At 40.2% G+C, this 121896-nt stretch overlaps 2 protein-coding genes across 2 annotated transcripts; one reads left to right on the top strand and one right to left on the bottom strand.

Annotated features, from left to right (window-relative positions):
* Positions 1-568: 568 nt before the first annotated feature.
* Positions 569-75913, bottom strand: LOC124788480 (exosome complex component CSL4). The gene is made up of 6 exons (XM_047255751.1): positions 75738-75913; positions 33207-33322; positions 28989-29063; positions 7721-7894; positions 2828-2909; positions 569-823 (listed from the first exon to the last, which is right to left on the bottom strand). The coding sequence occupies exons 1-6, from the start codon at positions 75772-75774 to the stop codon at positions 714-716; spliced, it is 594 nt and encodes a 197-aa protein (XP_047111707.1). The 5' UTR covers positions 75775-75913; the 3' UTR covers positions 569-713.
* Positions 75914-75992: 79 nt separating this feature from the next.
* On the top strand, positions 75993-81425 carry LOC124788022 (UDP-galactose translocator). Its single transcript, XM_047255083.1, has one exon. The coding sequence runs from the start codon at positions 76314-76316 to the stop codon at positions 77343-77345; it is 1032 nt and encodes a 343-aa protein (XP_047111039.1). The 5' UTR covers positions 75993-76313; the 3' UTR covers positions 77346-81425.
* Positions 81426-121896: the final 40471 nt, after the last annotated feature.

Below are 121896 nucleotides of genomic sequence, written 5' to 3'. Positions count from 1 at the left end.
CTTTCGCTATCAAACAATGCCTGTTTGATGTTTATAATTATATCTTATAGGGATCAACACAACAGTCTCTTGTCTTCAAATTCTGGCCACTATTGGTTTAATTCAATACAAGACAGTGAGAACCACAGCACAACCAAACATTATGCTATTAGGTTTGTGTATTTTACTGCTGCCATGAAAAATTTACTGACAAATAGTAACACAAGGACAGAAATGGTACATTTATCCTCCTATTACTACTAAGTTTAATGGGTAGTTCAACAGTACACTCAGTTCCATGCCTCGCTCTTCAAGATGAGATTTCAGGTGCAGATAGCTCAATGGAATGAGAACTTTATCAGTAATTTTATTTTCTGTTATAGAAATGAGCAATGTTCCAAAGTATTAGTGACAGGTGACAAACAACTATTGAGCTATTGGCATTTGTTTTTCTTTTCAGAACTGTTCACAGGCTTTGTTACTTTCCCACAGAGAAATTTTTGTAATGGGTAATATGCAAAATATTAATTGCCTCATTTGGAAAAAGTAGGGCTGGAGAAAGACAAAAAAGAAAAGCAACAAAAAAAAGTACTTACAAAAGTAAAAATTTGTATATTAGAACTACACACAAAGCAATGTAAAATATTACACAGTCATATTGGTGACCACAACAGTAATGGTCATGTTTAAACTTCATAGAAGGTATAACAAGAGTGAAACCATTTTGTAATGTCTCAGTCTACTATTGTATCTTCTGGAACAACTTTTGCTACTTTTCTCCATTCCTTTACAAAAGTTTTTGGGCACTGCATCTGCGTCCAGCTGATAGGTACCATCTCAATACCTGTTCCAAATATAGAAAACATATATTAAATTCAGTTTCTGAATATTGGAATGCTATGTGCAACCAATGCGCTGCATGAATTTATAGGACTGCATCAACATACAGCGATTGCACAGACTAAATTCCACAACAGCAGCCACAGTGACTACAATTATTTTATTTAACTGCATTAGTGAACACACCTGTATTCAAATTTATCATGAGCAATGGATTTTTGAATGCTGTTCAAAATGTAGCGATCATGTGTCCACAACATAGAATAAAATGTCTCAACTTACTGACAATATATTATAAACTTGGTTAGTTTCTTGTGATTGCCCAAAAAGCCAATAAACTGTCTCAGTTACTCTCAAACCAAATTGCACATTATGGAAAAATTTATAATCCTTCTGGCGTAGACACAGATCAGGCCTGCTGAACTACAATGGGGGAGATAGGTATGTTTTGTTTAAGAAGACAACTTAAGGGCTCTCCAGACAATAACATATACTGTTACACACTTAGATTAAAAAAAGAAGAAGAAGAAGAAGAAGAAGAAGAAAAAAGATATCAAGACTTGAAAGTATGTGCTTCAAGCTTGCAGAACCTTTCCAGCTAATTCTTCAGCAAGAGAAAGAACCAGACAAAGAAGAAGCATCTAATACACAGTTTGAAGTAGCTTTACTCTCCTGCTTAAACTAAAGAGTTTTCCCATAAAATTTAATATCAACTATATGCCTCTCTCTCAATAAATGAATAGCTTAAAATGTCAGAAAAGCTTAAGATTTTACAACAGACTATTCCATCAGACTCTGTGCCAGATCTGTTCTAGATTTCCCAGTTTCAATAATTGATAAGCAAGGCTATAGTTTGTGTTTTAATTATCCCACAAACTTCCACACAAGAGCAGGCAGACAGAACAATTAAACTTGCAACAGCTGTAAATTTGATGGGACAAACATCAGTAACAGAATGCCAATACTAGGCTTTTCTCTCATAAACAAAGAAAAATGGAAGGTAGGGTATGAAATGAGAATGTAATTCTAGTGTAGAAGGAAGTCCGAAAAGTCATGGCAGAGGGGGAGAGGGAGAGGGTGAGGGTGGGGGTGAAGGTGAGGGGTGAGAGAATTCTCTTGGTCAGAAGCTTGCTAAATGCAACATTCAGTTTTTATCATACAGAACACTTGATATCTCAATATGAAGTTCATGGTCACTATTTGTCATTTCTGGATGTTCAGTATTGCATTTTGCACCTAACTTCTCACCGAACTCAAACCTTCATATGGATGTCTGCCCTATTCCGAATGGTTTCCGAGATAGAACACATTTAATTAACTTTTGTACGTTTTTCTTGAATAACTCAAAAACCGGACCCTCCAGTGAAAAACGTGTCACAGTACAAAATTAAACTATATTAAATTTCTGACAAAATAGGCCCTATTTATTTTTTCTCTAGCACTAATGGTTTGTGCGAAGAGAGTGCGAGAATGTTGAAAAACTTGCTTGACGTGAATGCCCTATAGCTTACGTAGTTTTTGTAGTCCAATTTGGGGTAGCCTATTGAGGTAGCAAGTTGAGACGAACAGTTTGATATGGGACACGTGGTCTATCAAGTAGGGAAACTACCTCAAATTGGCCTACAAAAATTACGTAAGCTACAGTGCATGCGCGTAGTGCGAGTTTTTCAACATTCTCGTGCTCTCTTTGCACAAACCATTAGTTCTAGAGAGAAAAAAAAAAAAAAAAAATTGAACAGGACCTTTTTTGTAGGAAATTTAATATAGTTTAATTTTGTACTGTGACACATTTTTGCTGGAGGGTGCGGATTTCGAGTTATTCAAGAAAAACGTACAAAAGTGATATTAAATGTGTTCTATCTCGAAACCATTTGGAATAGGGTATACAATCACATGAAGAGTTTTTGTTCAGAATCACTAATACTATCGCCCCTCGAAGCATGTACCTTTCCTCCTGACTCACCCTGCATGACCTTTTTTTTCCAGGTGTATTGTGGGAAGTACTTACCAGCTTCACTATGAGCTATCACAACTCCGAGTTCATTTTCAGCAGTTGACAGTTGATACGAGTGAATGTCTGTCATTGGTAGCTGCAGGAGTAATTAATCAAGGAAAACTGTTATGCTCAACTCTATAGAATAACAAACATGCAATGCAGGTATAAAATAGTCTTACACTAACATATCAAACATAAATAGAACACTATAATTAATTAAACAGAGGAAAACAGGCTTATTTAAGAAACAAGTTTAACAGCTAACCATTTTTACATAATCACCCTTTTCTCAGACTTCCTTAAACTATTGTAGGGCACTGTTTATTTATATATTTAAAACAAAAAAGTATAACAAGTCCCAAAAACAGTGTGAGGATACAGAATTTCTGTGGGATTCAATCAAAGATTTTTTTTGCTTGAGTGTCAGAAGTGCAAGTTTTCTGTACACCCCTCATCTGCAAATCGGTAAATATGTTGTTACTTAATACAGGTTAGAGCAATGTTCCACAACTGGTGTGCCACGGCACACTGATGTGCCGCCACAAAGTGTGGGTGTGATGCGAGCATTTACATATTGTTGTCATAAAATAAGGGATTTTGATTGCAGACATACTGTGAATTTTATGCTGTTAAAGAAATTAAATGTAATTTATTTACTTGACTTTAAGTAATAAGGTTATTGTATATTCTTTAATAATTTTACCCATGCTACTAATTGTCATATTTTCATAGAAATTAAATGCAATTTAATTACTAAATATTGTTGTTATACTATTTTTATCTTAAGTTACAACTGCACCAGCTATGCCACTAGGGTGAGAGTACTCTGTAACACTGCATCTTTTATGTATGGCTGGCTGGCGGTAAGTGCTTTTCCCTAAAATTCCAGGGATTAGAAAAAATGTCTCTCTCTTATTATTTTTATTGCTTTTTTATATATTTTTTCCAGTTTGTAGCCACTTCTTAAGCGTCATTGCTCTTTATGTTCACTGCCAAAGGACCCACACTTTGTCAGACAACAATACAGTATTTCAGTTCAACAATATTGCTGTTAGTGTCAGTCCTGGACTTTCCACTGTATGAGTATTTCAGTTCAGTTTTATCACAGCTGTGCTCTGCACCAGAGTGAATATTGTGACTACAAAAGTACTTTCTGTTATAGCACTATTAAACTATTTTTTCTTCGATATGGATAACTTCAATGTAAGGAGTGGTCCATCTATGAATGCAAGTAATGAAACCATCGAGCCCGAAAATAAGAAACAAAGTAGTTCAAAGGCAATGTGATGATGATTATTTGTCTTAAAAGGTCCTTTTGTGTGTGTGTGTGTGTGTGTGTGTGTGTTTTGACAAAACATGCCAAATCCCTGAATGTGTCGTGTCATACAAAATGGAATAATGCTGCTATAATTCCCAGTAAACTGAAATGACTTTCATCAACAATACATTCCTCTATGTTAAGCAAAGATAAGAATTATTTTCATTCCTCACTGGAACTAAATAAAAAAAACAAGCATTTTCAAGCACACATCAGTGTGAATCGGGCTTCTCGAAATTAACTGAATTTAAAACCTCAAAGAGAGAGACACTCAAATCCATCAATGAAGAAATGAAGCTTGCTTTGTCAACAATTCTGCCACAAATCAGCTGTATGTGGCCAGTTCAGGAGGCTCAAGTATCATACTGAAGGTATGGGTAGAGTTACTTTAAAATTTGTATCAGAAATGGTTATTTTCTGCAAGGAATTAAAGTTAACAAGTTGTTGAAAAATGCATGAGTCTATTTCTGGTTAATAAATAATAATAATAATAATAAATTAATTATTGATTTAATAATTTGTAGTTATATTAAGAGCAACACAATTTTGCAATGACATGTTATGGTGTGCCGTGTTGAGTCTATGTCCATCACTTTTTCCTGAAGGTAGTGTGAGAGCACAGATCTTCTGCAGAATTAAACTCGGGATTTCTCCTCTAAGTGTCAAAACTGCAAGTTTCTTGTACAGTCCTCATCTGTAAGTGAATAATCATGTTATTAATTAATGTAGGGTAAGAGGATATACTTCAAATATTGCACAGGAGCATATTACTATACATCTGATATTATGGGCTGGTGCAGATATTTGTACTGTGTTGGATTGGATTGGATTGTTTGGGGGAAGAGACCAAACAGCGAGGTCATCGGTCTATTCGGATTAGGGAAGGACGGGGAAGGAAGTCGGTCGTGCCCTTTCAAAGGAACCATCCCGGCATTTGCCTGGAGTGATTTAGGGAAATCACGGAAAACCCAAATCAGGACGGCCGGACACTGGATTGAACCGCCGTCCTCCCAAATGTGAGTCCAGTGTGCTAACCACTGCGCCACCTCGCTCGGTTTTGTATTGTGTTGTTTTATTTGTTTGAGATACTCCTTGTGTGTTGTGTGGTCGATGGTGTTCTCCAGAAGATGCTTTTATGTCATAGTAAATGCGAGCCGTAGAAAAGTTTTTATGAGGGTCAGTCAAAAAGTAATGCCTCCCCCCCCCCCCCATATACAACTGCGCCAGTTCAAAATGATAACACTGACAATTAATTTATAACTTTTCAACATAATCTCTGTCCATTTCCATAGTTTTGGGCCCTCTGTTAACAAGGGCATGTATTACAATGAGGTAAAATGCAGTCCACCTTCCAAAGCCACTGATGCAGAGATGCTTTCACAGCCTCGTCATCTTCAAAGTGAATCCCACAATGAGCTTCTTTTAGTGGCCCAAACAGATAAAGTCTGATGGTGACAGGTCACAGGTGAATGGAGGATGAGGCAAGACTTCCCATCCAATTTTCACAGTCTCTTCAGAGGTGTGACAACTGGTGTTTGGTCTCACAATGTCATGCAAAAGAAGAACATCTGCCATAGTTTTTGTTGGGGAAAACTTACTGAAGATGTGGTTTAAACTGTTTGAGGGTTATTTGACAGAATTTATTGAGCATCCCTCCTCCAAAAATTCAATCATAATCATACTGCAGCCCAGAATACTGTAGCTACAATTTTCCCTGTTGATTGCACAGTTTTGAACTTTTTCTTCTTCAGTGAATTCCTGTGATGCCACTCCACTGACTGCTCCTATTTGCTTCTTGGTAAAAAAATAATAATAATATGAACCTATGTTTCGTCTCCAGTCACAATTTTTTCCCCAGAACTCCCTCCCAAAATGGAAGTGTTGAAAGAGTTGGGAGGCAATTGTTTTTCTTGTCTCCTTAAACTGTCAGCAGCCAAGTTGCATAAACCTTCGAGTATCCCTGCTGTTGAACAATCCTCATCACACTGCTTTTACTGAGATGGCTTCTGTGACATAAATCATCTGTAGTCACCTGGTGGTTACCATGAATTATGTACCAGGTTACCATGAATTATGTTAACAACTTGCTGACTGTTGTGTAGAGATACTGCAATCACAGCCCTGCTGCTTTGTGTTTCATCAGTCAATAGTGTTTACCCTTCAGCTTCATTACAGCAACAAATCTATCATGTAACGGCTAATATCCACTACTGCATCACTGTACACATTTTCCAGTCTTTCATGAAAGTAAATTGGTGTTTCACTGCTTGAATTCAAGAACCCTAACAGCTAATATCCACTGTTGCATCACTATACACATTTTCCAATCTTTCACGAAACTGGTTTTCACCATCTGCACTCAAGAATTCTATAACAGATCACAGTCTAATACGAACATCAAGATAGGCCATTTTGCAAGTTACTGTTGTACTGATATCTGTTGATGCAGGAAGTTATTGCTGCAGTGCATTGGAGAAGAAGCTTTACAGAATAGCACCAAATTCAAAATTTTCACTTTAAAAACTTCATTCAAGGAAGAAAAAAATGGCAGACTTTACTTACTAAGTAATGCTTGATGTTAAGTTTCAGTAATAATGATACTTCCACACTTGATCATGTGATAAATGTTCATAATCGTATAAACCAGCGAAGATCTCTTCAAAAATGTGCAAGAATAGTTAATGAGTAATACATTGAAACTAAGTCTACATTGAAACTAAGTCTACATTAAAACTACTTTTTTATTATTACCCCATAGAGAACCCACTTAACAGCATAGAAGATATGCACAGAGCACAAAATATGAGAACATTTAGTTGTTTGATAAATATTTAAAGAAACAATCTTCTGGCTTGTCAGTGACACCAAGACACAAGCAATCTTGAAATGGCCTGGAAACTACCTTATTACAAAAGCTGCTATCATACTGTACAATCATAAAAAAGTACCATCAACCACTTCATTCCATGACAAATGGTCTAAGGGTTACCACATGACCATCATAGATTTTGATGAAATTTTGTATGAGCAATCACACATGCCCACAATAAACATGGGTGCAGTTTCACAACCATGAATTAAATACCTCCAGAGATACAGCCATTTGTTTGATCCCACAGAACAGCTATCAACAGTGCACCTGTGAGGTTTTGTCAGCTTTGAGGCATAAAATGTCCAGTAATATTTTCTTGAAAATGATGAAAGTAAGTCATTACACTCTCTTAAGCAAAATAATAAAATAAGGTTTCCTGACTGATTTACATATGGATAATATGAAGCAAAGTCAACAGAAAAAATAGACGCTAGAAAAAAATGCAAAGTTTAGCTTTTTATATCTCCCAAAGTACCTGTGGGATACATCTGAAAATTTGAACGTAATAACTTACCAATACAAGGCTCAGAATATAAAATTTTATTCTCCTACTGCTTTCCAACTTTACCTATCTTCATTGGGAACATGTTTGAATGTTCACACAAAATTTCATCTAAATCTGTGTTAGTTGTATGTGAACGTTTTCAGAAATAAAGCCACTTTTTGGCTGGGTCTGCATTGCCTTAACAATACTGTTTAGTGTTTTAAAGGATACAACTCTGGCAAGGATAATGTCGCCAGGACGAAAACATTTATACATTTCAACGCCATCTTTTTCGGTGGCTCTTACATCTTCTTTCCGAAGGATTCCCCTGTAAGGCCTTGATAGTACAGTATCTCCGATGCATTTTATGACACATTTACAAAACCGCTGGTTGATCAGTGCAACCTACAAGCATAAAAAGATTTATGACTTATGTAAAGAATAAATGATAACCTTAGGTGAAGAATAAATGGTAACTAAGAAAGCCAAGTTTTATAACATAAATAAATACGGAAGATGCACATTTCCAAACAATTTATCATATCATCTGAGAATTATAATCACTATTCAAAATGCAAGTAACAAATGTAGTTTCCTGAAATTATCACACTCAGTAACTGTTTACTAATACAAGAGAAGCAATCAGCGCCATGCAACACATGAGACCTATCCAGGTACTGTGCACAGTGTACTGATCACAAACAACCATTCGCCCCCCCCCCCCTCCCCCCAATAAAAATAGCACTTTTGACTATGGTATCACAACATGCCAAGATGAGATGTTACTTTATGATCGTGTAACAATCCACTCTGAGAGAAGAGAGCAGTGAGCTATTTCTAAACTGAACTTCTCATTAGATATTATCTCTAGTGAAGTACACTCCATTAATGGAGTAGGTGGTGGTGGGAAGATGTATGGGACAAGTCCTGCATCTAGGTTTATTGCAGGGGTATGATCCATGAGGCAAGGGGTGGGGCAGGGGTGGAACAGGTATGTACATAGATACTGTGTAGGTTAGATGGATAGAGGAATACCACTATGGGAGGCGTGGGAAGGATAACGCATAGGATATACCTCATTGCAGGGCACAAAGAGCAATAGTCAAAACCCCAGCAGAGAATGTGATTTACTTGCTCCAGTCCTTGGTGGTAGAGAGTCATGAGGGAAGTACTCCGCTGTGATAGACTGGTGGTTGTGTGGGAGATGATAGGTGACAGGAGAGACGAGGCACAGGAGGTTTCTTTCTGTCCAAGATGGGTGGGTAATCCTCAGTATAATTGGAGAGGGGCTGCTTGTAACTGCAGATGTGGCAACCATGCAAGGCACAGCTGTATACTAGAGACTTCTCGGTATGGAATGTGTGGCAGCTCCTGAAGTGGAAGTACTGCTGGTGGTTTGTAGTTCTGATACGGAATGAGGTACTGATGTAGCCATCCTTGAGATGGGAACCAGCATAGAGGAAGGTGGCTTGTTGGGTTGAGAAGGACCAGGTGAAGCAAATGGGAGAGATGAGGTTGAGGCTGGAGAGTAATGTGGATAGGGTGTCCTCACCCTTGGTTCAGATCATAAAGTCATCAATGAATCTGAACCAGGTGAGGACTTAGGGATTCTTGGTGGTTAGGAAGGATTTGCCTAGATCAGTGGCCGTTAAGCTGTGGCCCGCATGCAGCCTGAATCAATTACTTGTGCCTCATTAGTATTTTATAACATACATCTAGTAACTAACAGCTGAATCTGAAAACATCAACTAACATTACGAGCTTTGTAAGAGAGTAGGTTTTTTACTCAGTAACAAACAGAAATAGTTGCAGAGACAATAATACTTTAAGAGGTGGTTTTATTTTTTGTCTTCCCGTACTGACAACTAACGGGCATGTGGAACTCATACTGATCAGCTGCTATGGTACAAATCTTGACACTGAAGTAATGTAGATTCATGAATGCACTTACACAGACTTTCATCTTCAAATGCTGTGCTTATTTGTAGCAAGGAACATTAAACTGTTGTAATACAGCATAGTCAATAGAAGAAAACTTGCATTTAAATAACATAGCAAAATTTTGTGATGACATCTTATATTCAAGAATACATTTAAATGTAAGTACAAATACTATTATTAATCAAAATCATTCAAACACAAAGTAAAAATAAGAATGCCCCACAACACAATTACACAATGTCCCAGGAGGAATGGTCAATATTCAGTGATGTGACAGGAACGATCATGCAAAGTAAAAATGTCTAGTAAACATAGGCTCTAAAATACTTACCTTAAGAGCCATGAGCATTTGTTCTTTGATACTGTGAAACAAATCTCTTCTGCTGCAAGCTTGTTGCTTTCCATGTTTTGAGAAGTGGTAATATGGGCCAAAACAAGAAAATAAATCCAGTGAACATGGGTTCTAAAGTCCTTACCTTAGTGCAATGAGCACTTGTTCATCTTTGATACTGTGAGAGACATCTCTTCTATTGAACAATAGCCTATAGCACTTAAGACATGCGTTTAAAGTCCATGATTATTAGACAATTTCTTTCTTGTTTTGGGCCATACTACATACTCCCAAAAAACCATAGAGGGAGGCCAAGAGATGAATACAGTAAGTAGATTCAGAAGGATGTAGGTTGCAGTAGTTACTCGGAGCTGAAGAGGCTTACACAAGAGAGAGTAGCATGGAGAGCTATATCAAACTTGTCTTTGGACTGAAGACCACAACAGCAACATTGTAAGGGGTACTCTGGGGTAGATATAGACTCGGATGACAATTAGGTAATGATGAAAAGTAGGTTAAGCTTAAAACCTAGGTACAAGGAAGGTAACTGTGAAGAAACCATGGGTAACAGAAAAAAAATATTTCAGTTGATTGATGAGAGTAGGAAGTGCAAAAATAGCCAAGGAAATTCAGGAATACAAGTCACTTAGGAATAAAATAAATATGAAGTGCACAGGAGCTAAGATGAAATGCCGACATGAAAAACATGAAGAAATCAAAAAAATTAAATGAATGACGGAAGGACTGACTCAGCATACAGAAAGTCAAAACAACCTCAGGTGAAATCAAAGCAAGGGCGGTAACATTAAGAGTGCAATGGGAATTATGAGCACAGAGGGGAGAGAGAGGATACTTGGAAAGAATACATCTAGGGCCTCTATGAAGGGGAGGACTTATTTGATGACGTGATAGAAGAAGAAACAGGAGTTGACAGGAAAGAGATAGGGGGTCCAGTTCTAGAATCAGAATTTAGAAGAGCTTCGGAAGATTTAAAATCAAGTAAGGCAGCAGGGACAGATAACATTCCATTGGGATTTCTAAAATCATTTGGGGAAGTGGAAACTAAACAATTAGTCACACTGGTGTGTAGAATGTATGAGACTGGCGATATACCATCAGACTTTCAGAAAAACATCATCTACAAAATTCGCACGGTTGTAAGAGCCGACAAGTGTGGAAATTATCACACAATCATCAATTCGGTTTTAGGAAAGGTAAAGGCACTAGAGAGGCAATTCTGACAATGCGGTTGACAATGGAAGCAAGACTGAAGAAAAATCAAGACATTTTCATTAGATATGTAAACCTCCAAAAAATGTTCAACAATATAAAATGGTGCAATATGTTAGAAATCCTGAGGAAAATAGTGAAAAGCTACAGGGAAAGATGGGTAATATACGATATGTAGACAAGCCAAGAGGAAACAATAAGATTGGAAAAGTTGGTAGGTCTGGGGTGTAGTCCTTCGCCCCTGCTGTTCAATGTATACATCGAAGGAACAATGACGGAAATAAAGGAAGGGTTCAAGAGTAGGATTAAAAATTCAAAGTGAAAGGATATCAATGATAATATTCACTGAAGATATTGCTATTTTCAATGAAAGTGAACTGCAGTACCTATTGAATGGAATGAACAGGCTAATGAGTACAGCATAGGGATTGAGCGTAAATCAACGAAAGGCGAAAGTAATGAGAAGTAGTAGAAATGACAGCAGTGACAAACTTAACATTGGAATTTGCGATCGCAAAGTTGATGAAGATAAGGAATTCAGTTCCCTAGGCAGCAAAAATAACTCGTGATAGAGGTAGCAAGGAAAACATAAAAAACAGACAAGCACTGGCAAAAAGAGCATTCCTGGGCAAGAAACGTCTACAGGTCTTAACCGGACAAAGAAATTTCTGAGGACATATGGAGCAAAGCATTGTGTGGCAGTGAGATATACTGTGGAAAAACCGGAACAGAAGAGAATAGAAGCATTTGGGATGTGGTGCAACAGAAGAACACTGAAAATTAAGTGGACTGATAAGGTAACGAATAAGGAGGTTCTCTGCGGAACCAGCGAGGAAAGGAAACATGAAAAGCACAGACAAGAAGAGTGGACAGGCTTACAGGACATCTGTTAAGACAACATTGGATAAATTCCATGGTACTTCAGGGAGCTGTAGAGGGTAACAACTGTAGAGGATGACAGAGATTTGGGACATCTGATACTAAAATGTAGACTTTCACGGCCGGAAATATCATGTCCATTATAATTATCCGGGCTGTTATGCCATGGTTGGTTGATGAATTCTGTGTCAATTCCCAAAGTTTCGTCTCCGACTGCAGGAGACATCTTCAAGGGTGTCCGTAGCTCAATGGAAGGTCCAACACACCCACTGGCTCGCTACTGACTGCCGCTAAATTCCGTGTCCGCGCGCTCCCACGCTGCGGCGTGACATCACGTGTTTTGAAAACGTCAGTGCAATTGGCCACTCTCCGTCGCCCTCGATCGCCGTTGCCATCACCCAGTAGTGGGCGGGTGGTACACATCTTCTTTATAAACTGTGCAGCGGTGACTGGGATAAAATTGATAGACTACTGCATGATACCATGGGGAAGCGTATGTTGACAACGTCTAGTAGACAGAAAAAGTTTGATAATTTGCTACCTAATCAGACTGTTCGGCATTTAGACGTTTCCCGGACCGTTGTCAATTTGTCTAAACGTTCGTTATCTGACGATGAGACATCGGTGCTTGCCAAGGGAGGAAATTTTGCTGTTAGTCCGCGTTTTGTGCCCATGGAAGAAATTATAGCCAGTGTAGAAGCAGGAATTCGCAGTGTGGATTCTGTAACAGCTGAAGAAATCCGTATAGAAACAGTAAGAATATTAGCCAATGCAAAACCGCTGAAAAGTAATATAACTGTGGGTGAGAGAAGAGCTTTAAAACTCCTGAATGACAACGATAGTATTTTGGTTCTCCCAGTTGACAAAGGAAGCGCAACGGTGGTTATGGATGTGGCCGACTATCGGAGTAAAATTACTGATCTACTGAATCCGCAAGCATATAGGAAGCTGAATAAGGACGCCACTAACAGCGTTCTCAGAACTGTGTCGCGGTTAATAAAAAAGTCCTCTATTGAAGAGAGTGTACAGAAAGGTCTCTGCAATTTGGTTGCGCTACCACCGAGGCTTTATGTATTGCCCAAAATTCATAAAGAAAATGTGCCGTTAAGACCGAAACTAAGTGCCATTGGTTCGCCCACCTACTCGTTAACCAAGTTTTTGACTACGCTGCTAAAACCACATGTGGGCCGTTCGGACTCTTATATAAAGAATTCGACACATTTCATCTGCAGATTGAATGGCATAGTAGTCCAGCCGGAGGACATATTGCTCAGCTTCGATGTGGTATCGCTGTTTACCATGGTTCCACTTAATGATGTATTGGAACAGCTGGATCGAATTTTTCCTGCTGATATTTCAGAACTGTTTAAGTGTTGTTTGATGACCACGTACTTCAAGTGGAATGAACACTTTTATGAGCAAACGGATGGCGTGGCTATGGGAAGCCCCCTAAGTCCCGTAATTGCAAACTTCTTTATGGAGAAATTCGAAGAACAGGCCTTAGGTACTGCCAGCAAAAAACCAAATGTATGGTTCCGATACGTGGATGACACGTTTGTGCTGTGGAGACATGGTAGGGAGGAACTAAGCCGGTTCCACGAACATCTGAACAGTATAAACTCGAGAATACAGTTTACAATGGAGGAGGAGGTAGACGGCAAGTTACATTTCCTCGATGTGCTTGTTTTTAGAAATGAAAATGGTAGTTTGGGCCACTCAGTATACTGCAAACCCACGCACACGGACCGTTATTTGCACCGGGATTCGAACCACCACCCACAACAGAAGTGGGGTGTTATCAAGACGTTAGCGGACAGAGCTACAAATATTTGTGAACCTGAGTTGCTCGACGCTGAGATGGAACATCTCAACAATGCACTAACGAAGAACGGATATTCGTCTGCCAAAATAAAATGTGCGTTGAGGCAGCCACGCAGAAATCATACTGACGTACAGACTACTGCAAAATCTAAGGTTTTCCTGCCGTTTGTTAAAAATGTAACGGAAAGAATTGGGAGGATCTTGACGAAGCGGAATATTACTGTAATTTACAAGCCCACCAGGAAGATACAGGAATACCTTAAGCCTGCCAAGGACGCTCGCAAACCACTGGAAAAAGCTGGAGTGTATAGGATCCCATGCAACTGTGGTGATGTTTATGTGGGTAACACTAAAACAACTGTTTCTAAACGTTTGGAAGAGCATAAGGGAAATAGCAGAAGAGGAGAAACGGAACGATCAGCTGTTGCAGATCATGCCTTCCAGGCAGGGAACCACAATATTCATTTCAAGGAGACGCAAGTACTAGCGGCCACAAGCGGATATTATGAAAGGCTCTACAGGGAGGCAATCGAAATCGCTAAACACCCAAATAATTTCAACCGTAAGGAGGAGGGTGTGAAATTAAACGGCATATGGATGCCGGTGTTAAAGAAGATATGTACCACCCGCCCACTACTGGGTGATGGCAACGGCGATCGAGGGCGACGGACAGCGACCAATTGCACTGACGTTTTCAAAACACGTGACGTCACGCCACGGCATGGGAGTGCACGGACACGGAATTTAGCAGCAGTCAGTAGCGAGCCAGTGGGTGTGTTGGACCTTCCATTGAGCTACGGACCCCCTTGAAGATGTCTCCTGCAGTCGGAGACGAAACGTTGGGAATCGACACACAATTCATCAACCGACCACGGCATAACAGCCCGGATAATTATAATGGACAGAGATTTGGGACACACCAAGCAAATAATTGAGAACATAGTTTGCAAGTGCTACTCTGAGATGAAAAGGCTGGCACAGGAGAGGAATTCATGGTAGGCCACATCAAACTAGTCAGAAAACTGACGACTCAAAAACAGAAAAAGAAAAAAGAGGTTATTGTGGAAGGAGGGGTTGCAGTCGGCGAGGGGTCTTTTGATGGTCAACACCATTTGGAGGGATTCCATGAGCTAGGGGGCTGCAGCCAGCGAGGGGCATTTGAGGGCCAACACCATTTGGAGGGATTCCATAAGCTACACAACAATGCCGAAAGAGTATGTGGGGAAACTTTTCTGTTTTGGTGCAGATGGAAGGAGCAAGGATCCATAGCAAAGGATAAAAAATGCATAAAAGCATATAAAATACATTAAAATATGTATGAAAAACTCACGAAAATACATGGGAAAAAAACCGTGGAAATACTTGGGAAAAAACTCACAAAACAGATGAACAGGTGAAGTATGGGGCAAAAATGTAAAACATGAGAGCATTTGGCCGATATTGAAATGTGAAAAAGTGTGAAAACACAAGAATATCAAAAAGAAAAATACATAAAAAGACACTAACAGCGAGATAACGCTTGGTAGATGGGGTGTCTGAAGAAGGAAGACAACAGGTTTAGACAAATTTGGTGAGGTTAATATTTGTGTGCTGGAATAAGAGTAGAGAGAGGGAGGAGGGAGGTTTGGTAAGGTTGAGGTTCAACAAGTTTATGTGGCACAGCAGAAAGGTAGTGTGAAGGTTTAGGATTAATTTATCAGTGTGAAGAAATTTGAGACAAGAGGTGGTGTACCAACAATCTCCATCATCACGTTTTGTGCATGGATGAGATTGTTGACACACTGTGACTCTTCAGAGCACCTACAGTCTGGAAGGAGAAAGATAAAACACAGGAAAAAAAAGAGAGAGAAAAGGATCGACAAAGGGTAAAATAATGAGTTAAAGAAAAGTAGCACAGGAAAACAGCCACAAAGGAGCACTCCCATCATGACTCTGTGTCACACACGACTGGAGCAACTGAACTGCATTCTCTGCCAGGGTTTTGATTATTGCTCACTGTACCCTGAATTGAGGAATATTCTACCCTCTACCCTTCCCACTGCTACCACTGTGGTATTCTGCTGCATACCAAACATATGCAATACTCTTTTCCATCCCTACTCCATCACTGCCCCCAACCCCTTGCCTCATGGCTAATATCCCTGCAATGAACGTAGATGCAAGACCTGTCACATAAATCCTCTCACCACCTCCGCCAGTCCAGTCATGGGCATCTTCTATCACCTCAAAGGACGGGCTACTTGTGAAAGCACACATGTGATCTGAAAAGCTAAGCTGCAACCAATGTGCTGCTTTCTATGGGGGCATGACAACTAACAAACTGTCTGCCTGCACAGAAGCCACTGACAAACTGTGGCCAAGAGACAGCTGGACCATCCTGTTGCTGAACACACTGTCCAATACAATGTGCTTCTCTTCAATGCTCAAGGGTCTATAAGTGTTTGAAAAAGAAGATTTTTATGAGAGCCTGGAGAAATTGTGTCTTCAACCAGCAAATAAAAGCACTATACAATATCAACAATGAAGGCCACATCATTGTGCAGCATACGTGATAATGTAACACAGAATGCTTCACTGCTGTTGCAAAGGAGGTGAATGGAAGAATTACCTCTTATTAGGTGGATGGTTAAGTAACAGATTAGGATACTTCTGTCTAGCACTGAATGGTGATATATGCCCTCTTGGAACTTAACAATAACAATTTTTTTGTAGATAACCTCAAAATACATTTTTAACACTACTAGTGCCTCCAGACTTTTCTCAGTCTTTTTCTAGTTTTCCGAGGGCAACTTTCAGATGAGAACTGCGTAATCATGGAAAGCACTCCAAGCTGCGTAAGTCCAAACACAGACTGAGACAAAATCAAATGAATGAGACCAGTGCATAGTAAATGTTTGCAGTCTGGCATACAAGGTGAGAAAAAAATTTACTCACAAGTAAAAAAGTTATGATTATCTTAACGTCAGTAAGTGACTTAAATATAAACATTTACTTTGCAGTTTTGCACTCCTAAGTATCTCTTGAAGTGGCACAAAAATGAAGAAAAATAATAATGTAAGTTGACAGTAAAATCAGGGGTATGATGCTCAGAGAGGAGTGTAAGATCATTATAAATACAGCCCATAACTGTTTAATAATAATTTAAATGGAGCAGTGGCATTGTTGAGTATGTACCCTACAGATTCTGCCATACCCTTTGGAACATCTGTTTGCACAAACTGGCACATTTTACTTACTGAGTAAGACTGTTGTGCTTGAAGGATAATTGACTACTCCAAATGGCTTGAAAAAAGAACAAAACATGTTGTGTTGAGTAAATAATCATGTCTATCTTTTCATAAATTAGTCATAAGTAAAACATATATTTTTTTTTTTTTTAATTTTTTTTTTTAAATGAGACTCTTTCATCAAGGCAAGCCTGCAACCTCTTGTCTAGCAGTTTAACTCTTGTCAACCTTTGAGTTACATGTCATCAACATACACACTGAATCAAGTAACCTAAAATTTAAGTTGCAGATAAATCTTGAAACAGAAATGAAGTCCAATTAAAATTACTTGATTTTTGATGTCTGTCATTTGCTGCTACAGTGCCGCCACATCAGCTGACGACTACTGCTCAGTTATAGGTGACACACGAACATGGTGGGTCACATCACAAATGCTGTTAAAGCGTAACATGGACCAATGTTGAAAGCAGCTGCCATGAGGTACAACAGAAATGTGAGGTGCTGTGTTGACAGCTGATTTTAAGTGACGGGTGACTGAACTGCGGCAAACGAAGTGTTTTGTAGCCCTGAATTTAAACTCATGTTCTAACCTAACCACAACCTCGTGATGTGCATTGTAAACAAAAAATTGGCAGTGAGCAATCAACTCACTCTGTCCACAGCAATTACAGCTAACTTCTAAGCCTATGAGCAAACTCAAGACAGAATAATTCTAGATTCAGCACTAAAAAACAATTTTTTTGCTCACATACATTGGTTACCTGAAACTATCCTCACATTGGCTACATGAACCGCCACATTACGAACTGATGAGCAGTCCTGGCTGGGACTTTGTGTAGATTGTGGAAGGTACTGGCTGAATCCAAATGAAAAAAGAATGATAGGGAGAAAAATAAGTGCAAATAGGAAAGTCAATATGATAATGAAAATAATGTGTCAAACAATTAAAAATTTAAAAAGATTATATTTAAATCAATTATTGAATAAAAATAATAATGAAAGTCTTTTGATTAGATTTAGAAATAAAAAAAAAAAATTACTATGTTGCACGAGTTTCAAGCCTGCGGTCTTCGACATGACAGGTTAATGCACTATCCACTGTGCTACGACAGCAAAATGAGTAATGTTATTAGATTTATGACACTGATATTCTAGTTGCAACGATGAACTGTGGCCTTCAAAAATTTGACTTCACGTGATGTCAGGTGAAACTTTTCTAATGTAAGCCACTCTGCGATTATAACAATTGTCTATGTGATGCTGAATCACATCTAGTGTGGAAGAATCCAGTAGTGCCTGGTCAGTGCTGTGTATGGAACACCTGTATATTGTTAGCATCATTTGTGTGTGTGTGTGTGTGTGTGTGTGTGTGTGTGTGTGTGTGCACGCCTCCACACACTGTTATCATAGCGCACACTGTTATCATAGCTGACGAAATGCCAAATTAAAGGGCCAGATCCAGGACTCGGGAACCAAACACAACAAGAAAGAAAACCAGATGTGGTGAACTGACCAATTGTTGTGGCAGTGTGATAACAGTGAACAGTTTGGGCATGAGGCTGGGCACTCTGATTGGAAGAAATTAGCATATGAAGTGTCAGTTATCAAGTAATTTCAATCAGACTATAGCAATAGTTATCAGCTACACTAAGGTTACGGTAAGATAACACCCCTCTCATCTTTCTCATCATCTCTCTAACTTACAATTGTCATATCAGAGAACAGGATGCTCTGCTCCTGTAATATGTGAAGTACAACTGGAGTACAATGCTGCTCTGTTTTGTCAGACGCACCATAATATTGAACCCTTTTAGTTGTTACATCTCCATGTCATGACAACCACTCCCGTCACTTAACAAGATGCCATAAAAGTATCTTGTATGTATTAAAACACTCTTTAAAATTAACATGATAATGGAATCCTACATGGGGAAAGAAGCGGCACAATGTAAAATGATCTGTGAGATTTAACACAATGCACAAAACAATATTTAATACTACAGTTGATTTTTTGAAGTAATGTGCCTCGTAGTATGTCTGTACACACATACAAGGTCTGCACACTAATGAGCAGGTATAGAGAATAAAGCCACTTAGCAAAGGTACAAAACTTAAAGTGATAGAGCTAGTGAATTTTACAACCAGAAAGTTAAATAAAATTTGATTATTAGTTGGTGATAGAGATGGAAAATTTTAAACATCCATGAGGAGAGGCTGATGCAGAAAGGAAATAACAGACTATAGTTTCTAACATGCAGATATATGAGGAGCTTCAAAAAGTAATTTACACATTACTATGGCAGGTCAAGTAAATTTTATTGAACGCTGCATTACACTTAAAATTGACACCAATACATTACACTATTTTCAAATATAGTTGCCAAATCTCTGTAAACAACAGTCAAACTTCATATCAATTGTTCAATTTCTCGCCAATAAAAGTTGGTTCTTGGTCACAGAGTCATTCAAGACCCACTGTGTGAATATTTTTGTTACAGTAAACTCTCTTCCCCCACAAATGTTACTGCACCTTGTCAAAAACATAAAAATCATATGTGCAAGATCTGGATTTTCTGATCGGCACCATCCACATCTCTGCAGGCTCGGTCAAATTGTTAGAACCATTTCACTATGGCCGCACATAACATTGCTTTTGGTCCATATATCGCTAGAATTTCACAGTGAACCTGTGTACAATTTAGATGTTTCGCCCACGACAACTGTACAAAGCAGCTCAACTTTGGATGATATTTCCAGTTGCCATGCCATTTTATTTCCATTTTGTGATGCGCCTATTATCCGTAACACAGCAGAACTGTCTCTGAAGGAAATGTGGAACATGTACTCTCTCTTCTGACAATGCGCCACTCTAGTTGCACAAGGGTCTTAATGTGGGATGACGTACGTAACTTTGTTTCTGAAGTCTCTATGTAACTAGCATATGAACTGAAATGGATGACAAATCTGTAAATAAATTAATCATGTTTGCGTAAGTTGGTAAGTAAAAACCTGAAGGTCTAGCACAAATGTCTGTAGAAAGTCATGCACAAAGAAATGATAGAAGCACAATTAAGTCATTTACATAATTGTGAGAATAAGGAACAACTCCATCAAATCAATAGCAAACTCACGGCTGCACAAGGAGTGTGCAAGCAGGTGCCAGAGGAGTAACACCTCGTTAAAAAGCCTTGGATCACAAGGCCTGGGTGACAGAACCTTGCAAGGGCCCCTAACCAGGGATACGGAGAAGACTCCAATGGCAGCTGCAATGGAAATAAGTCCTTTGGCATTACACGGCTAGTAAATGAGACATTCTCTCCCTTGAAGTTAATAAAGAGAGAATATGCTGCCTTGTAGGTGATGGAATTCATTCTACAAAGGTTAAGGGAAGAAAACCCTGATCAAAAATCACTTTTCTCCGGGAGAGGTTGAACACTGGGCTGACAACGCTCTGTAAAAAAATCTGTTGCCAAACTTTAACAAAGGAAACTTGGATTGGTTAATCAATATGGGCTTGGCATGGAAAAGATTGATGGGAAGGAACAAATAAATTGTGGGAGAAATTTAAAGTGTAAGCTGGATTCATGTATAGGAATCTAAAGATGGATTGAGATATCTATGTATTGCCCGACAACCTGGAGAGTGCTGATGGATCAAACAACAAAACTGCAAGAAGTAAGGCAGAGTGGAAGTGGGATCCTAGAAAAGAGAAAAGGTAATCTATTTTACAGATGCAGAGAGAGAAAGCAAGAGTTTTGCACAGGGTCCATGGTCTAGTATCAACTAAAACATTTGGTTACTAGGTTTGCTCCTGTTGGCCCTAGATTATGAATGCTCAGGATAAAGCAGATATTCTTTATTTTATCTATAAATTAATCTGTACATTCGGCAAGCAGTAAAGGAAACAAAAGAAAAATTTGGAGTAGGAATTAAAATCCATGGAAAAGAAATAAAAACTTTGAGATCTGCCGATGAGACTGTAATTCTATCAGAGACAGCAAAGGACCTGGAAGAGCAGTTGAACGGAATTGACAGTGTCTTGAAAGGAGGATGTACGACGAACATCAACAGAAGCAAAACGAGGATAATAGAATGAAGTCGAATTACATCAGGTGATGCTGAGGGAATTAGATTAGGAAATGAGACACTTAAAGTAGTAAAGGAGTTTTGCTACTTGGGGAGCAAAATAACTGATTATGGTCGGGGTAGAGAGGGTATAAAATGTAGACTGGCAATGGCAAGGAAAGCGTTTCTTGAAGAAGAGAAATTTGTTAACATTGAGTATAGGTTTAAATGTCAGGAAGTCTTTTCTGAAAGTATTTGTATGGAGTGCAGCCATGTTTGCAAGTGAAACATGGTCCACAAAAGAGTTTAGACAAGAAGAGAATAGAAGCTTTTGAAATGTGGTACTACAGAAGGATGCTCAAGATTAGACGGAGGAGGTACTGAATAGAATTGGGAAGATGAGGAATTTGTGGCACACCTTGACTAGAAGAAGGGACCAGTTGGTAGGGCATGTTCTGAGGCATCAAGGGATCACCGATTTAGTATTGGACAGCAGCGTAGAGGGTAAAAATCGTAGAGGGAGACCAAGAGATGAATACATGAAGCAGATTCAAAACGATGTAGGTTGCAGTAGGTACTTCAAGATTGCAGAGGATAGAGAGCTGCATCAAACCAGTTCCTGGACTGAAGACAACAACAACAACAACAACAACAACAACAACAATTAACATCCCTGCACCAACAGAAGAATGCAAGGAAGAAGAGGTTCTTTGAACCTCTGGACAGAACATGCTATGACCATCCAGGACACGACATTAAAATAATAGCTGGTGGCCTAAATTCTCAATCTGGGAAAGAACAGATCTTTAGACCAACAACTGGACTTCACACAAACATATCATAAGCAATGATAATGGAATGAGACATATATGCAGCATCTAGAAATACGGTGGTAGATTGAACATATACGAAAGAACATGAACGGCGTCAGATGGAAATGTAGTAAATCAAACTGACCATTTGCTGAGAGATGCAAGGCACAAATCAGATCTATTTGATGTGAGGAAACTTAAAGGCCCAAATACAGATTCAGATTATTTTCTGGCCTGGGCAAGAGTGAGGGCTAGGATGAACAATGCAGTACAAGGAACACGGCTTAGTGTGGTGCCTAAATATAATATAAAAGCCTTAGAATCAGCTGAAATTAGAGAACAGTACCAGTAGAAGTTAACAAAGATACTCAAAAATACTGATGAATGTAGCAACATTGAATACCACTGTGAAATAAAAGATGCAATGGCGACAGCAAATGCAACACTAGAAAGCGAAATAAGGCATACAAGATCTCCATTGTTTGACGCTCAATGAAAAATAGTAAAGGGAGAAACAAACGAGACATATAAAAGAGCACTACAATCGCAGTGTACAGGAAGGATGGTGGAAGATTATGAACAAAAAGGCTTGAAAAGAGGGCCTACCAAATAAGGAAGAGTGTGGAAGAAAGCAAACACTGAAGAACTGAAGCTTTAAAAAAGGCTTGATAAAAGATGAAATAAGAAAAATTTGAAGTGGGGTGAAAGAGATATGTGAAAGATAATGCTGACACTTTCACAATCTGCTCAGCCTCAGAATAATAGCATCACGAGAGATAACTAATGTACACAGAGAAAATGACTCTTGATACTACACCTCCACTACCCCTAAAAGAAACATGAAATGCCATGAAGAAACTGAAAAGAGAAACAAGGCAGCAGGAATAGACCATATCTCGGCAGAGCTGCTTAAGCAAGGAAATAGTGAATCGGAACAGATTGTTTTTAAAACTGCTACTTTAGTCTGGGAAGAGGAGAAAATGACCTAGCAATGGAAAGAAGAAATAATATGCCCCGTATACAAGAAGGGAGATCAGTTAGAATGTGATACATATGGATGTACCACATTCCTTAACTTATTGTATAAAGTATTCTCTAATGTACTGTTTGACCATCTTCTTCCAACAATTTACAGAGAGACGGGGGGCATATCAATGTGGATTTTTCCCAAAAAAGCAAACTGTAGATCAGATCTATACTCTACGGAAAATCTGAGGGAAGGCGATCAAATTTGGTACTGGCATGCTTCACCTCTTTACAGACTTCAAAGTAGCATATGATAGTATTGTTGCGATCCACATGCTGGTATCGCACTGTGATCAGGAAATCGAGCATAGAGAGTGTGAGTTATCCAGTGCACACCTGGAGTCATCAGCAGTAAAGCAGCATTTATAATAACAATTATTTATTTATTGTGTGGAGAGTACAAAGGTATAAGTGACTTTAGAGCTGCAGTCAGCAGCCAGGCATAAGCGCAAGTACTGAGAAGGAGTGTTGATGCCTAGTGAGTCGTGACATTGCTGACAAATCAATATTAGAACTGTATGCTGTGCTTGTGGTGGTGATGGAGCAAGGAAAATGCTGCCCACCCAGAAGTTCCATGGTAACCCACTACAGCTTCCACCTCAGTGCTCTCAAAGACAGCCCGTCATGCGCCTATTTGGAGACTACTGACTATGATTCAAGATGTTGGATTTCATGAAAACTAGATGCTGGTTAACCACCATGGATTGATCAAGGCTGCAGCAGATAATCACACGATGGCTATGAGCCTGCACAGACAATGCTCGCATGGTTGGTGTGAAGGTGGCAGCTTGCAGATCACCCACAAGGACCCAGTAGTGGAGGAGTGCTGGCCACTCACCGGTCTTCTCATCTGCAATGGCTCAGTAGGCAGTCTGGCATACCACAGCCGTGGTATGCATCAGGTTGTCTGCCTCTCGGTGTTGAAGTCGGTTAGCAAGTATCAGGCTGGCCATCATCGATCACCTTGTCGTGGTTTCACTGAAACTCAACAGACTGTCTTTCTTTCCGGTTCTAGAGACATGGACTGAATGACAGCATGACAGAATGTGTCCTTGAACTCTGGATGCCCCTCTATTTGAAGGGCCAAGTCTGCAACTATGACGCAGTGGTTCTGAGCGTATTTGCTCTTATTTATTAGATCCATCAGTACTCCTTGCCTTGCTGTAGTAATTCAATAATAATTCTGGGTTTCTGAGCACAGTTCTTTTCTGTCAATGTGTGATTTTGTAATAGTACTCAGGAGGTGTAATTAGATAGTGTTACCTCACAATGTCTTGTTAAGAAGCACAGCAGCACTTGCTGTGTCCAATGGTAGTGAGCATATAGATTATATTTAGAACTAGAACGCATGACGTGTGTGTTCTGATCCAGCAGCAGTTTAAAGTAGTTATGACTGTGGCTACAAGGTGTCAGCATCGTATACACGAAATTTCTAAACAGTCTAAATAAGTATTTTGAAGCCGAAATTTTATTTTTTGTGACTATTTTTATTAATTATTTCTGATTAAATATGTTTAGTTATTGATGTGAATGAAGGTGTGAATGCAAAATAATATAATAAATGAATGTCATTAGATCTACTGAGTATATGCTAGTGTGAGAACTGTGGTTGTACAGAGAGAGTGAATCATACTCTCAGGGGAAATTTGGAAATTGAAAACAGCCTGTTTATGGGACTAGGGAAACAAATATTTTACAATAATTCTATTATTCAGAGGGTGAGTTCTTTTGGTAACTGTGGATTTTTTAAATTTGTTAATTAAAAAAATTGTTCATAAAAGCTATTAGCTTGTGATTAGTCAAACATAAAAGATGTTGGATTGCAGGATTTAATAGTAATATCGGACTGGCTATGATGCAAGTCAGTCAGTCAGAAGAAAGTAAGTTCACGCATATTTTGTGGACTGAGAGAATTCTTTTCTGAAGTGTAAGGAGCTCAGCAATCATCATGTTCAGATGCATACATTAGAAGCTCTGAATAAATGCAATAATTATGAGTAAACCTTAACCACTGAATGCCACAAAGTGAATGCGAACGTGTGACTAAGACGAACAAGCAAAATTCAATTTTTTATGCATAAACTACAATTTTTGAACTAACTAAAGTCAACATGGCATTTGTGCAAGTCAAGAATATGAAACAAATGTCCAAAGGGATCAAGTTGCATAATATTTGACTGAACATTTTGTCAAAGACTGCTCATTTTGTAATCTTTTTGGTCACTGGTTCACTTAGATACCATAAGCTTGCTACTATGAGTGACCAATTGCTTTTGAGTGTCGACACTGTAACTTAAGACAAGCACTGGCTCGGCAGAGTTTCTGTATCACACGAGTAACAATATATTGAAGTTTTCACTCACAAACTATATTGCTTAACACAGGGCCGGCCAGAAATTCTGCACACGTGCGGTGCTCTTGCACATGTGCAACTTCCGGGTCACAGCGTGCACGCCGCAGCCGTCAGCATTCATGGGGTGCATGTTTCTACGCACAGATGTCGCACCTGTGCTACACAAAGTGTGTTATCGACACCTCGTATGTATATCACAACCTGGGCTGTATCTGTAAGATCTGTTGCTTCATCGAGCGCAACAGAGAAAGCAACAAAGTATTTAGCCTTATTTATTAGCTGCCTGTGCAGATCGCCGGCCATAGCACTGATACGTCTTGTCACTGTTTGTTTGGATAGACTGATTTCTTGAAACCTGCTAACATTCGTGGCACACACAAGTTCTGCAGCATCAATCAGACACCCTTTCACAAACTCCCCTTCGGAAAAGGGTTTCCCAGATTGTGCAATTCTTAATGCAATTTTAAAACTTGCTCGCAGTGAAGATTTAGTGTGGTTGTCATTCTGGGAAATTGAAAAAAGTACATTGTACAGCGTACAGTAAAACAGACATAAATGTAACACAAGAAACTAAGAGTTCAATAAGTATGTTACTTTGACGTACAGTAAAATCGAGTTGATGTGTCTCATCCATTTTCTTAATGACATTTAATTTTGCTTGCCTTTCTTCACTGTTGAGTACACTACACTCGTCTTTGTGATATGTATTGTAATGTCTTTCAATTGAAAACTTACGCTGGCCGCCTATTTTTTGGCGGCACAGCAAACACTGTGAGTTTTCACCAACAGCTACAAAAAAGAATTGCAGTTCCCAGTAATTTTTAAACGATTGAGAACATAGATCTCCCGTCCTTTGCTTTTTCACAGTACTTGCCATTTCTCAGTACTTCTCTGTTAAGATTACGGTCACCAGGGGTAAACGAGACTGGATATGTTGCGCTCTTGCTTGCACCCATTCATTTAGGACACATGTCTAATAACAGATGTCGCTGTTGCTCGCTGTCGCACACGTGCGCACATATGCAGCACTTCCACACATCTGCACACTGTGCAGTGTTTGGCCGGCCCTGGCTTAACAGCTCTGCTAACCTTGTACCAGAAAACATTTTATGCAACCTGCAGGTGTGTGTAGTGCAGCTAGTTTCCGCTATATCTTTCTCTAGCCGAAGAACATTATTCATTCTCTAACAGGTCAGATGTGTGGACTGAACTGCTGAAGATTGTATCACCGAAAGATGAGTGGACATTTTCTGTAGGACGAACAACAAACCACGCCATTGCATGTTATCCATTGCATTCAGCAATTCAAAAGCTGTAGTAGCTCGAAACTGCTACTGGGAACAGTTTTGAAAGAGGACAATGCAGCACAGTGAGCGAGGGACAGAATAATACAAGTGAAAAAGTGAAAAAGGAGATCAAATGCAATGATGACTGCGTATTTAGATGGGAAATGGATAGCAAACATCAAGATGACAGAGGATGCAGGATATAATTGGACAAGATAGTGTCAGACGCAGTTAGCAGGCGGCACAAGAGAGTGGCACTGTAGGCAATGGACAAAATGGACGGGGGCCCTGGATCTGGCGTAGCTGAGAGATGAGATCTGACCCACTGGGATGACATACCACGACTACAGCAGAATACTGGAGATAAGTGTATTTTATTTATTGCTTGCTTGTACTACGAAACTTGGAAGGATGGAAGAGAATGACAGTTCCGTAAATGTGAAAGAGGGGAATGAGATTCTGTCTAATGTGAGTGCCAGTCAAATAAGCAATCCTGAACAAAGACAAACAGTGATTTATTAAATAATGAAGTTCCAGTTGATGATGTACCTCAGTTATCTACAACTGTGGGGACAGAACTGGAACAAAATGTTCAAAAAATGCATCTCTTGGTGATAGCTTAAATTTCAACACCAAGAGGTTGAATGATTTTAGTGATTTTAACCTGTCTAATGATAGTCAATTGAACATAACTGAACACGAAACAGTGAAAGCAGATATCAAATTTGGTATGTTGCCTGTAAAGCTAATAGAACAGGAAACTGTATTGGGGTAAATAATGCAGAAAGTATGCAGTATTCAAGTTTAACACGAAGAAAAATTTCACTGAAGTAAATACAGAACAGACTGATAATCTTGGTAATAAAACGTACAAACAGTCTTGTGAGCATACTAGTAGTATTACTGGTTCAGCTGGTGAGCTTAAGAAATTTAAATCTGAAATTAATGTAAAGCTGGAAAACCAGGCTGTTGAATTAAAGAAAATGTGGGAGAAAGATTTGCAGTTGCTTGACACAAAGGTGGACGAATGAATTTCTGAAGTTGAGAAAAACTGTAAGAAAATGTCAGAGAATGTTAGACATCAGTTAAAAAAGTGACAATTGTAAGCAAACAAAGAGTAGATCAAGTTAAAGAGGATGAATATAAAAAGGAGGAGAAAGCTGCTGCTGTAGAATTTGTTTACAAAAATGATCACAAAACTTTGGACAGTAAAATTAATACTGGAAGTGCAAACTGTTTAAAATCTGTGAGGGCTGTGTCTGATTGTGTGGAAGTGATAGAAACTAAATTGCTTGAGCATGATAGCAAGTTGACTATAGTGGAGCATAGCATTAGAACAGGCACTAAACGGTGTCGGATATAATTTGGTGACGGAATCCTCTGAAGTGGTCCATATTACAGTTTTTACATTTTGACCCATCTGGAAGTATGCATCCGAAAGGATTTTGGACTGATCGCAAAATATTGGTTTTGTGGCGTCGATAGTTACGATGCCACAACGTAGGTGCACGCTCTCGCAAGTTGGCATTACAAGAGAAGACTAACTACGCTGACCACAGTGCTCTCTGGCTGACGCTGTGAAGCTCAGTGAGTGGTATCTTGATTTCTCCCCACTTCATCAAAAGCAGACGGCCTGGATATATTGGTTCTACTACTGAGTGGGCTAGCTTACTATTGAGACTTTGTATTAGTTAAGTTCAGTTAAAGCTTGGACAGCAATGAGTATTTGTTAGCTTTGAGATTATACAGAACACTCATCCTAACTCCACAGGATTAGATATTCACTACAGCTTCACAGCTACGTGCTCATCCTAGCCAAAGTTATAAATGTATTTGATATTTACTTGTGTTTTTGACTCTATTAAAAAGTGTTAAAGTTACATGCAGTACCGAAGTGCTTCACCTCTCCCGCTCCTACTAACTTCCTTCACTCTCAGCCTACATTACAGAAGCAGTTCACAGGAGCAGACCCACACACCGCCTCTCCAGGTGGGATACAAAAGGTTTTATTATGTCAAAATTCTTGGGTGCAGCTGGGATATGGAGTGTTACTGCTACTGAGCAGTATGATATGTTAGAAAAATTTAAGAAAGCCTTTTTTAAAGTAGTTTTGGGGTAAACAAAAACAGAGAGAGTTGCAAAATTGTATCTGGGCAGGTGAGAAGTTTAATCCCAGAAACGAAAGTGTAAAGAGGTTTGCATCGAAGTGGGTTACTAATTTGTCTGACAAATAAGTTTGAACCTGAAAAAATTATTATGGGTTTAGACAGGAAGTTGCCTATGAATTGGCATAACAAAATTATCGCTGCTCCCGGGTATGACATAAACAAGTTAATTAATTACTTGGAAAGGGTCAAGAAATTATTATAGGAAAAAGAGCTGGAAAATAGGAACTTAAGGCTCTAGAGAAATGTAGAAGGTCACGGAGTCTAATAATAGGACACAGATAGACCTCCCTCTTGCAGAAGTAACTGAAAGTTATACATGCTAAATACATTAGCAAAAATGAAATTTTAACCAATTCTCACCTTTGCTGTGACAATGTCCCCAGGAGCAGGTACAATACTCTGATCATTAATACTTCGAACTTCTATAATGGTCGACTGTAAAGAGAAAAAGCACATAAATTTAACATTTCACACCTGCCAACAGTCAAAATCTTTCAACAGATGTTAGAAAGCATGTAAAGCGAACTCTTTTTTTAAAAATGGGCAGTGCTGGTATTATTGGACTGCAAGATAATGTACTCCGTGAGGCTAGGAAAAATTAAGATATATCCCTTAGTTAATGCAATGCACAGCGTGAGATGGCCAGGCCAGAACGTTTCTGCATGGTGGGCTACTACTTCCTGATACAACAAGAACTGCACAATGATGCTGAGATGGATACTTCATGATGTCACCAAGCTGATCAACTAGAGGTGCGAAAGCAGCAACACAGCCAAAAGACAGAGCCATCACAGTTTTGGCGGCCCAGTGGCTTCACATCTTGAGTCATGGACTTATCGTGGCTTATATGACCAGAACCGGTGCATTAGCAAAACAAGTACACCCCAAGCCAGTATAAAGAACCCTCATTTTTAGTCAAGTTATTGGAGCTTACAGGGCACCAGTCCTGAGAAGGAATCTACATCCATCCATGAGCCTATCAGTCTATGAATCTACTTGGATCCAGCAGTCATCCTTCTTGGAGTCTGTCGCAGCTAGCTGTGCCACTGCTGATAGTGCCAAGTCTGATGCTGTGACTTACTTCTCTCCAACCAGCAAATCATCCGGTGGATTCACTTCAGCTGCTACTGCCTCCCACCCTGGATGTCTCTAGCTCCATTGGAGGATATGCAACTGCTTGTCCACCATCACCTGCATGGGCAAACTTCTTGCTGCCTGCCTCTGCTCAGGACAAACTCTGCTGTTGGGAGCTGCCACTTCTGCACAAAGTCACTAGCATGATCGTTCTCCCTTGGTTGTCCTCGATTGGGGCTGCTAATGGCCTCTATAGATGCAGCTGAGGCAGAGTTCCTGTTATGCTGGATCAGTGGCCTTGCACTGTGGCATCTGTTGCCGCCACACACTGATTGTGGTGTCTTCCTAGACTAAGTGCATGCTGTTTACACCCCATGGGTGCTTGCCTCCCAGTGTGACACAATGGATGTACTTTCAGTAATAAATGGTTTTTAACTGCTGTTCCTGTGATATCTCATCAGCTGTTTAACAGGCACCTAGTCACCACTGCACTAGTTCCATCACACACCACAGTAATCAGTCAACCTGGTCATTACAAATGTTATCAGAGCAGTTGCTGATTGATGTCTGCAGCTGGGTCCAGGACTGCAACTTCACACGCAGTATACAGTTCATAAATGGGTGTTTTGGTGAGTCAGTTTTTATTTTTGTGGCCTTTTGTACATTTTTGTTCATGGTCATGGTGAATAGACAGGACATACAAAGGATAATGAAAGTGCAATCATGTTGGACTATAATCTGATTTAAAGTTTGTTGTTGTTTTACATGTATCTCTATCTGACTGTTTGCAGTAAGTGTCCTCTTTTGGTGTTGTATTGCTAGACAGATGTTGCACACATGCAGGCAATGATGATGCAGTGGACAGCTGAAATTCTGTCAAAAGGGTTTGCTGTGTTGTTGGAGAAGAATGAAGCATTGCAAAGGCAGGTGGGCAGACACTCGTAAAGGCAAATAATAAGCACAGACAAGCTGAGATAGTGGAAACAGAAGATCTAGTCAGTGTACCTCTTCGTTTAATGGATCATATTGCAGCTGATCTTGTGGTTCCTTCTTTGGGTAAGCCAACAAAGGAAACATTGGTGTTTATTAGTAACTTTGGAGCTGCCACTAAGCTGCAAAATTGGTCAGATGAGCTTTCATAAGGTCAATTTGTAACTGGTTGGCAACAAAAAGACATATACCATGTACCATAAAGGATGAATCTGAAGGACTGGGCTGCCACCATTATAGTTGCTACACAGCTTCAGCTTCAGGACGTTGACATTGCGAGCTGAGGGCAGGATAAGAGGAGTGTTATTTCCTCAGACATAAAGTGCTATTTGTGTAAGGGCCATACTTAGAAGCAATGCTGTCAAACACAATAACATGAATGTGAAGAAGTGTGGAATCAAGAACAAGAAGTGAAATGGGCAGCAACACCAAAGCATTTGTTAAATGCCAATGACAATTCCTACAACATCAGACAGTGACACAGAATGCTGCAAAAGCATATGCAAAGGAAAAGTCCTGCTTAGTGGGCACGGTAAACAGAACAGAGCATTTTTGGTGGACACAGGGGCTTGTGTCTGGATCCCCTAGGTATGAAGAGACTGAAGTCCCCACAGTGTAAGTTACACGCAGCAAGGGATAATGATGTGGCATCAATGGGATTGACATCTCTGTGAGGGGTACTGAATGGTCCTAGGGCATCACACAAAAGGTGATCTTTCACAGTATACCACTGGACTTTGTCAGAAATTGTTCCATCTGGGAATGACAGCTGCAAATGTTGCTTTAGGACAAAGTTCACCAGTCATGAAGGTGGTACCAAATAAACTGCAGACACATGCATTAAAGCTCACTTGCACAATAAGGTACTGAAAGGTACAAGAAAGTTACTTTGGATAAGTGTGGGTACTGTCCTTGTGAAGTGATGTGTGTTATAGAGCCATTGGAAAGAAATGGTGAACTGGATACTTCGCACTGTTTTGTGAGTACAGTCTGGCACATGTGCAGGAAACAGGTGATGATTATATGGGTCTGGCGGCTGTGAATAGTTTGGGCTCTGAGGACATGAATCTGCCAAAGGATTTACTGATAGCCAACTTGGGACATCCTAGATGAGGATGAACTGGATGGGTCAAGTAAAGACCTTCACCACAAGCAAAGGAAGGAGAAGTCAGTTACGGAAGCTTCGTTAGTATGATTTGTGGATCTGTTCAATCCTGGTGGATCATTACCAGCAACACGAGTGATGCAACACTGTATACTGACGTAATAATAACCCTCCAGTCTGCAGGAAGATGTAAAGAATACCTAAGCACCTACAACCTATAATGGAAGAATTCATCAATCAGGAGCTGACTGATGGCATCACTGAAGAGCATTTTAGTCCGTGTGTTGGGCACTGAATCTGAATGAAACACATAAACCCACCAAGAAATACAGCAATGCTGACAGCTTGAGTGGAAAGATTGGGGTCGTGCAAGCGCTTGGCAGGAGCCCCGCAGAGAGGCAAGAAGTGCAGACTGCTGACATGGACTGCCTGGTATTTAGAAGACAGTCGCACTTTGCTCGCACAAGGAGCTATTGTGTAGAATGATAAAGTGTGGACCACACATTGTGGTACCTGCAGCTTTGATAGATGAGGTTTTATGGGAAGCACATAACACGTCATGGAGGGTGATGGAAACTGATCTTTGAGTAGTCAATAAACACATGTGGAGGATGAGGAGGCAGGACGTCGGGCACTATGCAAGGAATTCTACAGCATGCGCACAACGTGCGTTCAGTCGTTAACGTGTTCCATTGCAAAGATTACCACAGGCATCCAAGCCATTTGAAATGATGTGGATGACATTCTGGGTCTATTCGACTTGACACTGACTGGTAACTGTCACGTGCAAGACCACCACAGCTCATTTTTCACATTATATTTGGACTGTTGCAAACCCAAATCAACAGGAAATATGGCAGCACAGGCATTGGTAAACAATTTGATACTGAAATTTGGCAGTCCCGATCCAATCTGTACAGATCAAGGCATTAATTTTATGACTGATCTGTTTAAGCCACTATGTCGTCTACTGTGCATTCAGAAGCTGAAAAATCCATAAACATAAAGCATCTGATGACATAAACTGTCAAATAGCTGCCACACTATTACCAAGAAAAGTTTCATCATTGCCCCAGGGTGCCATATGATCGCGAAACCCACCTAGATGTAAGCAAAAATGTAATTTATGAAAATGACATTACAGATCATAAGTAAGGCATAAATAAGATTCACTATGCACTTGAAAACGGCTCTGTAAGCTGAAACAGGCAAGCTTGTTGTGCAGAAATCTCTAAAGACTACAATGCAGTTATTGGAACGGACATATAAAATGTCATATTCCGACTTAGTTCATGCTGCAGGCCCTACTGACACACACACGTACGTGCGTGCACGCGCACACGCACAAAATCATAACTTCTGTTTGTTTGTTATATTTATATGTGGTATTTACATTCAATATACTATACCTTGTCTTTCTTAACAATGTTGACAAATCCAGCCAGTGCGGAGTAAATATAACCATGTCTCTCATAAGTTCCACAGCCGGAGATATGCCCTTTATCAGCCAGGCAGAGCCGCTGACCTCGAAAGTTTGGGAAAAAAATATTAAAAACTAACAGTTAAATAATAAAAAAGCAATCTCAGAGAGAAATACAGATAACAACTATGTTGGTTGGTTTAAAAGGGGGAAAGGGACCAAACTGCTTGGTCATTGGTCCCTTGCTCCAGGATAAGAAGAAAGTAAACGAGACATAGAGCACAAAACCAGAGAAGGAAATACTACAAGAACAACAGAAAAGCAACAAACACTACAAAGAAAAAAAAAAGAGGACAAGAAAATCACATAGAGTCGGAAGAAAGAGGTAGAAGAGATTAAAACAAGAAAGCAGATCACCATGGTTGGCTGACCACAAGAATAAAAAGGAGATGCCAGCCACTCTGCCACACATTAAACCCTCCACCCTAAAAGCACTATGGTGGAGGACACAGAGGGACAAAAGCACTATGGTGGAGGACACAGAGGGACAAAGGACATGCGCGAAAACTTAGATCAAATGATAAAACCCACCCTCACAAATAAAACGTAAAACTAAAGTTGCTGTTGAGGCACTGTCGCCCAACACTGAAGGTAGGGTGCTGGGAAAGTTAAAAGTCCACCGCAGAGCGGCTAAAAGGGGGCAGTCCAGCAAGAGGTAGATGACCGTCATTTGTGAACCATAGCGACACTGAGATAGGTCCTCACAGGAGCAGTACGAAATGCAGAAGTCATCTGCATACAGAAAAGGTGAGACCGACGGTCCTACAGCTGCTGCTAGACCATTAATAGCCACTAAAAATAGACACACACTCAATATGGAGCATGCAGAATGCCATTCTCCTGAATACGGAGGGGGGGGGGGGGGGGGGGGGGGGCCTATGGGAGGTGCCAACTTGGACAAGGGAAGTATGGAGCGACAGGAAGCTTTGGATAAAAATCGGGAGCAGGCCCCAGAGACCCCACTCATACAATGTGGCAAGGATATTATGACCCCAGGTCGTGTTGTATGCTTTACGTAAGTCAAAAAAGACGGCAACCAGGTGCTGACGTCTGGAAAAGGCTGTTCGGATGGCAGACTCGCGGGACACAAAATTGTTCAGTGGTAAAGTGACCCTGGCCGAAGCTGCCCAGACATGGAGCCAGTAGGCTACGTGATTCCAGGACCCAACCCAACCACCGACACACCATATGTTCCAGCAGCTTACAAAGAACATTGGTGAGGCTGATGGGCCAATAGCTATCCACATAAAGCAGGTATTTACCGGGTTTGAGCACTAGAATGACGGTGCTCTCCCACCATTGTGATGGAAAGATGCCATCACACCAGATCCGGTTGAAGACGACGAGGAGATGTCACTTGTAGTCGGACAAAAAATGTTTAATCATCTGACTGTGGATCCGATCCAGCCCAGGAGCTGCGTCGGGGCAATGTGCAAGGGTGCTGAGGAGCTCCCACTCTGTAAATGGGGTGTTATAGGATTCACTGTGGCGTGTAGTGAATGAGAGGACTTTCCTTTCCATCTGCTGTTTGTGGGTGCAAAAGGCATGGGGTAGTTCTCCGACACACAGGCTCGAGCATAGTGCTCAGCAAAGTGTTCAGCAATCGCATTTGCATCGGCATAAAACACGCCACTGATGTTAACACCAGGGACACCTGTTGGGGTCTGGTACTCAAAACAACATCTGATCTTCGTTCAGACTTGGGAAGGTGACGTATGGCACCCAATGGTCGACACGTACCTCTCCCAACACTCCTGTTTACGTCGTTTTATAAGCTGGGCAACACGGGCACAGAGCCACTTAAAGGCTATTAGGTACTCAGAGGAAGGGTGCCGTTTATGTCACTGAAGAGCTTGCCGATGCTCTTTAATTGCCTCAATGACTTCCAGCTACCACCAAGGGACTGCCTTTTGCCGGGGGCACCATGAAGAACGAGGGATCGCGTTTTCTGCTGCAGAAACGATCGATGCAGTGACCTGCTCAACCACAACATCGATGGCATCATGTGGAGGAGATTCAATGGTGACAGCAGAGGTGAAGGCTTCCCAGTCTGCCTTGTGGAAAGCCCATCTGGGTAGGCGTCCATGGGCATGACGCCGGGTTAGTGACAGGAAGATGGGGACGTGGTCACTACCACACTGGTCATCATGCACTCTCCAATAGACAGATGGGAGAAGTTCTGGGCTGCCTCTGCAATGGCTGAGTAAGTGCCCTGAGCCACACTGAAATGTGTGGGGGCCCCAGTATTGAAGAGGCAGAGCTCAAGTTGAGACAGGAAAGTTTTGACATCTCTACCTCGGCCAGTATGCACACACCCCATAAAGGGTTGTGTGCATTAAAATCTCCCAAAAGTAGGAAAGGTTTAGGGAGTTGATGAATCAGTGCAGCCAATGCGTTCTGGGGTACGGCACCATCTGGAGGAAGATATATGTGGCAGACAGTTTTTTCCTGTGTTGTCCTTATCCTGACAGCGTCTCTCAAAAATGTTAATGTTAGAACCCTTAATTGGAAAAGTAGGTTACAGAATTTAAAGAGGGAAATGGGTAGGTTAAAGACGGCTATAGTTGGAATTATTGAAGTATGACGGCGCGAAGAACAGTATTTCTTGTCAGGTGCAAACACGGTTATCAACACAAAATCAAACACAGTCTGCAAGAGTATCTCTAATAATAAGAAAACAGGAATGCAGGTGAACCACTATAAATGTTATGGAATGATCACACAGGCTCAGTCATAGCTAAGACAGCTGGTAGACTTTGGTTTATTGGTAGACTACTGGGGAAGTGCAATCATCAATCTACAAAGGAGATTGTCCTCAATTCAGTCATGTGATCTGTTCTGGAATATTTCTCAAGTGTGTGAGACCTGTACCAAATAGGACTAACAGGGGATATTGAATGTGTACAGACAAGGGCACCACAAATGGTCAAAGGTTTGTTTGATCTGTGGGAGAGTGTTGCAGAGATACTGAAGATAGGTGCAAACTATCCCGAGAAAGTCTACTAACAAAGTTTCAAGAACCAGCTTTAAATGATGACACTATGAATATACTACGGCCCCCTACATATTCCTCACATAGGGTCATGAGGGTACAATTAAAATAATTACAGCATACACAGAGCCAATCAAACAATCATTTAAAAGACAACACAAACAGCTAATAAGCGTACAGAAAACACAAACACACACACACACACACACACACACACACACACACACACACACACACAAAGATAAAATGTAAACAAAATTTGAATATGGTGCCTAACTCTCTGGTAACAAATGAACACTGGCTGGGCTGGGATACACAACAAACCACAATCACACTGTATTCTGGTGAAGTGAAAAGTGTTTTACAACATCATTTGTGGAAAACACATGCCATATTTACATGTGCATCACGACCCCTCATCATGATGCGGAGAAAAAAGGGCTTATCACACGAAAAACGTAAGTAAAAACGAATATAGGTGTGAAATATCGCGACAAACTAAATTACATTCTAGATGATAGGTTAACTCCCAGCAAAATTTATCATCAACATTGTTTGATTGCAGATGACAAGCTACTTGTAGTAAATAATATACAAGTGATCTGGAAAAATCATGCACACCAAGTGTAAAGGTATTAACAAAAAGAAACTATTGTTTGAACTAAACATCCACACAATTTTGTAATAATTTAATAAAAATGTTCACATTACAGAATAAATAAAACGGAAACCCACTGATGATGGCACAGTGGTGCTGAAACATGTTTGGGTACTGAGAAAAAAATGGTGTTTTGCATATCTGGTAGACCTTACATCCTACAATTTTAACTGCAATTATGGTCAACACAAGGAGCTGCAAATCTAAATGATGAAAATCATTCTTCCACATTCTACACATGAATGGCACAGGAAGAAATCCTAACTAATGGGGCGTATCCTATGCCATGCACTGCATGGGGGTTTGCAGAGTATATATGTAGATAGATATGGTGAACACATTAATGTAACTAACACAGACAAAATCGAAAATAAAACACTGACAGAGTGTAAAATGGCAAAGCAGGATTGGCTAGAACAGAAATGCAAAACTTTACAAGCACATATTACTACAGAAACAATGATGCCACATAAAGACAAATTAAAATCCTTGCAGTACTAAGCAAAGGAAAGGCAGAAAGGCAGAAGAGGTATACAGGACTCTACCAAGGAAACGAACTTGAAGACAATATAGTGAAAAGGCATGAGGAAGTACATGAAAATGAGGTGGTGGATATGACATTCCAAGAAGAACTGAACAGAGTACTGAAAGCCCTAAGTAAAAACAATGCCCCTACAGTAGACGACATTCACCCAGAATAATTAGGATCCTTGGGAGAGAAAGCCATGACAAAACCATTCCACCTAAAAAGTGAAATGCTGTGCCAAAATGATGTACACATTCTTTTGTTGAGTTACAACATAACATATAAAACTGAACGTTAATTGCATATGGAAATTGGTTTGAGTTTGTAATATAGTTCTTAGTATTTAGTATTTCCCTTGTTTCTCTCTTTTTTTTTAAACATATTATCTGGTGATGACTTTCTGCAAGAGTGAGTGACTCGAGGATCTAAAGTGCATTTATAATGTTCACAGCTCTTGTGTTTAATGCTAATGTTGGCACTCGTTGACATCAGTTGTAACCAACCAGCTGATAGTATATGGCCAACAATGTGAAGCATTAATGACTTGTTTTCGTGGAAGATACAAACTGATTACATTTGTTTCGAACATGGAGTATGGAAAGAAAACTAATGTTCTGACAAACCAGCCTGCAGTGATGCCCAAGAGGCCTAGGTTAGGTTGGATTGTGATAATTTGGTTGTGAGTCGTTAAAGCCAATTAATGTGAATGGAATAAAATTAGATGTGCTGATATATTGACCAACGGTGAAGCTCGAGGACTAGGTTAGGTTGGAATGTGACAATGTGACTGTGACTTAGCAATGCCAACATATCTAAACATGAAATATGGCTGCCATAATACACTGAAGCATCAAAGAAACTGGTATAGGCATGTGTATTCAAATATGGAGGTATGTAAACAGGCAGAGTATGGCACTGCGGTAGGCAATGCCTACGTAAGACAACAAGTGTTTGGCATAGTTGTTAAATCTGTTGCTGCTGCTATAATGGCAGGTTATCAAGATTTCAGGGAGTTTGAACATGGTGATATAGTCAGTGCATTAGAGATGGGACAAAGCATCTCCGAGGTAGCGAAGAAGTGAGGATTTTCCTGTATGACCATGTCACGAGTGTACCGTGAATATCAGGAATCCGGTAAAACATCAAATCTCTGACATCACTGCGGTCGGAAAAAGACCCTGCAAGAACAGGACCAATGATGACTGAAGAGAATCATTCAACATGACAGAAATGCAACCCTTCCGTAAATTGCCATTGATTTCAATGCTCGATCATCAACTAGCGTTGGCGCGCATATCATTCAATGAAATGTCATCGATACGGGATTCCGGAGCCGAAGGCCCACTCGCCTAACCTTGATGACTGCGTGACACAAAGCTTTATGCCTTGTCTGGGCCCATCAACACCAACATTGGACTGTTGATGACTGGAAACATGTTGCCTGGTCAGACGAGTCTTGTATCAAGCGGATGGACATGCAAAGCTATGGAGACAACCTCTTGAATCCACAGACCCTGTATGTCAGCAGGTGACTGTTCAAGCAGGCAGAGGCTCTGTAATGGTGTGAGACATGTGTAGTTGGAGTAGTATGGGACTCTTGATACGTCTAGATATGACTGGCAGGTGATCACTTGCATCCATTCATGTCCACTGTGCATTCCGACAAACTTGGGCAATTCCAGCAGGACTATGCGACACAACCACACATCCAGAATTGCTACAGAGTGGCTCCAGGAACACTCTTCCGAGTTTAAACACTTCCACTGCCCACCAAACTCTCCAGACATGAACAATGTTGAGCATATCTCGGATGCCTTGCAACGTGCTGTTCAGAGGAGATCTCCACCCCCTTGTACTCTCACAGATTTATGGACAGCTCTACAGGATTCACAGTGACAATTCCCTCCAGCACTGCTTCAGATATTAGTCGAGCCCATGTCATATCGTGTTGCGGTACTTCTGCGTGCTCACGGGGTCCTACACGATATTACGTAGGTAGCTCTAGAGTGTAGATTATGTGTAGCATAGCAGGAAGATATACACTCATCATTGCAATAACCTACCTGTACTTCTGATTTTGCGCTAAGTTCAAACAATGTTGCCTAGTTATGGTAATTTCTAACTCAAAATCAAGCTAACATTATTTAAAAAATAGGAAATTATGAAAGAGCCTTCTGATTGACTACCGACAACCAATTCACAGTTTATTGTCTTCAATTCCCACAGGGTTTAATGCGAGTTCCTACCAACATTGGTACAAAACACGAAAGCTGTGACACCAGCACTGCAATTTTACCTACTGAGGCTAGAAAAATAAAACTAAAAAATTCCAATCTGCTTTCTTTTGTTCTTTACAATTTTGCCCTAAGTTTAATTTTATTTTTAGACACGCATACCATAAACTAAAATAACATCACAATGTTCTATTTTTTACTCCACAAGCTAGCTGTGAAGATGATATCTAACGACAATAAAGTCCACCAACGCAACGCATTTCAATGAGGGCACTGATAACATCACTGTTGAGGGCCCCTAACCCACAAACCACACAGTTGAATGAGTGACATTCACACAGATCATTGACTGCTTACACAGCAATCTATTAAGAAATGTAGCATAGGTTACTTTGAATTTTTGCTGTAAATGAAGTTATCCTCTATGGAATTTAACTGAAATACTTGGTATTGGCCACTACATGCACATTATTTTTTAAAGAAATGTTTGATTACGTGTTCTATTCCTAATTTGAACTAACAGTGCAAAATTGCACAATAAGCAGTTAACAGTCTATTGAAAACATTCTACATTTATATTTGGGCACTTGCTGTCAATTTATAAATGAGTATTTACAGAGGTGAAAAGTGCTTCAACATCGACCGTGAATATGTTATTCTTATATGCAACATTTACTATAAGCTCAGAGGTAGCCCTGAACAAATATTGTCAATTAAGAAATATTTTACACTGCTATACAGGTGAGCAAAATCTTCTGTTGTGTCATAAGAAATCTCTTCATGTGCTCCACCTATCACATAGCATTTTCACTGCTAACTACTTGAACATTATACAAAACCATTTAATGCAGATCAATGACAGGTGACACGAGAACTGAATAGAGCTCTAGTTAAATTAATAAAAGTATGGTATCTATCTTGTTAAATAAATGTATATATCATATCTATTGAGTCAATCTGTCTGTTTAGTTACAATGAATGTACTGGATAACAAGGAAGAAAAAAAATGAAGAGTTCCTTCAGCAGCAGTTGTAGCTGTAGAAAGATGACCTGACACTCAAGTTTTTGAAGTATCATCTAATGTGAAATTGCTTAATTATACACTGAGTACCAGTCACTGTAAAAATTAGGAGGTTGAATAGGCATTTAATGCAAGGGGAACAGATAACACACAACGTAAGTTACTGTAAGGACCATACCACTGACTTCATTAACTGAATGCTTATTGAATCTGTACCTGCTAAAGGACCCGGTTTGTGCATGTGGAATGTGCAAAGAATGCCTTGGATTCTGCAGTGTACAACTATTTACACAAATCCAGTTAAATGCTCCTTTAGCTAGCCTCCAATTTCATTTGTGAGACAAGAGGAGGTTAGTGACTACATATAATTCACTCTCCCACCGGTGCTGATACAACACTTCCAGGTTCCTGCAGCTTTCAATGCTAACAGTAGAGTGGAGACCTCTTGGACTGCTTTGGTGGACTCCTCTGACTATCACTGTGTGCTGCATATGTAGTAAGAACGTCAGGTTGCCCTAAGAAATCCAACCCACCAACATAATCTTCATACTCATACAACATTTCTCCCATACTCTGCTCCTCAAAAGTACAGATCTTGCTTGTCAGGCATAGTTATCCTACGGAGAAAAAAAGACAACCACTAACCCCCTTTGTGCAGTTACTGCATCCTGAGCCACCTGTAGTGTCATCAATAATTGCAAAGTTTGTATTAATACTGATTGTATTTAATGTACACGTAATTATTCTATTTTGTGCAGAGTACAAAGACAATGTTGTTACAAAATGGCACTATTTGAGGGTCTCAGAGCAATTAAGCAAGCTGAGATTACCATAAGAAATATTTATTACAACAGCCAGCAACCACAATAAGACGGAAACCCCTTTATCATGGCAGCTTATTATTAACAAGAAAAATTTGTAACACTTATTCCTTGTAAAAATAGTGAAAAAATAGGTGCTATTAATCTAAACTGCCAATCAACCCAAAAGTTGGTTTGGACACAATGGTACTTCACTAGGCATGGTTCTATTGGAGGTAGTACACCTTTGCCTATCTCCAAACTTTCAAATGGACGTATGGTGGGATTCCTGCACAGCATCTGCCATTATGTGTATGTTGTTCAGTACTGCTGCAGACGATGTTATATGGCACTATGTCCCACAGTGCATCAGCTACCTGCAGCTGATGCTAGGGCACTGGGCAGCTGTGGCCCAGCTGATGAGAGAGGAGTATAGATGCAGCTGCCAATAAAGAACAAGTGAGCATGTCCAAGGGAAAATTACTACTTACGTTGGTGGAAGATGAGAAAATGGTGGAAATGATTTCAGTGTTTCCTTGCTTCTGTAATGTATCCCTACCGCTATACAAGGACCACACTGTGAAGCATAATGATTCACCAATTAACCACGGACCTTGCCATTGGTGAGGAGGCTTGCATGCCTCAGTGATACCCATACTGCAGGCGTAACCACAGCGAAGGGTATCTGTTCAGAGGCCAGACAAACGTGGTTCCTGTAGAGGGTCAGCAGCTTTTTCAGTAGTTGCAGGGGCAACAGTCTGGATGATTCACTGATCTGGCCTTGTAAAATGAACCAAAACGGCCTTGCTGTGCTGGTACTGCGAACGGCTGAAAGCAAGGGGAAACTAAAGCCATAATTTTTCTTGAGGGCATGCAGCTTTACTGTATGGTTAAATGATGATGGTGTCCTGTTGGGTAAAATATTCCGGAGGTAAAATAGTCCCCCATATGGATCTCCAGGCGGGGACTATTCAGGAGAAACAAAACTGGCATTCTATGGATCGGAATGTTAGATCCTTTAATCGGGCAGGTAGGTTAGAAAATTTAAAAAGTGAAACGGATAGGTTAAAGTTAGATATAGTGGGAATTAGCAAAGTTTGGTGGTAGGAGGTCAGGTGATACAGGGTTAGAAACACAAAAACAAATAGGACTAATGCAGGAGTAGGTTTAATAATGAATAAAAAAAAAGGAGTGCAGGTAAGCTACTATGAACAGCATAGTGATCGCATTATTGTAGCCAAGATAGACACGAAGCCCACGTTTACCACAGTAGTACAAGTTTATATGCCAATTGGCACTACATATGATGAAGATTGAAGAAATGTATGATGAAATAAAAGAAATTATTCAGATAGTGAAGGGAGATGAAAATTTGATATTCATGGGGTATTGGAATTTGATAGTAGGAAATGAATATGGAATGGGGGTAAGGAATGAAAGAGGAAGCCACCTGTAGAATTTTGCACAGAGCATAATTTAATCAAAGCTAACACTTGGCTTAAGAATTATGAAAGAAGGCTGTATATGTGGAAGAGGCCTGGAGACACTGGAAGGTTTCAGATAGATTATATAATGGTAAGACAGAGATTTAGGAATCAGGTTTTAAATTGTAAGACATTTCTAGGGGCAGATGTGGAATCTGATCACAATCTATTGGTTATGAACTGCAGATTAAAACTGAAGAAACTGCAAAAATGTGTGAATTTAAGTAAAAGGGACCTGGATAAACTGAAATAACCAGAGGTTGTAGAGTTTTGGAGAGAGCATTAGGGGACGATTGATAAGAACAGAGGAAAGAAATACAGAAGAAGAAGAATGGACAACTTTGAGAAATAAAATATTGAAGGCAACAGAGGATGAAGAAGGTAAAAAATTGCAGTAGATGAAGCAGGCAAAAAGGAATACAAATATCTCAAAAATGAGATCAACAGAAAGTGCAAAATGGCTAAGCACAGATGGCTAGAGGGCAAATGCATGGTTGTAGAGGCATATATCACTGCGGGTTAGATAGATACTGTCTACAGGAAAATTAGAGAGACCTTCGGAGAAAAGAGAACCACTTTTATGAATATCAAGAGCTCAGATGGAAAATCAGTTCTAAGCAAAGAAAGGAAAGTGGAAAGGTGGAAGAAGTATATAAAGGGTCTGTACAAGGTCGATGCACTAGAGGGCAGTATTATGGAAATGAAAGAGGACGTAGGTGAAGATGAAATGGGAGGTATGATACTGCATGTAGAATTTGACAGAGCACTGAAAGACCTAAGTCGAAACAGGGCCCCAGGAATAGACAACAATCTATTAGAACTACTTACAGCCTTGGGAGAGCCAGTTCTGACAAAACTCTACCATCTGGTGAGCAAGATGTATGAGTCAGGTGAAATACCCTCAGACTTCAAGAAGAATATAATAATTCCAATCCCAAAGAAAACAGGTATTGACAGGTGTGAAAACTACCAAACTATCAGTTTAAGAAGTCACAGCTGCAAAATACCGACACGAATTCTTTACAGATGAATGGAAAAACTGGTAGAAGCCAACCTTGGGGAAGATCAGTTTGGATTCCATAGAAATGTTGGAACATGTGAGGCAATACTGAGCCTACAAGTGATCTTAGAAGATAGATTATGGAAAGGCAAACCTATGTTTCTAGCATTTGTAGACTTAGAGAAAGCTTTTGACAATGCTGGCTGACAATGCTGGCTGGAATACTCCCTTTCAAAATCACAAGGTAGCAAATACATGGAGCAAAAGGCTATTTACAATTTGTGCAGAAGCCAGATAGCAGTTATAAGAGTTGAGGGGCATGAAAGTGAAACAATGGCTGGGAAGGAAGTGAGACAAGGTTGTAGCCTATCCCTGATGTTATTCAATCTTTATAATGAGCAAACAGTAAAGGAAACAAAAGAAAAATTTGGAGTAGGAATTAAAATCCATGGACAAGAAATGAAAACTTTGAGGTTTGCCGATGACATTGTAATTCTGTCAGAAACAGCAAAGGACTTGGAAGAACAGTTGAAAGGAATGGACAGTGTCTTCAAAGGAGGATATAAGATGAACACCAACAAAAGCAAAACGAGGATAATGGAATGTAGTCTAATTACATCAGGTGATGCTGAGGGAATTAGATTAGGAAATGAGACACTTAAAGTAGTAGATGAGTTTTGCTATTTAGGAAGTAAAATAACTGATGATGGTTGAACTAGAGAGGATATGAAATGTAGACTGGCAATGGCAAAAAAAGCGTTTCTGAAGAAGAGAAACTTGTTAACATCAAGTATATGTTTAAATGTCAGGAAGTCTTTTCTAGAAGTATTTGTAAGGAGTGTAGCCATATATGGATGTGAAATGTGGACGATAAACAGTTTATACAAGAAGAGAATAGAAGCTTTCGAAATGTGGTGCTACAGAAGAATGCTCACGATTAGATTGGTAGATCACGTAACTAATGAAGAGGTATGGAATGGAACTGGGAGAAATTTGTGACACAACTTGACTAGAAGAAGGGATCATTTGGTAGGATATGTTCTGAGGCATCAAGGAATCACCAAGTTAGTATTGGAGTGCAGCATGGAGGGTAAAAAACTTAGAGGGAGATCAAGAGATGAATACACTAAGCAGATTCAGAAGGATGTAGGGTGCAGGACTTACTAGGAGATAACAAAGCATGCACGGGACAAAGTACATCAAACCAGTCTCCAGACTGAAGACCACCACAACAACAATGCTTGGAGAGAAACAGCAGAATTTGTGGAGAGAAAGAGTAAGAAAAGTACTACATATTTTCAGTTTATTCACATTTTTAACGTATTATTTATTTATAATTATAATAATGAAGGGTACACACAGTGAATATTAAAACCTGACAGATATTATATGAGTTTAGTTCACAAAGATATGTGAACATATGCAAAAAAAAATCAGTAATGCTTGATTACTCTGACAGGGTAATGTCCCTGCACCTGCACAGCCGCTGAAGTATTCTGCAAATGAATCTCTTTCAGAAAATCTGTCAGCATGTGCATAACTGCCACTGCCAAGATTTAGAGGCGGTAGTGGTCCATTTCTTTTTAATTAAAAATGAGGCTCTTTTTTTTCCTCTAAGAATGCACCTCTAAGTAAAACATGTAAACAGCAAGTAACAGTAACCAAATTATCACTCATTTCTGGCTTTAGATTGATAGATGAGAAAAATATGTGAAATAAGTAACTTAACAGAGAGAACACATTTTCAGAAACTCTACAAGCTCTTCAAAGATGTTAGTTAAAAACTGCTCCTTTCCCCCCTGTACCAGAAATTTGACGAGAGAAAGGTTTCATAATGTTTGATGTAACTGAAATGTCTCAACACCTACAAGAACATGTGGCACTACTATGTCCGGATTTGATAGTTTAGTAGGCAGCAGAAATATTTTACCAGTCGCAGGTAATTTTCCAATATTACTTTTATCAAAAATTCAACTGTTGCCTTCGTTACTGTATAACTGACATTAATGAAAATGAATTTGTAGTTCGCATCAACCACAGCAAGATGAAAGTTGGAGAAGAAATGTTTGTAATTGTAATACAATGAGCCTGATTACGTAGGTGAAATAACTCCCACACGATTTCTGTTGATGCCACCAACACAGTAAGGAAATTGCGTTTTTCTTCAAATTGCTTACATTTTGATTTTAACTGGTTAGGTGAGATTGGTGGCAAAAGTATCAGCAGTAATTTCTTACGTAGAACTAACAGCACAAGTTGTACGATTTTGTCAACATAAGAAGCAGATAATTTGAATGCAAATGCCAGTGACCTGAATGTTTACCTCATTACCATAAACCAAAAAATAAAACAAAAATAAGATAAGTGTAACACTAAAATTACAACTCTTTTTGCTACCACAATAACTAAAACACCATACATAATTATTTGACTGAATCATGCATTTTAGAGGAAAAGGCGGAGGAACATCAAGGACCTACATCAAAAGAGGCAGAGAAAAATAAAAAAACACTGGAAGTTGTTGTTCTAGTAAAGGGAATAAACCTGCACTGGCTAATATCAATAACGTTTTCAAACAAAGTGTATCACAAGTGAGAGTACATTACCACCCACTCTGCTTGTTTACCTTATTTTTTTATTCTGTTAACTTTTCATTAGTTATTTTTGCAACATATTTGACAGAAGTACATCCAGCACTGAGGACGATGTGTGAAGTCCACATGACAATGGTGAAATGAGTGATACAGCTCTATCATACAGTGCCAATTTCATCTAATAAAGGCATTTTTTTCAAAAAATGTGGAAGACATTGTGTTATTTAGACCTAGAAGTTCAAATGACAAAATTTCGATGATAAATTCTCCATGGGCCGAGACAGAAAACATTGGCTGAAGAAAAAAACGCTATGATGATATAGATTCATTTTTTGGAAGTATCGCCAAATTGAGAACTTTACAGCTGTTTACTGATTTGGAAAATCACACTTCATTTGACTCTTACTTTCCCATACATCATTAATCACCAAGTACCTACCCACAAACAATTCCAACGTTATCAAATGTGGATAACATTGCCATTGCACAATCTGAGTACACAGAGACCAAAATGCAAGCTTACCAACCCTTTTAATATGATTATCAGGTCTTGTTTCTTATTTTTATATTTTTTATATTATTTGCAAATAACACATTAAGGAATATTTTTATCTTTGCATGCCCCAGTGTTAAAGTTAGTTTTTCATCTGGACTTATAGAGTATGCATATCTGGAAGAGGGATCGTTCTTGATATTTTCTTTGATGTGATCGAGAACACAGTTGAACTGCGCTATGTTCAGACTGAAATACTCCTGAAATTTCTGGTCATTTTTCAACCAGTGTTGACTGACAAGTTGTTCAAAATAACCTCCCTCAGTACTTTTTGGAGAATTGACTGGTTTTCAGCATTTTCCTCACATAGCTGTAGTTGAATTTCTGCACCTTCAACTTTGCCCAATGTTAGATAAAACAACACATCATAGGACTCCCACCTTTACCCAACCAGTTACAGGGGGAACTACAGTTACACATGCTCTCCAAACCACAACTCAATTCAGAATTTTTCCACTTTAACAAACAATGCCAGAAGTTAAGTGATAAATGACAGATAAAACTCCTAGGACTCATCTGCGTTCAAACCCCAGACATCTACATATATACTCTGCAAAACATTGGGATGTGCATGGCAGATATTATTTACCTTTGAGTATTATAAGACATGCTATGTCTTCTTCCTGCTACAAAAACATACAGAGTGCAGGAAGAATGACAGCTTAAATGCATCTGTAGGCACTGTAACTATTCCAATCTTGTCTTGGTGGTCCCTTTGAAAATGATACTTAAGGAGCTGAAGAATATCTTTTGATTCTTCACTTATACTGGTTCTTGAAACTTTGTGAGTAAACCTTCACAAAGTAATTGGCATCTATCTTCAAGTTTCCAACAATTCAGGTTTTTCAACACTTTTTTTGGGCCCTATGATCAGTCCAATAAATCTATGACAATTTGTGCCACTCTTCTTCATACATTCAGTATCCCCTGTTAGTTCTAACTGGTGTGGACTCCACAAACTTGAGAAATAATCTAAACTGGAATGAACAAGTGATCTGCAAGAGGTCTCCTTCATAGATTGACAGCATTTTTCAAGTATCCTGCAAATGAAACTACGTCTATCATCTGCCTTACCTACTAGTGAGCACTTATCTGATCATATTTCAAATTCCTGAGAATTATTACACCCAGGCATTTGTGTGATCTGACTGATTCCAATTGTGAATCATTGTTGCTGTAGTCATAGGATACTATGTTTTCCATTTTACATTCATTACATCTAAATCACACATCTTCACAGTGGTGCGAGCAGTAAACTGAAGTTGTATTTCTGTCTCTTCTTCAGTGAAACAACATTTGAAAATGGAATGTGGCACTTCTGCTCTTTCTTTGCTACCCTCAGTTTCAGTTCCTGATAAAAGAGTCTGCTATGGTAGTTACTGAAGGCTTCGTGCATTGTCCATCTGACAGTCAAATGCATTTCATTGATCTTCTCTCTATCTATACCTATACACTTTATTTTACACCTATTATGCAGTAGCTGCTGTTCTTTACAGAAAGTGGATGCCGTGGGGGTCCCTCCTATCAGCATGGGATGGACAGGTTTTACCTTGATACAAAAACAAAGATCTTGTGAGAGCAGAGCAGATTCAAAGTCAATGCTATTTGTTGCCATTAGATCTAATATATTTCCATCATTAGTGCTTAATGTCCCGTTGACAACAAGGTCACTACAGACGGAGCACAATCCCAGATTAGGGAAGGATGGGGGAGGAAACCGGTTGTGCCCTTTCAAAGGAACCATCCCAGCATTTGTCTGAAGTCGTCCGAGTCCAGTGTGCTAACCACTGCGCCACCTTGCTCGGTCCACCATTAGTGGGCTTCCAAACTATCTATTTCCAGCAGTTTTCAAAGAAACCATCCAGCATCATTTTGAAGACCTTTTGTGATGATATGCCGTACCATTGATAGTTCTCCACTACACGATACAGGAACAGTCAGTAGCTATAAGTTTTGCAGTGTTAATAACAAGGAAGTATTTCATATATTTTGTATGAATATTTGATGCTGTAAAAAAGTTTATTATTTTTTGCAGTGGCGGAAGGAACAGTCTTTCTGTCAAGATGCAGCCACTGTCGCTGTGCAACCTTTGCGTCGAATTGATGACCATTTTCCAGAGAAGACGTCCTGAAGCAATTCGCCCGATCCTTTATTAATAACGATGCCCAAAGAAAAAATTGTAACCTGAATTGAAAAATTACAAGATGTGTTCAGTTCATATTCAGCTTTGGCCATGATTAGCTGGAAGCGATTGATGGATTTCATTAATGTTTGAGAGGTGGCAATATTATTATTGTGTGTAACCCGTAGTATCACTATCCAGTCTTTCAGCAAGAGTAATAAGAAATAGTGAGAAAGTCACCGTGAAGTATAGAATTAGCAGCCACAGGCCAGTAGCCGCAGTGTGGTGACATGTGCATCACAATAACATGAATATAAGGGAATTTCGAGACGAGGCTAGCAGCGCTGAGCAGAAAACTGCACCGCATAGGGGTAATGACTGTAATAGGTAGGTTGATGTCATCATACTAGAGTAAGTCTCTTGTGATGAGCAACATGACTGGGTACCAGGTTTTAGTGTAACAAATGCATCTCGAAGTGATATAAAAATGTCTCAATTTTGAGGCAGAAGTCTTCTTTTTTCAGAAGTCCAGCAGCATCACCAAAACGGCAGAGTCACACCAGACAGTAAGACCACTGGGTATTGCCAGCAGCAACCACATGTTTGAAACTGGGCTGCATCTGCTGCTGTCAGCACTGCGTCCCTCACGGGGCTTACTGCCACAGCTCCGCCAACCTGCCATCCACACCTACATGGCTGCCATACTGATTTCCCTCCCTGTGACTTAATACCACAGTGTCAGATGCTGTCCAAGTCATTCCAAGGGGCAGCAGGTCAAATCCACAAACTGTCAGGATGGGCACATGGGGGCCAATGGGCCATCCCAGTTGCTGTCGCTAATGGAGCAGTAGCACACTGCTTAAGTCACAACCGTCGCCTACACAGGCCACTGACTGTCCACAGACCTGCCTTCAGCATTGTCGGGTGCCTATGTCACATCCTCTTACCAAGGTGAAGTTGCCACCCATACGGCAGCCCTAGCCAGGGTCAACAGAGTGAGACATGTTTTGCTCACTAAGCCATGACAAAGCATGTACTGAGACTGAATAAGTGCCTTCTTTCACCACAAGTGTTTCCACTGGATGCTCCATCTTGTCACCGCCACCACTCCCCCCCCCCCCCCCCCCCCACCAAATGCAACTGCACTCATCAGAATAGTGTCAGGAATTAGATTTTCTAATCTGTCACCACGCCATTTGGTGACAGCGGAGGGAGCAACAACACCTACAACAGCCTCCATGGATGAAGACGATGACTAAACTACTGCATGGGTGCAGTTTTGTCAAGACATGGTGGTGTGAGTGTAGTATTTTTGTTTTGCATTTGTTCGACTGTGAGGTCATGGCAAGTTGATGGGTTTTTCAAGGGGCTGAGTTGGTGAAGGTGAGAGTAATTAAGTTACAGTAAGGAGTAACATGATAATGTTATGGTAAGTATTCTCGTGATTTGATTTTGTTTCATACGGAGCAAGGAATATGGCTAAAATTTAACTACTTAAAGATAATGAAAAGTTAGGACAGTGGTACATTTGAGTGCTTTTTCCCATTTATGATTGTGGAACTGACAAGAATCAAACAATGGAAAATTCAGGCTGGAATGTAACAATATTATGAGGAGGAAAGTTGCTACACACCATAGAGCAGAGATGCTGAGTCACAGAGAGGCACAATAAAAAGATTTTCACACTTAAAGCTTCTGGCCAATGGCCTTTGTCAACAATAGACACACATACGCACACACACACTCACGCAAACACAACTCATACACATAACTGCAATCTCAGGCAATTGAAACCACACTGAGTTACAAGGGGAATGCTCCTCTGTGGCTGGATGGTGGTACTTTTGGGAGGTGGTGAGAGACTGGAAAGATAAGACTTGGGAGATTCATTTTTGTACAAGGTTACGAGGATAATTACAGTCAATGAAAGCTTAAATGAGAACCTCCGTATATTTTGAGAGGGACTGCTTGTTACTGCAGATGCGATGACCATGGATGGCAAGGCTGTATGGAAGGGACTTCTTGGTATTGAGTGTCCTATCAACTGCAGTTGGGCCACAGAGGAGCATTCCCCTTGTAACTCAGTACCACCCAGGACTGAAGCAACTGAATTACATTCTCTGGCAGAGTTTCAATTACCTATTGTCATGTCCTGAAATTCTAAATGTCCTGCCTACTATCCTTCCCACCCCTCCTACAGTGGTATTCTGCCATCCACCAAACCTACACAATATACTCGTCCATCCTTACACAAACTCTGCTCCCAATCCCTTACCTCACGGCTCATACCCCTGTAATAGATGTAGATACATGACCTCTCCCATACATCCTCCCACCACCACCTACTCCAGTCTGGTCACTAACATCACCTATCCCATCAAAGGCAGGGCTACCTGTGAAACCAGTCACGTGGTCTACAAGCTAAGCTGCAACCACTGTGCTGCATTCTATGTAGGCAGGACAACCAATAAGCTGTCTGTCCGCATGAATGGCCACAGATAAACTGTAGCCTAGAAACAAGTGGACCACCCTGTTGTTCAACATGCTGCCAAACATGACATCCTTTATTTCAATGATTGCTTCACAGCCAGTGTCATATGGATCCTTCCCACCAACATCAGCTTTTCGGAATTGTGCAGGTGGGAACTTTCCCTGCAATACATCCTACATTCCTGTTACCCTCCTGGCCACAACCTTCATTAGTCGCTGTCCTCATCCATCCAGCCCCTTCCCTGCTCCCATTCCAGCACTACACAGCTGTTATTCCACCAACACACCCAATCTTTTATTTATTTTATTTTATTAATTTTTTATTTATTTCTCTCTATTTCTCTCCTTTCCCGCTACTCCCCCAATCCCCCTTCCTCACCTCTGCCCTGCCCGCGGCCCAACCTGCAGCACTTCACTGTCCATCATCCCCACCATACTATCCCTCCCCCTCCCCACCCCAGCCTCATCCTTTCCCCCACCCAGTTGCCACTCCCATCATGCACTTGTGCTGCTGCTCGCAGTGTGGTTTCAGTTGCCAGAGACTGCAGTTTGTGTGTGTGTGTGTGTGTGTGTGTGTGTGTGTGTGTGTGTGTGTGTGTGTGTGAGAGAGAGTGTGTATTGTTGACAAAGGCCATTGGCCAAAAGCTTTAAGTGTGAAAATCTTTTTGTTGTGCCTATCGGCGACTCAGCATCTCCGCTACATGGTGAGTAGCAACTTTCCTTCTCATAATATTGTAACTGACAAGAGATAATCTGTAACTGACAAGAGATGATCATGCTGTGGTCAGTACCACACTGCAAGGGGCTACCACAGAATAGGTATTGAGAATTTTAAAGAGATGAAATATCTAAGTTGTTAGCAAAGAAAGTAGTGCAATCTAAGATATTAGAAGTACTTGATGCTAAAGTGAAGAAAATATCTTACCACAAAACTCTGGAGTATAGGGAGAGGATGCAGAAAGAGTACAATAAGTGGATAATGGAAACAGGCCTCAGGATGTGACAAATATGTTAATTATGGAGAGAATGACAAGTAGGAAAAGAGAGGAAGGACAGAGGGGGGGGGGGGGGGGGGGGGTGGAGGAAGCTAGAAGGGACAGGCTTGTGGATAGTTTACCTGCTCATGCAGGAAGGCTGTCTAACATTAATATATTGGAACCTGTCAGACCAGGAAAGATAACTTAGTTATAGATGGTGACAAAGTAAAAGTTCCTGAAAATTTACATGAAGCAGAGGATAATGACATCATTGAAGTTAGGATGAGTAACACAGGAGTACCTGCTCAGATATCCAGAGGAACTGACGAGTCTGAGGTAGCTGAAATGATTGTGGACTGTACCAAAGTGATTAAGGGTGGGGATAGCAACGTCAGTGATTTAAGTGCAGTATGTCGGCCCGATTGGGTGACCATGGGTGTTGTGCTGAGGTCAGGGAGCCTGTGGCAGTTGCACAGGGAAGTGCATGTGCCAGTGATTCTTGCATCATGCCGAGTGGAACAGCAGATGATGATGTTTCAGATACTACAAGGAATACACAAGAAGTTGTTGGTAGTTGTGTTGCAGATGTTGTGGCCACACGACACAGGCACATATATTTCTCCAAAAGCAGGGTGAATGGAGGAAATGGAAGAGGAGATGAGTTCGCAGAGTGGGTGATCAAGTCGACAGGGCTGAATCTGTTGAACAATGTATGTCAGAAGTTCAGCCTGTGGCATGAACGCAAATACTGGGTCATGGCCTTGCACAGCAAGCAACTGAATTGCGCAGTGAGCTGTTTAGAGCACAGCCAAAGTCTGATGTAAGTGACGAATGTAAAGTGAGTGAAGGGTACAACGAAAGCCAGAAAGTACACATTCTGACTTAACCTCATGCCAAATTTAACCTACAGCGACAGAAAGCTATTGTCAGCATAGAGTCATCATAAGGTTGTCATTGTACAAGACAAACCAGTTAAACCAAGTACAAATACATTAAGGATTACTTGGTGTGGTATAGTGCTGCCAAGTTGTTTAGAGTGAGCAGGAATACCGGAAAAACAAACGTTTCAAGGAGGATTCAGTTTGTAATGGGCACTACAACAACCGAGGTGCCAAGCATATGAGCTGAATGGAGCCAGACTATGTTTTGTTAGGTTTTGAGATGTTAAGGATAATTTATTGAGAAAGGAAGACTGACATTTTCAGTTTGTAAGTGTGGAAACGAGAGTTAAAAGTTTAATTTTTTGTTTATGCATAAGCATGACAAGAGGCCTAGCAGTGAAATATGTTTCATAGTGTTTAGGTTAATGAGCTTTGTAACGGATTCTTGAGATATGTTGTTAGATTAAGCAGTATGAGTAAGAGAAGAGAAATAAGTTAATAGAGTTTTTATAAATTGACATAGTAACTGTATAGTAGTTAAGAATGGCCAATCTAATAGTATGTACTTGTTAGTCAGTCTTTTAGCAAAAGTAACATATAGTGAGAAATCCGACGTGGAATATTGCATTAGCAGCCACAGGCTGGTAGCCACAGTGTGGTGACATGTGGGTCAGAATAACATACACATAAGGGAATTGTAAGATGAGGCTAGCTGCGCTCAGAATTAAACTACACTGAGCAGCTGTAATGACCTTAGCAGGGAGGTCAGTGTCACCACGCCGGGACAAGTCTCTTGTTATAGGCAACATGATTAGGTGGCAGGTTTTAGTGAAGAAACTGGGCCTCTGAGCAATATAAATGTGTCTCAATTTTGAAGCAGAAGACGACTTGTCACCACAGTCCAGTAGCACCACCACAAAGCTAGGACCAGAGGCAGACAGCGAGATGACTGAACATTGACAGCAGCAGCCACAGACTTGAGACTGGGCAGTGCCTGCCACCACCAGAACAGTTTCCTCCTCAGGACTTAGTACCACAGTGCCATCTGCCATCTGATGTCTGCCAGGGAGCAACAAGTTGAATCCCACACACAAGAGTCTCCGTCACTGAAGGGCGAGTATCATGCTGATGATGTCACAACCATGGCCTACAGAGGCCACTGACTGTCCATGGGACTACTTATGCAGTGTCCTCTCATTGGAGTGGAAGCTGCCGCCCATATGTAGCTACTAGCGAGAGTCTACAGATTGAGGTGTGTTCTGCCTCACCAAGCCACAGAGAAGTATGCACTGTGATTGAATAAAAGCCTTCTTTCATCAGTAGTGTTTCCACTGGGCCCTCTGGCCCGTCACCACCACCACTAACCACACTGAGCACAACTGTATTCATCAAATCCTACCTGAAAAACATTTTCATAAATCACTGGCACAGTAGACATTCTCTTTTTTAGATCAAGTGATGTTGTCTGAGCTGAAATGCCATTTAAAATATATATTGCAAGAACATATACTGCATAACAATATCTTTGAATTACTGAATTTATGCTACAGAATTTGAAATGATTTTATTTTACAATAGCTGGGCAAAAGTGTTATGAAGTGTACTTTTCCAAGGCTAGACTGACCTTATTTTAGTTTTGAACTGAAGAAAAGGGAATTTAACTGCGAAAAACATTTATGTGACCGTTCTGAAATAACAATACAGAGATTACCTTTCTGAGTGAAGTTTATCTTAAACAAGCATTATAGATGCAACTGATGTGATCTTAAGGCTGAATACCATCATGCCTAGTAAGGAACTGTGGGAAAATAATATCTTCAGGCTACAAGCACTTCTTATGATTTATTTCATAGGTTTAACATCATGCCTAGTAAGGAACTGTGGGAAAATAATATCTTCAGGCTACAAGCACTTCTTATGATTTATTTCATAGGTTTAATTGGGTCTATATTTTGTGAGTTGATTCCAGACAATCTCAAACTGAATGCTGATGGACGAGAAAACTGCACAAGGTGGACATCTGTGAGATTCTATAACAATGATTAAACAAGACAGTGATAAGTCGATCCAAATCTTGAACATTACAATTACTATTAGTGTTCAAAAGCTTAAGCCCCCAACAATCAGCCATAAAAATAGAACCTGTAACCCAGTTAGCTTTATCTTTGGAACTATGCAGTGGGGTGCACCTGTTGTACGAGTTAAACATTATAGTAGTAACAGCTCGTAAGCAACAGGGTAACACATCCCGATACAGCGTATGAAGACCTATGGGCCACTGCACTGTGCATCCATAATTGGCATCTGAACTCTGACATAATCACATGCTGTGTGTCTATGGTGGCACACAGTTTTCTTTTACCACGATAATACTGTATATGTTTCATGTATGAGAATGTTACTATGTTACTCAATGTGAAATGGGTGTTTTAGTGCTTAAAACACTAAATGTGTTATAACTTCAATTTCTGTGGTCAGAGTGTAACAACTTTACATGGTGGCTCTTCAGAAGTTACAAATTATAGTAAAAAGTAGAAATCTACACTGAATACCTATCTGAAAAATGCAAAACAGCAGATGCAATTAAAATGTCAAACATTTTAAAGGTGACACTTCATCAATAACTGTTGATAGCAATCAAACAACTGAATGTAAAGGGAGTGACCACATGGCCTGAAGAAGCGGCAATTGGTACCACAGCACTGACACAAATAAGTCATTGCAGTGACAGGAGGGAGCACGAAATCAGTAAACAACAAAATTTATGAAAGAGAGTTGGTAATCAATGTTGAGACAATTTTCAACAAAGAAGTGTCATGACTCTACCAAGAGCTTGAAGAGGCCCTACTAAAGCGGACAATGGTCATACATAGAGCAGCAAAATAATATAGTAACACCAGCAGCTCAGGCCAGAGTTGTCAGTGGTTTCCCATTGCTGTAACAGGCTAACCTGCAGAGAGCCTGAGGTCCACATTTGCTCCATATTTAACATACATTTCATTACAAATAGCTAAAGCTAAAGTCAGAAAATCTTGGTTAAATAATAGATAAATCTAATAAGGGAGTTTTAGTGCATATTATAAATATAAATTGTACATTAAGTACATGGGGCAGGGGGGGGGGGGCAACTTAACTATTAGATCTGACTTCAACTTGGCCACCTGACAATACAATCTCATATTATGATTTTTCTTCTTTCATATTTTTCATATTACATATGAAACCGCTTGTGCAATGCCAAAAAAGTGAAAAATGGCTACTAAAATAACACAATGTTTCCCAATTACAATGTCAGTGTTGGAGGAGACTTTAATCATTCAACAACCAATTGGGAAAATTACAGTTTTGTAAGCAGTGGGCATGTCAAGACATCCTGTCAAACATTATTAAACCCCCCCTCTCTTAAAACTTCCCAGAACAGATAATTTGGGAGACCTATCAGCGACAAACTGATCTGACCTCTTTGAGGATGTCTGTACCGAAACTGGTATCAGCGACCATGAGTGTTGTTTTAGCAACTACAATAAGTAAAAGTACAAAGGGCAACTAAAACAATTAGGGAGATTTACAGTTTATTGAGCTAGATAAAGAGGCAGTGGGGTCCAACCTAAAGAGGAACTCAAAATCTTTACCTCTTGGAAGAGCTTGTAGACTACAGCCCAAATTTTAAAATAAACAGTTGACCAAGCACTAAATAGATAAGTACCTAAAAGAACAGTTCGTGATGGGAGGAATCCTGTATTTTACATAGCATTGTATCACAAGCTTTAAGCAGGGCTTTGCAACCAGCCAAGGGGTACTCGGACCAGCCACCAACATAATTCTGCAGCTGAATGCTACAATAGTGCTGGCTTAGCACATTCAACGAGGCATTCTGCCTGCAGTGGTGGACTAGGTCGCTTCATGGAGTTTCAAAACAGGGCATTTCCATAACCAGCTAAGTAACAAGAACCTAGCTCCTGTCATAACACATCTGGCCAGAGTGAGTAAACGCTTCCAGCTCAGCCAGCAGCAGGATTCCTTCAGTGCTGTGCATCTGACTGGTGTAGTCCGCATGCTAGTCATTGGCTGAATGTGAGGCTTAGCTACTACAGCCTCCTTGAGCAATGATCTACAAGCCGTTGGCTAGCTTTGATGGTTCCGGGTTTTGAACTGGATCTGCTGAGTTGAGACTACCACATGGGTACCATTAGCTATCTCTCCACCCACACTCTACAGGTCCTGGATTCAACTCTGAACACTTGCCATCCGCTTTGGACTGTGTGCAATGAATGCTAGCCCAGTTGCCTTTCACAACTACTATAGCAGTATCTTATTAAAAGATCTCTCCAGAAACCCAAAGAAATTCCAGTCATATGTTAAAGCTGTCAGTTATAAGTGTCTAGACACTCAAGGACGATACAGGAGCTAAAACTGTGGGGTAGCAAAGACAAAGCAGAAGTGCTGAATTCTGTTTTCAAATGTTCCTTCACTAAGGAAGATACAGAAGCAATGCCCCAGTTTACTGTGGAAAACTGTCCTACTTTTTTTTTTATATAGTCTTAGTGATGAATCCTGGTTAGAAGTGCTTTCACAATCAGGTACTAACAATGCTTTCTCTTCTGCATTCATGACCAATTTTGAAAGTTGTTTTCCAAAGAAACTGACTATAGTCAACTCATGGTGAAACATGAAATTTAGTTCCTGGATTATGTGACAAATTAAGACTTCCTGTACGACTTTAAAGAGGTTCATTTCTCAGCTGAAAAGATCCACAGATCCCCAGCACATAGAATACATAAATACTTACAAGAATGTATATATCAAAAGGCAAAACTACTTAGAAAGAACATAACAAAAGACTGTTGGTCAATATATCAAAATCTATGTGGATATTGTTAAAATCGAAACAGACACTATACATGAAGAGCAGGAAATTATGCTTAAAAATGCTGATAACATTAATATTGGCAAAAAGGCAAGCCAACCTACATAAATGGTTTCTTTATAAATGCTTCCCAAACACTTAGCTTAAATTTTACAAATCATGAGGGTAAATGTAAGAACTGTACCTCTACAAACATACTTCGCAAGCTCCCGTATGGTCCATGGCTGAAGGTATCTTGTACCACCACTAGTCATTTTCTTTCCTGTGCCACCCACAAATAGAGCAAGGAAAAAACAACTGTCTGCATGGCTCTATACAAACCGTAATTCCTCTTATCTTGTCTTAGTGCTCCTTATGCGAAATGTATGTTGGCAGCAGTAGAATCATTTCTGCAGTCAACTTCAAACACTGGTTTCTCTAAGCTTTCTCAAGAATGTTCAGCAAAAAGAATACCATTTTCCCTCCAGGGATTCCCATTTCAAAGGAGTATTTTGCCATATCCAAACGAATTTGACCAACCATATCAAAAACTTTAAAAGATGCTGTTAGCAAATTCTTTTAGGGATGGCAAGCAATGGTGATAAAAGGAATAGAGAACAAATGGTTTCAATGATATTGGCACAACTGATTACAGGTTGTGGAACTCACATCGGCTCTTCCTTATCATAAAATTAGATTAGTATCTGCTGCAGAGAAGTCTAAATAGGAGTACCACAGCATAGTATATAATGCCCCCTTCATGCCTCAGACACTACAGCTAAGAATGCATTGTTTGCAGAGGAGATCAATGTAACAGTGAAAGTTGTTCAACAATCTTCGTCCATAACAACAGATCTAAGTCCTAATGTCCTTGCATTCATGGTTCAATGCTAACATGCTGACCCTTAATGTGAATATAACAAATTATATTAAATTTGGAAAAATGAATCAGAACCAAGATCTCTAACTGGTACTTGACTGAAATGAGTTAGAAAGGGTACAATGCATAAAACTTTAAGGAATATTTCAGGACTTAAATTGAGAGAACATGTAACTAAACTCTTCCAGAGACTCAGTCTTGGGTCATTCCATGCAAGTGGTCTAGAGGTTCCCACAAGATCATCGGGGATTTTGCTGAAATTTTGTGTGAATATCTGCACGTTCTCAATAAATGTTGGTAAGTTTCACGATCATTAATTCAGTACTACAGGAGATATAGTAATTTGTTTGACACCATAGTGCAGCTGTCAACAGTACACCCAAGAGTTTTCAGCAACTTTGAGACGCAATATCTCTGGCAATTTCTTAAAAGAAACTATGCCAAATTGTACAATCTTTTGCAGTCTCTTAAGTGAAATAATAAAAAACTTGGAACTTTGCACACAACAAATTACCTATACAGGGAGACAAGATACTGGCAGAATTGAAGCTGAGAGGATGAGTTGTGAGTTGTGCTTGGGTAGCTGAGCTGGCAGAGCACTTGCCTGGGAAAGGCAAATGTCCTGAGTTCGAGTCTCAGTCTGGCAGGCAGTTTTAATCTGCCAGGAAGTTTCATACCTATACAAGGTCTTAGAATATAAAATGTCTCCTCCTACTGTTTTCCATAATTTACAAATCAAGGGAAATGATGAGGAATTTTCAAAAAATGCCAGGAGTGGTTACTTTTTGGGGGGGGGGGGGGGGAGAAGAAGAACCACCAGCATGCTCTTGTGCAAACTCTTTTAAATCATTTGCATTAGAAAGACCATGTTCTCAGCCACCTAAAAGTCAAAATTTAGTTTTGCAATGCAGGCATCTAAGGCCCTAAAAACCGACAACAACATGTAGGTACATTGAAAATGGCCCACATTCCACTGGTACTCAAATCTGACATCTTTTATGGTGTTATATAATTGTTTATTACTTCCTGGGGAAGGCAGTAACAAAATTCTTGAGATAAAGTATGAATAACATGAAAATATTCATAAAAGGGGTGTCTTTTATCATGAGCCATAGTGACATGTTTCAATCTGTTTTTCTGCTGTCACTGCAGAATGAAACTGGTTATAAATTTCACACTTTAACTGTGCATTACCAAGGCAGCGGAGCTCATGGAGGTAAAATTGTTGCATAACAGCTACTGCACACATCGTATACATAGCCTACAGGTTTTACACCATTGTCACATTGCATAATCATTCAAGATGGCCGCCATGTTGGTAGTGTGTTAATGTCTGCTCTGGTCTTAGCATGTATTTATTGTGGAAAACAGAATCCACCAACTTTCATGATCAGTTAGTGAGTGCATGTAGTGCCTCTGACGCCGCTTTGTTAATCTGCGGCCCAGATCGAAGCACACCGTGTCGGTTTGTGAAACATCAGCACGGTTTACATCAGCAGCAGTGGCAGCTGCAGTATCAGCTGACACATTGCAGGCCACAGAGAACATTGGCTTGAGCAGTGGAGGCAGTGTGTGATGCAGGCAGCTGTAGAAATAAAAGATGCATCAGCAACAACAGCATCTGTATGTGAGGAGCAACAAACAAAGTAGCAAAATTGGCCACGAATACACATTTCAACTGGAGTGTGGCTTTTTTGTGCCCCATGTTTCCTGCCTCTATCCTACAGCCAAATAGACTAGAAACTGGCTACATTTGAGAAAAATGGACGTGATTTTTGCTCCCAACACCTCACATTGTGAAGAATTTGGGACACGAACTTTGTGTCTCTCTGATTGAGCTGTCTCTATATCCATGTGAAAGCATGGATACTGGAGAAAACTACTTGGTCTCTGCTGGCAGCAGCTACCAGTGGTCATTGTAGCGAGAGTAAATCACCAAAAATAGTAATCAGAGCTACTTCAGAAGGAAAACAGAATAACAGCACACCGAGTAGCAGAAAAACAGGTGCTTTAAAATGAAGTACATCTGCTGAAATGGTATAGTCGGTGACACCTTCAGGTGCATTGACTACGGAAAAGATCACCATAGTCGATGATCTTCTTACGGAACTTCAAAATGAACTGAGGCATACAAGAACCTTAACAGTTATAACACCAGCAATAGTGAAAAACAAAACTTGGGCACTCACCATCACTCGAGCACAATTACAAGGGCAGAATAAGGAGTTAAGTAGATAAAATGAGCATTTATGTAAAAAAATTAGCTAATACCAGTGCGCCAAATGTGTGGAAAAAATTCACCATCTGGAATCAGACATAACCAACCACAAATAAGAAAATCAAAGATTAAGAACAGAAAGTAAGCCAACTCCATTGTCCTTTGCAGCAGTTGCAGCCACTGGCTCAGCTTCAAAACTGAAGAGCAAAGGAGAAGAATGCATACAGTAAGCCAAATCAAAACACTAGTGTGTTCTCTTCTTGAAATCGGGAAACGATAAAGCTGCCAAGGCCATACTTGAAACAATCACTAAACCAATCAATCCCAGACAAGAAAAGAGTAAAAATGAAAGCAATCAGACCCACAGCAAACACAGTCATCTTAGAAACAAAAACACAAGCAGATAAAAGGAAAATCATAGAACAGACAGCCAAACTAAAAGGTACGAGACGTGAAGAGCTGAGGAAATTCTGACCTTTCCTTGCAGTGTACCATGTCACAATACTTTAACAGATCAGGACTTCCTGGATGAACTATATGAGATCAACTTACACGAACACATCTCTAAGGAAGAGTTCTATGAGGAAGTAAAAATAAACTTCAAAACAGGTCCAAAAGGTAATCGAACAGTTAATAATGTCCTGGAAGTCACTCCAAGGGTTTGTTTTCCGCTGCTGCAAAGGGAAAAAGTTTATATTCAGTTCAAGTCCTTGTACATCAAAGATTTTATGGCTGTTCAGAAATACATCAAATGCTGAGGCCTAGGTCATCCACCAAAATGTTGCAATAAAGAACCAGTCTGTGGAGAATGAGCAAAGCCAGGTGACAAGAAGTAATGCTGATAGGAGGCCACAGTTGGATGCATACCATGCACCTATAGAAACAGGACATGAGATAAGGCAGGGGGACCTGCCTGCCCTCCCTGCAAGCAGTTGTAAGAGAGGCGGAGTGCACTGAATAGGACATTACCGATAACGTTCACTAGCATGGAGTACAACTACAACAGTTGTCACTAAAGCCCTCCTTAAATAATAATATGCAAAGAAGCAATACATGCAAGCACAAACATAAGTCTCCATCAACTAAAATGAGAGACTAGCAGCGTGCAGTCACTTGGTGACAACATAAGGGTATAACACAATTAACAGATCTGGAAACAGACAATCTTACATTGCTGCAAATGTGTCACATAATACAGCAAAGATATTTTAACGTCACTAATTATGTAGACGACGTGTGTGCAGGGTGTCGTTGGCTACCACGTAGGAAGGCAGAGAAAAACACGAAATGTTCAAGTGGGAAATCTTCAGGACCGGACTTCTGCCATGAGTGGAAGAGCTGGGAGAGTACATTTTCTACCAATTAGCCGGGAATGTAACAAAATAAGCAGAAAACAAACAAAACATTATGCCCTAGGGCACCTCAGTGAAACAAACACATATTCATCTCACAACACTGACAAACAAGGAAAAGGTAAAAGATGCTGATTTCAGTACAAGAAACACAGAAAGATACAACATCTGTCAACAGTTCACTATGCCAAAGCACATCATTAAAATTACATTCTGAACATGATGCTACCAAATGCTGACCGTACATAAAGCCCTACATTTTATATACGGTGACAGCACATACAGCACAGACACACAGGGAAATAGTCACAAAGAAAACACTCATTCGCCAAATAACCTCGAGATGGGCAAACAATATTCCAAAAACAGAGAGACTGACAGTCCAATGCTAAATACAAACAATCTACCTAATAACACAGTCAAAAATTCTTCACCCACACACAATGCCCAGTGTGCACCCACACACAATGCCCAGTGTACACAAACAATGGCGGGAGGGGAGGGGGGGCGGGGGGGAAATGTCAGGACATTTCACAGGACACACACAGACACCCCAAACAACACAATAAAAACATAATTGATTATGATAATCTTAAGTGTAAGTTATGCATAAGTAGGTTAGAAAATAGAGACTCTTCCAGGTTGCTCTGCATCTGGTGATAAGCCTCAGTCAGCCGAAAGGGGAAAAAATAGGTTTGCCTACAACAGAGCAGAACGACAGAATGATACTTAGGACAAAGAACCTGCCAACTGACCATCATGAGCTCAGCAGTTTCTAAGGGCAAGCATGTGCATGGAGAGGTGAAGGTTTACATGCAGATAAAGTTTATAAGGACTTCATCGGGGCACATTTATTATGACCTTAAAGAGTGTGTGTGTGTGTGTGTGTGTGTGTGTGTGTGGGGGGGGGGGGGGGGGGGGAGGGGGGGGGGTTTGAGGTTTTCGGGTGCTAAACAGCGTGGTCATATCAGCACCCAAACGCAGAGAAACAGGAACACATGCAGTGAAGGGACGAAGACGGACAGCGAACAAGGAGAACAGTTAAAAGACACAGGCCTGACGCAGTTCCAAATCTTCACATACAGAGGCAAAACAATAGGAAAAGAAACACACTAAAAGAGGAAAGGAAACACAAGGAAAAGAGAACAGAAATCAAAGTGAAACAAGTAGGTAATCGTAACTGGCAGACCTCTTACCTAAAACCTGGGTGAACCAGTCACCCAGCATCACATTAAAATCCTCTCCCTAAAATCTGAGGCAACAAATTGGACAGGACACAAAACCGTAAGACCTTAACCACAGTCATTGCGTCGTCTTGCAAAATAGAGGGCAAATCCGGTGGCAAGGAAACCACCGCCCTCTGGTCAGAGAATAAAGGACAGTCAAGTAAAATGTGGCGAACAGTAATCTGGACGCCACAAGCACTGCAGATTGGGGGGTCCTCACGCCGGAGTAAAAAACCATGTGTTAAGGGACTGTGCCCGATGCGGAGGCGAGTGAGGAGAACCTCATCCCACCTGCATGACTGGTAGGACGTACGCCATGGCCGCGTGGTGGCCTTGACCAGATGCAGCTTATTTTCACCAACTGCCAGCCACTCCTCTTCCCATTGACGCATAACACGAAAACGCAAAAGGGAGGTAACAGCATGGAGGGAGACGGCACATTCAACAACGCGAGGGAGGGAACATGCATTTTTGGCAGCCACATCCGCCAGTTCGTTTCCCCTAATACCCACGTGCCCAAGCACCCAGCAGAAAGAAACCTCCTTCCCATGCCGTTGCAGGTGGAGTAGGGCATCATGGATGTTCTGGATGACCGTATCCGCTGGGTACAAGTGTTGCATGGTCTGAAGGGCACTCAGGGAGCCAGAACAGATGAGAAACTTAAGACTGGGAACACATCTCATCCGCCCCAATGCCCGCAAGATCGCAAACAATTGTCAGCTGATGGACGGCACTTGAAGCGGCGCAGAGCTGCACGGTGGACTCAGATGGCTGAGCGGCACTCAGTGGTCCACCAAGGGACAGGACGCCTCTTGGGATGACTTGAGGACCGTGGGATCGACAATTCAGCAACATGGGAGACCACGGCTGTAATATGGTCGACCCATTCGTGGACGCTGGCACGGTGTTCCAAAACAGCTAAATGGCTGAAAAGGGTCCAGTCAGCTCTGCAGAGGTGGGTGGGGGAGTTGGCTAATAAGGTCTGTGAGAGCCTCAGAGTCTATTGCATCGTGAGGCGGTAAGTAAACGGAACAGATTGTGGCACTGGTGATGCCACAGCCTCATCCAGGAGGCGAATCCAAAGGGGGAAGTGGTCACTAGAATAGAGGTCAGCGGCAACCTCCCACAGAGCCGAATCCCTGAGTGCTGGAGAGCAAAAGGAAAGGTCAATAGCTGATGACGACCCAGAAGCAGTACAGAAATGAGTGGGAGCACCAGAGTTGAGGATGCACAGTTCTTCAGACACCATGAGGCTTTCCAGAACACGACCCCTGGGGCAAGTAGTCGTAGAGCCCCATAAGACATTATGAGCATTGAAGTCACCCAGAAGGAGAAATGGGTGGGGGAGTTGGCTAATAAGGTCTGTGAGAGCCTCAGAGTCTATTGCATCGTGAGGCGGTAAGTAAACGGAACAGATTGTGAGCCTCCGCCCCACAAGAAGATCAACTGGAACTGCTTGCAAGTCCGTAACGAGAGGGAGCTCAGATGAGTGGTACATGTCACAGACAAAAACCACAACACCACCCTTTGCCCTTTCCCCCATCAGATCATCTTTTCGATACATGGTATAGCCCCGTAAAGAAGGAGCATCAGTGGCCCGAAAATGTGTCTCTTGGAGACATAAGCACAAGGGGCGCTCTCGTACAAGGAGTTGTAATTCGGCCACATGCGTCCTGAACCCATTCAGGTTCCACTGTAATATGGGAGCCAGTGATCAGGATGGCTGAATTTTCACCCTGCCTCTGTGCTTTGGAGGAGAGTCCGTACTGGCCGGAGATTTATTCTTGGGGCGAGAATATCGCCCCCGGTCGACATCAATGTCCATCAGCTCCGATGGCGACCCAAAGGAGATGTCAGACAGTACGATGGCATCGTCATCGGAGTTACCCTGACTAGTCTCCTCAGGTGGCAAAACCTTTTCACCTTCGGCGTCTTTGTCTTGGGGGGCTTAGAATGCAGAACCTTGTCAACAGTTGGAGCTTTACTCGCCTGGGCAGAAGGCGCCATATGGGGAGGGGCAGGAAGTACCCCAATGTCAGCAACCACGGCCTTGTCCGAAGTTGTGGGGAGAGCTGCAGGTTGCAAAACAACCGCAGCAGCACAAGTGCACTGGCAAACGCAGGTATTAGTGCTGACACTAGCAACCTCTGTTTGTGTAGCAACAGTGGCCAACTGTACCGGTTTCTGCAGAGTGGAAGCGAAAGATGTTGTAAACACAGGAGGCTGCATGGCCTTAAAGAGCTTCTTGGCCTCACCATAGGGGATGTGCTTAGATGTTTTGATCTCCTGTATCTTCCGTTCCTCGAGATAGACCCGGCTCCAGACAGGGTGACTCCCAGAGCAATTCATGCACTTCACAGGCAATGAACAATTGGCTCCTTCATGGGCAGGCTGACCACATTTACCACAAGTGGCTATCCCATTGCACCCCAACGTAGTATGCCCAAAGCGCTGACATTTAAAACAGCGCATTGGGTTGGGGAAATATGGTCGTACTGGCAAACGTAAGAAACCCGCTTTAACATTCTCTGGGAGTCTCGGGCAATTGAATGTGAGAATAAACGAGTCGGATTTGACTAGGTCCCCATCGACTCGTTTCATAATATGCTGCACGTCGACAATACCTTCGTCAGCCCACTCAGATTTCAACTCGTCCTTGGGGATATCCACCAAGTCCCTACATGTCACAACACCCTTACTATAGTTCAAAGTGGAGTGGAGCTCGGTCTCGATAGCGTACTCTCCGAGACAGGTTGCTTTCCAAAGAGAAGTGACTTGACGGGAACTAGAAGTTTCAACTAACAGAGTCCCATTGCGCAGTCGCTTCACAGATTTCAGTGTTCCTGCAATTCCCTCAAGACCTTTGTGGATGTAAAAGGGAGAAACCCTCTCAAAGCTATCTTCCTTCCGTTTGACAATCAAAAACACATTCTGGTTATCAGCATGTCCTCTGTTACGACAGTCTGATAAATCTCTAGTAACACCAGGCGCTGAAGGACTCGCAGCACGAAGTCGCTTTTTCGATGGGGTGTGTTTTCCTACCAGTGGCCCACCCAATCCACTGGTAGGGGGAAATGTAGACGTCGAAGGGTCCATTGTGGTCCCATGAACAGCTAGGGAACTAAAGGTCCGCTCAGACAGAGCCCCGCGTGCCTGAGTAAGCCTTATACAACTGGGGTGCGGCAGGTGCCCCAGAGGTTGCCCGCTTGCAACTGTTCCACCCCAACAGCCATGCATCTTATAGGCGCGCAGCACACCGTAAGATTGAGGGGTTTTTATAGAGGTTTACCTTCCTCGCAATCCAGGCGGTCAAGCCAAGATTACCATTCCCCGCAGCACTCAACATTCCACCGCCACACCATATGGTGGTCGCTGAAGCATGTCCGGGGGTTACGGTGACAGGAGACTGGCGGCGCTGACCAGTTCCCAGCTCAGGGCCCCGGGGTCGCTAAGCCCGTACTCAGCAAATGAATGCTGAGCCCCTGGGGGGGGGGGGGGGGGCCTTAAAGAGACAACACCTAAGTACTATGCCTTTACTAGATACCCCCTGCTGTGAAGATCTCACAACTAAACTACAATAGGAGCATTTTGGTTGGAGTGGAGCTGGGTAGACTTCTGAACAAAGTACGGGCAGATCGAATGTCTCCAAGAGCCATGTATGCAAGGCAAGAGACTTCCAGGCCTTCCCAAACAAGTCTTAACAATTACCGGAACCCAAAACACCAAGACTGCAATTGTAATAGCGAATATAAATTATATAGCCACAAAAATAACACAACTTTGTTCTGAACTTGTAGCCATAGCTGAAATTACACCTGCACAAGAATCTTGGCTTTTCACATCCATGTTGCACAGTATTCATACAGAGCCTTTTGCTGTCCAAATAAGAGATACACACAATTTTTTCGGGTCAAAAGCTTGCTCACACTTAGTGACATCAATGCACGGTTGACTCCGTGACACGCAGACATAACAGACAACAGTGAACAAATCATAGTTCGACACAATAAATAAAAACAGCCTCTTTGTTCTAAACAAAACTGGACAAACGCCTACATACTGCAACAATGCAGAAGGATCCGGCAATATTGTGATCTCAACAGCAAATGCAATGTCTATAATATATGTTAACAAGTGAGAAGTACTAGAAAATACCACACACAAGTGACCACAATGCCGTACTCATCCACAACACAAACACATATACAAACATGAACACACAAACTCCACATCAACAAAAATGACTTCTTCTAAACAAAACTGACTAGCAAAAATTAAGGGACATGGTTAAAGAATTTTCCCTCCATACATTCAATGGTAGCATGGACTATAAAGCTCACATTCTGACGGACTTGCTTTCGAAAAGCACAACTATCAGCAATCCCAAATACTGGCTGTACACTGAAACAGAAATTCCCCTGGTCCACTGAGTAAACAAAACTAAGGAAAGAGGCCAGAGACAAAAGGAAACATTATCAGAAAGCAAAAACAGCTCAACAGTGGGTGGTAAGATTCTAACTATACCATGATGCAAAGAAAAATACAAAAACATATTATACAAGACCAGACAGGACCAGTGGAACAATTTTGTCAAAATTCAGCTACAAACAATACATGGTGGAAACCATTCACACTACTAATAGATAAGGCAAAGACACCGACAGTACTGTCAACTTCTGGCGCACAGATGACACTACTAGAAGGGGCCAGAGATGTTCAGCATGGTACCTGCTGAACAAGCTTCTCCCTGATGACGAAAAGGCAAATGACCAGCAACATCACACAGACTTACAAAGACAAATGGAAGACACCTATACAAATCACCCCGTTACTGTCCCATTTGACCAAGAAGAGGTAGCGTTAGCAACAAAACAATTAAACAATAAGAACCAGTCCAGATGGAATACACTCAGAAACACTAAAAATACTGTTGCACAGGTCACCCCAAATCTTTACACAGTTACTGAATGAAGCATTGCTGCAAGGTAGTGTTCCTGGTATGTGGAAAACAGTGAACATAGTAATCTTCAAAAACTGAGAGGATCAGTACCCATCGGACCCAAAAACTTACACCAATTAAATCTTTGGAAGGTTAGGACATAGCAAAAAGAATGGGAAACAACTGACAAAGGCTGTCAGGTTTTCCCCTTCTTCCTGAACGTCTGGGAACAGTTGAGGCTCAGACATGTTGACCCAAGTCGTGGTGTGGTACACTTCCTGACAGCCCATGGCCCTTACCCTACACATTGTATAACACTACAATGTGGGACACAAACGCATAAATGTAAGTCTGATGTCAGAAGTCAAAGACATAGGGCAAGCTTTAAAAGACCCAGATAAGTGGAGAACTCTTAAACACTTCACTGATGAAATATCAAGAGCGCTACACAAGACTTATAAGCAGCAACAACCATATACAATATCATAACCTGAAACACACCCTACACCACACCATGATGCATGGGACAAAAGAGATAAAAACACTGATATCGAAACAGATGAACATATAGACACGGACGATGACATGAATACTCCAATATCACCAGATACATACACACCATAGTAGCAGATCACATGACTGTAACAAAGTAATACAAAAATGGAATTTAGAAATAAGTTAGCAGTAGATATAAAACATCAAATTTTCCTGTCTGTACAAGTAAAACAAGTATTTCTTTAGATCATTACTCTCAAACATGTAAATGCGTAACTTATGAAAAGTATAAAATGCAAACTGTAAAACATAAAAAATTGTGCATAAACTTACATATGCAGTATAATAAGACATAAATACACGAAAACAGGCGCACAGCATCGATAAAAAGTGCCCTTCAGGGAGACGAGGCTCAAGGTCACCTCCTGAGGCTCCTCTCCCACTTACGGCATGGTTAAGTGGCGGAAGGAATTGTAGTGACAGATAGTACTGCCATACCTTATAAATAAATCATGTAGAGTTAATATCACAACATAAGTACATAGAGTATTTGCTATGGTAGAACAGAATATGCTAATCCACGTGAGACAGGCTCAAATTGTTTACTGAACCCCACCCCCACTCCCCATTTGAAATAGCTAAGTAAATAGACCTCTCTTGATACCTAAATCTTTCCTTTCATGTATTATTTTCTTCTTAAGAATATAGTAATTTTTTCACAATTGTACTTTTCATATCTTGTACTTTTTTCTTTCATTTTTTCTTCTTTAATGATATAAAAACAAGGAAAGTATTAAAATTCTGAAAATTGTTTAGTTTATGGTAGCAAATAACTCACTATAATTACCATGGTGGTGGATGACTCTGTAATGTTAATAAATAAATAATTTGTGGAAATTTTGGTGAAGTTCATGCCAGCCCTCCTGACATTTTTTTAATAATTTCATGATATAGAGGATAATTAGTATGCAAAATTGTATAAATGTGTTGATATGGTTCGAGGTGGCTTAGCCACTGCTGGTTCCTTCTACAGGAAGAAAAATAGCATTGCCATTGGCATAGGGGCCATGCTCAATAGCTGGGCAATAGCAGCCGTGGGTGGGTTTCTTTACCACATGTTCCAAGCCTGATAAGGGTTTCTCTACACAGGATCCCAGTCCAGATAATATTTTTCTACAAGTGTCAGAGGCCAAGGCTAGACGTCTCTTTTAGGATACTAAGCCTGTGTTTGCTTCAAGCTATTTGAATTTTTTACAAGTTTCATTCATTTTCTGTGGAATGTCATGAGGAAAACCACTCTGCTTGCCAAATGATTTCACTGAGGGGATTGTTTAGGAAGAAATTTTGGTGAGACACAACTCAAAAAAATGACGCTTTTCATATGTGATTACCTCAGGTCATTAGAGCCACAAAGAAGAAGAAGAAGAAGAAGAAAGTACTCTCCTTTTTCGGAGAGGGGTGGGGCTGGGGGTGGGGGGAGGTTTGCACATTCGATTCCATTTTTAAAAAATGAATTTTGTACAGTTCAACACTGCAGAGATGCCTAAAAAACAAAAAGGACTGCTTATTTGCAGTTTTTTCTGACTCAAGCTCATTTCCTAGTCATCTGGACTTTTGGTACCTTCCACAGAGAGAACTAACCCAATTGTAAAACGTAATAAATGATGTCAGATTTGAGTATCAGTGGAATATGGAACTATTTTCAATGCAGCTCCAGCTTGTCATTATTTTTCAGAGCTTTATATGCTCGCCTTGCAAAACCACATCTAGTTTTTTAGGTGGTTTAGAACACCGTCTTTTTAATGAAAAGTGTTTTAGAGGATTTCCAGAAGGATTTTTTTTTTTTTTGCAATATTGTGAATGAAGTTTTACATTTAAGACATTGTGTTGCTTAGTATATACATGTAAAGTTTCGGGTTTATCTCACAGTTACTTTCAGAGATATACAAAGCTAAACTTAAACATTCTTTCAAGTGTCTATTTTTTTCGGCCAATTTTGCCTCACCTTGTCATTTTTTAGGATGATATATGCTTGCACAGCTAAACCAAATTTAGTTTTTTTAAGTAGTTTAGATCATTATTCTTTCTAATGAAAATGGTTTAAGAGAGTTTGCAGAACATTCTTTTTGTGAAAGTACTATTTTTGGCGTTTTTAGAAAAATCATCATCTCTGCCCTCAATCTGTAAGCTATCGGAAGGTAGGACAAGAATGAAATTTTATATTCTATGACCTTGTATTGGTAGGTTATTACATGCATAGTTTCAGGTTTATCAGTATTGCCAGAAATATAAACAGTCCCCCCCCCCCCCCCAGTGTGAGTTTTTTCAGTTGACTTTGCTTCACATTATCCATACAAAAATTTCTCAGGAAATCTTTTAATTATATCACTTAAGATAGAGCAAAAAGTTGTACAGACATTCAAGTTTTATTTATTTCAAGAAAATATTGCCTGAGATATCAAGTCTTAAAGTTGCTGAAAACTGAAGGGTGCAGCGTTGATAGCTGCGCTATGAGGTCAAACAAATGATTATATCTCTGGAAGTATTGAACTGATCGTGATATTTTACTAATGTTTGTTGGGAAAATATGCAAATATTCATATGAAATTTCAGCAAAATCTGTGATGACCATGTGGAAACTTTTTCCAAAATTAGACAACTTGGCATGGAATAGCCCCTTTGCATGTCTTGATCTGAGAATCATTTTTCCAGTTTGTTACTCAGAAGGTGCTAGGAATAGTTTCTTTTGGTTACTTCTAGCCCCTTATAGCTTATAGAATAGTGTTTTGTGGTAAAACCACCAGTCGATCAAAAGAAAATTTTACATTACAGAAGAGGGTTATTCAAATCTTGTTACATGGCTCTGCTACACTTCACTGCAAGCCCTAACTTAAAAAGTTGTGTGCACTTTCTGTAAACTCCCCCCCCCCCCCCACACACACACACACACACATAACACACACACAAATATTTGTTGATGACAAGAGCTAAACTTGGTCACTGGCAAACCAACAGCTATTATCACAGTTGTAACACACAATTGTGGGTCCCTCTACGTAAAACAAGTAAGAACAACTTGTACTCAAATACAAGTGAGCCACTTTGGTGTCATTCTTTATAATGCACTGCCAACATAGAGAAAGATGTTGGAAAAGGAAATACGCTTTAGAGCTAAGTTAAAAATCATTTATTGTTGAGAAGTGTTTCTACAATGTGTTAGCTTGCAGAAATAGTAGATCTCCACTTATTGTTGAGTACTTTGTAATCTGTATTTGTTGTACAACCTAAGCTGTCTTTGTCTTTGCAAAAGAATGTTTCTACCATTGGTTTTCTGTTTTCTCTGTTCCGCATGAAGTGTAATACAACTCCTTAGAGGAGGGATCTGGTGCAAGAGTAGTTGTGACAGATGTATTGTCGCCAGGTGTTCGTGTAATCTGCTTGTAGGCCTAGACCAGGTGTAAGTAGTTCTCCTTCCACATTGTGTACCAAATGAGCTGCCTAAGCCAGTGAATGCTCTGAGCTTGCATTTGGGAGCAGAGGGGTTTGAGACCTGTCCAGGCATCATGACTTGGGTTTTCCACAGTTTCTCCCAAGTTACTAAGGGGAATGCTGAGAATGTTCCACTGATTAGACCATTGCCACCTTCCTGCTCCATCCTTGCCTAATCCTTTCCTATTTGGTTGTTTTATGTATGTCTTTATTATTTCTGTATTGTATGTGGCACATCCAATGTCGTCGTGCTGAATGATCCAAGGATGAATACATAAATACCCCTCTCACCACTGCAAGGTAAGTTATTTTGATATCAGTGTCAGTGAGGCTGAGAAACAGTGGATTCTTGTCACGTTCTCTATTTAACTTGCAATTGACTTAGCCCCCATTTTACCCATAAAGCAGTGATTGGACACTTTAAGTAGAGGCCACACCCTTCTACGAGAAGATTAGGTGTGAGGCACAAATTACTGTCCTCTCTCACTAACAACCATCTTTTGTAGAATCCTAGAATATACTCTGAGTTTTAATAGAATAGAATGATCTCCTACTTGCCAACCAGTACAGATTTCGAAACACACCTTGTGCTTTTTTCATATGACATTCTGAAACCCATTATCGAAGGAATCAGGTCGATACAATATTTCTCAACTTCCAAAAAGCACCTGACTCAGTACTATGCTCTTATTAACATTACTATGATTATATATGGTACTAATCAAAATTTGTGATGGGATTAAGGATTTCTTGTTAGGAAGGACAGAGCCTCTTATCTTGGATGGAAAGCCTTCACAACAGAAGCAGGGGTACCTTCAGAAGTACCCCAGGGAAATATGTGGAACCTTCGTTGTTCATACTGTATATTAATAATATTATTAGCAGCCTCAGACTTTTTGCATATGGTGCATTTATCTATGATGAATTACTATCTGGGAAAAGCTGCAAAAATATTCAGTCAGCTCTGGGGCAAGATTGTAAAGTGGAGCAAAGACCAGAAACTTGCTTTACATAAATGATAATGGTTCAAATAAAGGTTCTTAGGTTGGATGGTTGGTTGATTTTGGGGAAGGAGACCAGACAACGAGGTCATCAGTCTCATCGGATTAGGGAAGGACGGGGAAGGAAGTCGGCCATGCCCTTTGAAAGGAACCATCTCGGCATTTGCCTGGAGCGATTTAGGGAAATCACGGAAAACCTAAATCAGGATGGCCGGACGTGGGATTGAACCGTCGTCCTCCCGAATGCGAGTCCAGTGTCTAACCACTGCGCCACCTAAAGGTTCTTAGTTGAATACAATATGAAACTACTATTATTGGAGCAATTGTACAGAAATGTAAAATTACGTGCCTCAGAAAACAAAAAATCATATCATCTTATGACTGCAATATCAAAGAGTCACAATTGGAATGAGTCAACTCATACAAATAACTGGGTTTAAGAATTTTGTAGGGATAGTAAATGGATAAAACAGAGGCCCAGATGTCGGTAAGGCAGGTGACAGACTTCAGCTCAGAAGCAGGATACTGAGGAAAGGCAGTCAGACTACAAAGGAAACTGCTTGCAAATGATTGGTGTGTCCAATCTTAGAATGTTGCTCAAGTAGCCTATACGGAGAACCCACATCAAATTGCAGTGATTTTGTGTCAAGTGGTCTTGTGGTTCACACTCGACCATCTCCAATTTCGTTCAAATTTGGCGCGCAGGTTTAATAAAGGAGCAAAGGAAGATTTATAAATCTCTAGTTCTCAAAACTTGGGAGTAGGAGCCTCTTTAGTGAAGAACGCACAAGTGTCACTGCAACATTTCAAAAATTTTAGCCATATTTGAAGTGATGTAGTTCTGTGGTAATTACAGTAAAGCTGCAAAACTTGGCAAGCTAATTCAACAGTTTGAATTGTGCACATTCGGTAAGTTTTATGTCTATCATCTGTCGGTGCTACACTGCCAGATGCATATGGTGCTTTTTAATTGTAAGTTTTTTATTTCTGAAAAATCTTTATATAATATGATACATTCTATCAACCAATAATGACAACATGGCATGAGATTCTTACTCAGAATGAACATGTTCTGTTACAAAAATTATTGAGGACCAGCAGATGACAAGTTGGGCATCTGTCGAAACCACAAACTGTCAAAAATAAAGAATAACATATACGATCTTGGCTACAGAAAGCTTTTTATCAACAGATACAACTTGTCATTGTATATTGGCTGAATGGATATGTCTTTGTTGAAGACAACATGGGTAGATCTCATGGCTAATGAAGAGTTGCTGAATTGACTCGGGGAAAGTTCTTTGTGGCGGAATTTGTCTAGAGAAGGGGCTCACTGATAGGATACATCCTGAAGCATCAAGGAATATCTGGTTTAGTAACGGAGGGTGGGGTGGGGGGGGGGAGTGGTTGTAACATTTTTGGAGAGAGACAAAAGCCAGATTATAATAATCATGTTCAAATGGATGAAGGATGCAGTAGTTACCCAGAGATGAGACTTACAGTGGGTAGACTGGCGTGGGACTCTGCATCAAACCGGACTAACGGCAGTAACACAACATTGTAATTAATTCATACCATTTCCACGCGTGGTGACAAAAATGTAATATCAATAATGGTACACAATTGTTTCACATTCATGTGACGTATATTTTCCATTCTGTTATCAATGCCGATGAGCTTACCTGGCACACATATCAGATCACTCTCACGCGTATCCATTTCTTCACATAATTTCACTGCACAAATGTCGCAATCCTGTACTTCCTCTAATGTTGTTGATCTTCTACCAAGCCGTTTCCATTACCACGAGCAACTTCACCAACAACAGAAGTCAGGACTAACCAAGGAAGTTACGTAGTGACTAGCGACAGCACTTACTTTGGCTGGACAAGCGAAGGAATAACTCTACAGCCAACTCTTTGGAGCAATGTGTTTGTGTGTCAACCGCGTGTCAAAGCGTAGCCGTAGTCGGATTTTGGAAGTGCGGCGGTGTGCTTGAAGTGCAGCGTGTGTAGGACATAAATCAAAACGGATTGAAAATATGATCGTAATCACGAGTTTAACGTGTGTAGGGGAAGGTCTGATTGAAGGAAATGGCGTTAATGCGTTTGAAAAGAGCGAATAGATTGTTGATGTGGCAACATTACTCTTTCTATCCAGTGCCGGACATACTTGGACGTGGCTTGTAACTTGTGTGGGGTGTGGACATGTACTACTTGAAATTATGTTATAATTTCTAAGCGCAGTTCCCGTTCAAGATGTCGAGTGTGTCGAATCTCAAAGTCGCATCCAATATTCAGCAGAGACGAGTGTTGATATTGAAACATTTAAGTCTTATTACGCTCACATTACAGAATGCAATTCTCGGTCTCAGTATGCGGTATGCAAGGACTAGAGTGGGTGACATGTTTTTTTCGTCAACTGCAGTATTTATGTCTGAAGTTGTGAAGCTATTTACATGTATTTTGTTGGTATGGCAAGAAGAAGGTTCCTTGCAGAGATGTGTAACAGCTTTACACAACACTATTATCAAGCAGCCCATGGACACTTTGAAAGTATGTGTACCGTCATTGGTATACATCATTCAGAACAATATGCTTTATGTATCTGCGTCTCATCTCGATGCAGCAACTTATCAAGTAACATATCAGTTGAAGATTCTCACAACTGCCATGTTCACTGTTTTGATTTTACGAAGAAGCCTCCGACCTTTACAATGGGTGGCTCTTGTAGTATTGTTGATAGGAGTGGTTTTGGTGCAATTAGCACACACTGATCCTCCAACTCCTCCACCTGCAGGTGCTCCAAAACAGAATCGTTTTATTGGTTTTTCTGCCGCTTTGTTTGCATGTGTTCTTTCTGGCTTTGCAGGAATATATTTTGAAAAAATTCTCAAGGGATCAGACATTTCTGTATGGATGCGTAATGTGCAGCTTAGTTTTTTGTCTCTGCCATTTGGTCTCTTAACATGCCTCTTCAATGATTGGACGAAAATCAAACATGTTGGTTTCTTTTTTGGGTATGATTTCTTTGTTTGGTACTTAGTTGTTCTCCAGGCTGGGGGTGGTCTCTTGGTTGCAATGGTGGTTAAATATGCTGACAACATTCTTAAGGGTTTTGCTACGTCATTGGCCATTGTTATATCATGTATCGCATCCATTTATCTCTTCAATTTCCAACTTGAGCTTCAATTTGTAGTAGGGGCACTACTTGTTATGTGTTCAATATTTATGTACAGTTATCAGCCTAAAGCTCCCCAACCACAGAGTGGCATTACTATAAAGGTATAAAAGACACTGCAAATGGATGTGTATTTTAGTGGTGTTTTTATGCCAGTGTCGTAGATAATGTATGTTTGTTTTGCTATACCTTTGAAGAAAAAGTAGTTTCATGCTATGGAAGACTAGAGGAAGGGAAATCATTTGCTTAACAAGCAAAATGATAAATCAAAAGCATGCTATTCTGAGAGAATAACATACATAATACACATGCAAATATGGATTTGCAGACAGAGATAGACAAGGAAAGAACTAGTAACTGAAGCCAGAAGCATAGTTGCCACTCAGAATGAATCAGTCTAGGTAACTGCTATTTCACTTCTTGAATGACTGATGTATCATTCCCTCAAATTAAACTGTTTCATGAAAACTTTTGTTTAAGAGGGCAATCCCATAATTAAAACTGCTCAGTTAATTAGCCTTTGAATTTATTCCTAACTGTGTATCCTACTTGGCACAAAACTAAATTAAGATTTTTAGCAGTATTACTGGTTTGTCCAGATCTTTTATTCTCTATTTTCTACTTTTATTGCCTGTTATTTACTACTGAATTTGCAATATTATCATTATATGTTGTATTATGATTATTTCACAAAACTTAAATCCATGTAAGATGTTAGATTCTTTGTGGTTGTCTCAGATATACTTTTTTTAATGTGACATAAGTCTGATGACATGTATATCTTATTCCAAATAGTTAAAAGTATAACTTAATGTTAATAGATCATTGTCAGTGACTGGAGGCACATGTTGTGTTTATGGTTGTTGCTTAAAACATATTCCAAATTAACTAAATTGCTTAGGGGATTATCATTTGTGACACAATATTTTAAATGGAAACATTTTTAATAACTAAGATTTTTGGAGAATTGGAATGTCAGTATCAGAAGTGTGATACATGAGGTTATTTTTATGCCTAGAGAGGTATGTGCTGTGTCAGCAACATGCTCAAGTTGTTTCTTCCATAATATTTTCATTTGACAGAAAGAGATTGTATTTACATGTAAATATCATAAGACTATTTTCATCCAGAGATGTTTCTATTACTGACTGAAAGATTTTGTACAAATTGCCAGTATTGCTCATTCGTCTGATAAAATTTTATAATTACATGCACACACATTATTTTTTGGATCGATAAAACATGCAACAATGTTTTTCAGATAGGTTAATACATTAGGTAGTACAGTAAAAAATAAATGTTGGAGAACTCTGTAGAAACATTCATGATCGTATAATGTGGTACGGTGCTGAGTGGTGTTACTTTGAAACATGAAGTGCTGCACAGATATCATCATTGGAATTGTGTAAATTGGGTTAAGATGCAGAAAGTGTTAAGAATCAGTTCCACTGACAGTAGTTAGAAAATTATGGTGGTGTTTCCTGGAATCGGTTGTTATATAGTTTTATCATTGGCAGTGAACCACAGAAATTCTGTTGCTCAATAGCACGTCTCTAACATACAGAAAATGACTGTCTGACAGGAGCATCTTAAGCCTCTACCTTGTTGCTTGGTTAACTACATAAGATTTAGTTTGCTTATAATTCTGGCATTGTACAAATGTATGTATGTATGTATCAGCTTGTTACAGCAAGTGTATTAAGTGAGGCCTCAAAGGCTAGCTTACAGTTAAGAGTAGAAAATATGTGGAGAATTGGAGTCAGTCACAGTATAAAACTGCATATTGCATTGGAAATTATTCTTCGTAACACAGGTACACTGCTGGAGTAGTGCACAAAGATTTTGTGTTTACTGCAGCCAAATTTGCTAATGGTCTTACATTTGTAGGATGTGTTATTACTTTTCTCACAGTCATCGGATCCTGGAGTAATCAGGTTCAATGATGGGTCACTTTGTGATCATCTCTAACTTTGAGTCTTTGATCATCTAACATTCCATTCAAAGCAACAGGTACAATTGTTACAGATAGTTAATCAGTGTTTAAATTCCATTTTCTTCTCTAGAACTTGTGTAGGCATTATGCAGGATAATGCATATAGTCTCCCACCTTGCCCATTTTGTACACTGTGATCTAAAGATGTTATGCTTAAGCAGAAATGGGGAGTTAAAAGGATATGTTTCAGAAAGAAATTGTTTATGTGCGAATAATCTGTCACTTGGTACAGAGACTACCAAGATCATTCACAGAAGATGTATCAGCTTGTTACAGCAAGTATATTAAGTGAGGCCTCAAAGGCTAGCTTACAGTTAAGAGTAGAAAATATGTGGAGAATTGGAGTCAGTCACAGTATAAAACTGCATATTGCATTAAATCACCCTCTGCCTTTATTGAAGAGTGTTTTATATTGTAGGTGTACACTCTGGCTGTACAGCACCAGAGTTCAGTGTCACGAGCATGATAAATGATACTTAAATTTACTGATTTAAAACCCAAGAGACTACATTCCTGAAACAAAACTGAAGTTTGTAGCATTTCATGAAGGCTTGGTTGTTGAAGTGGGTCTTAATCCATTGTATAGTCATCATGGCTTTTCAGTGGAACACTTAAGCATCATTGCCTAATCACTATTTTTGGGCTAAACAGCTACAGTCTGTTATGGAGGACTTCACGTTATGTGTAGCCATTGTTATTTTGGCTTTTGTTTTCATTGGTCCCTTTATTATGAAAACTGAAAATCAGTAAGAAACATTATAGAGCTGTTAATTGCAAACACATGGGAGAACTGTACTACACCAAGATAGATGGATGTCCTAAACAAAGATGTATTAACTAGAATTCTTGGAGGACAGTGTTGAACTTGATGGAGACACCCAAGCATTGTCATGAAAATGAAAGTGTACTGAAACACTTCGTAAAGAACCCTTCTTGCCAATGCACATCACTACCAGGATGTGTAATTCATTTTGTGTTAATGTGGTATTGTGGAGTGTATAAGCACCATTATGTGAAATTTGAGTAAACTGTTCATTTACAATTTGGAGTTTTTATTAAGAAAATAACAAATAAGCGAAAAAATTAGAGGAAAAGGAAGATGGGGAGAACAATAGAAAGAAAAAGTGGAATTAAAAAATGGACATCTTTTCATTTAAGTATATACTACCTTTTTTTGAACGTTACAAAGGAACCAGGCAACACAGGTAAGGGAAATGGACTTATTTGCACTCGGAAGCTCAGTAATTAATAGGGACAACAGTCTTCACAGCTGCCTCAGAAAAAAAATGGGCCCCACATAAAATTGTAAATTTGCGTACACCTAAGTGCAAAACAAGAAAATTCCCATTTGAAAATGTTTTATTAACATTAAATGGGGGAAGGAGCACTTATCAACAGCTGCAAAAAAAAGAGAGAGAGATATTGACTGACTAGAATGCTAAAAGGTATTTCTTTTCTTTGACATAATTAGCAGATAGTTTGCTAACTCTTATAAAACTGTCACAATACACTATAGCATTGTCTGCTATTCTGTTTTAGATTCTTTTCTGCCTTCCATTTACTATTTTGTTGTAGTGTCCCATGCTTTGGAATCAGTGTGTGATTTCACATTTATTATAAACTGCTAGTGTCTCCCTTCCACTATTCAGAAACATCAGTGTGTTTTCATGACATGAAAAATAATATTTGTGTATTTGACATGAATGGAGACTGTGCATCATTTGTCACCATATGGTAACTACTATGTAGTAGCTCTTATTTTAAATTTTGTTCATGTCAAGCATTCAAGATTTCATGAATGTTTACTGAAATTGTAATAACTGTTAGTATTTAACCAGGCAGACTTTCTCATACCGATTAGGTACATCAAACAATAGTCTAATTACTGTAGTCTTGGACAAAGGTTGTTTGAAATTACAACCTTTTTTATGGTGTTTTCTGTGGCTCTTTGTACTTAGTTTAAATCAAAATACCACATTTTGTAATAGCCTTTAAAGCTTTGATTTGTACTGTGTAAAATATTTTGACATAGTTGCTCTTTATCCGAGTACTAAGTCATGTAATTGGTGCGGTTTGGCTGACATCAATGGATGTTGCTTATTTATTTATATGTTTAATTAGCTCTTTGTTGCACAGAGCTCTCTCTCTCTCTCTCTCTCTCTCTCTCTCTCTCTCTCTCTCTCTCTCTCTCTCTCTTTAGCTCTTTGTTGCACAGAGCTTTCTCTCTCTCTCTCTCTCTCTCTCTCTCTCTCTCTCTCTCTCTCTCTCTCTCTCTCTCCCCCTCTCCCCCCCCCCCCCACAGTTTCTCAAAAAAATTATGTGGTGTATCTGTTTATGTTGTCTCATTCTCTGCAAACAAGTTACTTTAGTGGATTATATTATTTTTTGTGTATTAATTTACTCTTATTCTAGAGGAAAAATTGCTATGAAGCAATTGTCCAATTAAAGCAGTGTGCATATTTTCTGGTAGCCTAAACTTAATACTGCCTGTAAACTAAAGATAACCAACATTTACTGAATCAAGTAACTGATGCCAGTATGTTGTGGAGAGAGATGTATTAAAGATTTTTTTTTTATGGAAATGTGACTGGTAAATAATAAACTGAACTTATTTTTTCCAAGCATGTATTGAAATTAATTTGTTGTTTTTACATATATATATGTATATACACACACACACACACACACACACACACACACACACACACATCTGTATTCTGCCAACCACTATGAGGTACATGGCAGAGAGTACGTTACACTGTACCAGTTCTTTAGGGTTTGTTCCTGTTCCATTCATGTATGGAGCATGGGAAAAATGATTGATTGAATGCCCCTGTGTTTGCAGTAATTTTTCTAATCTTATCCTCATGATCCCTATGTGAGCAATATGTTGGGGGTTGCAGTATATCCCTAGAGTAACCATTTAAAGCTGGTTCTTAAAACTTTAGACTTTCAGACAGTTTGTCTATCTTCAAGCCTTTCAGTGCAGTTCCTTCAATATCTCTGTGACCCTCTCCCACAGATTAAAGAAACCTGTGTCCATTCATGCTGCCCTTCTCTGTATTCGTTCAGTATCTCCTGTTAGTCCTATCTGGTATAGGTCCCACACACTTAAGCAATATTCTAGCATGGGTCACATGAGTGATTTGTAAGCAATCTCTTTTGTAGACTGATTGCACTTCCCAGTATTCTACCAATAAATCAAAGTCTACCACCTGCTTCACACATGATTGAAGCTATGTGATCAATCCATTTCATATCCCTACAAAGTGCTACACCCAGGTATTTGTATGAGTTGGCCACTACCAACAGTGACTCATTGATATTGTAGTCAGAGGATACTGTGTTTTTTTGTTTTGTGAAGTGCAGAGTTTTACATTTCTGAACATTTAGAGCAAGTTGCCAATCTCTGCACCACATTGAAATCTTATCAAGATCTGACTGATTCAGATAGTGCTTCATTATAGATAACTGCATCATCCGCAAAAAGCCCGATTTTACTATTAATATTGTCTGCAAGTTCATTAATATACAACATGAACACTCGCCTGGGGAACACCCAAAGTTACCTCTACATCTGACGACGAATCTGCGTCCAAAGAAACATGCTGTGTCCTTCCTATCGAAAATTCCTCAATCCAGTCACAAATTTACTTGATACCCCATACAATCATACTTTTGACACTAAGTGTATATGCGGTACTGAGTCAACTGCTTTTTGGGAATCGAGAAACACTGCATCTACCTGGTTGCTGTGATCCAAAGCTTTCAGTGTATCATGTGAGAAAAGTGTGAGTTGGGTTTCACATGATCGATGTTTTCAAAATCCATGCTGGTTGACCTTCAAGAGGTCATTGTGTTCAACATACCAAGATATGATTTTGTTCTTATTCACTTAAAAGGATGGTTTGAGCAATGAGTGTATGAAGTACTGATGACATAATTTGTTTCTTGTTGTATGGTTTATCGTGTACTCTCACACAGAAATTAGGAAATGTAAATGACAGATTATGATTAACAGTACTAGGGTTACTCAGAATGTTTCAAAAGAGGACTGTAAATTACTGATTTTTCAGAAACTCACCTGAATATCACCTCAAAGTAATCTCCTTTAAGGTGTATACCCCGAGGTATCTTCTCTAACTATTCAGGTAATGTTTTACAATATTTCTTTTTGAGAAGTCAGGCAATCACTTCTGGAAAATGAATATGTTTTTAGTGATGACTTACCTGCCTCTTTTGAAAGACAGATCACATTGTACCACAAGTTTCTGTAAGGACAGTGCAAAAGTATTGGGTTTGGATCTCCTCAAGAAATTCTTCAGTGGTGGATGCATTGTCTTTGCTGAACAAGATCCTCCTATATTTGCTTCTGGCCAATTTGGATTAGTCTCCCAAATTTGGAATGTGCCCTGCAGCCTGCTTACTTGGATTACTTTCTTAAGTTTCTAATTTATTGTTATAGCATTGTGTTAGTTTGCAACAAAAAAAATGCATACCATTGGTTTGTCTGTATTCCATTGTCTCTCAAATAGTCACATTTGTTATTATTTACACAGTTAAATATTGATTTTGCTTTCCAAGAATTAAATCTCTCTAGCATGAACTGACAGAACTGCAAATGCCAAACTTTCTGGGTTGGTACAGTATTCATCAATAACAAAACTAATGTATCTTGAGAAAGATCTAAGATCTAATCTCAAGAGAACATTGGATGTGCAGTGGCAATCCTCTTAAATCTTTCTTGGAACATGATATAAGTAGCTCACATGCGTCATGTCTGGGAGTTTAGTGTGGTATCCCTAAATCACCATGGAAGAATAACAGATTACTTTCTTCAAGAAGCTTGACACAGGCGTAGTGACAACACTTCTGGAATATGCACTCCTGATGAATAGTGGTCCACTGATCATGGTTATTGTATGGATCCTATCATACATCAGCCAATGACTGAAAGTATGTATTTGGTTAATAGTAGGACCTGAAGATGATGCAAATGTAACATTGAAGCTAGTCATCTGAGTAACAAATATTTTGAAAATATAGCTTGTAGCTTATTCTCTTCCTTGGCCTTCACAGTTGAGCTATCACTCAAGATCCGATGACTTTGGATAGAGTTTTAAGGCTTTCAACAGACATTAAATACCTTACAAAGGGGCTCCATCTGGGTGCTGAACAGATTTTATGCTTAACAGAATTTAACATGTCTTTTCAAGTAATTTGCATGCATCAATGGGGTACACAATCGTAGCCAGTGATTTGCTGAAGCATAGTGTGATACAGCAGTTTTGGAGTGTAATTTGTAGGGATGGGGCTGTAGTAGAGTTGGTGAAAGAATGTCCATGACAGCACTGCTGCAACCTTTCAGCTGTGAAGTGCAAACAGCTGCAGGTGAAAACAATAGTCATTCATAGAGCTGCAGCAACATGGAGGTACTCCCGTTGACACAACACAAAATCGGATTATGTGGTTGTCTGAGGGAGGTGCGTGAAGCAGCCATACCAAGTCCATAACAATTGTCGGAGACCACCTCTTGCTGACGGTGTTGTAGGTACACCAGCAGTGGATACCAATGTCACTGGCAAATTCAGTGGCAGCTTGAAGTTGGCTGGCCACCACTTAGCTAGTTGAGCTTTGATGTTTTTACATTGCAGTTAGGGCTGTTGCAAGCCAAGACATTTGACAAAAAGATCATAGGTATGTAAGTTCTTACAGTTACTTAGAAAGATATGTGTAGAAGTGTTTGAAATTTGCCTGAATGGACGCTGCCAAATGTCTGTACTTGTTCCCAATGGATATGGGCATTATACCTTATTTTCAGGATTTCTCATAAAATCACTATAAACTCTGACACTTTATGATCTCTTCCAGTAATAAATATTAGAGAGCTGTGTTTTTTGGATGTGATTAGATTAATGGCTTACAAAGAGGCAGTCAATTATTATTGTGTTACCTACTTGGTGACAGTTTATTCCCTAGCATAAAATGGATTCCCCTTGAAATTTGGAAGTGGGGAGATGCGTTCTGGCCCTAAAAAGGCAATTTTACAAAGGACCTTGCCATGAGGTGTCAACTGCACGAGTCTTTTTGGGGCTGTCTAGTATATATTTTGAGTGTAGACTTCATGAAACTAAGTCCCAGAATAAGACTAAGTGAGCCTGACAAAACATTATTACTTGATAAAGAGACAGCCTTTTCACAGTTTTTTGTATGGAAAGAAGGGGCTTTGGATAATCGGGAGTTAAGTGCCACCATATTGTCATTAGCTAAAATTAGATAGTCTGAACTTTGCTTTCGAGTAACAACTATTACCAAGAAACAGTGAAGCATTTGGGATACTATCTTTTTATTGACTGGCATTTCGGCATAAAAATCCGTAGCTCCTGGAGACAACAGTGAGAGATAGATAGATAGAGATAGAGAGAGAGAGAGTGTGTGTGTGTGTGTGTGTGTGTGTGTGTGTGTGTGTGTGTGTGTGTGTGTGTGTGTTTCTACATCCGGCAAAGGACTTAATCTGCTAGTGGGGAGGCCTATTATCTATCAGTCTTTTCTCAATGTGCCTGTCTGCCATTCAGTGGTCCCTCTATCTGATAAGTAGCAATCTATACATTTCATACTGTTGGATTTTCCATTGTTTGTTGAAGAAATGATAAGACTGTTCCTGCAAAAGGAAAGAATATCCACGTACCAAATACAGTACACTACTGAATACACCAATTTGCACTCAAACTGTATTTGGAATCAAAGAAATGTTGTTATATGGTTTTGCTTCTTTTTAAATTTACAGCTGAAGTGGATAAATATATTTTGCTCAGTAATGGACACCTCATATTACTGAAACTGGAAGTAATAAGCATTTACAAAACTTTCAGTGACTCTCCGATACTAGACAGAAAAAGATTACTATTAGGTTTTCTCATCTACTTTTTTCCTTGCTGTATCTGCTCCTGATATACAAGTAATGAGATGAAAACTGAGGCTGTTCACTAAGAAAGTCTTTCAGTTGTTGTCTTCAGTCTGAAGACTGGTTTCACACAGACCGCCATACTGGGCAAGTCTCTTCATCTCTGCACGACTACTGCAGCTTTTATCAGTTTAAAGTTGTGTACTATATTCAAGACTTTGGCTTCCTCTAAAATATTAACCCATCACAAATCTGTCTGTTACCATACTAACCATTCCTTTAATGCCCCAGCGTGTGATTAACCATTTTATTCCTTATTTAAGTCAAATTGCACAGTTAAGATCCTTTCTCCCTGTTTAAAATAAATACATCTTCATAAGTTACCTGATATATTTATCTAATCTATAACATTTTCCTGTAAGGCCACATTTCAAAAGTTTTTGTTCCCTTCTCTATACTTTTTACTGTCCGCATTTGACTTCTAAATGTGACTACACTTCAACCACTTTCAGAAAAGACACCCGAATACTAAAATTTGTATTCACTGTTAACAAATTTCTCTTTTCAGAAACATGTTTCTTGTAGTGGTAATTTGTTTTATGTACTCTGTTCTTTCCCACCATCAGTTGTTTTGCTGCCCAAAAAGAAAAAGTTGATTATTAATTTTAATGTCTCATTTCCTAATCTGATTCCCCTGGTACTACATTTCATTACCTTTGAGTTACTTTTATTATGCTGTCAGTTCCATTCAACTGATTTTCCCTTTGACCATCTCTGTGCACATTACAAGTCACTGACAAATCTTTATTTCCTTACCTTTTTTGTCATTGCTTGTTTTACTTGGACATGGATTGGCACTTATGGTAGACTGCAACCCTATCTCGATCCCCTTTGTTATTGCCTCTCTCTATGGGATTTGGCTCATAACTGCAGATTGGTTTCAGTGAAAGTTGTAGATAATCTTGCAATCCCTGTATTTTATCCCTGCTGATTGCATTTCAGACAAACCAGCATCTGTATTTTACTTTTGAATGAGAGAATGAAAAATAATGTGAAAATAATTCAGTATTACCTTGAATCAGTTTTATTGCAACTGTTCTCAGTTAAATTTATTTCATGTAAAATAACAACATATAAGTTTCAAACCAGTTTTCATTCCACTGTCAAAGGTATTGCAAGTGTGATTCAGAATGAAAGGCACAGGATCCTTCCAGTTCTCAGAAAGTGATTGCACACCACAGAACTGCTGAAGTGTCTAAACAAATCTCTATTTGCAGTGTGAATTCTGTCAGACATAGGGGATACAAAAATGTAAAAGGTGGCATACTATGCTTACTTTCACTCCATAATGTCATATGAGATTATTTTTGGGGTAATTCATCAAGCTAAGTTTTCTGGGCACTAAAACATGCAATAATAGTTATGTGGTATGAACTCAAGAACATCGTGCAGAGGCCTGTTCAGGGAACTAGGGATATTAAATATTGCTTCCCAATATATTTATTCGTTAATGAAATTTGTCATCAAAAATATATCGCTTTTTCAAACTAACATCTCAGTTCATGGAATCAATACTAGAAATAAGAATAATCTTTACAAGGATGTAAAGTCACTTACTCTTGTACAAAAAGGTGTGCATTATTCAGGAACATGTATTTTCAACAACTTGCCAGCAGCCATAACAAGCTTAACAACCAACGAAATTCAGTTTAAGAGAAGCCTAATGGATTTATTGGTGGCCAACTCCTTCTACTCCATTGACGAATTTCTCAGTAGAACCAACAGAATTTTGTTTGTTTATTTATTTATTTGTGTGTGTGTGTGTGTGTGTGTGTGTATGTGTGTGTGTGTGTGTAGGGGGGGGGGGGGGGGGTGAAAGTACAATCTAACTTCTGCACCAGTTCATACAGTAATGTGTTCATTGTAAATAAGTATTGTAGTAGTTCTATTATATGTTTGTTACCTTATAAATAAATAAAATTTTTTTTAAATTTTAAAATCAGTGCATTCAAGCAATCTTAGTAAATGAGTGTTGTAAAATAATTCTTGTATGTAGTGTTCATTAAAAAAGACGATCATTCCACTTGGGACCTGTGGAAGGTACATTAGCTTATTTGTTTTAGTTGTAAATATTTGTCATGTATTATTATTTTTCTGACATGTTCTACATCCTGGAGGACCACCTCACTATGGATCAATCGGAATGAAAGTAATCTAATCTAATCTAATCAAGCTTCAAAACCAATAAATTTCATGTTGTTATTAACATATGATTTTTTTTAATCACAGTTTTTGCCATTTGCCTTGGGCTTCTGGAAACTACAAAGATTCTTATTTATAATAGGGAAAATGTTACTATATTCCAGTTTCACCACATGCAGTGTCATGAAGGTTTACTTGTATTTGACCCAATGAATTATTTGAAAAGCAGAGTAGAAAATAATATTGGGACTTAAGCACGATGACCTTGGGAATGTGTATTATTAAACATTTCTTGTTCATTTGTCAAGCAGGGCTCCTAGCATCAGTGATTTCATGGTGAATATACTAAAACGGCAGGCTGCACATTACACACACACACACACACACACACACACACACACACACACACACACACACTGCCAATGAGGCGCCTGGTGTTTGCCCAATCAGGTCACGAAAGAGAGGTGCAAAATTTTGAATTGAGGTCAGTGGATAGTTACCTCAACTTCACATTTTTCATTTGCTTGACCAATCACAAATTGTTAAAGCAGAGGTGATGGGACATTGTCCTCGGCCACATCAGGCTACAAGTCACGATTGAACAAGATTCAACTAAAGTTCTTAAGATTCTATAAAGAGAAGTCAGAATACCTACCCTGATCACTAATGGTATCTGAGCACATCCAGTTACATGTACATCCACACAGTGCAGAGCTTATTCATGGCAGCAGTTACGGAAAGATAAAACAAGTTGCTGGTGTGGAACACAAAAATAATAATTAATAAAAATGGCTCCTTATGCAAGCTTTCTCCCAGCATAGCAACATAATAACAAAAATAGAGAAAGTTACTAATTACAAATGACAGGCCTTTTCATCACACTAACTCGTTGGGGAAGAAATGTTAAGCCAGAACTGTCATAATATGACATCAGGGACAAGTGACACACTTATTATTATTATTATTATTATTATTATTATTATTATTATTATTCAGCATAATATAGTACAATGACACTTGGGGAACCATAACCTCATGTTCTTATAGGTTATTTCAAGTACACACTAGTGGATAAACATAACTTAAACTTTTCAGAACAAAATGATTTACAAAGATTTTGCAAAAATTATACATAAGTCATTCCCATTAAAAGAAGATAGTAAATCATTCTCACCATCACTTGGCCCTATATGATTGTAAGCAGATTTTAACACACACAAGCAAAACATAATTACGTAAAACAAAACAATAATCAGTCTTAGAAAATTTACCTTACTGCACAAGTTCAACAAAGCTCTAATTACGATAAGTCAATTATGCCCAAAAAGGCTAGGTAATAAACCACGTGTTCATTAATAGCTGTTTGTCCACATATCATTACCATTTTTGACTGTAGAAATACATTTACTGGCACAATAAATTATGCCGTAATCATTATTACAGAACAAAATAAGTTTACCAAGATCAGTATTTATGAAAATTGTGGTATGAAATTACTGCTGTGAATCGCAAGACCATAGTGTTAATCATGTACATACAGAAATAGTGTTTCCATTTGGACAGCAGTTGCTTATCCAAAGCACTAGGCCTGCAGCCAGGCGACTAGCGCGAGTTTTGGTGTTCTCGTAAAGATAAGTTATTTTAGATTATAAAACATATAGATTAGTACTGATTACGTGGTAAATAAGTGTATTAGTGTGCCGTTTAAGTGTACCATTAAAGGTTTCACTTTTCTTTACGTAATATAGCAGAAAACGCGAAAAGACCGTACAGTCGTATTTTTTGTTTACGTTCTGCTGCAGCAAATCTATAGAATTTCGCTTAGTTGTTCCTTGCTCTCTCCAGCAATTTAACTTAGCTTACCTCTTCATTATTTAACTAGCATTTCCGGAAAGTAGCGTAAAGTTTAACTTGTTGTTTCAGAAACTTTGCACTTTTGTTTTTGTTTACACACAGTTGCGTATAGGCCAAATTTGTGTAACCATATTTTCGTGTTTATCTGTAATTTAACTGACTTATTCTTAATCAACTATTACGTTTATCATGAGTGAAAAGTACTTGACTTGCCGTAGAATTTTTAGGTCGGGGCTTTGGTGTGATGGGTGCTGTAGTTTTTTCCATGTGGGTGACTGTAGCGGCGTGGGAATAGGGGAAGTAAATGAGACTCATCAGTGGTTTTGTAGGATTTGTAGTAGAGATAGGAAGATACTGGAACAGGAGGGGAAAATTGCTGCCCTTCAGGCTGAATTAGACAAGGCCAGGGGAGATCTTGACAGGTTAAGAAGGGAGAAGGGTAAAGAGAGGTGGGAAGTGGCAACAGGCAACAGGAGGAACAGGCCTAGAACTTTGTCTGACAGCTTTATGGTGAATGTGGAAAATAGATTTGACCTGTTGCTTCAGTTAGAAGCTGGTGAGCCTCAAGCAGTTGCAGGTGTAGACAGGGCACAACAAACTTTCAGCAGCAGATTGAAAAGTAAGAATGTAGGGAAATCAGAAAAGAGAAAGAAAGTGTTGTTGTTAGGTAGTTCCCATGGAAGAGGTGTTGGCCAACTCTTGCAGGATGAACTAGGATCAGAATACCAGGTCACCAATTTTTTTAAACCTAGTGCTGGTCTGGAGCAGGTGACAGAGGATTTAGGAGCACTTTGCAAAGATTTCACTAAGGAAGACACCGTGGTTATAGTGGGTGGGGCAGGTAACAGTATTGACAGAAATCCTGGGTACAGTATAGAGTGTGACCTGGCGAAGATTGCATCAGCATCGAAGCATACTAGTGTTGAGTTTGTATCTGTTCTTGGGCGCCATGACCGACCTCATTTGAACTCTTCTGTCAAGAGAGTTAATTTGGAGCTGGAACGGCTGCTCATGTCGGGTGCGGGGTCACACATTGGTGTGGTTCATGTTGATTCTCTCAGTAGGTGGGATTATACTAGGCATGGCCTTCACCTCAACAGGAAGGGGAAGGGTAAATTGGCTGGGGAAATAGCAGGAAAGTTAAAGGGGGGAGGCACTGTCATGAGTGGTAAAATACCAGTGGTTATAGGATTCAGAAAAGACCCTTTTTTAGGGTAGGGAGGACAGAAAGAAAGCAAATTTTAAGAGAGGTTAGAACTGAGACAAACCTTCAGTTTGAAAAAGAAATCAAAAAACATAATTCCAGCTTATTACATCAGCATAAACAGCCATTGGTTAAGAATTTTCAACTGTCAGCAGATATTTTAACTCCACCCAATTTTAACTCAGACAATGTGAAATGTCAGCTATCTTTATTGCATCAAAATATTCGAGGACTGAGAAATAAAATTAATGAATTAACTATATGCATAGATGAATTAGAGTCTTCAAACCCAGCTGACATAATCTGCCTCTCTGAACATCATGTGACCACTGGTATAGAACTTTTAAGTGTTACAGGGTTTAGGTTAGCATCTCACTTTTGTAGATCAGAAATGGAGAAAGGAGGAGTTGCCACATTCATCAGGAACTGTCATAAATTTAAGAACATAGACATTCATAAATTTTGCCTAGAACAGCATATGGAAGCATGTGCAACAGAATTAGATTTTCACAAAAAATCTTTCATAATATTAAGTGTATATCGAGCACCTGCAGGTAACTTTAATCTGTTTGTAAACCACCTTGAAGCTGTACTGGCCCATTTAATAACCAAAAACAAAGAAATAGTGGTTGCTGGTGATTTCAATGTAGATTTCCTTAAAGACTCTCCGAATAAGAACTTATTTGAGTTAGTAACACTATCATTCAACTTAATTCCCACAGTAAAGTTCCCCACTAGGATAGCCACTTGCTCACAAACAGCCATTGATAATATCTTTATAGAAAAGTCCAATGAACAAAATTATATTACAAAACCAATAGCCAATGGCCTCTCAGACCATGACATGCAGTTCCTTCTGTTAAATGTTAATACTGAACAGGATATAAAATCTGTTAAATCTGAGCTCAAGAGGGTAATCAGTAAGCCAAAAATTGATTATTTTAGGACACTCCTCAGAGACATTCACTGGACTGATGTTTACAGTGCTCATGGCATGAATGAAAAATATAACATTTTTGCTAATAAAGTGCTTACCTTATTTGAACACTGCTTTCCCCCAAAACTTACCAAGGTTAGAGGAAAATCTACAAAGAAGCCATGGATTACTCGAGGAATAAGGGTATCTTGTAAAACAAAAAGAAAACTGTATCTGTCAATCCGAAACATTTCCAATGTTGATGCTATAGCACATTATAAGAAATACTGCAAAATATTAAAGACTGTAATATGGATGTCAAAGCAAATATATTACAAGGAAAAGATAGTCATATCAGATAACAAAATAAAGACAATATGGGATATAGTGAAGGAGGAGACCGGTAGGACCAGACATGAAGAGGAACAAATAGCATTAAGAGTAAATGATACATTGGTGACAGATGTGTATAGTGTTGCAGAACTTTTTAACAAACATTTTATAACTGTTACTGAAAAGATGGGGTTGTCAGGTTCGGTAGATGCTGCTATGGATTACCTTAGACCAGACATTTCAAGTAATTTCCATAATATGAATTTGACCCTCACTACCCCAACAGAAATAATGTCCATCATAAAATCTTTAAAATCAAAAACATCTAGTGGGTATGATGAAATATCAACAAAGTTAATTAAAGAAAATGATTCTGAGCTAAGTAACATATTAAGCTATCTGTGTAACCAGTCGTTTATCAGTGGAATATTTCCTGAATGGCTGAAATATGCTGAAGTTAAGCCACTGTTTAAGAAGGGAGATAAAGAAATAGCATCAAATTTCCGTCCAATTTCACTGTTACCAGCATTCTCAAAAATTTTCGAAAAAGTAATGTACCGTCGTCTTTATAACCATCTTATCTCAAATAACATACTGTCAAAGTCACAGTTTGGATTTCTAAAAGGTTCTGATATTGAGAAGGCTATCTTCACTTACAGTGAAAATGTGCTTCATTCATTAGACAAAAAATTGCAGGCAACTGGTATATTTTGTGATCTATCAAAGGCATTTGACTGTGTAAATCACAATATCCTTTTAAGTAAACTAGAATATTATAGTGTAACAGGAAATGCTGCAAAATGGTTCAAATCTTATATCTCTGGCAGGAAACAAAGGGTGTTATTAGGAAAGAGCTTGATACATGTCTATCAGGCATCATCCAACTGGGAACTAATTACATGTGGGGTCCCACAAGGTTCCATTTTGGGGCCCTTACTTTTTCTTGTGTATATCAATGACCTTTCATCAGTAACATTACCAGATGCCAAGTTTGTTTTGTTTGCCGATGATACAAACATTGCAATAAATAGCAAATCAAGTGTAGTCTTAGAAAGATCAGCCAATAAAATATTTGTGGACATTAATCACTGGTTCCTAGCCAATTCTTTGTCACTAAACTTTGAAAAAACACACTACATGCAGTTCAGAACTTGTAAGGGGTGTCCCAAGAGTATATGTCTAACATATGATGACAAGAAGATAGAAGAAGTGGACAGTGTTAAATTCTTGGGATTACAGCTTGATAATAAATTCAATTGGGAGGAGCACACCACAGAACTGCTGAAGCGTCTTAACAAATCTCTGTTTGCAATGCGAATTTTGTCAGACGTAGGGGATATAAAAATGAAAAAGCTGGCATACTATGCTTACTTTCATTCCATAATGTCATATGGGATTATTTTTTGGGGTAATTCATCAAGCCAAGCTAAAGTTTTCCGGGCACAAAAACGTGCAGTAAGAATTATATGTGGTGTGAACTCAAGAACATCCTGCAGAAGCCTGTTTAGGGAACTAGGGATACTAACTACAGCTTCCCAGTATATTTATTCCTTAATGAAATTTGTCATTAAAAATATATCACTTTTTCAAACCAACAGCTCAATTCATGGAATCAATACTAGAAATAAGAATAATCTTCACAAGAATTTAAAGTCACTTAGTCTTGTACAAAAAGGTGTGCATTATTCAGGAACACACATTTTCAATAACTTGCCAGCAGCCATAAAAAGCTTAACAACCAATGAAATTCAGTTTAAGAGAAGCCTAAAGGATTTATTGGTGGCCAACTCCTTCTACTCCATTGATGAATTTCTTAGTAAAACCAACTGATTTGTATATAAGTACAACATAACTTCTGCACAATTTCAGTGCAGTAATGTGTTCACTGAAAATTTGTGTGTGTGTGTGTGTGTGTGTGTGTGTGTGTGTGTGTGTGTGTGTGTGTGTGTGTGTGTGTATAATCTAACGTCTGCACCATTTCAGTGCAGTAATGTGTTCATTGTAAATAAGTATTACAGTAGTTGTATTACATGTTTATTACCTTATAAATAAATAAAAAACGTTTTTTATTTTAAATTCAGTGCATTAGTATTTGTAAAATGACTCTTAGTGTTCATTAAAAATGACGATCATTCCACTTGGGACCTGTGGAATGGTACATTAGCTTATTTGTTTTAGTTGTAAATATTTGTCATGTATTGTTGTTTTTCTGACATGTTCCACATCCAGGAGGACCTCCTCACTACGGATCAATTGGAATGAAAGTAAATCTAATCTAAATCTAAACATTATGAAAAGTGAGCACAAAAAAAAGGAAAAAATCACATAAATTGTGAAGTACACTGACCTGATTGAAAGTCGTCGGAAAAAAAAAATTTACACAATGATGTGAGGCATATCACTCTACCCAAACATCACAGCAGTAAAACTCAGGGCAATAAAATGCTGATAAGGGTTGGCATATATTCTTACCAGACTGTTGTCCGCCCCGGTAGCTGAATGGTGAGCATGATGCATTGTTAATCCTCTGGGCTCAGGTTCAATTCCCGTCTGGGTTGGGGAATTTTCTCCGCTCAGGGACTGGGTGTTGTGCTGTCATCATCATCATCATCATCATCATCATCATCGACTGCAGGTCACCGAAGTGGCGTCAGATTGAAAGACCAGCACCCGGTAAATGGCCTGCATGATGGGGGGCCTTAGCCATACGATTAAATAAATAAATAAATAACCAGACTGTTGGTCAGGGTGAGAACAGAAAACATACTAGTGATGTGGTTTTTTAGTCTTACTCGTCAGTCCCATGCAAAGTCCCTCTCGGGCACAAGTGAATGAAGTGCTCTTTCATTGACTAATACTGCATCCTACTTCATTCAGTCCTGCCACAAACTGTCTTCATCTCATTAGTTAAGATTTACTTAGAGATCTTTTGTGATTTCCAGTGGATTACACCCATCTTCACTAGGAAGACACACCTTCTGAGGTCCCACATGGAAGCCATTCACTAGACAATTATGTTCATGGCTCCCACAGTTCAAAAGTTCCATTTTGTCTACGACCCACTCTCTCATGGTAGATATCAGTCCACAGTCACTCACGTCATTGATTTAAATAAATATCCTCCTCATGGAAAACATTGTTTGTGAGAATGCTCATCAGTCATAACATACACACAAATGCATATCACACCAAGGCCAAATATTTCTCTCAAGTTCACCCAAAGACAGTGAATGAGTCTGTTAGAAGTTGCTTCAGGTGCTGCTTCCATAGAGAGCTCACCTGCAACCACATACAAAGGCAAAGGACAGTCACACAACCAGTGTGTGATCTCATGTGCAGACCTGTTGGATTGGCGTTTATTGTGATGTGTGCTCACAGCAACAGGAACAGCAAGCTGGGGGGCCATCAAAGCAGCAGATGCCGCCCTCAGGCAGGCTGGGGCATCATGTGCAATGACTGTCAAAGACAGTTGAAGGCAGGTAGTGTTGCCCTCAGGATGCCAGGAGAGTGAAAGATGGCCCCGCAGAGATTCAGCCTCCCTTGTCACCTGGCATCGGTGACTGTGTGAAGTTCCGGATGCTCGTGATTACAAATGGTCTCACAGGACTCTTAGCTGATGTCCAGCCAGATATTGGGTGTTGTCTTATCACTGTGTCGTGAAATGCCTCATAACACAAAACCAATTCCTTAGCCTGTATATTAAAAAAAAAGTCCAGGCGACACTTAAATTCACTATATATATATAATAAAGGGAAACATTGCACGTGGGAAAAATATATCTAAAAACAAAGATGATGTGACTTACCAAACAAAAGTGCTGGCAGGTCGATAGACACACAAACATACACACAAAATTTAAGCTTTCGCAACCAACGGTTGCTTCGTCAGGAAAGAGTGGAGGAGAGGGAAAGACGAAAGGATGTGGGTTTTAAGGGAGAGGGTAAGGAGTCATTCCAATCCCGGGAGCGGAAACACTTACCTTAGGGGGAAAAAGGACAGATATACACTAGCACACACACACACATCCATCCGCACGTACACAGACACAAGCAGACATTTGTAAAGGCAAAGAGTTTGGGCAGAGATGTCAGTCGAGGCAGAAGTACAGAGGCAAAGATGTTGTTGAAAGACAGGTGAGGTATGAGCGGCGGCAAATTGAAATTAGAAATTAGCGGAGATTGAGGCTTGGTGGATAACGAGAAGTACATTGGCTGAGTTGATGTGTAGGTGAAGGATTAGGTGGGTGAGGGCTACATTGGCTGAGTTGATGTGTAGGTGATGGATTAGGTGGGTGAGGGCTCGTATCCTTATCCTTAATAAAAGTCCTCAGTCTTTCCTCTCCCACATCCACACCGGCTGTTCAGAGCATCCTCCTACAGGCCAACCGCAAATTAGAACAGCATGCCACACTCCACCTCAAAAAACTAACCAATCTCATGGTTTCCCACCTCCGGAAAGGCAACTCACTCACCCTTCACAACCTATCCAGCAAACCTCAACCTCCTCTCATTGCACACAGACCCAGTCTCTCCCATTTACTCAATCTCCCACTTCCAGCTCCACTCCCCCCAAAACCTCAAAATTCCAATCAACACAATCTGGAACCACAACACCCTAATTCAGTAGTTAACCTTTCCTCCAAACCTCTCTCCCAATCCGAAACCTCTGTCCTATCCAAAGGCCTCACCTTCAGCCCCACTCCCAGATTCAACCAAACAGCCCTTGTCAAAGATTTACTGTCCTACACCCGTACTCTCTGCTGGAAATCTCACTTTGCCACGAAGAAAAATGATCCTAATCCTACTCCTAATGATCCAACTCCCCAAGACACTATCCAAATTGAACCCTGCCTGGAACAGTTCTGTCCTCTGTCACAGCGGGACCCACCTCCTCTTTCTCAAAATCACCCTCTCCAAACTTCCCAGGAATTTCTGACTTCCAGCCTTGCCTCTCAATCCTTCTTAAAAAAACCTTAATCCTACTCCCAACATCACCACTGCTGAAGCCCAGGCTATCTGTGATCTGAAGGCTGACCGATCCATCGTCATTCTTCCGGCGGACAAGGGTTCCACGACAGTGGTACTTGATTGTCGGGAGTATGTGGCTGCGGGACTGCGTCAGCTTTCTGACGACACTACTTACAAAGTTTGCCAAGGTAATCCCATTCCTGATGTCCAGGCGGAGCTTCAAGGAAACCTCAGGACCTTAGGCCCCCTAGAAAACCTTTCACCTGACTCCATCAACCTCCTGACCCCACCAACAGCCCGCACCCCTACCTTCTACCTTTTTCCTAAAAAGCTGGTTACCAAGCCCCCACAGAACGTATCTCTGCCTACATAGATCAACACCTTCAACCCATTACATGCAGTCTCCCATCCTTCATCAAAGACACCAACCACTTTCTCGAACGCCTGGAATCCTTACCCAGTCTGTTACCCCCGGAAACCATCCTTGTAACCATTGATGCCACTTCCTTATACACAAATATTCCGCACATCCAGGGCTTCGCTGCGATGGAGCACTTCCTTTCAGGCCGATCACCTGCCACCCTACCTAAAACCTCTTTCCTTATTACCTTAGCCAGCTTCATCCTGACCCGCAACTTCTTCACTTTCAAGGGCCAGACATACCAACAATTAAAGGGAACAGCCATGGGTACCAGGATGGCCCCCTCGTACGCCAACCTATTCATGGGTCGCTTAGAGGAAGCTTTCTTGGTTACCCAGGTCTGCCAACCCAAAGTTTGGTACAGATTTATTGATGACATTTTCATGATCTGGACTCACAGTGAAGAACAACTCCAGAATTTCTTCTCCAACCTCAACCTCAACTCCTTTGGTTCCATCAGATTCACCTGGTCCTACTCCAAGTCCCATGCCACTTTCCTTGACGTTTACCTCCACCTGTCCAATGGCCAGCTTCACACGTCCGTCTACATCAAACCCACCAACAAGCAACAGTACCTCCATCATGACAGCTGCCACCCATTCCACATCAAACGGTCCCTTCCATACAGCCTAGGTCTCATGGCAAACGAATCTGCTCCAGTCCGGAATCCCTGAACCATTACACCAACAACCTGAAAACAGCTTTCGCATCCCACAAGTACCCTCCCGACCTGGTACAGAAGCAAATAACCAGAGCCACTTCCTCATCTCCTCAAACCCAGAACCTCCCACAGACGAACCCCAAAAGTGTCCCAGTTGTGACAGGATACTTTCCGGCACTGGATCAGACTCTGAATGTGGCTCTCCAGCAGGGATACGACTTCCTCAAATCCTGCCCTGAAATGAGATCCATCCTTCATGAAATCCTCCCCACTCCACCAAGAGCGTCTTTCCGCTGTCCACCTAACCTTCGTGAACCTCTTAGTTCATCCCTATGGAATCCCCAAACCACCTTCCCTACCCTCTGGCTCCTACCCTTGTAACCGCCCCTGGTGTAAAACCTGTCCCATGCACCCTCCCACCACCACTTACTCCAGTCCTGTAACTCGGAAGGTGTACACGATCAAAGGCAGAGCCACATATGAAAGCACCCACGTGATTTACCAACTGACCTGCCTACACTGTGAAGCTTTCTATGTGGGAATGACCAGCAACAAACTGTCCATTCGCATGAATGGACACAGGCAGACAGTGTTTGTTGGTAATGAGGATCACCCTGTGGCTAAACATGCCTTGGTGCACGGCCAGCACATCTTGGCACAGTGTTACACCGTACAAGTTATCTGGATACTTCCCACTAACACCAACCTGTCAGAACTCCGGAGATGGGAACTTGCCCTTCAGTATATCCTCTCTTCTCACTATCCGCCAGGCCTCAATCTCCGCTAATTTCAATCTTTGTTTATATATATATATATATATATATATATATATATATATAAACAAAGATGATGTGACTTACCGAAAGAAAGCACTGGCAGGTCGATAGACACACAAACATACACACAAAATTCTAGCTTTCGCAAGAAACGGTTGCTTCGTCAGGAAAGAGGGAAGGAGAGGGAAAGACGAAAGGAAGTGCGTTTTAAGGGAGAGGGTAAGGAGTCATTCCAATCCTGGGAGCGGAAAGACGTACGTTAGGGGGGAAAAAAGGACAGGTATACACTCGCGCACACACACACACACATATCCCTCCACACATATACAGACACAAGCAGACATATTTAAAGATGTCTTTAAATATGTCTGCTTGTGTCTGTATATGTGTGTCTTTAAATATGTCTGCTTGTGTCTGTATATGTGTGGATGGATATGTGTGTGTGTGCGAGTGTATACCCGTCCTTTTTTCCCCCTAAGGTAAGTCTTTCCGCTCCTGGGATTGGAATGACTCCTTACCCCCTCCCTTAAAACCCACTTCCTTTCGTCTTTCCCTCTCTTTCCCGACGAAGCAACCGTTTGTTGCGAAAGCTAGAATTTTGTGTGTATGTTTGTGTGTCTATCGACCTGCCAGCGCTTTCGTTCGGTAAGTCACATCATCTTTATTTTTAGATATATTTTTCCCACGTGGAATGTTTCCCTCTATATATATATATATATATATATATATATCTGCTTGTGTCTGTATATGTGTGTGTGTGTGTGTGTGTGTGTGTGTGTGTGTGTGTGTGTGTGTGTGTGTGTGCGCGCGCGCGCGCACGAGTGTATACCTGCCCTTTTTTCCCCCTAAGGTAAGTCTTTCCGCTCCCGGGATTGGAATGACTCCTTATCCTCTCCCTTAAAACCCACATCCTTTCGTCTTTCCCTCTCCTTCCCTCTTTCCTGATGAGGCAACAGTTTGTTGCGAAAGCTTGATTTTTGTGTGTATGTTTGTGTGTCTGTCGACCTGCCAGCACTTTCATTTGGTAAGTCACATCATCTTTGTTTTTAGATATATAACCTGTAACCTACCAAACAAAAGTGTTGGTATGTTGATAGGAGACAATAAAAAAGACAATAAAAAACACACAAACACACACACAAATTTTAAGCTTTCGCAATCCAAGGTTGCTTCATCAGGAAAGAGGGAAGGAGAGAAGAGAAAGACGAAAGAATGTGGGTTTTAAGGGCGAGGGTAAGGAGTCATCCCAATCCCGGGGAGCGGAAAGACTTACCTTAGGGGGAAAAAAGGACAGGTACACACACGCGCACGCGCACACATCCATCCGCACATACACAGAGACGGATGAGCGCGCATGTGTGAGCTCACCCCCCCCCCCCCCCCCCCCAAGGCAAGGCCCCCTGCTCCTGGGATTGGGAGGACTTCCCACTTCCCACCCTCTCCCCCCCCCCAAAACCCACATCCCCCCACCCTCTCCCCCAATACCCACATCCCACGGAAGGGGGGGGGGGTTAGGGGAGAGGGTGGGGAGTCGTCCCGGGGCGGGGGACTTGCCTTGGGGGGGGGGGGGGGGCGTGTGTGCTCGTGCACGTGGGCACGTCTGTCCGCACATGTGCAGACGCAGGCAGACATATGCCTGTGACTGTGTATGTGCAGGGGTGTGTGTGTGTGTGTGTGTGTGTGTGTGTGTGTGTGTGTGTGTGTGTGCGTGCGTGCGTGCGTGCGTCGGTGTACCTGTCCTTTTTTCCCCCTAAGGTAAGTCTTTCCGCTCCCAGGATTGGAATGACTCCTTACCCTCTCCCTTATAACTCACATCCTTTCGTCTTTCCCTCTCCTTCTCTCTTTCCTGATGAAGCAACCTTGGGTCGCGAAAGCTTGAAATTTGTGTGTGTGTTTGTGTGTTTTTTGTTGTCTCCTATCAACACACCAACGTATTTGTTTGGTAAGTTACAGCTTCTTTGTTTTTGGATATATTTTTCCCATGTGGAATGTTTCCCTCTATGTGTGTGTGTGTGTGTGTGTGTGTGTGTCTGACTTAGGCCTTAATGGCCGAAAGCTATAATTGTGTGAATCTTTTTTGTTGTGCCTATCGCAACTCGGCATCTCCACTATATGGTAGCAACTTTCCTTCTCAAATGTTGTTACATTCCATCCTGGATTTTACATTGTTTTATTTGTCATAAAGATTACTTACTTAGATAAACTTCTTAATGACGATCTTAGACCGCTGTTTGTAAATGAACGTTGTCATGATATTTAGGTTGGTGACGCCCATACCTAGGACAAGGAAGGGTCAACAAAACTTATAAAAACCATCACCACAACACAACTTATATGCAACCCATCAACAAAAATGCAACAACAACAAAAACTACAAAGAATTTTATCATCCCATTAGGCCATCACAGTAGCGGTTTGTCATTTCCTCCTAACTACTACACTGAGGTTCTATCATATACCAGATGTACAATGTTCTACTTGTTAGCTACCATACCTTCTTTCAATTCTACTGGATGTACATGTACACTCTTTGACATAAAACTCGACCGGCGGCCGGCCGCTTCAGAGGCTAAGTCCGCGCCGATCGCGACATGAGACAATAAAACTGGCCAACTCGCTAATTCTCTAAGTCCGGTATCTGCACAATCTGGCAACACTGCAGACTGCGGCACTTCCTGGAGGAAAACTTGTCCCATGATAGAGAAACACTAGGCTGATTACGCCTGTGGTCTAGCGGTAGCGTGCGTTGTTTCTGTTCGTCATGTCAGTGGATCGAGAGCAGCTGGCATAAAATATTTTTATAGCCTCTTCTGTCTGAATGCTGAAGACGTGAATGTAATGGTAGCGCAGATTCAATCTATTTCGCTTTCTGACACACCGATATCAAAATTTTATCCAGTAACGATTTTGCGGCAGATTTCCTGCAGACTGTCCTCCTCTGGACACCGTATGCGGCAAAGCTCCGGGATCCATTTGCTGGCTACCGGCAGCGGCCGTGGCGACAGCAGCGGCGCTGCACTCCCCCGTTCTTTATCGAAAGCGTCTGCTCCCGCTCATCGCTTTTGATGATTTAAAACGCTTTATTATTAAATGTTGCTCCACAGAAAATTTCTACGACTTCCATTCACGCTCAAAAGCAACGGAGACAGACGCCCTGATTAGTAGGCGGGTATTATATTACATTAATCGGCAAGAGCTGAGTATGGCCCGAAATTAATTTTATAGACTGGGACGAAATTAAACCACCTCGCTACATTCGATGAATTTATAAATGCTTCATACCTCGTTTCTTTTCCTTTCAAGCTCAATTATTTGTGCAACTTATGGTCAATGTTCGGATGTTCTTGTCAAGCCGGGGTGAGCGTCTGTGGTGTAAAGTGTATTACAGTTCTTGTTTCATTCCTTATGGTAACTCTATGCGATAAACTGTGTGAATACCTTGCAATGCATGCTGTGTAGCAGTGCAGGAACACTGCACATTTGGAGTTCCATGTATGGGTTCATGAAGTATTTAATGTTGATCGGAAGTGATAGTTAAGGTCATCAGAAAACGTCTACAGTTAAATGCTATTGCAAAAAATTTAGAAGAGGGGAACTATATTAATCAACATGTGCACTTCATAAACAACCTTCTGACATGTTAGACCTATATGACGAAGAAAACTCAAATTTATATCGTTGACAGTCGCTTTGAATCTTTCCAGGATCTATTTTACAGCGAAGCACCTTGGCATTTGCAAAGCAGACATCCATGATGTTAACTTAATTTACTAAGTCGAATCGGACGAAGATTGATGTTTAAAGGCATTCTTCAGATTTCGTATAAAGAATTTTTACTAGCCGTTTGCAACTCCATTAATTAAAATGGAAAATAAAAGGTTGTAGTCAGCGGCTTCCACCGAGATTGGAACTGCTATGTCATACAGTACGACCACCGCAACGCACAAGGGAACCTCTTTTTTTTTTAATTTTGCTTTTTTTTCTTTTACTTTTTTTGACGATTACCCCTTTTTTCTCTCTTATTTTAAAGCCCCTTAGGAAAATGGCAATAAAAAAAGAAACTAAGTGCCACCGCCACTTTTCATCCTATAACAAAAAAAAAAAAAAATCTGGTCCACTTCAGGCGTTGGCTCCTGACTAAACCTACCCCAAGAGCTGCCTATATACCAGGGGAAATATGGGAATTCAAGGTTAGGGCTACCATTACAAACAAAACAAAATCCTCCTTTTTCTGAATTTTATTTTTATTTTGATTTTCGTTTTTTTTATTTTTGTTGTGTAATTGATCAGACGCCTTCTGCGCCCCGCTGGTAATATGTTGAGTCACGTCTTCTCGAAATTGGTGTGCTCTGTTCAGTAGTTCAGAAATGTTCATTGGTTCAAACTGGAAACCTTCTTCACTCTTGGCTTAACACATTCCAGCTGCGAGGCGGGTCGTGGAAAGCACTCGCAAGGAAGTTCGAGAAAAATTGTCTATATTTTGGGTGGCGGACAACGACATAATGACGGTCGTTGAGGTATGTCCAAAAATCGAGTACAGAGTCTACAGTTTGTCCAACTAGGTAGTGAATGGCATGTCCGCGAATCCAATTCACAGCATTGGTCTTTGTCCGAGGAAAATAGTCACGTCCCGGAACTAATAATGAAAGGGGAGTATTCCGATTCAGAATGTCCCGCGTTAGAAAAGCCACAATATGACGAATAACCTCTGAGCTAACGACACACTGGCGACCACAGACGGACTATAGTCACTGCGATGTTGCCTGAGCCTCAAAACGCAACCTTAAAACACACAAACAGGTGTTACTTATGTGAAGAACGCCGTTTTTGGAGTCCAGAAATTAATTATACTTTCTAAGTGTCTCATCTTACAGTGGATTCTATCGTACGAGTCTTCGATGTGGAAAACGAATGTCAAGTGAATTTAGCGAGGTAACGCCGGCCTACACCCGGAAGTAAATGCACTATCAGTGTGTTGACAAATACTTGCTACGACGCTGCCATTTCTCGGTTCTCTTACGAGGCAGCTCTTCAGCGAAATGCTTGCCGTGATTCTCCGATACGGTCCTTCAGAGTGGAGACGCGCGCGCACGTTTGGTTTTTATGCGGCGTTCTCCCCTGATGGTTTCTGACGTCGCCTTGTGGGCTATGTCTACATTTGAGACATTCAATTACCATTAATCCAGAATGATACAAGTTTCAGCTTCCGGCGTGGAAGAAGGCTGTTGACGCCGACATTATATCATTTCAACGTGGGGAAAGCAAAACGGGTCATTCAATGTTTCTCATTCAACATAAAGCATGTGAGATAATTTTCCGTAACGTTCATAATCGTCTAAAAATACAAACGAAGTAAAAATACAGCTGAAGCTTATTCGAATTGAATATAATGTAAGATACCAAACGCTTTGCACCTCGATGTCGAATTTGTCCACGTGCAATCTTTTGCAGCATACACAAAGAATGTCATGATTACCACGAGAATGAAGAAATATGTTGGTACGGATGGAAGCAAGGAGAGACGCAGTCAACAAATATTCGATTCCTCATGGCATTCATTTCATTTGAGACGTAAGAAGAGTTAAAGTGGGATATTACTTTCGTTAACACGAAAGATATGCCGCACATATTGATAACGAGGAAGTCTGCGTCTTCATACGTTTCCTCCTTGAAATCTGTATGCTCTCTTACGTACTAAGTAGCCTGATCATTGTTTCAGTAATGTTACCCTCTTGTTTGACCCCGTAACGATGAACAGATTCCAAATGCATGTCTCTGCATGAAAGTAGCTGTTCGAACCCTTCCTGGGTTGCTTTTTGTGTTTTATTGCTTGGAATTCCTGAAGCAGACCACTGTGCCTTCTCCCCTTGTGGGTTAGGTCTCAAAACTAAACCGCTTTTTATCCAATGGCATAATTTATTCAGACAGCATCAGCACAAGACTGTCAAACAAAGCCTTCCATTTACAGTTGCAACACTCTAACCAGCACTGACCGAAGTGTAATCCACGGTCATGGTCCGAAATTAGCAGCTGTCTGCTACTGTGGCAAAGTCCGTACTACACTTTCGATTCCGCAGCACCATTTTATCTGGTAACACTGTGTAGTTGCAGAGTTGTGCCAGCATGTCTGTCCTCACACTGTCAACTTTATGTATCTCACTTCTCCTGCAGCGTTGATCACGAGGAGCAGAAGTAAATGAGTGTATTCTGCATGATGTAACATTCAGTATTCCCTTCTTTCATAGCCACTCTTCATGTGCATCGATACCAAATAGGAATGTGAAAACTCTTGCGAGTGAGAGAATGACAATAACAATCGTAACAAGAACAATCAAATAATGAATGATGTTTATTCCAACGCAGAACGAGAATGGCTTTAAATATAAAAATCTATATCTATATCCATATCTATTGATCTTTGAGTTGGCACAATGCAAGTATATTCTTAGCATTTAGTTACTGAATTTAGTTCGGGATGTTTGCAGAGAAAAGGAAAAGTCGGTACTTCTCGCTAGTGTAATGTAATGTGAACCAGCAACTACCCTTTCCTTAGAACACGACTCAAGCAGGTCCCCAAGTAGGTACCAAGGCACTGCTGCATTCTGTTCCCTGACATTGCTCTGATGACGGTTAATGCAGATAGTTCCGATTATGAAATATAAAACGTATTGCAGGTTAGTTCCTAGGATAGTAACATTAAATTTGCGTTGTAGACGGCACATGAACGTGACGACTATCCATATTACTCATCAATATAAAAAGACAATATTATGGGAATTTAGCAGGATTACTCAACATGAATTCTGAAACTGGTTGACTGACCGCACAGGTGCTAAACGTCGTCAAGAGTATACGATGTCCTAATCGCATTAGGAATATGAAGATCGTCTTCGACAGCTCGCAACTTTCACATTGCTATCTCCACCCTACTCCAGACAGCCCGCGGTGGAGTTGCACTAAGTTGCCGATGCAATGTAAGGCCTTCAAACCGACAACAGACCACATATTGCAAAATACAAGCGAGTTCTCTTGCAGCGTAAGCTTATTGTAACTAATCTAAAAATTATAGGACAGGAACATTGTCCTATTCAAAAAAAGCTGTCCAGCAGGTCCTCTAATCGCTCCTTGGTACAGTCGTTTGACTATTGAAAATGGTTCCAACAAGTCACCACTAGAAAACACTGCTCTGTACCGCAATAACTCAAGATGTAAAGTAATACCACGATACTACAAATATCAGGGAACACCTTATCACAGATAAGACTGTCCTTAAGGCTTGTAAGCTCACATTTATTACAATAAATGGCATACCTGAAATGTTACCACTCTCATTATTACGTCAGATTGGTAATGCGCGTAGTAAGTTCGTCGTATTCATGATTTCCTCTTCAAAGTAACATACCGTACTTATTATTTAACACAAAATGACATTAAAAATTTAAGTTATTCACGAGCAGCTAGTTGAGAATATGCATGAACTTCAAATGACACGACGAACCGTCTTGTTCCGCATATGGATTCAAACCCAGCTCATGCAGACTAAGCAAAGATTTCGTTACTGACGGAAACTAACAGTCATTCCTGATTAAGCATACAGAGAGTGATATACCTCGATTTTAGACAGTATCAGTTAGCAAATATCAACTTTAAATTGCATAACGCAAACATGTTTAACAGACGCGAATTCCTACCCATCATCTATTGTCCCTGTTAACGAACTACGAAAGATGTTAAATATTGCTTCTTCACAAGTAACTTACTTGAAATGCCGTGAGGTAAAGCTTTGTGTTGGACACGGATTCGAACCCAGAACCTAATCGGATTGCTATCGAAGCACAGTCAAATGTGACATATCGGATTTTCGCGGCAGTAGCTAGATGTTTTAACTGAAATGACGAGACGAAACATTAATTTTTTTCCTTCCCAGGACTCCTACCCGGCACCTGTCGCTGTTATATTCTAGAGAAAACGAACGATAAATATGGGTTTGTTGCGCCAGCAGTGATATGTGAGCATGTTTGAACTAGAAATAATATGACGAAGAGTTCAGCGCTCACTGGGAATAGAGCCCCACATATATCGTTGTTGACTACACACAAAGAGACGTCAGCTACCGAATTTTTCTCCACCAGCTGCTCAGAATAACATCTTGAACTTACAGTCATCTCGCAAATAGTTCTGTGTCTCACTGGGAGTTAAAAACGTCAGATATCGTTAGTGTTGACAACGAATGAAAATACATTAAAAATCCAAATTCTTATCCACCAGCAGATAGGTGTTCTCATGCTAGAGCCTGATAATACATAATTAAATCTTTAGTGCCAGGCCAGGATTCGATCCCATTCACGCGTAATATGTGGAGATGTTGAGGAATCTGCAGTTTTGAACAAACAACAAATTGTAGCCGAGCTGTATTGTCACGAAAGGATCAAATTCCGCGTTAAGGGCGGTCTGAGTTGCAATCCCAGTTCAGAACCAATCTTATCGACATACAGAAGCTCAGATAAAAGATGGAATAAGTGTCTTGTGACCATACATAGCGTTTGTTTCGTCACTTGAAATAAATAACTAGTATAAGAAAGGTTACTGGTGATAGAGTTTCTACATGTCGCCACTCCAGACTTTATTGTGGTTCAACCTACCGTCTACTTGGTAGAGAAGGAAAATCATCTTTAATGTGAATTTCCAGATCACACTGCCATTACACCTTCTTCACTTGGTGTAGCCAGGAGAGAATGGACTCTGTCTCTCCCTATCTAAAATCATTGACAGAAGTGGGAATCCAACCCAGACCATAGGTATAACAACCTACCATCCGTCCAACAGACCACGAAATCCTCTTCTCTCATTTTTCTATCGTAACGCCGTTGCGCCACACTGAATGAGAATTCTGACACACAGGCGTCCTGTAGTAATTTGCACCATGTTCAGTAAATTCATTTACTTGGTTGACCGAATCACCATGAACTAGCTGCTTCGGCTACCCAGTGCATACATTCCACTCTATATTTTGTAATCACCGAAATAAAATCACGTAACTGCCACCTACACAGAACTGACAACAGTGTAGGATGCAGAAGTTTAAACAGGAAGTGTTCCTTTCCACTTGAGCTATTCTATTGCGCTATCTGTTTGTAGAAAACGTCGCTCAGTAAAAAAAAAAGAAAAGCTGTAACTGTTTGTCTCTCAGAAGTCAAGACCTGGCCATATGCATAATCTCACAGTGCTGTGGAATCAAAAAGTTCTGGAGGAATAGTTGTCGAGCTCTGGAGCTGTTGTAGCTACGTGTCAGCTAGTAGCGTAGATAAGATGTCGCGAGTTCGAATACATTCAGTGCTACATTTTTTAAAACGCAATTCTGCTGTCTGCTGAAGTTGTCAATCTAATGGAACTTTGAACATACTTCCCTTCACTTCTCAACCCAAAGTAGTCGCATGTGGAAAAAGGGCTAACTACTGTGACATTTTGTTCTGTTCAGGTTTAATAGACAGCAGGCAGCAGATGCATCTCGAAGATGTGTAGGGAGAGCGCATCATGCCATAATATGTCAGAAAAGTATTTTCTACATTAGCTGTCGTGTGGTAGTGAGATTTTATTCTACTTCAAACTTTGTTTGACAGCTTTAACTCAGAACAAGTTTTCTACATGCATGTAATCAATAAACTGCACGTGCATTGTCATACTGTCATAGATAACATCAGAGAATTCGCATATATCGTTGATGATTAATTTCTCTCTCATGTTTACTATTGTTTTAACAACACTAAAGGAAACCTTACGAAAATTGTGCACTGTATTATAAGAAATGAAATAAAGCTAACCACGATAACCTTACGACGAAAGTATGTTTTAATAAAACCGAGTATCTGTACACAAATGTGCCTCTATCGACACGAATTAGTAAAATACTACTCACTTAGATTTTGATTGGGTCTGTGTTTCATTGGTATGCTGTGTCGTACTCACGAGGTATGCAAATGTGGCATTTCATAAATATGGTTATGTATTCCTAGAAACCCAAAATTCGCTTGTCAGCATCGGAAAGAGGCGTTACCTGTTGTGCAGCATTGTAAGGTTTTCAACATTGCACTATGAGCCGAAAGTATTTTCTCGCGATTTCCTTATTGATGTTTGATCCGACTCCTTGTAGCTCTTTCACAGAAGGGATAAAAACGTTGCAGTCAGTGAGACTGGAACTGCAAACCATAACAGACGCTTTTCCACAGGTCAGCACGTTACCACAGAGCTGGCGAAGAGGTATAGATCTGGGTGTCCTCTTACGACGGCAATAGTGCCTAGAACTCGTAAACCGCTATTTAAGGCTAGGCGCGCACAGGCGATTTTTCAGTCGGCGCGACTTAACAATCGCTGTCGCGGAAGTACATTGTGGTGCGCACACAGCGGCAGGAAAATCGCAACTACTCTCAGTACCAGCATGGATTTCATCGAAACAGCTTGTTTGGTGGCGCTTTTACTACAAAGAAGAGCGACCAAACAGCGCAAATTTCGTTACTGGGTGCATCCGATTATAAGTCAAAGACTAGTGAAAGGGCAGTTTTACAAATTACACGAAGAGTTACAAAATCACCCAAATAAATTCTTTCAATACTATCGAATGAGTAAGAATAGTTTTGATACACTGCTTCAGACAGTAGGACCGAATATAACAAAACAAGATACTACATGGAGGAAGTGTATACCACCTGAGGAGAGCTTATCAGTGTCTTTGAGGTAAGCACACATTATGTCATTCAACAGTTTTTATTGCCCTTTTACATTATTGATTAGATACATCAAGAGAATCATTTCATTCAACAATTGTTGTTGCCATTTTACATTACTGATCAGATACATCAAGAAAATCACTACTGCAAGTCGAAACTGACGAACTTGTTTCATGAGAAAACTGCAAAACCATGTTGCACATAGAGGTTTCTGTGGTCTCGTTGCGTTTGTCAGCAGAGGAGCGCACGAACAAATTTTGTGGAGGTTCCGTTTCATTTAGGACATTTGAAGAATACAGTTGAACGAATGAAGATGGTGGAGAATAAGTTTCTTGAGTGGTGTTATAAGTCGCTTGAGTTGTGTCATAACACATGTTCGGATGCTGTGGAAAAATCGGTGAAAGGTGATAATATCTGGCATTCCTCATCACATTCAGTATTTCTATTTTCGCATAATGTTTCAGTTCTTCGTTTGACCTTGCCAGCATGGGGACAAGCATTAATATAAAATTCTTATCCTCGTTAACTTCTTCTTTTTGTCTGTCTTTTAATATATTTAATAGAGATTCCTCGTAGGACGTAACCTTCTTGGCTCCTCTTTTCGTAGGATGTCGTACTTTTGTGCTCTGTACAGTATCGTTGTTGTTTTGTGAATACAAACTGGGGGGGAGAACCTACTTCCTTGTTTCCTGTGCTACTGGGCATAATTTCGATGTTGCTGGTGGTCGGTCTGTCTTCCATTTGAGGGAGCAGAAATAACATTGCATCGAAGTATAGATATTTCCTCCGTTTTCTTGCAGCCTCGCCAGACGAAGATTTTTTCTGTGATGCTAGTTCTCTTGCGAAGCAGTCCTTCAGTTTTTTCCACTTCCTTTGAATTTCTTTACGTGTCATAAATGAAATTATCACTGAATATAATTTATTGTAAGTATTTACCTTAATACTTCTATGAATAAATATTAATGCTGTTACTGAATATTATTTCTTCCAGATACCCTGCAACTGGAAATAGCTTTCGCTCATTACACTACGAATATCTACTAGGAGCCACTACAATCAGAGAAATTGTTAAGGATACATGCGAGCAGTTGTGGCAATGTCTACAGCCTATTCATATGGCAGAAAAAACTGAAGATGATTGGAAGATTATTGCCAAACAGTTTTTAGACAGAACTGACTTTCCAAATTGCATTGGTGCTGTGGACGGGAAACATGTGAGACTGAAGAAGCCTGCTGACAGTGGCTCAAAGCTTTATAATTACAAGAATTATTTTTCGACAATACGTTTGGCCGTAGTGGACGGTGACTGTTGTTTCAGTGTGATAGGCGTGGGCTCGTACGGAGCCAATGGGGATTCTAAGGTGTTCAAGAAATCCAACTTCTATCAAAAACTGACATCTAATCAGTTAAACATTCCAAACCCTCAAAAATTACCACATGATGAGGAAGGAGAGCCTCAAACTTTTAATTTTGTAGGAGATGAAGCATTTGCACTGTCTAGACAGATTCTGCAGCCGTACTCAAAGAAAAACTTGACAATGAAACATCGTGTTTTTAATTATAGACATTGTCGTGCTCGTAGAATTGTGGAATGTACTTTGGAAATTTTGGCTAACAAATGGAGAATATTTCATCGACCTATGGATGTGGATGTTGGTTTTTCAGACATAATCATAAAAGCATGTTGTATTCTGCATAATTTCGTAAGACGAAATGATGGTGTACGAACTGAGGACGAATTGTATGAATGCCTTCTGCAAGGCTGTGAGCCTGTAGGAATAAGAGCTGATGCGTGTGGTATGCAGATAAGGGATTATTTTGGAAACTACTTTGTGACTCTACAAGGATCAGTATCTTGGCAATATGAAAAAAATTAAATTGTTGTAACTGTGATGTCTACATGACTGAATAAAATAAGTGAACCATGAAATACCTTTGTTAGTCTTCTGGTCCAGGCAGTTCAGTCCAGTTCCGAATTAGGCTGCAGCATACTTCTCCCCATAGTTCCTCTTTCAAATTGCGATCACTGTATTCTTTTAATTTCCTGTTGTAGAGAGCTGGTCGCTTTTCTTCTTCCGCAATGAGTCTTTCTGAATCGACAACACAACTTCCAATGTCATCCGTAGCGCAACTCCCGTTATCAGACATACTGTTGGCGCACTGAAATTGTGTGTATGCAATACAGAGCGAGAGCGACTGACAGAAATCGCGTCGCTAGTGCGCGCGGGCCCATGCCAGTGCCTGTGAATCATTCCACACCTGCGACAATCGCGTCGCGCGTGAAATAGAGCCGGTTGCGTCTTTTAAATCGCCGCTACTTTTTTGTCGCACGTGCGCGCGCTCCTATTCGAGCCACTGTGTTTCATTCTTGCGACAAATAAATCGCACGACGGAAAATCGCCAGTGCGCGCCTAGCCTAAAGGTCGAGATTAGTTGCGATTTCCACGTGCAACGACTTTCCTGGGCTGAAAACCGTAAATTTACAATCTTTTGTTGCACCTCAAGCGATAATAACTCAGATTATTCAATGGAAATGACAGGTAAAATCAAGTGAACTTTGAGGCTTAATTCCGTGCACACCAGGAAGTAACTCGTCGATCACAGAGTTGCCAAACATACGTTGCCTTGTTGCCAAATCTCAGTTACAGTACCAGAAGGAAGAAGACGAACCGATGTGATCCTACAGTGGGCTGGGAAGTGACCATAGCTGGTGTCTCCAAGTCGCGGCTGCTGCGGCCTGGAATACGTAATGCGTCTGACTCGCTTACTGTAACAAGGTTTAGGGACTGGAGCGTAGTTACTAATAATACTCAGAACTGACTGCAAACTAATCATCATAAATCAGTAACTCTCATTGTTGTTTTTATATTTCTTTAGTAAGTGTACTCAAAACTAAGAAACTCATTCACAGGCGTTTTCGTGCCTCGCCAATAGTCGAGCACAACAAACAAATAAAAATAAAAAAGAATGTTTATATGTGTGTGTGTGTGTGTGTGTGTGTGTGTGTGTGTGTGTGTGTGTGAGAGAGAGAGAGAGAGAGAGAGAGAAAAAAGAATGAGAGTGTAAAAAATTGTTGTAAAGAAATTGAATCATGGTATTTAAAGAAATCTTTCATTGTAATGACATGTTCCACATCATTACGAAATGTTGTATTCATGATCTATGGAACAAGAAGTAATCTAATGTAATGTAATCTAATCTAATCACATTATATTGATGACTAGCCATAAAGAGTCATGAATTACCGAAATTTTTGCCAATACCAGTAACCAAATCTAAACTTGAAAATAAAAGACGACAAGTTTTGTAATAAACCGTGACTCCTATCAAGACCCTTTCGTCCCTGTTATCTAACCACGAAAGATGTCTGATATACCTCCATTCTGAAGTAACAAAGTGTGCATGCATTTAAAGATGAAGTGCATGATGTGAAGTTCTGTGACGGAGATACAAACCCAACACGTAATCGGATTGTTAACTAAGAAAAATCAAATGTTACGTATCGGTTTTTCTTACGAGCCGCTAGGTGTCTGAATCTAAAATAAGGATACAAGCTTTTGTTCCTAAGAGACAATCGAACCGCACACCTACCGTGCAGCCACGAACGTAGCGTAAGTATCAGTTGCTTACTCACGAACAGTAAGATGTGTGCGTGTTTGACCAGAAATAACGACACCTGTTGCGATTGTTGGCAACACATGAACAGACATTAAAAATGCGCGTTAATTTTCACTAGCAGGTGGGTGTGCACTTGATAGAGTTGGAAATGAAATTATGAATATTTTTGTACTGGATCAGGATTCAGACCCACATATTTACCTTTGGAGGAGACCTAGAGAAGACTGCAGTCTTGGGAAAAGGAACGAAATGATTGAACTATACTGTTCCGAGAGATTCAGATCCTCGAAAGAGGAGATACGAATGCGAATCACAGTCCAGCACCAAATTTTTCAACGTCTGTAGTTCAATCAAGTACAAGTAAACTAAGAGCCCTGTCCCTTTAAATGGCTATCGGTTCATCAAATAAAATAAAATTTGCTAATGTAAGTAAGCTTACTGGCGACTGTGTTTCTGTTTACAATGACTTCCGCTATGTCATTTCCCAACGTAAACTGGCTCTGCCCAGTTGGTAATGAAGGAACGTGATGCTTAATGCTGATTCTGGATTATAACGTCTTTCTCTTGAGGTTACCAGAGGTAAAATAAATCTGTTTGTGCCTCCTAAAAGCAAATGCCTGAACCCACGCATTGCACCTGTGATAGTTCGTTCCACCAGACCATTGTGGCCACATTTCCCAGCCCCTGGAGTGTGCTGTAACGGATGATGTGCTTAGCTTACAAAATTAATCACGGTGGAAAAAATGCGAGTCTATTAAATGGTTAAGTAGAAGCAAGTTTCTGACGCAGAGATTATGCTATGCTCATGTCAGCAGGATGTAAAGACTCTTCTAGGCACCATAGGATGGATGTGAAGCCATTTTGATTTTTCACAAATTCAGCACATTTCTTAGTTCGAGAAAATCCACTGTGAAGTGTGAAGTTGCCGGATAAATCGATTATTACTGTTATTATTACTATCATTTTATTCATACCGCTGCTGGAACACAAGTGCTTGAAGATCATTTAATGCCTTTTGGTTACTATAGAAGTAGTTTCCCAAGAACAGGTTCTTTCCCTGTCTACGGAATCCTTTTCATGTTAATATCAAACATCAGCAATTACTCTTAGATTACATTAAAACTAAAGTAATTGACGAAGACGTTACTTGATGACAAAAACGCGCTGCCTTTCGTCATTTACTTGCACCTAGAAATGGGTATCGAGTACTGACAAACCAAAAGGCAAGAGAGCTTACTGCCTTCCGATATACGTCGCTGTCAGTTCTTCCACATGATTTGGTCGACATGACCTGTTTCAAGTTGTGTATGACAGACAATGTTTTAGATAATCTATTGTTTCCCTTTGAAGAATTTTGATTTTTAATGTATTTTCATTCGTTGTCAACACTAACGATATCTGACGTTTTTAACTCCCAGTGAGACACAGAACTATTTGCGAGATGACTGTAAGTTCAAGATGTTATTCTGAGCAGCTGGTGGAGAAAAATTCGGTAGCTGACGTCTCTTTGTGTGTAGTCAACAACGATATATGTGGGGCTCTATTCCCAGTGAGCGCTGAACTCTTCGTCATATTATTTCTAGTTCAAACATGCTCACATATCACTGCTGGCGCAACAAACCCATATTTATCGTTCGTTTTCTCTAGAATATAACAGCGACAGGTGCCGGGTAGGAGTCCTGGGAAGGAAAAAAATTAATGTTTCGTCTCGTCATTTCAGTTAAAACATCTAGCTACTGCCGCGAAAATCCGATATGTCACATTTGACTGTGCTTCGATAGCAATCCGATTAGGTTCTGGGTTCGAATCCGTGTCCAACACAAAGCTTTACCTCACGGCATTTCAAGTAAGTTACTTGTGAAGAAGCAATATTTAACATCTCTCGTAGTTCGTTAACAGGGACAATAGATGATGGGTAGGAATTCGCGTCTGTTAAACATGTTTGCGTTATGCAATTTAAAGTTGATATTTGCTAACTGATACTGTCTAAAATCGAGGTATATCACTCTCTGTATGCTTAATCAGGAATGACTGTTAGTTTCCGTCAGTAACGAAATCTTTGCTTAGTCTGCATGAGCTGGGTTTGAATCCATATGCGGAACAAGACGGTTCGTCGTGTCATTTGAAGTTCATGCATATTCTCAACTAGCTGCTCGTGAATAACTTAAATTTTTAATGTCATTTTGTGTTAAATAATAAGTACGGTATGTTACTTTGAAGAGGAAATCATGAATACGACGAACTTACTACGCGCATTACCAATCTGACGTAATAATGAGAGTGGTAACATTTCAGGTATGCCATTTATTGTAATAAATGTGAGCTTACAAGCCTTAAGGACAGTCTTATCTGTGATAAGGTGTTCCCTGATATTTGTAGTATCGTGGTATTACTTTACATCTTGAGTTATTGCGGTACAGAGCAGTGTTTTCTAGTGGTGACTTGTTGGAACCATTTTCAATAGTCAAACGACTGTACCAAGGAGCGATTAGAGGACCTGCTGGACAGCTTTTTTTGAATAGGACAATGTTCCTGTCCTATAATTTTTAGATTAGTTACAATAAGCTTACGCTGCAAGAGAACTCGCTTGTATTTTGCAATATGTGGTCTGTTGTCGGTTTGAAGGCCTTACATTGCATCGGCAACTTAGTGCAACTCCACCGCGGGCTGTCTGGAGTAGGGTGGAGATAGCAATGTGAAAGTTGCGAGCTGTCGAAGACGATCTTCATATTCCTAATGCGATTAGGACATCGTATACTCTTGACGACATTTAGCACCTGTGCGGTCAGTCAACCAGTTTCAGAATTCATGTTGAGTAATCCTGCTAAATTCCCATAATATTGTCTTTTTATATTGATGAGTAATATGGATAGTCGTCACGTTCATGTGCCGTCTACAACGCAAATTTAATGTTACTATCCTAGGAACTAACCTGCAATACGTTTTGTATTTCATAATCGGAACTATCTGCATTAACCGTCATCAGAGCAATGTCAGGGAACAGAATGCAGCAGTGCCTTGGTACCTACTTGGGGACCTGCTTGAGTCGTGTTCTAAGGAAAGGGTAGTTGCTGGTTCACATTACATTACACTAGCGAGAAGTACCGACTTTTCCTTTTCTCTGCAAACATCCCGAACTAAATTCAGTAACTAAATGCTAAGAATATACTTGCATTGTGCCAACTCAAAGATCAATAGATATGGATATAGATATAGATTTTTATATTTAAAGCCATTCTCGTTCTGCGTTGGAATAAACATCATTCATTATTTGATTGTTCTTGTTACGATTGTTATTGTCATTCTCTCACTCGCAAGAGTTTTCACATTCCTATTTGGTATCGATGCACATGAAGAGTGGCTATGAAAGAAGGGAATACTGAATGTTACATCATGCAGAATACACTCATTTACTTCTGCTCCTCGTGATCAACGCTGCAGGAGAAGTGAGATACATAAAGTTGACAGTGTGAGGACAGACATGCTGGCACAACTCTGCAACTACACAGTGTTACCAGATAAAATGGTGCTGCGGAATCGAAAGTGTAGTACGGACTTTGCCACAGTAGCAGACAGCTGCTAATTTCGGACCATGACCGTGGATTACACTTCGGTCAGTGCTGGTTAGAGTGTTGCAACTGTAAATGGAAGGCTTTGTTTGACAGTCTTGTGCTGATGCTGTCTGAATAAATTATGCCATTGGATAAAAAGCGGTTTAGTTTTGAGACCTAACCCACAAGGGGAGAAGGCACAGTGGTCTGCTTCAGGAATTCCAAGCAATAAAACACAAAAAGCAACCCAGGAAGGGTTCGAACAGCTACTTTCATGCAGAGACATGCATTTGGAATCTGTTCATCGTTACGGGGTCAAACAAGAGGGTAACATTACTGAAACAATGATCAGGCTACTTAGTACGTAAGAGAGCATACAGATTTCAAGGAGGAAACGTATGAAGACGCAGACTTCCTCGTTATCAATATGTGCGGCATATCTTTCGTGTTAACGAAAGTAATATCCCACTTTAACTCTTCTTACGTCTCAAATGAAATGAATGCCATGAGGAATCGAATATTTGTTGACTGCGTCTCTCCTTGCTTCCATCCGTACCAACATATTTCTTCATTCTCGTGGTAATCATGACATTCTTTGTGTATGCTGCAAAAGATTGCACGTGGACAAATTCGACATCGAGGTGCAAAGCGTTTGGTATCTTACATTATATTCAATTCGAATAAGCTTCAGCTGTATTTTTACTTCGTTTGTATTTTTAGACGATTATGAACGTTACGGAAAATTATCTCACATGCTTTATGTTGAATGAGAAACATTGAATGACCCGTTTTGCTTTCCCCACGTTGAAATGATATAATGTCGGCGTCAACAGCCTTCTTCCACGCCGGAAGCTGAAACTTGTATCATTCTGGATTAATGGTAATTGAATGTCTCAAATGTAGACATAGCCCACAAGGCGACGTCAGAAACCATCAGGGGAGAACGCCGCATAAAAACCAAACGTGCGCGCGCGTCTCCACTCTGAAGGACCGTATCGGAGAATCACGGCAAGCATTTCGCTGAAGAGCTGCCTCGTAAGAGAACCGAGAAATGGCAGCGTCGTAGCAAGTATTTGTCAACACACTGATAGTGCATTTACTTCCGGGTGTAGGCCGGCGTTACCTCGCTAAATTCACTTGACATTCGTTTTCCACATCGAAGACTCGTACGATAGAATCCACTGTAAGATGAGACACTTAGAAAGTATAATTAATTTCTGGACTCCAAAAACGGCGTTCTTCACATAAGTAACACCTGTTTGTGTGTTTTAAGGTTGCGTTTTGAGGCTCAGGCAACATCGCAGTGACTATAGTCCGTCTGTGGTCGCCAGTGTGTCGTTAGCTCAGAGGTTATTCGTCATATTGTGGCTTTTCTAACGCGGGACATTCTGAATCGGAATACTCCCCTTTCATTATTAGTTCCGGGACGTGACTATTTTCCTCGGACAAAGACCAATGCTGTGAATTGGATTCGCGGACATGCCATTCACTACCTAGTTGGACAAACTGTAGACTCTGTACTCGATTTTTGGACATACCTCAACGACCGTCATTATGTCGTTGTCCGCCACCCAAAATATAGACAATTTTTCTCGAACTTCCTTGCGAGTGCTTTCCACGACCCGCCTCGCAGCTGGAATGTGTTAAGCCAAGAGTGAAGAAGGTTTCCAGTTTGAACCAATGAACATTTCTGAACTACTGAACAGAGCACACCAATTTCGAGAAGACGTGACTCAACATATTACCAGCGGGGCGCAGAAGGCGTCTGATCAATTACACAACAAAAATAAAAAAAACGAAAATCAAAATAAAAATAAAATTCAGAAAAAGGAGGATTTTGTTTTGTTTGTAATGGTAGCCCTAACCTTGAATTCCCATATTTCCCCTGGTATATAGGCAGCTCTTTGGGTATGTTTAGTCAGGAGCCAACGCCTGAAGTGGACCAGATTTTTTTTTTTTTGTTATAGGATGAAAAGTGGCGGTGGCACTTAGTTTCTTTTTTTATTGCCATTTTCCTAAGGGGCTTTAAAATAAGAGAGAAAAAAGGGGTAATCGTCAAAAAAAGTAAAAGAAAAAAAAGCAAAATTAAAAAAAAAGAGGTTCCCTTGTGCGTTGCGGTGGTCGTACTGTATGACATAGCAGTTCCAATCTCGGTGGAAGCCGCTGACTACAACCTTTTATTTTCCATTTTAATTAATGGAGTTGCAAACGGCTAGTAAAAATTCTTTATACGAAATCTGAAGAATGCCTTTAAACATCAATCTTCGTCCGATTCGTCTTAGTAAATTAAGTTAACATCATGGATGTCTGCTTTGCAAATGCCAAGGTGCTTCGCTGTAAAATAGATCCTGAAAAGATTCAAAGCGACTGTCAACGATATAAATTTGAGTTTTCTTCGTCATATAGGTCTAACATGTCAGAAGGTTGTTTATGAAGTGCACATGTTGATTAATATAGTTCCCCTCTTCTAAATTTTTGCAATAGCATTTAACTGTAGACGTTTTCTGATGACCTTAACTATCACTTCCGATCAACATTAAATACTTCATGAACCCATACATGGAACTCCAAATGTGCAGTGTTCCTGCACTGCTACACAGCATGCATTGCAAGGTATTCACACAGTTTATCGCATAGAGTTACCATAAGGAATGAAACAAGAACTGTAATACACTTTACACCACAGACGCTCACCCCGGCTTGACAAGAACATCCGAACATTGACCATAAGTTGCACAAATAATTGAGCTTGAAAGGAAAAGAAACGAGGTATGAAGCATTTATAAATTCATCGAATGTAGCGAGGTGGTTTAATTTCGTCCCAGTCTATAAAATTAATTTCGGGCCATACTCAGCTCTTGCCGATTAATGTAATATAATACCCGCCTACTAATCAGGGCGTCTGTCTCCGTTGCTTTTGAGCGTGAATGGAAATCGTAGAAATTTTCTGTGGAGCAACATTTAATAATAAAGCGTTTTAAATCATCAAAAGCGATGAGCGGGAGCAGGCGCTTTCGATAAAGAACGGGGGAGTGCAGCGTCGCTGCTGTCGCCACGGCCGCTGCCGGTAGCCAGCAAATGGATCCCGGAGCTTTGCCGCATACGGTGTCCAGAGGAGGACAGTCTGCAGGAAATCTGCCGCAAAATCGTTACTGGATAAAATTTTGATATCGGTGTGTCAGAAAGCGAAATAGATTGAATCTGCGCTACCATTACATTCACGTCTTCAGCATTCAGACAGAAGAGGCTATAAAAATATTTTATGCCAGCTGCTCTCGATCCACTGACATGACGAACAGAAACAACGCACGCTACCGCTAGACCACAGGCGTAATCAGCCTAGTGTTTCTCTATCATGGGACAAGTTTTCCTCCAGGAAGTGCCGCAGTCTGCAGTGTTGCCAGATTGTGCAGATACCGGACTTAGAGAATTAGCGAGTTGGCCAGTTTTATTGTCCCATGTCGCGATCGGCGCGGACTTAGCCTCTGAAGCGGCCGGCCGCCGGTCGAGTTTTATGTCAAAGAGTGTACATAACTGAGGTACACTATTTCACAGATAAAAAATTGTAATAGAAAAGGCCACACAAACTATACTCAATATAAACAAAACAACACTTTACTGAAGAACATTGTATCCAGACCATAAATTTATTCTCCTCTATTGACCTATTGTATCTGCATACACACTCAGTAATTACATATGTGACCATACACAACATAAAAATGATAATGCAGTAAGAATTTCACATCCAAAATCATATGGAGATAACAGACATTAGGCAACACACATATAACTGGAGGCATTTATATGCCATACTCATCTGAAGTATATTCATTTAGTAGCATACACTCTCTCTTTTGATTTTGGTATCCTCTATTACAATCTGGGTAGGTTTATGTCCTACAATCTCTCTCAACCATTCAGTGAACAAGAACTTCCCATCTCCAAACCACACGGTAGTTAGGACATTCACATATGACATTCTCACTTGTGATCACTTAATCTAAGCATCTCTGGAAATAGCAGTAATATCAGTAACAAATTTTCAAACTGTCCCTGTCCTACTGCTTAACCTACTGACAGGCTTCACATCTACTATAATGTATCAGGCCCTTATCTCTGCTTCTACCCTGACAGGCACTTACCTCTGCTCCTCAAATAGCACAGCACTTCCTTCATGACTGGGACTACAAAGTTGACAAAAAAGTCTTACTTCCCATCTATAACTTAAATTTTCTTTCTTGTGACTTCTGCAAAACTTCCTCTTCACAGCTCAATGTGTCTCATAGAATGAAAAACGTAGAATTTGCCACTCTCCGCACCACATTTCTAACATCAAGGCAAAGAAATATTCATATCATGTTATATTATTCTCAAGGACAAAACTAACTTACCAGCTACTCAGTGATAAACAATGGACTAAAAATAATGCTGTAGATCCTATAGCTATTCCAGGCATTTACCTTCCCGACTTTCGTTCATCAGCTTGCTTTCAAAACTCCATAAGATTAGACACATTATATATTTCATGGGGTCT

Source organism: Schistocerca piceifrons, chromosome 3 (genome assembly GCF_021461385.2).
Source record: "Schistocerca piceifrons isolate TAMUIC-IGC-003096 chromosome 3, iqSchPice1.1, whole genome shotgun sequence".
NCBI lineage: Eukaryota > Metazoa > Arthropoda > Insecta > Orthoptera > Acrididae > Schistocerca > Schistocerca piceifrons.
The sequence above is the reverse complement of the archived record's forward strand: the minus strand, read 5'-3'. Positions and strand labels throughout refer to the sequence as shown.

Coding starts and splice junctions, on each gene's coding strand:
- LOC124788022 (XM_047255083.1), top strand. CDS start 76,314: ATGTCGAGTGTGTCGAATCTCAAAGTCGCATCCAATATTCAGCAGAGA.
- LOC124788480 (XM_047255751.1), bottom strand. CDS start 75,774: ATGGATACGCGTGAGAGTGATCTGATATGTGTGCCAG. Junction 33,323..75,737: donor TGATCTGATATGTGTGCCAG/GTAAGCTCATCG, acceptor CAAACTTTCGAG/GTCAGCGGCTCTGCCTGGCT. Junction 2,910..7,720: donor ACATTATCCTTGCCAGAGTT/GTATCCTTTAAA, acceptor TTACTCCTGCAG/CTACCAATGACAGACATTCA.